This window comes from Silene latifolia, chromosome 3 (genome assembly GCF_048544455.1).
Source record: "Silene latifolia isolate original U9 population chromosome 3, ASM4854445v1, whole genome shotgun sequence".
NCBI classification, from domain to species: Eukaryota; Viridiplantae; Streptophyta; class Magnoliopsida; order Caryophyllales; family Caryophyllaceae; genus Silene; species Silene latifolia.
Window position 1 is genome coordinate 132,128,707 of NC_133528.1, and position 144,179 is coordinate 132,272,885.

At 39.0% G+C, this 144,179-nt stretch overlaps 7 protein-coding genes, 1 non-coding gene and 1 pseudogene across 9 annotated transcripts; 6 read left to right on the forward strand and 3 right to left on the reverse strand.

Annotated features, from left to right (window-relative positions):
* Positions 1-17,038: 17,038 nt before the first annotated feature.
* On the reverse strand, positions 17,039-18,596 carry LOC141649716 (cytochrome c1-2, heme protein, mitochondrial-like). The gene is made up of 5 exons (XM_074458399.1): positions 18,516-18,596; positions 17,709-17,780; positions 17,471-17,542; positions 17,239-17,355; positions 17,039-17,146 (listed from the first exon to the last, which is right to left on the reverse strand). Exons 1-5 carry the CDS (start codon positions 18,594-18,596, stop codon positions 17,039-17,041), a joined length of 450 nt encoding a protein of 149 aa, XP_074314500.1.
* Positions 18,597-36,732: 18,136 nt separating this feature from the next.
* LOC141648063 (ABC transporter C family member 3-like) lies at positions 36,733-45,278 on the forward strand. 2 transcript variants are annotated; one of them, XM_074456518.1, is made up of 9 exons: positions 36,733-41,265; positions 41,440-41,526; positions 41,618-42,247; positions 42,465-42,629; positions 43,313-43,607; positions 43,705-43,919; positions 44,183-44,488; positions 44,563-44,626; positions 44,732-45,278. In XM_074456518.1, exons 1-9 carry the CDS (start codon positions 38,902-38,904, stop codon positions 45,067-45,069), a joined length of 4,464 nt encoding a protein of 1,487 aa, XP_074312619.1. In that variant the 5' UTR covers positions 36,733-38,901; the 3' UTR covers positions 45,070-45,278. The 2 variants fall into 2 exon arrangements, with proteins under 2 accessions (XP_074312619.1, XP_074312620.1); XM_074456519.1 differs by lacking the exon at positions 42,465-42,629 and having other exon boundaries at positions 38,470-41,265.
* A 3,487-nt stretch (positions 45,279-48,765) lies between these two features.
* LOC141648064 (ABC transporter C family member 3-like) lies at positions 48,766-55,855 on the forward strand (annotated as a pseudogene).
* Positions 55,856-57,506: 1,651 nt separating this feature from the next.
* LOC141648065 (ABC transporter C family member 3-like) lies at positions 57,507-64,722 on the forward strand. Its single transcript, XM_074456520.1, has 9 exons — positions 57,507-61,500; positions 61,607-61,693; positions 61,775-62,404; positions 62,631-62,795; positions 62,944-63,238; positions 63,361-63,575; positions 63,737-64,042; positions 64,152-64,215; positions 64,314-64,722. The coding sequence occupies exons 1-9, from the start codon at positions 59,179-59,181 to the stop codon at positions 64,664-64,666; spliced, it is 4,437 nt and encodes a 1,478-aa protein (XP_074312621.1). The 5' UTR covers positions 57,507-59,178; the 3' UTR covers positions 64,667-64,722.
* A 12,915-nt stretch (positions 64,723-77,637) lies between these two features.
* LOC141649717 (uncharacterized) lies at positions 77,638-79,416 on the reverse strand. Its single transcript, XM_074458400.1, has one exon. The coding sequence runs from the start codon at positions 79,414-79,416 to the stop codon at positions 77,638-77,640; it is 1,779 nt and encodes a 592-aa protein (XP_074314501.1).
* A 2,169-nt stretch (positions 79,417-81,585) lies between these two features.
* On the forward strand, positions 81,586-89,190 carry LOC141648066 (ABC transporter C family member 3-like). Its single transcript, XM_074456521.1, has 9 exons — positions 81,586-85,595; positions 85,709-85,795; positions 85,899-86,528; positions 86,762-86,926; positions 87,141-87,435; positions 87,646-87,860; positions 88,022-88,327; positions 88,510-88,573; positions 88,662-89,190. The coding sequence occupies exons 1-9, from the start codon at positions 83,232-83,234 to the stop codon at positions 89,009-89,011; spliced, it is 4,476 nt and encodes a 1,491-aa protein (XP_074312622.1). The 5' UTR covers positions 81,586-83,231; the 3' UTR covers positions 89,012-89,190.
* Positions 89,191-89,547: 357 nt separating this feature from the next.
* Positions 89,548-91,933, reverse strand: LOC141646297 (uncharacterized). The gene is made up of 2 exons (XM_074454241.1): positions 91,813-91,933; positions 89,548-90,139 (listed from the first exon to the last, which is right to left on the reverse strand). Exons 1-2 carry the CDS (start codon positions 91,864-91,866, stop codon positions 89,738-89,740), a joined length of 456 nt encoding a protein of 151 aa, XP_074310342.1. The 5' UTR covers positions 91,867-91,933; the 3' UTR covers positions 89,548-89,737.
* Positions 91,934-94,197: 2,264 nt separating this feature from the next.
* LOC141648067 (uncharacterized) lies at positions 94,198-95,173 on the forward strand. Its single transcript, XM_074456522.1, has 3 exons — positions 94,198-94,348; positions 94,506-94,586; positions 94,714-95,173. Exons 1-3 carry the CDS (start codon positions 94,289-94,291, stop codon positions 94,909-94,911), a joined length of 339 nt encoding a protein of 112 aa, XP_074312623.1. The 5' UTR covers positions 94,198-94,288; the 3' UTR covers positions 94,912-95,173.
* A 28,023-nt stretch (positions 95,174-123,196) lies between these two features.
* Positions 123,197-123,303, forward strand: LOC141650547 (small nucleolar RNA R71). Its single transcript, XR_012546572.1, has one exon. It is a non-coding gene; the product is annotated as a small nucleolar RNA R71 (small nucleolar RNA).
* The last annotated feature ends 20,876 nt before the right edge of the window (positions 123,304-144,179 follow it).

The window sequence follows — 144,179 nt, forward strand, 5'->3', positions numbered from 1 at the left end:
CATATCATCTTCAGACCTTCATACTGAATGCAGTAAACTTTGCCATACAAACGAAATTTTGATAGCAATGGTTTCGAGATGTCAACCTCTACACCCAGTCTTGTAAATTGCCCCCTTTCTGCAGAGGCTGTGTTCTTGTCAATTCTAATCACTTTTCCTATTTTCGAACCAACTTTTCTGAGAAAATTCACATTAAAATATTCTACTGGCAGGTTTGGGATTCTGACCCAAGCCGTCAAATACTTAATGCTATCTTCTGATGGCACAAAATTAGGGACCCATTTTCTTATAGTAAGATAATGATCGTCTATCATCCAAGGCCATTGGGTAACGACGAACTCATAATCTTGTTTAGACGAAAATCTCGCAACATAGTATGAACCCGAAAGATCAGTTAGGGTCAGTTTACCCTTAATCGACCATTTGGCTTGCAATTTCCTCATCAGCGAGAGGTATCCGATGTTTTTGTCAAACATTTTAATAATAAGTGAATGACGCCATGGCTTCCGAATAAGGGCCTTCTCCTGCTTCGTAAAACAAATTCGTGGGCAAGTTTTATCTTCCTCCTCATCTATGAACTCGACATCGTCCTCAGAGTCAACATCGAGATCCCCTGACGAGGGGTCTTCGAATGAATATGTTTCCGAGGAAAAACCTTGCACCATTTCCCTGTATGACATGGTCGAACTAACTGGACGCTCTGGTTGAAAATGGTTGGTCTGAAGAACTGTGGATCTCTCAACAGAACTAGAGCGGGACGGCGGATCTGCAAGGAACTCATTAAGATGCATTGTTTTCCTTTTTGCATTCTTAACCAAGGGTGGGATTGGGCTGCCTGGATGGGACTCGTTACCATTTGGAAGGCCGGAATTAGGGTTGGTCTCCGGCGGGAGACCATTTTTAGGGTCTAGCATTTGAAAACAAAGGAATTTTCTCTCTCTAAAACAAAGGAATTTGTAAGAAGATGTTACACGTAATCGTCGGGCCGTATAGTTGATGTTACACATAGTGTACTGGCATAGCTGTGAAAGATGGCGAAACCATTTTTTGGGGGGAAATTATACAATATAAATTTATGACGGAAATGCTAAATAACTAACGATTTACCATTAGCAAATGCTAAACAACTAATTAGGGTTTTTGTGTAAAAAACAAAAAACTGTAAATGTTAGCTGTGGGTTTTGAACCTCCACCGCCAGCAATGAAACAAATTCTTATTTTACCAATTTCAACAACTGAGCAACACTGCAACAATGAGTATGTAAAGATGTATATTGTTTTTATTCTTGGAAATTGGTTGGGCTGAAGCCCATATAGAACTATAGCTAGATCCGCCCTTGCTCATATGCGAGAGCAATGCGATATCAACCGGACTCCTACTTAGTCACAATTGCTATAATGTCGGGCCAGTTTTGTTGTGGGGAGGCGTTTGTTTCGTGCATGGGTATGAGTTTGGAATCAGGAATCATATCCGGGTGGTATGGGTTTGGAACTTGATTTCTCATACCTTGTCTTTGTTTCATTTTTGAGTGGTATGGGTTTGAACCTCAATTAAGGTTAAAATGCGTAAATTAAAATATTGTAAATAATAATTTTCAATATTATAAAATCGTGAAAATCCTCTATTTACTAAAAGAATAGGTGATTCTATGAATTTTCCCACTCCAATCAAACTAACTTCCAAATTGGGCCCTAACATGTTTGGTTACTCTCAAAAATTGGGCTTAGACATTTTTATTTTTTCCATACAAATGTTAGCTACACCTTATGATTCTTCTTATAGTCAATATTTGTGCATTTCGTAAATGTAATGATATACTCCATAGTATTTTTTTTTTTGTAAACAAGATTTTTATTTAAATAGATTCGGTGAAGATGTCAATCTTTTTCATGTGTAAAAATGTTAAATTTTCACTTTTCTATCTCTTAAAAGGCAATAATACACATTAATAATAATAAACTTCAACGCAAAATTTAAGGTATAATTACTAAATGCTAATTTCTCTATAAATCACAATCTAAAAAAAACGTGCATTAGCACGGGATCTACACTAGTGTTGATTAAGAGTTTAGTACCATGTCCATAATGTATAATGATTTTTGTGTCGGTTTTGTGTTATGAGAGCTCAACCCAAATCCACCCCAATTAATTCTCATGTCGTGCACTTAGAAGGTTTGAACTGTGTGTCGTGCATTAGCATAGGATCTACACTAGTGTTGATTAAGAGATAGTATTTGGCTAATATATTTTTGACGAAATATACGTTTGTCAATTTCGATATTTACACATTTTGTCCATTTATTCACTTTATATTGATCAATTTTTTAACGAGCAAATCCTATGCATTTTTGCACGGGTTTAAAAATAGTACTTATTAAAGCACGGATGCACTGGTTAATCCAATTAACGGCCCTAAAAGTCGGATTGAAGTTAAAGAAAAGAACTTTTTTTGTGTGTAAATCCATCTTATATTAACTGTGAACCCCTCTTCCCCTCACAATTAGTGACCAATTTTTTTTTGTGTAAATCCTTTTCTCTCCTCTTATAGTAACTGTGAACCCCTCTCAATTAGTGACCAAATTTGTGTATTTCGGAAAAAAAAAAACAGCTAACAAAATTCTCTCTCTCTAAAATAATTCTCTCCCTTCTCACTAACAACCACAACCTAAAAACCTAATTTCCTTTGCTTCCACCGCCGCCTCCTTCCACCCTCTGTCCCCCCCCCCCCACTTTCTGAGATCCCACCGCCGGAGATGGGCTCATCCCTTAGCCCATCTTCGGCGACCGATCGTTTCACCCTTTGATCAATTTTCTAATATCTGATTCTGCTCGTTCCTGGGACCTTTTGGCTGCTCACATGATGTTCCTTTCTCCGGTGGTGTTCTGTGGTAGTATGATCGGTGTTTTGTGGTTGTCGAATCGGAGTGCCCCATCTGTCCCGGACGCTCTCCTGGTTCCCCCTCTTCTTTCGGTCTTGCATGTGTGTTCCGGGTGTGTTCCCCGGCTCCTGGCCTCTTCCCCCGACCCCGGTATGGCGTTTTGACCCGGTCTAGCTTAATGTTCGTCGGTTTATGGGATGGGTTTAACCCATTTGGTTTGTGTCTTGGTGGTTATGTTTGTTTTCTTTGGGTCGATATGGTGTTCCCCTTCCCCTCGCCCCTTCCCCCACCTATCGCGTCCTTGGGATGGACATAATCCATCTTTCTGTCATCGTCTGGTGTTGCATTTGGAGTGATATGGTGTTCCCCTCCCCCTCGCCCCTTCCCCCACTTATCGGCTCCATATTGCATTTTGAAAGGTTTTAGCTTGGGTTTTCGTTGATTAGTGTGGTTGCATGTTTATGATCATTTGTGGTTGTTGGGAATTCGACGGGGTGTTGTCAGTGGTTGTCGGTGGTGGTCGCGTTCGTTGGTGATGGCGAGCTGTTTTCTTTTTTGCTTTGGTTGGTGTGGTGGGTTTGCCATGGTCTTTGAACGGAGTGGGTCAGTGTTGGTGTTGTGTCTTTGTGGTGTGATCGGATTGGTCTGTGTTGGGGTGGACGAGGTGTTTGGTTTGGATGGCTTCGGTGGTCTAATTTTTAACATTCATGTTGCTGCTTTCTCCTCTGTTTTTATCAATAATAACCCATTTTTGGTTATGGGTGTCCTGTCTCATAACCATTGGGGTTCCTCGTCTTGTCCAGTTTTTAATAATAATTACATCTTATTGGCTAAGGGTGTCATGTCCCTTACCCATTGGGATGGTTGTTCATTGGTTTTTCAAGGGATCAAGAATGACATTCGTAACTTTACATCCGGTTGGTGTTGTGTCCATCTTTATCTGGCCTTGTGAGATGGTTTTGGTTAGGGGGTTGTTCAGGTTGTTTTCTTTATCGCTAGCTATCTACGTACTCGCTTTTCTAGGCTACGAGTTTCGTGCCCATAGGGATTGTTTACCAAAGTGTAGGAGTTTTCTCTCCTTTGGAGGTAGGTCTTGGTCTACATTCCGCCTTTTCTTTCTACGTCCTATGGGCGTAAGTGCACTTTGCTCGCTCTTGATGGTTCACGGGTCCCGATGGTCTACTGATGTTGTTTATCAAAGCCAAGGTGATGAATCTCCGAGACACATTTTTGTGTCTTGTTGCAGGTATTTCTCCGAAGCTTTATCAGTTAAGATGAGTAACGATAAGCGCGATCATATGGCCAGCTCTTTTCGTCCATCCAAGTATGTTGTGGATGTTGTTATTGTCTTGTACGTCCAGCCGCCCGTACGCCATCAACACGCTCTTGTTAGCCGATGTAGTTACTTTGTTGTTTCAGTTTATGTTTTTATTAAAAGTGCATTTTGACCAAATGAGTCAAATGCCATATGTATAAACTCTTGTTTTACGGCTGCCAAAAAAAAAAAAAAAACATTTCACATTTTCACTATCAATGATTATCCGTAAAAATTTATCATTCATACTCCACAAACCAATACGAAGTATTTTGCAATATACACCCATTTCCTATATACTAAGAGAATAAAATTCTCAAAAGTTTTTCTCTCGAAAAGGAATCCTTTTTAAATAAGAAAACATGCAAGATTCTCTTTCAATAAATTATTGTTTTTTCATTAAACCTTTTAATCACTATGATTTTCTCTAAATTCTCTAAAGTATAATAATTTAACGTATTTGCTAAATCCCGCACACCGTTTTACTAAATACCGCACACTTTGCCCCATTATTCCAATTCTACCCTTCATCTGACAAAAATTGAAAAAGTTCTCTCCTTCCTCCGTCTCTCAAAAAAGCTAAATAATCTGTTAATAATTTGACGATTATATATCTGAATTTCACACATATCGCATGTAATTTAGCCCCTTTAACAATAATTTTATCAATACACATTGTTTTTAGATCGATTGATTATTTTTAAAAAAAAGGATTTTTCAATTAGGGTTTTGATTTTTCGTTGTCGAGATTGGTTGTTGGTGGTCGTCAGTTTCGGCGGGGTGGTCGACAAGGAGGTGGGTGAGGGAAAGGACAGGTGGTGGTTGGCGTCGGGAGTCAGGCACTGTGGCTATCAGATCTGACTATTGGCGTAAGACGGCCGTCGACTGGGTGAGGGAGAGGATAGGCGGTGGTTGGCGTCGGAAGGGGTGCGGGAATGTGTTGTCAGCGCTGGGAGGGGGCGGGGGAGTAGTGGTCGGAGGGAAGGGTAAGGGTAGTCAGGGGTTGAAGATGATGGGAATGGGTTACGAGTTTTTTTTTCTTTTTTTTGTCTCTCTCTCAGTGAGGGTGAAATGAAAGGGGTAAACTCGGGATAAGTGGGAAAAATGTGCGGGATTATGTAAAATTGTGTGCGGGATTTAGCGTGTCCCTAATTTAAATATTTCTTATATACTAAGAGAGGAAAATTCTCAAAAGTTTTTCCCTCCAAAAGGAATCCTTTTAAATAAGAAAACATGCAAGACTTTCTTTCAATAAATTATTGTTTTTTCATTAAACCTTTTAATCACTATAATTTTTTCTAAATTCTAAAGTATAATAATTTAAATAAATAAAATAAAATTGGCATAAATCTAAAAGTTTAAATAGTTAAATATTTTATTAGTTCTATTGTTGTTATATATTAGAGAACGACATAACACAAACTTACTTCGTATACAAAAAACTATTAACTGAAATTATTAGTTCTGTGACAACAACAAAAATTAAAATTATTTGTCAAAATTTATAAACTTAAATCATTATTTTATGGTAAAAAAACTATTTTCATTAAAATACCATTTCATGACTTCACTCAATCTTCTTGATTAGCTTCCCAGTTCAATTTTGTTTCTTATATTAAAATGAAAGGGGTGTAATATGAAAAATCAATGATATGCACATAGTAAAAATCTATAAATAATACATTAAAAAGTAAAAAAGGCTATATAAACCGCGCATATATGCGCGGGATCTATACTAGTGATTATTTAATCAAATAAGTATATAAAAAATTGGATTTACAATATGATATAATTTATTTTTTCATGTTTATGTTCATTTTCGTTTGATACCCCATGTTATCAATCTCATACCCACCTCCTTCTTGGGTATGAGAAACCCATACCTCATGGGTTTGAGGTATGGGTATGAAACATTTGTATTTGCCAAACAAATACTTGGTATGAGTTTGGCTGATTCCCCAAACCCATACCTCATACCTTTTTTGTGTGAACCAAACATCCTCTTAGGGGGTGTTTGTTTCGCGCATGGGTATGGGTTTGGAATCAGGAATCTTACCTGGGTGGTATGGGGTTGGAACTTCATTCCTCATTCCTGGTGTTTGTTTCAATTCCAAACTAGTTTAGGACCCGTGCAAAGTTGCACGGGTATATATAAACAAGCTTTTATAATTTCATTGTTATATCGTTGTAGTAGATTGTGTGTATAAAATTTTACGCAAACGGTCTACATTATTAGATAAATATATATTCATTCTAAACTCAGGACAACAATTACAATTACAATGAATAAATGCAAAACTAAATGTTTGTGGTATTACTATAACATTGATCATCTAGCGATTGGTATAATAATTGATATTCGAATTATTACTCCGCTAAATAACTTTAAATATTTTAAAGTGATTACATAACACTCTTACTCGTAATGACTTGCTTATACCCATGTCCCATATTACGTTTAAGCAAGTTATCATGCGGCCTATCCTCATATCTCATATAATGTTGATGATTTTAAAAATGAGAATCCACCCATTGAGTTATAATTGAGAAGAGTAAAAGTATGGAAAATGGAGTAGAAAGAAGTAGGAATTCGCCACAAGAACTAATATTACGGTATGATGTAATAACTGGGACAACTTATATTGAAGAATGTATAAAATCATGGTTATTAAGTAATTTTAAAAGAAGCGTCATATACAACATTTAAGTTACGAATATTACATAAATAATTTGTGGGCAACTAAAAATCACCATAGAACATTTAATGAAATCAACTGACGCTTACAATTAGATCTTTCAGACATTTCAAAGGACTCTAACGACACAGCAAGTGTATAGTCCAAGATATGTACATATAACCGAGCCCTAAGTTAAATTCCATTGAAATAAACCCACAAATAAAGATACCACATAAATAAATAAAAGATTCAAAAAAGCTTGCAGGTGGGTATGTAGTTGTTAAAACACCAGGCTTTATCCAGAAACATTATCAGTGGATTTGATATAAAAAAGTTATACACTCTCAGTTAGGAAGGTTATTTATGTAAGTCCCATAGATAATACATTGAGCAATATCAGTGAACAATATTAAGTGTTATGGCTCGAAACTCACTAATTCATGCATAATATAAAACCAAAATAAAGAAAAGAAACATTTTTAATTGAGTCCATATAAATATGAATGAAATATGGAACAAATCAATTAAAAATAATAGCAAATAGAAATCAATTAAACGAATTTGTACCAAAAATTTTCAGATATATTAGGAGCATCCCCATGAAATCGGGTCGTTAAGTCAGAATTTATCGGTGTGTTATTTGCATAGTGAGATAACAATGTTATCAATATATGAAAATTTTCAGGATTAAATTCAAAACGCAATCTAAAAAAACATAAAAACTCATCAAAGAAATTTTTAAGATAAAGTAAATTCAAACTCTTCTATACATTTGAATCAAGTAGTAAAATGAGAAAAAAAAAATAGAAGGCAAACTTCACGTAATTCCAATCAATTTGTATTCTTAAATTACGTTTTTGTCATCGATATGAAAAAAAAAAAAAAAAAAACTACATTTAAAATTCACATTGGGGTTATAACTCAATCATGTAAAAAGTCATAAATAAATCAATTAGGAAGGTAAATACTCAAATTAGGCAAACTAAAGTAACCCTACATTTTATGGACGCGCCTATTTGTGATGAAGAAGTAAAGTCCGCTCTCTTTGATATGCATCCTAATAAAGCCCCGGGACCGGATGGAATGCATGCCCTATTTTACCAGCGGTATTGGGATGTGGTGGGTGATGATGTTTACCGGCTGGTGAAGGAATGGTGGGACGGAGGTGGTGATATGGAGGTGTTAAATCGCACTCTCGTTGTCCTCATACCGAAATGCAAGGACCCTCGCAAGGTGACGGAATTTCGCCCTATTAGTCTATGCAATGTCTTGTATAAAATTGTTTCAAAAACTCTTGCTAATAGGTGGAAGGGTTTTCTTAATGACGTTATTACCGAGAACCAGAGTGCTTTTACCCCGGGGCGACTTATTACGGATAATGCTCTTATGGCTTTTGAAATTTTTCATGCTATGAAAAGGGGCGGGGAGGGAAGACATGGTACTGTGGCTCTAAAGCTCGATATGAGTAAAGCATACGATAGAGTTGAGTGGTCTTTTTTGAGAAGGGTAATGGAGAGGATGGGGTTTTCGGAGGAGTGGCGGTGTCGTATAATGAGATGTTTATCTATTGTGTCTCAATCTTTCTTGATTAATGGACAGTCGGTGGGTGGGGTTAGACCGAGTAGGGGAATAAGGCAAGGGGACCCTATTCCCCCTTATCTGTTTCTCCTTTGTGCTGATTCTTTTTCACATATGCTGGGAAGAGCGGCGGAGCGGGGTGAAATTCACGGGATGCGTGTGTGTCGGGGGGCTCCTAGGATATCGCATCTGTTTTTTGTTGACGACAGTATTCTTTTTATCAAAGCAAATATTGAGGAATGCTCGAAGGTAGCTAATATTATTAGCCAATATGAATGAGCATCGGGGCAGAAAATTAATTTCGATAAATCGGAAATGGTGTTTAGCAAGAAGGTTGCGGGTCCAAGGAGGGCAGCTATACAAGATTTTTTGGGTGTCAGGGAAGTGGATAATCATGAAAAATACTTAGGCCTTCCTACCATTATTGAAAGATCTAAAAAAGTGATTTTTACATGCTTGAAGGAGAGGATATGGAAGAAAATTAACGGGTGGAAGGAGAGACTGCTTTCAAAACCGGGGAAGGAGGTCCTTATTAAAGCTGTGGCTCAAGCTATCCTGACTTATATGATGAGGCTTTTTGCCATACCGGAGGGTGTTATTGATGAGATTCACGGGATACTAGTGAGATTTTGGTGGGGTTCGACGGAGGCTCAGCGCAAATTGCATTGGATGAAATGGGAGCGTTTATGCGAGCCCAAGGCTTGTGGGGGAATGGGCTTTCGGGATTTGTGGGTCTTTAATCAAGCTTTATTAGCCAAGCAGGTTTGACGACTAATGCTCGTACCTGATTCTTTAGTGGGGAGAGTCCTTAAGGCGAGGTATTGTAAAAATGATACAATTCTGAATGCGCGACGAGGGTATGATCCCAGTTTTACGTGGAGGAGCCTATGGGGATCAAAAGCGCTCTTGCTGGAGGGATTGAAGTGGAGAGTTGGAAACGGGCAACAAATAGGGATATGGGATGAAGCTTGGCTACCTGGTAATAGCTCGGGACTTGTCCCTACGCCAAATTTGGAGGCTGACCCGAGTATGCGTGTGGCCGACTTAATTGATTCTAATCAGGCATGCTGGAATATGGAGCTGGTGCGGGCTCTTATGACAGAGGAAGACGCAAAAAAAGTACAAAACATTCCTTTGAGCAGACGGCTGCCATGCGATGAGTTGTGTTGGTGGCCTTCGAAAGATGGTCGTTACACGGTTAAATCCGGTTATTGGCTTGGTAAAAAAATGTAACGTTAACCCGACTGCTGCTAGCGATGAGTTGAATATGTGGAAGCTTATTTGGAAGCTTAAGGTACCACCCAAACTAACTCATTTTATTTGGAGGATTTGTGCTAAACTTTTGCCTGTACGGAAGCGGTTATTTGAGCGTCATTGCTGCGAAACACCAATATGTCCGTTCTGTGATGTCGAAGACTGTAGTGACCATGCTATTTTTCACTGTGAATGGACGAGGACGCATTGGGTAGCTGGTGGTTTTGGGGATCTAGTTGGGGAGGCTTCTGGTGGCTCGTGTGAGGGACGAATGTTGTGGGTGATTCAGCGACTCCATGAGATGGAACGTGGACGTTTTATGGCTATGATGTGGGCTATGTGGACTATACGGAATCAACGACTTTTTGAAGAATCTCCCCCTCCCGCGGATGTTGTGTGCTCGGGTTTGGTGAGAATGGTGGCTGATTACCAAGGTTATGCCGACCGGGTCTTTAATAAACCAAGAATGGTGACGGAGGCAGGGAGCAGTTCGTGGATGCCGCCTTTGAATGGTTTTATTAAGATAAATACTGACGCTCACTTGGCTGGGAATGGGATGGTAGGACTGGGGGTGGTGGCAAGAGATGAAGTGGGGTGTGTAATCGGGATGGGGTGTAGGAGGGTAGAGGCGGAATGGGATGTCGATGTTGCGGAGGCACGAGCGGCTTTGTTTGGTCTGGCGGTAGCAAACCAATTGGGTCACTCGAATATCGTTCTTGAAAGTGATGCTCTAACCTTGGTTACGGCTGTTAAAAACAACGTTGTGGCGAGGACACCTTTCGGGCTTTGTGTGGAGGATCTCCGAATTAGTTTATTTTTTTTTCAGTCGAGTATCTTTAATCATGTTAAACGTGGGGAAATACGGTGGCACATTGTATTGCGAGGATGAGTGATTTCGATGGGGATAGCATTGTCCTTGTATCTGACTTCCCGCAAACTGTTATCTCACTTGCGGAGATTGATTTAATATAATACCCTCCATGTTTTACTTCAAAAAAAAAGTAACCCTACATTTTATACATCAGAATAAAAAAGTGAGAATAGTATTATATTTTTTATAAATGGTGAGAATAATTTGATGCATGGAGAAGGGATATCTCATTGATAATTTTGTCACAGGAAAGAAATCTTTTGAGAATATATTAAACAAAAAAAATTCTAGGGTAAAGTTTTGAGCGGGAAATTTTTTAATGTGAAGGCGGCACGTGTCCAGTCTGATGTGGAGTGGTTATTCTTTTATAGTTTTAATTAATTAATTAATAATTAATATAGATATAGATGGTATGAGTCTGAAACACAACTAAAGTTAAAATATGTAAAATATAATATCTTAAATAATATTTTTTAATATTATAAAACCATGAAAATGATAATTTTAATCAAATAGTTATACGAAAGTTTATTTATAATATTGCCGCAATTTTTATTTTCACTTTTTTGTTTGTTTTAATTTAATACCCATACATACTCACCTCCCTCCTTGGGTATGAAAAACCTATCCCTCATGGAATTGAGGTATGTCCTATGAGTATGTGTTGGTGATTTAAGAGTAATTACCGGTTTCATTTTGCGTAATTAAGGTTGGTTCGTTAGTGGGTAATTTCTGAATAATAAATTGCAAGTTCGGGAAAATACGGAGAGTATACTTGCATAATTATTTACGGAATTACGGTTTAGCATTCGGACGAATGACTATGACGGGGGTCCGCGGGAAACAGAACTTAATTCCGTGTCTTTTCTGAAAAGATAATTAATTAATTTCAAGGGAAACCAATTCAACGTATCCATGGTTTTGAAGAGTTGAAACCAATTCAACGTATCCCTCGGAATAACTTCCCTCCATTCCCTATTTTCCTCTCTATATAAACAAAGAGGAAGAGAAGAAGCAGATATAGAAAAAATTCTTCAACATCAACAAACGTTTAACAAACTACACACAATATTTCTATATTACGTCTCTGATCTTTGAGTGCCAAAGTCAGAGGGGACCGTCTTATCTCAGTAGAAAAATTCGGTATAACCCAGGCACAAGAATAAGGGTCGAATTATTCTATTAGGAAAGCAAGAGTCGATTCGGTCTGTATTTGTTTGTCAAACTTATTGTTCGTAATAATCAATCCCTTAACAATCTAATAGAATAATTTTCGAAATCAGTCAAGATGACGAACGGTAAGGAGATGACAATGAAGGTTAACAAATTGGAAAAGTTTGAAGGTGTTGATTTCAGAAGATGGCAGAAAAAGATGCACTTCCTACTGACGAATCTGAAAGTGGTATATGTTTTAAGTACTCCCTGCCCTGAAGTGGATGAAAACAGTACCGTTGAGGATTTAAGGAAGAGGAGCAAATGGGATAATGACGACTATATTTGCCGTGGACACATTCTGAATGGTATGTTTGATTCTCTGTTTGATATTTATCAGAATTTAGAAAGTGCAAAAGAATTATGGGATCAGTTGGAGTCTAAGTATATTGATGAAGATGCATCGAGTAAAAAGTTTCTGGTCGGTAATTTTATGAATTACAAGATGTCTGATGCTAGACCAGTGATGGAACAATTTAATGAATTGTTGCGTATATTGGGGCAATTCGCCCAACATGACATGGAGATGCCTGAATCCATCTCGGTTTCTAGTATTATTGACAAACTTCCGCCACAATGGAAGGACTTTAAGCACACACTAAAGCATAAGAAAGAAGAAATGTCATTAACAGATCTTGGTAAAAGTTTGCGCATAGAGGAGTCCATAAGGGCTCAAGAATCTGCCAAAACCAAGGATGCCGGAAAGACTATGTCCATCAATATGATGGATATTGGTGAAGGCTCTAATTATGACAGGAAAGGAAAGAAATGCCCACACAATGGAAAGGACAAAACCGATAATCCGGATAAAAAGTCCAAAACAGGCTATTGGATTTGTGGCAAAACTGGTCATCTGAAAAGGGACTGTAAGTTTGCAAAGAAAGGGTTAGATCAAAAAGGAAAGATGAAAATTGGACAAGGGTCTAAGGACCAAGGTCCTCCAAAACAAGGTAATGATCTTGTATGTGATTTCAATTTAGATGGAAATTATGTATCATGGATTCCTAAAGCATTTTTTATGCAGGATGATGACCTTTCGTGGTGGATTGACTCGGGAGCCACCAAACACGTTTGCAAAGACCGTGGATGGTTCACCAAGTATGTACCCGCTAAAGATGGGACCATAATTTACATGGGGAACGAGTCAACCGCTGAAATTCAAGGATGTGGCGATGTTAATTTATGTCTTAGTTCTGGTAAAGTAGTGTGTTTGAAGAATGTTTTACATGTTCCTAGTATAAGAAAAAACCTGGTTTCTAGTGGTCAATTGTCTAGATGTGGATATAAACAAGTGATCGAATCTGATCGTTATGTATTATCTAAGTGCGGTGTATTTATTGGTTTCGGATACTTATGTAATGGTATGTTTATGCTAAACCTTAATAATGATAACATGAATAAAATCAATAATGTTATGGTTTGTTCCGAAACTTGTTTATCTTCATTGTGGCATGCTCGTTTAGGCCATGTTCATTATAAACGAGTATTTTTAATGTCTAAAAACGAACTTATTCCTCCTCTTGATACAAGCACAAAGAAATGTAATTTTTGTATGTTGAACAAAATTACGAGGCAACCTTTTACGGGAGTAAAACGATCTTCTACTCTTCTAGAATTAATTCATAGTGATTTATGTGACTATCATTCTACTCCATCTTTAGGAAATAAGAAATATTTAGTAACATTCATTGATGATTGTACTCGTTTTTGCTATATCTTCTTGTTACATTCTAAAGATGAGGCAATGAGTAAGTTTATTCTTTTTAAGAATGAAGTAGAGTTACAAAATTCTTCTTACATTAAGAAGTTACGAACGGATAGGGGAGGTGAATACTATGATCCTACCTATTTCGGTTCATGTGGAATAATACATGAGGTAACCGCTCCGTATACACCACAGCAAAATGGTATAGCGGAAAGGCAAAACAGAACTCTTAAAGAAATGGTTAACACCATGTTATCTTACTCAGGTCTAAGTGACGGATTTTGGGGGGAAGCCATGTTGACGGCTTGCTATTTACTAAATAGGGTCCCAAATAAACAAAACAAAATCACCCCGTATGAATTATGGTATGGAAAGAGACCAAACTTGAGTTATCTTCGAGTTTGGGGATGTCGGGCGATTGTTAGACTACCCGCACCCAAAATTAAAACATTGGGAGAAAGAGGTATTGACTGCATTTTTATTGGATATGCTGAGCATTCCAAGGCTTATCGGTTTTATGTAATAGAACCAAACGATGCAGTGTCGGTTCATACCGTTATAGAATCTAGAGATGCCATCTTCGATGAAACACGTTTTTCGTCTATTTCTAGACCAAGTTTGATGACTCCAACTAATGTTGAAGTACAAAATAACGACATTGTTCAACCAAATCAGGTTGTAGAACCTCAAAACAATGCCCCTGAAATTCGTAGAGGTAAAAGAATAAGGAAAAAAGAAATCTTTTGGACCCGATTTCCAAACATATTTGGTTGAAGGTTCAAGAGATGAAGTAGGATCCCAATATGCCTATTGTTACAATATTGATGAGGATCCTAGGACATTTGATGAGGCTATGAAGTCTCATGATGTTTCTTTTTGGAAAGAAGCCATAAATGATGAAATGAATTCAATCTTGGGAAACAACACTTGGGTTTTAACTGATCTCCCTCGTGGTTGTAAACCTTTGGGTTGTAAATGGATTTTCAAACGGAAAACTAAAGTGGATGGTACAATTGATAAATACAAAGCTCGATTAGTCATCCAAGGTTTTAGGCAAAAAGAAGGTATTGATTATTTTGATACTTATGCGCATGTGGCTCGAATCTCCACTATTCGGTTGTTAATTGCCATAGCTGCCATTAACAATATAGTGATCCATCAAATGGATGTAAAGACAACATTCTTGAATGGAGATTTAGAGGAAGAAATTTACATGAAACAACCAGAAGGTTTTATTATGCCAGGAAATGAACATAAGGTTTGCAAACTAGTGAAATCATTGTATGGACTTAAACAAGCTCCTAAACAATGGCATCATAAATTTGATGAGACAATTCTGTCTAATGGGTTTAAATTAAATCAATCAGACAAATGTGTGTATAGCAAGTTTGATGATGCTTGTAATGGCGTGATCATATGTCTATATGTGGATGATATGTTAATTTTTGGTACAAACCAAAGCCAAGTTGATCTTTGTAAAGAATTTTTATCATCCAAATTTGCAATGAAAGATATGGGAGAAGCTGATGTGATTCTTGGAATAAAAATAAAGCGTAGTGACAAAGGAATTTCTTTAACACAAACTCATTACATTGAGAAAGTTCTAAAGAAATTCAATTGTGAAAATAGCATTCCAGCTAGTACTCCTATGATTCATGGTTTGAAACTCGTACCTAATAAGGGAGAACCTGTTTCACAACTCGAATATTCTCGAGCAATTGGTTGTCTGATGTATGCCATGACATGCATCAGACCGGATATAGCTCTTGCGGTAGGAAAAATAAGTAGATACACGAAGAGCCCTAGTAATCTTCATTGGCAAGCTATTAATCGTGTATTGAGATATCTTAAAACTACCAAGAACTATGGACTAACATATGTGGGATATCCTTCGGTATTAGAAGGATATACAGATGCTAGTTGGATAAACAACGTTGAAGATCACTCTTCAACGAGTGGTTGGGTGTTTCTGCTTGGTGGAGGTGCCATTTCGTGGGCTTCGAAGAAGCAAACCTGTATTTCTACCTCAACCATGGAATCGGAATTTATTGCCTTGGCATCAGCTGGAAAAGAGGCGGAATGGCTAAGGAATTTGATATATGAAATTCCATTATGGCCAAAACCTATACCACCCATGGTTATAAATTGTGATAGTTCTGCTACTATGGCTAAAGCTTATAGTCAAATTTATAATGGCAAATCACGACATTTGGGTGTTAGACATAGCTCGATTCGTGAACTGATAGAAACTGGGGTTATTACAGTTTTGTTTGTGAGATCTCAAAAGAATTTAGCTGATCATTTGACCAAAGCATTAGCTAAGGACTTGATTGACAAGTCGGTTGAAGGGATGGGTCTAAAATTCGTATAAATCCTTAGCAATAGGATACCCAATTCCCCTTTAATACAACGTTAGAGGCTGAATTCAATGTGGAAGGCCTGTTGTTATGAGATTGGAGCACACAAACTTAAATCCCAAGGTGCGTGCTTAGTCTTGCAAGTTGTGAGGATGAAGTTTATCTTCTTAATTGATTCTTTGAAAAAGTGTGTTTGCAGGGACACGATGAAAAGAATCAACCTATGTGAACATGAAGTCTCCAGCCGCTTCAAAGGAGATTGGGTTTGGTTCCTCATATGTTCATGAATAGATAAGGGACACTAGGCTTGTAATTAAGTGTCGGTTAATGTAATTTTAGAAGTAAAATAGTTTATGTGTGAGTTATCTTCATGTATTCAAAATGTGTAGGAGGGTTCAATGCTTAGTCACACCCCGATACTTGAATATTTGGAATGTGTAATTTCACTAAGTGAAAATTCAATCTTCGTGACATTTTCATTTATGCATAAATTGGTATGTTTGTTAGCTTATTTAATCTTGAATTACGCTTAAATGGGGGAGGAATGTTGGTGATTTAAGAGTAATTACCGGTTTCATTTTGCGTGATTAAGGTTGGTTCGTTAGTGGGTAATTTCTGAATAATAAATTGCAAGTTCGGGAAAATACGGAGAGTATACTTGCATAATTATTTACGGAATTACGGTTTAGCATTCGGACGAATGACTATGACGGGGGTCCGCGGGAAACAGAACTTAATTCCGTGTCTTTTCTGAAAAGATAATTAATTAATTTCAAGGGAAACCAATTCAACGTATCCCTCGGAATAACTTCCCTCCATTCCCTATTTTCCTCTCTATATAAACAAAGAGGAAGAGAAGAAGCAGATACAGAAAAAATTCTTCAACATCAACAAACGTTTAACAAACTACACACAATATTTCTATATTACGTCTCTGATCTTTGAGTGCCAAAGTCAGAGGGGACCGTCTTATCTCAGTAGAAAAATTCGGTATAACCCAGGCACAAGAATAAGGGTCGAATTATTCTATTAGGAAAGCAAGAGTCGATTCGGTCTGTATTTGTTTGTCAAACTTATTGTTCGTAATAATCAATCCCTTAACAGTATGAAACTCCCAAATTTGTGAAACAAACACTAATTGGTATGGGTTTTGTGTTTGAACGACCTAAAGGTATAAAATTTTACGAATCATAAAAATTTCAATGTAAGGGATATGTAAGGTAGACTTGCTAATTTGCGCTCTTCCATCTCAGGCTCAGCAGCCCATGTAAAAAATGTGACGACATATTTCGCCATCTACACGCAAATGTCGAATTCGAAGTATAATAAACCTTGAACTGCAACTTTGAAGCAAAGTTTGATTGTTTTAATGATGATACTTATATTACCTGACTTTCAGTTGCTGGTGTGCCGTCTTCATACTCGACTGCACCATCACTGAGCATTTTCGGCATTGCAATTGCTCCACCAGGAAAGTACGGGTTGTAGTGTAACTCCTCCCTTATCTTTCTCGTCCAACCAAACATTTCATGGAAGTTAAGTTACATAATGAATGATAATTCTGTATTGTTTCTCAGTGATAATTCAGCAAATGCCTTAAACCAGGCCAAATAATATTACCGACACACCAGCAGGAGGATCGCGGTAGCCAGTCAGAAGGGAGAAAACATAGTTCTGACCATTATGCCTTGCCTGCAAAATCACCATCATAATGAGACTTTTGATGTGCCTAAAACGGACTCATTTAATTTCCGGTAAACTAATATATTAATGACGAGACTATGTTTAACAATAGTCTAACACGAGACTAACTAGTCAGTCGATGAGAGTGTGTAGTAAGGAATAATAAGTAGATGACCTTGGTGAACAGGCTAAGATCAGGAAGGTACGCGCCTCCATTGGCAAACCGAGCAGCCTGCTCATTTTGATACTACACAATTACGATTCCAAATTAACTTAGTGAGTTTCTAGCTGCAGAGACTATGTAACATGATAAAATAGATACTTACGAGGCATGATCGTAGGAGCTAAGGAGGCCTTTGTGGAGCCAAGGGTAGCCGGGACTATGCAGCCCATTCTCTGCCTCGTCAGCAGAGGCAACTGTAGCAAAGCTAACAAGGCCTGTGACGCCTGCACCAAGGAGAGCGACCGCCTTGAATGGTCGTATGTTGGTGAACCCGAATGCATCATTAGCTTGCTTTTATCCGAGTTTTGGACTTTCTTGAGTGAACTAGTACAAGAGAAAAAAGGTTACCACAAATTGTTGTTACTAACTTAAAACATTAGTACCTTGGTGGTATTCTAAAGTTAAAATCCTTGGTACTCATACTTAAAACATTAGACCATCAAAGACCATGTGCCAATTATTTGCACAAGAGTTACTTAATTTTTTTTTTTTTGGGGTAGACCATCCGGTTTAGTCCGGATTCGAGCCGGGAAGGACCACTAAGGCGGTAAAGCTCTCTCTCATGAGTTTTAACACTGCTATGCATTCCCAGGGCTCGAACACAAGACCTCTGGTTAACCTAGAAAACCCTTTGCCAATTGATCTAAGTGTTGATGGGTATTTGAACTCAAGTTATGAGCACCACCTCTCATGACCTTACCAACTACGCATCTGAGATAGTTGACATCTGCATAAAGTTAGGTATTGTAAGTTATGTACCTTTGAACTTGCATTTGCTCTTAGAAGTTGCTTGGATTTACAGCTCACAATCAACCAAAACTCAGAAATAACCCGGTTCATTGTTTTACAAATTCCTTAAACATAACAAAAGTTAAATTGCAAAATTATGGTATATAAATATATGATAACACTACAATGAAATTACCTTTGTAACCTAACTACACTAAGAAAATAGAGTAAAAAATAGAGTAGAAAAACAGTTGGTGATATTAGGAATATTGTTCCTATATTCTCTCTTAGAATAATATCTTATGATCATGTAAATATTAGTCATATCTACATTCACACATTGTAATCTTCTAGCTTAGGTAATTTACGGCTAGTGCTAATTCTAGGTTAGAATACCAAGTCTTTGTATACTGACTATATATAGCTCTTTGATAATCTTTGTATGTATGCAATTCTGAATATAATGAAACCTTTCACATAATTCTCCTAAATCTATCATGGTATCAGAGCCTCGTGCTCTTGATAAAGGTTAACGCCTTAAGAGTTGATTCTCTTTCGCCACCACCACCCACCACTCTTACCCCATCTTCCGCTACCCCAAGAATTGCATCAAACTATCCTTACATGATCTTACGATCAACCCCTAACCCCTATCTTGCCTATCCACGACCACCCTTTGCAAACTTGGTCACCTATGACCATGCACCCCTTTCAAACTTTGTGCCCTAGTGGCCACCCCTCCAAATCCGGTCAACCACTTGACCACCCCTCATAAACTTTGGCACCCTTGTGATCACCCCTCGCTCTCAAACTTTGTGCGTGCCCTTGTGGCCAACTCTCTCAAACTTTGTGCCCTTGTGGCCACCCCTTTATTAACTTGGTTAATTACTCGACCACCCCTTTACCAAACTTTATCGTCATCTCGGCAACTCCTTGCAATTTTGGTTGCCCACGCAACCACCCCTTTACAAATCCGGTCAAATATTCGGCCACCCTTACTTGGTCACTCATGACCACCCTTACAATTTTGGTCATCCACGTGACAATCCTTTTACAAACTTGGTCATTCACACGACCACCCTTTTTAACTTTATCGTTGTCCTAGACACTCCTAAAAATTTGACCACAACTCGCTCGGTCAAACACTCAAATATCATTGTCTCTTTTTTCCTTTTTCTCAAAAAAAAAAATCCACCAAATTCTCGTACCAATCCAAAAAAAAAATTGCTTGTTTCGTGAAACCCAACTCACGTAAGGTCAAACTAAAATCACCTTTCAATCCTTCAATCTGTTGGGGCTGGTGTCCTTTACAGTTAGTGCAAGAACTTATAAATCTCTAAAAGGATCAAAGGGTATACTTTTGTATCATAATCAGTTGGTCCACGTTTATCAATAACGGTTGGCTTGCTAGATAAGTTTGACGTTATTGTCATACAGATGGCGGTGATCAACTGGTCCCTAAAAGTCACACCTATAGGATACGTTTGAGAGATGTGACGGTATGAAAATACAGTCATGTAGATGCCAAATTTGACTAACCAGTTAGTCTGAGTTATTTGACTATTAATTAGTCAAAAATGTGATGTTGAGATATTTTATTTAATACGGATTAAATAATAATGGCTAAAGCGAATTAAGCAGTTAATTCGTAAAATTGAATATAAACGATTTATATTTGATTAATGTATATTGAATAAATATAATTATACAATATTGTCTTTGTCGGACACGTATTAATAATTCAACTAATCCGTCTTATTAGTTGATGCTTTAATAACCGATAACCGATGACAATTTATAATTAGACCGTGTCATATACATTTAGTAATTTGGATTCGGACCACGAGTTTATATGAAGAGGAAATGAAAAAGCCCATGAGCTCCCCTCTCACTCGGTTTGGCCGAGCCAAACATAAACAAAAGGAGCCATCTCCTCTTTGGTTAACCTAAGCATTTTCATTTGTATGAAAACTAGGGTTTTGAGAAAAGTGCCTCTCAAAAATTCGGATCTCACATCCAACGAAAACTCACAAAACAATCCTCTCAATATTGCAAGCCAATTAGGGGATTCATTCTAGCACAAGGGCATTTCTCGGACAATCTTGGGTGCAACAATTAGGAGGAGATCTACTTTGATCTCTCATTGCCGAATTGCACTAGGACCGGAGGTTATTGCTTAATCTTTATCGTTTCATTATGTTTTTCGTTTATGACTATTAATCACGTATAAAATTTGCGTTATAATCCTTCAATTTATGGGTTTTATACGGATATTACCCTTCAAGTGGTATCAGAGCGAGGCCACGTAAATTTTTCTATGTGATTTTCATCAAACGAAATGGATCGATTAATTTTTGTTGGAAAAAAATCCACACGGCTGGAATTTTTTTTTGCACGGTTGTTGTTTTTTTTTTAAAACCGTGTCATGTATTACACGGCCTTTTTGATTTCCGTGCCTTTTGTTTTTTTTTTTCTCTCGATTTTGATCTTTGCATATTATTTTGTAATCGATATTCATTGTAATATGTTAAAGATCTATCAATTGCAAATTCATTTCTATACGGATTAGGTGATATCGCAATTGGTTTTTATCAAATCGATAATTTTTGTATAAATTTTTGATAAACCGTGTGGCATGTTGGTCTCGGCATTTTTTTTTATGTGCCGCGGCCTGTTTTGCTTTGGGAACCGTGTCTAGTTTACACGGTTGCTTTGTCGATCTTTTGTTTTGTTTTGTTTTCGTTTTGTTCTTTGCGAATTGTTGTTTTAAACGATAATTACAACAATATGTGAAGATCATGTCAATTGTAGTTTGGATTCTATACGGATTAGATTAAAATTGCAATTGAGTTTTGTCAAATCGTTTCGGCATTGTTTGTTGTTGCTCACGGTTTGAGCAATTTAATTTTTTTTTTTGTTCTTTTTTTGTTGCTAACGGTTCAGCAGCATTTAAAAAAAAAAAAAAAAAAAAAAAAAAATTCCTTTCTGGTACTGTTCACGTACAGCAGTGCAGAAGAAAAAAAAAAATTGTTTGTTTTTTTTTTTTCGGCCAATTTTGCATAAAACGGATTTATGCTCTCGCTTGATAGTGAAACGGTTCACCCACGCAAAATTAAATTACTTTAAAACGATTTAAAGTAACGGATTATCATGAATTAAAATTAAGTTGATGAAGCGGTTTTGTCACATAATTTTAATTATTAAAAGGTGGTTTGGATAATTTAACATAATTACGGAATTATGTCACGAATAAATTTAATTTAGTTGATGCATTTTATTTATCGTTTTTAATTATTTTGAATGCTTTTAATTACGTATTTATTTTATTTTGCAAACGGTTGTAACTTAGCGTGGCCTTAGTAGAACGTGTTACCGTAATGATGGAACACGGTCTTGGTTGTATTTTGAGATCTCGTATCTCCTTTTATTTCTTTTAATTACAGTTTTTATTTAGAATGTAAATAGGTTTATATTTTGTAAATTTTAATTGTAATTTTGAGAAGACTAAAGACGGAGACCGGATGCTCACTCCCGCTACTTGAATCAAGATGGAACATCAAGACAAGCTTCTCGGGTCCAACGGTGGATTCCAAAGTTGTTTTATATTTTTTTTTTACTAGGATAGGCCACACTAGGAATTTTTATTTACGTATTGCATTCATTTATTTATTTTATCGTAATGATAGTATGCATCATATTCCGCCTAAAAACCAAACCACCTAATATTTGCATGAAAACTGACTCAAGTAGAGGTCACGCGTTAGTTTTCTTTGACATTCTTATGTCACATGATTTTAAGCCATCACCTAAATTAATTCATTCACGCAGACGCTAGTTATTCGTTCACTTAATATGAATTATAATTAGGTTGATGGGATCTTCCTCGTATAAACAAAAATTGAGAATAGTCTTTATAGGTCAAACTCCAATGAGTCCCTTCTTCGTCGGTAGGCATAATATGACCCCTTCTACGTCGGGTAAGTTGGAACCGATTGACCTATTTTATCTCAACACTATGGCCACTCGTACGATCCTGTGACTATGGTGGACTATAGATAGGATTTACGGAAATCTATCGACCAAGAGTTCTTACGGAAGAATTAGCTAAACAGTTGGCTTATCAATTTACAGAAATTGAGTCTTGGGATCACTTGTATCATTCTTGAGGGAGATCAATTATGCAAGTGCACGAGTCTACACGTTAAAATGAATTTTTAAATAGACTTAAATCACCTCGATGAGTTGCTTATTTCGTTTTTGTTTTTCTTTCTTTTTAGTGTAGATCACGAACTTTTAAACTGCTAAAAACAAATGGCTGGTTCTTCAGACAACCCAATGCCAAGTGCCACATTGGACCGTGAGTCCTGGCTTCGGATCTTCATGAATCGGATGAATCGGTCTACTCGATCGAAGAATGATGGATCAAACTTCGCGGATCGGGAGGCGGCATTACGGAATCTTTGCCGCTGGCGCCGACGGAAGCTCAAATATCTATTAGAGCCCATCCCGGCAAACCCAGGTCCCACGGCTAGAGCTGCTGAAATCACCAAGTTTAACGATTTCTGTATGGAAGCGGGTGCGATTAAAAACGTACTCATTTTTGCAATGGAACCCAATTTGCAGTAACGCTTCATAGCCCATGGTGCGAACAAGATTTTCACCACGCTCACCAAGGAATTCTCGAAAGCACCGAGAATCGTGACCTATGAGCATACCACTCGCTTCTTTGATGCGAGACTCCAGAAGGGCCAACCAGTTAGCCCACACATTCTCAGCATGATTGAGAATGTCGAGAAGTTGGAGACCTTTGATTGTAAGATCAGCGAGAACATTGTGATCGACCGCATGCTTCACTCACTCCACGATGGTTTTTCGCAATTTAGAGCGAATTACTATATAAATGATTTGAAGAAAAGTCCCCATGAACTGCACTCCCTTCTCGTACAGACCGAGAAGGACATGAAGTTCAGTGGGAGCTTGAAACAGGATGTTCTCGTTGTGACAAACAAGGGGAAAGGTAAGGGCAAAGCTCAGGCAAACCTAGCAGTAGGTAAACCGAAGTTCAAGAAGTCGGGTTCAGGTAAGAGTGGGCCTGGTGAGTCGAGCACCTCATCGGGCACGACAAAGAGCAAGAATGAAAACATGGAATGCCATCATTGCCACAAGACTGGGCATTGGAGGCGTACATGTCCTGTTTATCATGAGGACTTAAAGGCAGATCGTGTTAAACCTGTTGGTATGTCTTCTTCTTCTTCTACTTTTATTCATATGATTGAGATTAACCACGCAAGTTACGGAACTTGGGTACTTGATACTGGTTGTGGTTCTCATCTGTGTAATCATGTGCAGGGGCTCCGAAACATCGAACCCCTCGTAAAGGGTGAGGTGGACCTGCGTGTTGGGAATGGAGCACGAGTGGCTGCCGTCTCAAGGGGAACATACGTGATCCAGCTTCCTAGCGGATTTGAGTTATTTTTATATAACTGCTATTATGTACCCAGTCTTTCGAAAAACATTATTTCAGTTTCTGCACTTGACAAACTTGGTTTTTCATTTGTAATAGAGAATAATAGTTGCATTTTCTCTTTACACAATATGATTTATGGCAAGGCAGTCTCCATGAACGGAATTTATGTTTTAGATCAGACGACCGAAATATTACACGTAATGAATAAAAAGTTAAAGGTTGGTGACAAAGATCAAACGTATCTATGGCACTGCCGTATGGGACACATTAATGAGAAACGCGTTAAACAGCTCATAAAAAATGGAGCTATCTCGGCCTTTGATTTTCAATCATTTGGCACGTGTGAATCATGTCTCATCGGTAAGATGACTCGGATTTCCTTCAAAGGTGTTGGAATGCGCGCTGCTGACCTATTAGGACTCATACACACGGATGTATGTGGTCCTATGTCAATCACCGCACGAGAAGGCTATAGGTATTTCATCACTTTCACGGACGATTTAAGTAGATATGGCTATGTCTACTTAATGAAGCACAAAAGTGAATCCTTTGAAAAATTCAAAGAATACCAAAATAGGGTCCAGAACCTACTTGGTAGAAAGATTAAAACCCTACGTTCAGATCGTGGTGGCGAGTATCTTTCTCACGAGTTTGATCAACACCTTAAGGACTGTGGGATTGCCTTACGATTAACTCCACTGGAACACCTCAATTTGAATGGTGTGTCGAACGGAGAAATCGAACACTACTTGGTATGGTTCGATCCATGATGAGTCACACCGTGTTGCCTGACTCATTGTGGGGTTATGCTCTTTCATCGCTGCTCTAATACTTAACCGAAGTCCGTCTAAAGCTGTTGACAAGACTCCATATGAACTATGGAAGGGAACGGTCCCTAACTTGTCCTTTATACGGGTTTGGGGCTGCGAGGCTTATGTCAAGTGGAGACACGAGGATAAGCTCGGCCCGCGATCGGTCAAGACATACTTTATAGGTTATCCTAAAGGAACACTTGGTCATTACTTCTATTCGCCAACCGAACAACGTGTTTTTGTTGCGGCTAGTGCGACATTCTTAGAGAAGGAATTCCTCGAGAATGCAAAGAGTGATAGAACCTTCGACCTGTCGGAGATTCCAGAACCAAATACCGAGCAACCATTGGAGGAACCAATTCCTTCAATCCCGGCTGCGGTGAATATTCCTGAGGAACCTAGGAGGTCGGGCAGAGTCTCTATTCCTCCAGACAGATACATTGGTATGGTCGAGGAACATGACATAGATGACGTTCTACTCCTAACGAGTAGTGAACCCGCAACCTATAAAGGTGCCATGACTAGTTCCGACTCAAAGCTATGGCTTGAGGCCATGCAATCCGAGATGGACTCTATGTATGAGAACAACGTATGAGATCTTGTTGACTTACCTGCTAAGGTTCGTCCCCTTCAATGCAAATGGCTTTACAAGATAAAGCATTCTGTGGAAGGTCAACAAGATATCTATAAAGCACGACTAGTTGCTAAAGGTTTCACCCAAGTGCCAGGTTTGCACTACGATGAAATTTTTGCACCCGTAGTCATGTTGCGTTCCATTCGGATTATCTTAGCGATTGCCGCTTTTCATGACTATGAAATTTGGCAAATGGATGTGAAAACCGCCTTCTTAAACGGCTTTTTGGAGGAAGAGTTGTACATGGTACAACCCGAAGGTTTCATCGATCCTTTACATCCTAAGAAAGTGTGCAAACTTAAGCGTTCCATTTATGGACTTAAGCAAGCATCTCGGAGTTGGAATCATCGCTTCGACCAAGTGATTAAAGAAAATGGATTTACTCGATCGGTCGAGGAACCATGTCTTTATATCAAGTCGAGTGGGAGCAAGATTGTCTTCCTAATATTGTATGTCGATGACATACTCCTGATTGGGAATGACATACCTCTCTTAACTTCGGTGAAAGTATGGTTGAAAAACCATTTCCAGATGAAAGATCTGGGAGAGGCACAAAGAATTCTAGGCATCCGTATCTATCGAGATAGATCACGACGGATGCTATCTCTCGATCGGGAGTCTTACATAGACAAAGTCCTAGAGAGATTCAGCATGACTAACTCCAAGAAGGGGTTTCTTCCCATGGCTCCAGGGGTGCATTTGAGCAAGTCTCAGGCACCAGAGACACCGGAAGAGAAAGAGCGCATGACACGGATTCCTTATGCCTCGGCTATAGGATCAATCATGTATGCCATGATATGCACACGTCCGGACGTGGCATATGCATTGAGTATGACAAGTCGATTCCAACAGCATCCAGGTGAATCACATTGGATGGCTGTCAAGAACATTCTTAAGTACCTACGGAGGACTAAAGATTGGGCATTGACTTATGGAGGCGATCAAAAGCTATGCGCAATCGGTTACGCAGATGCTAGCTTCCAAACGGATCGTGATGACTCGAAATCTCAGTCTGGATTCGTTTTTACTCTTAATGGCGCTGCGATCGGTGGAAGAGTTCCAAACAAACTATTACAAAGCAGATTCTACGACCGAGTCCGAGTACTATGCCGCGTATGAAGCTACAAAGGAAGCGATATGGATGCGTCAATTCTTACATGGACTATCTGTAGTGCCTAGTTCGAATGACCCGATCACCATCTATTGCGACAATAGAGGTGCCATCTTCCAAGCTAAGGAGCCAAAGTCTAGCAACAAGTCTAGACATGTACAACGGAAAGCTCATCTAATCCGGGATTACGTGGAGCAAAAGGAAGTAGTGATAGAAAAGATTGCTACAGATGATAACATAGCAGATCCTCTCACTAAACCATTACGACAAGATAAGCATGAAGGGCACGTTAATTCCATGGGAATTAAACGTGTTCCTAAGTTGTAGTACTCTTTTATGGATTAGATTCATCCTCTTTTGTACTCTATACGACATCATCGTTTTGATATTTTATAAATATTTTGTTTTTCATGTGGTTTTGTACGACAAATTTGAACACCACAAAGTGAACTGAACAAACATAATATTTTTGGTCCTTAATTGCCCACGTGAGCTGATAACTCAAGGTAATTATTTTGTGACGTTGGTTGATGGTGGGTTCAACAAGCCATAAGTCAACAAGGTTGGTGACCAATCACGAGAGGCGATTTATACGGATATCTCGTAGGACACAATTGTGACATCGACGTGGAGTCCTAAATGTTTTACAACATTCGGTGCCAGGTCGTGGATAGGACCTCCATGGTGATCCTAAGAGTCGATTCTTTTGACTATCGATTGTCTCTTGAGACTAAGGCGGATTTTGGGTGACTTTGGTTTCTTTCTCACGGTCATCCGTAACAGGGGGCCAAGTAGATTGTTTTCGGGTCATTTCATCTTTGTGCTTAGATCGGAAGGAGTTCGAGTTGAAGGAGATATTCAGCCTTTATCAGGTACTCGACATTTCTCAAGGCCACTCGAGGAGTCAGAATCGAAATGCATGGCCATGCTCGGATACGGATTCGTTTTATCAGTTAAGTTACTCTCTAGTCGGGGAAACCACTCTAGATACAGATCGATTGTAAAATACGACCTTTGCGAATTCGGATCTGCAAATTGTTTTACATTGAGTGGGAGAAATTTTAAATGAATATGAGAATCGGTTATCGCACATACACTTGTACGGACAAGTGGGAGTTTGTTGGAGGTGGTGTCCTCCAGTTAGTGCGGATAACGTCATTGCACATACACTTGTACGGACAAGTGGGAGCTTGTTGGGGCTGGTGTCCTTTACAGTTAGTGCAAGAACTTATAAATCTCTAAAAGGATCAAAGGGTATACTTTTGTATCATAATCAGTTGGTCCACGTTTATCAATAACGGTTGGCTTGCTAGATAAGTTTGACGTTATTGTCATACAGATGGCGGTGATCAACTGGTCCCTAAAAGTCACACCTATAGGATACGTTTGAGAGATGTGACGGTATGAAAATACAGTCATGTAGATGCCAAATTTGACTAACCGGTTAGTCCGAGTTATTTGACTAGTAATTAGTCAAAAATGTGATGTTGAGATATTTTATTTAATACGGATTAAATAATAATGGCTAAAGCGAATTAAGCAGTTAATTCGTAAAATTGAATATAAACGATTTATATTTGATTAATGTATATTGAATAAATATAATTATACAATATTGTCTTTGTCGGACACGTATTAATAATTCAACTAATCCGTCTTATTAGTTGATGCTTTAATAACCGATAACCGATGACGATTTATAATTAGACCGTGTCATATACATTTAGTAATTTGGATTCGGACCACGAGTTTATATGAAGAGGAAATGAAAAAGCCCATGAGCTCCCCTCTCACTCGGTTTGGCCGAGCCAAACATAAACAAAAGGAGCCATCTCCTCTTTGGTTAACCTAAGCATTTTCATTTGTATGAAAACTAGGGTTTTGAGAAAAGTGCCTCTCAAAAATTCGGATCTCACATCCAACGAAAACTCACAAAACAATCCTCTCAATATTGCAAGCCAATTAGGGGATTCATTCTAGCACAAGGGCATTTCTCGGACAATCTTGGGTGCAACAATTAGGAGGAGATCTACTTTGATCTCTCATTGCCGAATTGCACTAGGACCGGAGGTTATTGCTTAATCTTTATCGTTTCATTATGTTTTTCGTTTATGACTATTAATCACGTATAAAATTTGCGTTATAATCCTTCAATTTATGGGTTTTATACGGATATTACCCTTCACAATCCTCATATCACTTCACCATGGCTGCCCACCTATATGATTCTTCTACAAATTCTACCCACCTGGTGGCTCGACACCACGTTTGCCCTTCTCTGCTTCTTGTCACACACTCAAATCTCGTCATCGCTATTGACAAACCATGTTCTTCATGTTGGGAAATAAGCTCCAATCTCCCACACGCAACGGAAGCACCGATCGATATATAATGTAAAAGTAAAATAAACCGCAAGTTAATAATAAGTTGAGACGAGATTTAGGGTCAATACCCAGGGCAAAACCCTCCAAGACGGAGGTAAAACCCACCAGCCGAAAAGACCAAATCCACTATAAAATAGTGCCAATATAAAGATAGTGCCAGTACAACGTAACCGGTACCAAATTACACACCGAATTTGGACCCGACAATAATTTAGGAATACAAACTAGTACCCTCTAGACCACCAGTATAATTGGAAATCACCACCAATTATACCCCTAGAGTAACCCTCTAAATTATTGTAAGAGAAGACCCGTTATACTGCCTCACACACTCAAACCCGGTTGAACCCGGTTGAACCGTTACCCGAATCACAACCCCTTGTTATTTGTGTGAGTACCTTACCAATACCGTAAGGCCTGCCTTATACTCCACCAAATTCCAGTGAAGTATAATACCAAAGAGACACTTACAATTTCAATGTAAGCTCTCTTTGTTTCCTTCCCTCTGCCAGAAACCAAGTGAACGAGCAAGGTATTTATAATACTCCGTACCTTAGAGTCAAGTTTGCAGCCACTAAACTTGACAAACCAAACATGCAGAATACATGTTCATACCACAAATTCAATGCACACACTATTCATGTATACTAGCTCATTGAATTATTCCGTCCACAATTTCTACCAAACAAACAAACATGTTTCCTTGAATTAAGGATTGCCAAAGTCCATTATTTCGCATCGAAATATTACCGACCTTGGACTTAATGCCAACACTTCATAACTATACCCTACATCGCTACACATCGTACAATTTTTATGGTACACTGTACTACAACCACCTAGCCCTTGTGCTCCTGTCCCATCTAACCTCCCCTCTTACGTACAACATCACCTATCTACCTCAAATCCATATATTGCCATCATAAACTCTATCCAACCATGGTAAAGGCTCCCCACGTTCTACCCAAAAAAAAAAATGCAAAATCGATCGACCGTGGCTCGAAGTATCTCCGACAACCTACCACTCCTACTTGTCAAGATTGGACTTTCCCAATGGCCGTCCATCTTGCGGGAGTGTATTAGGAATATTGTTCCTATATTTTCTCTTAGAATAATATCTTATGATCATGTAAATATTAGTCATATCTACATTCACACAGTGTAATCTTCTAGCTTAGATAATTTACGGCTAGTGCTAATTCTAGGTTAGAATACCAAGTCTTTGTATACTGACTATATATAGCTCTTTCATAATCTTTATATGTATGCAATTCTGAATATAATGAAACCTTTCACATAATTCTCCTAAATCTATCATGGTATCAGAGCCTCGTGCTCTTGATAAAGGTTAACGCCTTAAGAGTTGATTCTCTTTCGCCACCACCACCCACCACTCTTACCCCATCTTCCGCTACCCCAAGAATTGCATCAAACTATCCTTACATGATCTTACGATCAACCCCTAACCCCTATCTTGCCTATCCACGACCACCCTTTGCAAACTTGGTCACCTATGACCATGCACCCCTTTCAAACTTTGTGCCCTAGTGGCCACCCCTCCAAATCCGGTCAACCACTTGACCACCCCTCATAAACTTTGGCACCCTTGTGATCACCCCTCGCTCTCAAACTTTGTGCGTGCCCTTGTGGCCAACTCTCTCAAACTTTGTGCCCTTGTGGCCACCCCTTTATTAACTTGGTTAATTACTCGACCACCCCTTTACCAAACTTTATCGTCATCTCGGCAACTCCTTGCAATTTTGGTTGCCCACGCAACCACCCCTTTACAAATCCGGTCAAATATTCGGCCACCCTTACTTGGTCACTCATGACCACCCTTACAATTTTGGTCATCCACGTGACCATCCTTTTACAAACTTGGTCATTCACACGACCACCCTTTTTAACTTTATCGTTGTCCTAGACACTCCTAAAAATTTGACCACAACTCGCTCGGTCAAACACTCAAATATCATTGTCTCTTTTTCCCTTTTTCTCAAAAAAAAAAAATCCACCAAATTCTCGTACCAATCCAAAAAAAAAAAATTGCCTGTTTCGTGAAACCCAACTCACGTAAGGTCAAACTAAAATCACCTTTCAATCCTTCAATCCTCATATCACTTCACCATGGCTGCCCACCTATATGATTCTTCTACAAATTCTACCCACCTGGTGGCTCGACACCACGTTTGCCCTTCTCTGCTTCTTGTCACACACTCAAATCTCGTCATCGCTATTGACAAACCATGTTCTTCATGTTGGGAAATAAGCTCCAATCTCCCACACGCAACGGAAGCACCGATCGATATATAATGTAAAAGTAAAATAAACCGCAAGTTAATAATAAGTTGAGACGAGATTTAGGGTCAATACCCAGGGCAAAACCCTCCAAGACGGAGGTAAAACCCACCAGCCGAAAAGACCAAATCCACTATAAAATAGTGACAATATAAAGATAGTGCCAGTACAACGTAACCGGTACCAAATTACACACCGAATTTGGACCCGACAATAATTTAGGAATACAAACTAGTACCCTCTAGACCACCAGTATAATTGGAAATCACCACCAATTATACCCCTAGAGTAACCCTCTAAATTATTGTAAGAGAAGACCCGTTATACTGCCTCACACACTCAAACCCGGTTGAACCCGGTTGAACCGTTACCCGAATCACAACCCCTTGTTATTTGTGTGAGTACCTTACCAATACCGTAAGGCCTGCCTTATACTCCACCAAATTCCAGTGAAGTATAATACCAAAGAGACACTTACAATTTCAATGTAAGCTCTCTTTGTTTCCTTCCCTCTGCCAGAAACCAAGTGAACGAGCAAGGTATTTATAATACTCCGTACCTTAGAGTCAAGTTTGCAGCCACTAAACTTGACAAACCAAACATGCAGAATACATGTTCATACCACAAATTCAATGCACACACTATTCATGTATACTAGCTCATTGAATTATTCCGTCCATAATTTCTACCAAACAAACAAACATGTTTCCTTGAATTAAGGATTGCCAAAGTCCATTATTTCGCATCGAAATATTACCGACCTTGGACTTAATGCCAACACTTCATAACTATACCCTACATCGCTACACATCGTACAATTTTTATGGTACATCGTACTACAACCACCTAGCCCTTGTGCTCCTGCCCCATCTAACCTCCCCTCTTACGTACAACATCACCTATCTACCTCAAATCCATATATTGCCATCATAAACTCTATCCAACCATGGTAAAGGCTCCCCACGTTCTACCCAAAAAAAAATGCAAAATCGATCGACCGTGGCTCGAAGTATCTCCGACAACCTACCACTCCTACTTGTCAAGATTGGACTTTCCCAATGGCCGTCCATCTTGCGGGAGTGTATTAGGAATATTGTTCCTATATTTTCTCTTAGAATAATATCTTATGATCATGTAAATATTAGTCATATCTACATTCACACATTGTAATCTTCTAGCTTAGATAATTTACGGCTAGTGCTAATTCTAGGTTAGAATACCAAGTCTTTGTATACTGACTATATATAGCTCTTTCATAATCTTTATATGTATGCAATTCTGAATATAATGAAACCTTTCACATAATTCTCCTAAATCTATCATGGTATCAGAGCCTCGTGCTCTTGATAAAGGTTAACGCCTTAAGAGTTGATTCTCTTTCGCCACCACCACCCACCACTCTTACCCCATCTTCCGCTACCCCAAGAATTGCATCAAACTATCCTTACATGATCTTACGATCAACCCCTAACCCCTATCTTGCCTATCCACGACCACCCTTTGCAAACTTGGTCACCTATGACCATGCACCCCTTTCAAACTTTGTGCCCTAGTGGCCACCCCTCCAAATCCGGTCAACCACTTGACCACCCCTCATAAACTTTGGCACCCTTGTGATCACCCCTCGCTCTCAAACTTTGTGCGTGCCCTTGTGGCCAACTCTCTCAAACTTTGTGCCCTTGTGGCCACCCCTTTATTAACTTGGTTAATTACTCGACCACCCCTTTACCAAACTTTATCGTCATCTCGGCAACTCCTTGCAATTTTGGTTGCCCACGCAACCACCCCTTTACAAATCCGGTCAAATATTCGGCCACCCTTACTTGGTCACTCATGACCACCCTTACAATTTTGGTCATCCACGTGACCATCCTTTTACAAACTTGGTCATTCACACGACCACCCTTTTTAACTTTATCGTTGTCCTAGACACTCCTAAAAATTTGACCACAACTCGCTCGGTCAAACACTCAAATATCATTGTCTCTTTTTCCCTTTTTCTCAAAAAAAAAAAATCCACCAAATTCTCGTACCAATCCAAAAAAAAAAAAAAATTGCCCTGTTTCGTGAAACCCAACTCACGTAAGGTCAAACTAAAATCACCTTTCAATCCTTCAATCCTCATATCACTTCACCATGGCTGCCCACCTATATGATTCTTCTACAAATTCTACCCACCTGGTGGCTCGACACCACGTTTGCCCTTCTCTGCTTCTTGTCACACACTCAAATCTCGTCATCGCTATTGACAAACCATGTTCTTCATGTTGGGAAATAAGCTCCAATCTCCCACACGCAACGGAAGCACCGATCGATATATAATGTAAAAGTAAAATAAACCGCAAGTTAATAATAAGTTGAGACGAGATTTAGGGTCAATACCCAGGGCAAAACCCTCCAAGACGGAGGTAAAACCCACCAGCCGAAAAGACCAAATCCACTATAAAATAGTGCCAATATAAAGATAGTGCCAGTACAACGTAACCGGTACCAAATTACACACCGAATTTGGACCCGACAATAATTTAGGAATACAAACTAGTACCCTCTAGACCACCAGTATAATTGGAAATCACCACCAATTATACCCCTAGAGTAACCCTCTAAATTATTGTAAGAGAAGACCGATTATCTTGCCGCCTCACACACTCAAACCCGGTTGAACCGGTTGAACCGTTACCCGAATCACAACCCCTTGTTATTTGTGTGAGTACCTTACCAATACCGTAAGGCCTGCCTTATACTCCACCAAATTCGGTGAAGTATAATACCAAAGAGACACTTACAATTTCAATGTAAGCTCTCTTTGTTTCCTTCCCTCTGCCAGAAACCAAGTGAACGAGCAAGGTATTTATAATACTCCGTACCTTAGAGTCAAGTTTGCAGCCACTAAACTTGACAAACCAAACATGCAGAATACATGTTCATACCACAAATTCAATGCACACACTATTCATGTATACTAGCTCATTGAATTATTCCGTCCACAATTTCTACCAAACAAACAAACATGTTTCCTTGAATTAAGGATTGCCAAAGTCCATTATTTCGCATCGAAATATTACCGACCTTGGACTTAATGCCAACACTTCATAACTATACCCTACATCGCTACACATCGTACAATTTTTATGGTACACTGTACTACAACCACCTAGCCCTTGTGCTCCTGCCCCATCTAACCTCCCCTCTTACGTACAACATCACCTATCTACCTCAAATCCATATATTGCCATCATAAACTCTATCCAACCATGGTAAAGGCTCCCCACGTTCTACCCAAAAAAAAAAATGCAAAATCGATCGACCGTGGCTCGAAGTATCTCCGACAACCTACCACTCCTACTTGTCAAGATTGGACTTTCCCAATGGCCGTCCATCTTGCGGGAGTGTATTAGGAATATTGTTCCTATATTTTCTCTTAGAATAATATCTTATGATCATGTAAATATTAGTCATATCTACATTCACACAGTGTAATCTTCTAGCTTAGATAATTTACGGCTAGTGCTAATTCTAGGTTAGAATACCAAGTCTTTGTATACTGACTATATATAGCTCTTTCATAATCTTTATATGTATGCAATTCTGAATATAATGAAACCTTTCACATAAATTCTCCTAAATCTATCAGGTGAAGGGTGGCTGCGTGCAAATATTGTTTACCATGAAATTATGTGATCAATAATTTGCCAAAGTGGAAATGGAAGAGTTTAGAAACTTTGAAAACTTGGATTAGTCATCATGTATGATTTTTGGTAGTGTAAGCTAATCATGTCTTTACAAGTGTTGCTCAAGTTTTCCTTGGCCTCTTATGATCAAGGTTTCCTCGTTCTACTAGATCATGGACATATAGGTACCTGTTGATTTTGATCCGACCAGATTCGACCTATTTTTTTTCTAGAATTAAGACCCGAAAATCTTAATCCATAACTCAAACTCAAAATGACCCGTTATTTTAGAGATCTAAGCGAGTCAACCCATGTCCCGTATGAGCCAACTCGCATTCTGACATGACCCGGTCCGCGACCGACCCGCCCGCCCTTTTCACAGGTCTATGGTTATATCTAGACAAAAGCAATTTAAGCTGAATGACCCGAATCGTATTTAACTAACGCAAACTTGTAATGATGCGATTAAAGCTCTGTTTGGTAAGACACTTCAGGTAGTTTATTTGACCAAAGTTTCAGCTACCTGATTTTGTTTTTGCTAAGTAACTTTTTTGACCAAATAAGTTATGGCTCTGTTTGGTAAATGACATATTGGCCAAATTTCAGCATATTGGAGAAGTTTAGCATGTTTGACTTACGAATATGCTATTTAGAGTGTTTGGTTAATGGCATATTGAAATAACATATTGGGGTCCAATATGCTATTTTACAATATGCTGCTCCTACCAGCATATTGGGTTAGCGGATTAGAAAGAAAAAAAATTGTCTTATTTACCCCCTTAAAAAATAATAACCTTCTTTTTATATATTTAATAAATAATTTATTTATATCTTATTTGTCATTTTACAAAAGATCTAAACAATCTGCTAATCTAAAACTGTCAATTACCAAACACCTCTAAAACAATTTTGCTAAATAAATCTGCTAGTCAAACCCGCTAAATCATTATGCTAGTTAAATCTGCTTTCTAAATCCGCTTCTGCTAATATTAATCCGTTATTTACCAAACAGGGCCATATACCTGAAATGAAATGGTACCTCAAATAACATTTGAGAAATCGGGTACCTGAAATGAGTTATCTTCATTAAATACTTTTCATATATTTTTACATCATTTTATCAAAATCAGCTACTTTTTCAGCTAATTTGCCAAATACATTTTTATATAATCAGTTACTTTATCAGCTCCTAATTTCCAACTACCTTATTAACTACTTTTTTAGGTTTCAGCTACATATTCAGTTAGTTTTACCAAACAGAACCTACCCTAAGAATGAGCTAATTCATTTTTATCAAAATCAGCTACTTTTTCAGCTAATTTGCCAAATACATTTTTATATAATCAGTTACTTTATCAGCTCCTAATTTTCACTACTTTATCAGCTCCTAATTTCCAACTACCCTAAGAATGAGCTAATTCATTTCGAAGTAACTAAAAGCAATTTACAGAAACTAACTTGAATTTTGAATTTCATATAAGCAACTTTCATCATTTTTAAGTTGCTAATTATCTCATAATACAATCGATCTGAACATAAAATTGGTCCAAAATTATACTTAAGGGTGAAGAGTCGATTTGGGTTCGGGTCGGATTAATTTCGAGTTTGTAGACTTCGGGTCAGGTCGGGTCATCCGAGTTCGGGCACGTGTTATTTCCGAGTTAACTATTATTGAGTTATTTATGGATAAATAATCAGTTTGCAACAATAACTCATTTGGGTCCGGTTATACTGAATAAGGTTAATTCGGGTTTAGGTCATGTTCGGATCTTGAGTTCAGGTTTCAGGTTGGGAATTTTGGGATCGAATTGAGTTATTCGAATCAGGTCAATTTTATCAGATTTAGAGTTAAATAAATCCGCGATGAAAAGTGAAAATTGAGTCACGGATCTGAGTCAGAAAACACATACAAAAAGCCATAAACTGACAAACGCAAACCTTTGTAAATTGTAATTTAGCGATTCAGGCGTTTGTTTGTTGGTCAAATTTAGCCTTGCATGTTCTCTATTCACAATTTCTTTGGTCCAATTCCACCTTCTAATTCCCTTTATCTACCCATACTTTACATCTCAGCTAAGTTTTTTTTACTGCAGTAATTCTTGTGTTAATCTATCCTCCCAATTACATTTGGAATTTTGGATTATAAGATTATTACAATTTTTGCAACTATCCGTAATTTGCGGGATCCATTAAGTCACTCGGATTGTGTAATTAATTTAGTAGGAGGACCGTCTCATATATAATAATTTGTTCAATTATTAGTTTGTTTTTTTAGTAGTCAGGTCTCCCTCAAGGTCGTTGGATTTTGATTATTCTTATTGCAATTGGTGTTCTGAAAGATTGACACTGTGTACAACGATTTTACAGTAGCTTACGTAAATGAGGCGTAGTGTGCCATGATGTTAAATTTGAGAATTTGTATTGTTTGTGTATGTTTTTTTCCCCTCTTTTATGAACTAGGTTTCTTAATTCAGTCTACTGTGCACCGTAACCTTATTTTAATCGATTGTGAGAGTCGTCTTAAATTAAAACGGTCTTAAACAAGAACGTGGATTTGTTCAATTATTGGTAGGTATTTTAGTAATCAGGTGACCCTTGGTAGTTGGATTTTGGTGTTTTGGAAGATTGTATATGGCTTAGAATGATTTCATAATTCAGTCTATTGTGCACCATAGAATTTCTGTGAGATATTGAGACATTTTTGCAATACAAAGTACACGTTGTATTATTATTGTTTGTCTTTTCCATCAGAAAAACTATGTACTTTTGGAATTTGAGACATTTAAGTAAAGGTTGGATTATTATTGTTTGTCATTAAGATCCGGTTATTTCGGAAAGTCGTAACAAATGACGGGTTATATCTCATTAAATTTGCAACTGTTTTCAAGTATTTAAGCATGATTGAACAGTTGGATGTTGTGATTTCCTTTCAGTTTACTCTAGTTCACACCCTTGCATTTCTGATGTCATCCTTTCCCACGTGTTTAACTTAAGACGGTCTTAAACAAGAATGTGGGTTTGTCCAACTGCTATTGTTATTGCAATTAGTGTTCTGGTTGACTGTATATGGCTTAGAATGATTCATAATTCAGTCTATGTGCACGATACGATTTCCAATATAATGTCGTACTGGAATTTACGATGCCCCACCGTTTCTATTATCACAAATTTTCCATCAGAAAAATTATACACTCTTGGATATTGAAACATTTTTGCAACATAAAAGTAAACGTTGGATTATTATCGTTCTTCATTAAGTCGTGTTATTTCAGGAAATCTCATTAAATTTGCAACTGTTTTCAAGTATTTAAGCATGACTGAACTGTTGAATGTCTGTGATTATCTTTCAGTTTACTCTACTCCACACCATTGCATTCCTGATGTAATCCTTTCCCACGTGCTTACCATGCTTCCCATCATTTTCATACTACATAGCCTACATTGGAATGCAAATGTCTTGATTATGGAGTAGTTGAACTGACCTTGATTTAATAATTCTGCAGCATTTAATGCACATTTCCCACTCCCTTAAAATATTTGGATTAAATCATCAAAATATGTGTTAGGAAGTTTCTTTCAATTCTAGTTTTTGTCATACTGTATAGAGTATAGTCTATAGAAATTATAAAATAGTTGCAATCATTAATGCTTCTTAAAGTCTTCTACCATATTTTTTCCATGGACAGTAAGAATCAATCTCTTACAACCTTTCAGAGTAATCAAATATGTTACCCCACTTTTTTAAATTCTTCATCAGATTTCTGTCCATTGTTCTGCACAAAGTTAGATTTTTTTTTTTACAAATTCTTATTTAAGACGGTTGTAAGCGTGAAACGGATCTGTTTCATACTTAAGACAGTCTTAAGAGAGACCTACTATTGATTATTAGTTTTTGTCCTTATCTTCTGCTTACGACTTTCGATGTTTTAAACTGTCTTAAGAAGTAGTAGAAACCATAGTTGTTAGCTAAAAGCCTAAAACCCTGAACCCACTTCATCAGTTTTCTGCCATAGCAAAATCTCAAAAAGAACTCTACACCATGGAAACAGAACTGGGTATGGCAGAACAGTCTACATTATTAGCTTTTTTCCAACACCCAGGTTTTGGTTTAGTTAAAGATCCCATTTTTGCAAGAGAGTTATCAGCTTTCATACACTTGGTTCTGTTATTTAGTCTCATTGTTGTGTATTTATCCAAATTGTTTCGGAAAAATGCCAATGAATGTCACACAGTTAGAACCTTTCTGTGTTATAAACCTGTTCTCCTCTCTTCTATTGGTCTTGTTCTGTTTAGTCTGGTATTATGTTGTTTGAATTTCTTCTGTTGGTATAATACTGGTTGGTCTGATCAACAACTAGTGACTCTTTTCGATTTAGCGCTTAAGGTGCTTGCTTGGCTTCTAATTTCCGTGTACTTGCACACTGAATTTTCCCATTCAAATGCACTGAAGTTTCCTGTTTTGCTGAGAATTTGGTGGGGATTTTTTCTTGTTGTTTCTTGTAACTGTCTGGTTATGGATATAGTTCAGTGTAGCAAACACCAATATGTACCGATTCAAGTTTTGGTATCAGATGCTGTGTATGTTATATCAGGGATTTTATTTTGCTGTGGTGGGATATATGGGAAGGTAATTAAAGAGGACAATGATGTTCAAGAGCCGCTTTTAAATGGTAACGGCACTATTGAATCAAGGAAGAGTATAGGGAGTGAATCAGATGGCATGTATTTAAATGCTGGGTTCTTTAGTTACCTGACTTTCTTTTGGGTAGGGACTTTAATCTCAAAGGGTTATAAGAAAACCTTGGACCTTGAGGACGTTCCCTCGCTTTCAGGTAAAGACAATGTTAAGGAGTCACATATGATTTTTAACAAATTTATGGAGTCGTCGAGGGTGGGCAGTGATAAAAAGGTGTCAACTATGCAGCTTGTGAAATCTTTGATATGCACGCTTTCGGTAGATATCCTATTGACAGGTATACTTTGCCTGGTGCACACATTGGCATCTTATGTCGGACCATCTCTCATTGAAACATTTGTTCAGTTCCTTAATGGGAAGAGGACTTTCAAGAATGAGGGCTATGTTCTAGTTTGTGCCTTTTGTGGTGCCAAGCTTGTGGAATGTCTTGCTCAGAGGCATTGGTATTTTAGGCTTCAAGTCATTGGTGTTAGAGCGAAAGCTGTGCTTATGGAAGATATTTATAAGAAGGCATTGACGCTCTCTTGCCAGTCTAAGCAAGGTCAATCAAGTGGGGAAATGATCAATTGTATGTCTGTTGATGCGGAGAGGATTGGCAATTTTACTTGGCATCTTCATTTTCCATGGCTGGTCATTGTACAAGTTGGATTGGCATTATTACTTCTGTACAGAAGTTTAGGGCTTGCATCAATTGCTGCTTTGATTGCAACGGTTGCCATCATGCTGATCAATTATCCTCTGGCGAGCTTAGGGGAGAAGTATCAGGAAAATCTAATGGAATCAAAGGATAGAAGAATGAAGGCTACCTCTGAGATATTAAAGAACATGAGGATACTGAAGCTTCAAGCGTGGGAGTTGAAATTCTTGTCTAAGATTGTTGAGCTAAGGAACAATGAGAATGGATGGCTGAAGAGGTTTCTTTATGCTCAAGCAATTACTATATTTATTTTCTCGGCTACCCCAACATTTATCTCCGTTGTGACTTTCGCTACATGTATGATAATGGGAATTCCTCTTGATACAGGGAAGATCTTATCTGCACTTGCTACATTCAGAATTCTTCAAGAGCCCATTTACCTTCTTCCAGACACAATCTCCATGGTCATTCAGTCAAAAGTGTCTCTCGATAGAATTGCCGCGTTCATGAGCCTTGATGACTTGGACCCAGATGCTGTTGAGAGACTTCCTAAGGCTGACTCAGAGGTAGCAGTTGAGATAGTTGGAGGAAACTTTAGCTGGGATCCATCTTCCCCAATCCGTACATTGAAGGACATCAACCTTAAAGTTCATCATGGCATGCGAGTAGCAGTTTGTGGTACTGTTGGTTCCGGGAAGTCAACTTTGCTCTCTTGTATATTGGGAGAAGTACCGAAGATTTCTGGGATTCTAAGACTGAGCGGATCAACTGCTTATGTTCCACAATCCCCTTGGATTCAGAGTGGTAAAATAGTTGAGAACATTTTGTTTGGGCAAAAAATGGATGCTGAAAAATATGATAGGGTCCTAGAGGCATGTTCCCTGAAGAAGGATTTGGAGATCTTGTCTTTTGGAGACAAGACAGTGATTGGCGAGAGGGGTATTAATATGAGTGGTGGTCAGAAACAAAGGATACAGATTGCGCGAGCACTGTATCAAGATGCGGACATATATCTATTCGATGATCCTTTTAGTGCCGTTGATGCTCACACTGGTAGTCATTTATTTAAGGTATAAGCATTATCTACATGAATCTCTTTTCTTCTCTTGTAATCCCTGCAACTTTTTTCTAAATTTGGCATACGAGAAACTGTATTAAGCACAGTTACAGCACAGCTTAGACCGATGGTCTATATTTATCCTTTCTGTCAAACTATTTATGATTGATGAATTTAATAATTGCAGGAATGTCTGCTTGGGCTTCTAGACTCTAAAACTGTAATATATGTCACACACCAGGTTGAGTTCTTACCTACAGCAGACTTGATATTGGTGAGATTTTTTATTTATTTATTTCTTTTCTATTGGTCTCTTTTTCTTAGTATTTAGGTTCTGATTACTAAAACATCTCTCATATACAAAGGTCATGAAAGATGGAAAAATACTGCAAGCTGGAAAGTACAATGACATCCTCGCGTTAGGAACTGACTTCATGGAACTTGTCGGAGCGCATGAACAAGCCATGTCTGCAATCAATGCGATTGAGCCTGGAGAGGCGAAGGCAATAGTTGATGGGTCTCATAGTGACGAGAAGTCCTTAATCGGTGAGATCACTGCTGATGACATGGGAAAAGCTGATAAGACGGTTGCATCTGAGGGTCAGCTTGTCCAAGATGAAGAGAGGGAGAAAGGCAGAGTTGGACTTTCAGTTTACTGGAAGTACATCACAGCAGCATATGGAGGGGCTTTGGTGCCATTCATATTGCTCTCTCATACTCTCTTTCAGGTGCTTCAAATCTTAAGTAATTATTGGATGGCTTGGGCTACTCCTGTTTCGACTGACGCTAAACCTGTTGTGGACGGTAAAACATTGTTACTTGTTTATGTTGGATTGGCGGTTGGAAGCGCCTTTTGTATCCTTGCGAGAGCCACCCTTGTTGTGACCTCCTCATACAAAACAGCAACTTTGCTTTTCACTAAGATGCATTCATGCATTTTCCGTGCTCCTATGTCATTCTTTGATGCTACCCCAAGCGGGCGGATCCTAAATCGTGTAAGCACTCTGCTATTGTGACTAGTTCATCCTGCATTACTATGATGAGAAGAGTCCAATTGTAAGAAAACAAGTCACACGACTTTGTCTGGAAACTGACCCTTTATTTTGAGATTAGGTTCTTTTATTTTATCTGCAGATCAAGGTTTCGCTATTTGTGTTAGAAGTCACACTTTGAATGCATGAAGTAAATTGCTAAGTTTTGCTTGTTATTCAGGCGTCTACGGATCAAAGTGCTGTTGATATGACTATTTCAAATATGGTTGGTATATTTGCGTTCTCTTTGATTCAACTTTTGGGAATTGTCGTAGTGATGTCGCAAGTAGCATGGCAAGTGTTCGTTATATTCATCCCTATCGGGGCAATCTGTCTGTGGTACCAGGTGAGCTATGGATGTCATGTTCTGTTTTATGTTTTTTGCTTTGGCATATTGCCAGTGGTTATTTGTTTTATTCCATGGTATAAAATGATGAAGATCTAAGTGTCATTGGTCAAGCATAGGTGAAGTATGACATGTAAACACTTATCTTCTATGGAAGGCAAAAGGACAGTACACCACCTTTTCTCTGTCGAACCAGGCAAAAGGGCTGTGGCTTTATTCCCTATGTTTTTGGTGGGGGTGCTGCGATAGATTTTTTCACTCTAGACTTAGTAAAAGGGTCATGTTGGTCAGATCATTATAGCCTAGGTTTGGTTATTTCGGGTTAGTGCGTTCTATGAGGTAATTCCAGGTTGTTTGGGGGCGGCTTGTTCTGGTCAGGTCATAATTGGTAATTGTTTTGTTTGAGTGCCGGGTCATTTTTGGGTCAGTTTTTTCAGATTGGGACATTTTGGGGTTGTACTTTTGAGTTTTGGTTTGGGTTTAGGTCAGGTCATTTTTGTTAGGTCTATATTTGTTCAATCTTGAAGATTTTCATATGATACTTGTACATTTAGAAGACATATCTGACCTCTATAATTGGTTATTTGTCGGTTCAGTCTTATCTAACTTCTGATCAGATACTTTACGAAAGGTCTTTCATTCTCTTGGTTTGTTGTAATTTGTGCTCTCGTTTCTTCCTGCAGCAATATTATATACCATCTGCACGAGAACTTTGCCGTTTGGCTGGTGTGAGTAAAGCTCCAGTGATACAGCACTTCGTTGAGACTATAGCTGGAGTTACAACTATTAGGAGTTTTAATCAAGAATCAAGATTTCGTGAAACAAGTGTAGATCTTATAAATGCATATTCAAGGCCAACGTTCTACAATGGAGCTGCAATGGAGTGGCTCTGCTTTCGCTTAGACTTACTGTCATCAGTTACATTTGCCTTCTCGTTGATACTTTTAGTCTCCATTCCTGTTGGATTGATTGATCCAGGTATGTAATTTTACACGTTAGCCTAATTCTTAGCTGTCTTTCTCTTTACTCCTGTCTGGTTTGGAGTAACCTTTGAACAAGCATCGTTTCTGTTCAGCCATTGCTGGTCTAGGTGTGACATATGGACTAAATCTAAACATGCTGCAAAGTATCGTTATATGGAGTTTGTGTAACATGGAGAATTCAATCATCTCAGTCGAGAGGATCCTTCAGTATACTTCTTTAACCAGCGAGCCTCCACTTGTTATAGAAGAACATAGGCCTGATAGCTCTTGGCCTTCTCATGGAGAAATCAGTATACGCGATCTCCAGGTGATTTTTCATATCTTTTACTTCGTTTCATATACACTGATAAATTTATTGTCAAAATGCGCTCTTTGTTTTGTTGAAAAACGTCATTAATTTAGATCAAACTTGATTTTTTTTATACCATGTCATCATAGTGAGAAAATTTTCCATTTTTATCCGCCATAAGTGAAAGTGTTTGAGGCATTCGGGTAAATTGTTGTTATTGATTCTATTCATTAGGAAACTTGGTCCTCATAATTAACACATTTTGTTTGTTACAAATACAGGTCCGTTATGCGCCACATCTGCCGCTAGTACTGCAGGGTATTACATGCACTTTCCAGGGAGGAAAAAAGACTGGAATTGTAGGAAGGACAGGCAGTGGTAAATCAACCCTCATACAAACACTCTTCCGGCTTGTTGAACCTACTGCTGGACGAATTCTTATTGATGACATCAACATTTGCACCATTGGACTTCATGATTTACGGTCTAAATTAAGTATCATCCCACAAGATCCCACCATGTTTGAAGGGACTGTCCGGAGCAACTTGGATCCTCTAGAAGAGTACACTGATGATCATATTTGGGAGGTATATATTTGCATTTTGGCCTTCTTTTCCTTTCGAAACTTTATTTCCTAACTATGATCTTTGTCATTGTTTAGGCTCTCGATAAGTGCCAGCTTGGTGACGAGGTCAGAAAGAAAGAAGGGAAACTCGATTCAGTTGGTTCGTTTTCTAATCACCTTCAGTTTGTAACTAATCTGGTATTCTGGTTTCTTTATTTTAACAATAGGAAAAAATCTTAATCAATGTTCATGTTCTGGACTTCAGTTTCCGAGAATGGAGAGAATTGGAGTATGGGCCAACGGCAACTAGTTTGTCTAGGGCGTGTGCTTCTAAAGAAAAGCAAAGTATTGGTTCTTGACGAAGCCACAGCATCAGTCGATACAGCAACAGATAACCTAATTCAGCAGACATTAAGAGATCACTTCTTGGATTCAACAGTGATTATTATTGCCCACAGGATCACATCAGTAACTGACAGTGATATGGTCGTGCTCTTAAGCAACGGACTTGTCGAAGAATGTGATTCTCCTTCAAGGTTGCTAGATAATAAATCGTCATCATTTTCAAAACTTGTTGCAGAGTATTCAACAAGGGGAGGTTAAACGATGAAGAAATTTTCGTAGAGTCATGTGAGATTAAGTGGATACCCTTTAAAGGGTGCCAATGGTAGTTTTGCGATACTCTGTGAAAACATTTAATCTTCTAGCTTAGTTAATACTTAATAATGCAACTTGATAAATCTCAAGTTTAGGTAATTCCTTTTATGTACTCATCAAGTTACTAATGATGTACTTTCATTGTTCTTGATTTACTTGTGGGTTGTTGAGTTATGAAGGTAATTTACTACTCCTTATATAGCTTCTTCAGGTTGGAGATCTGCGACTCGCGCAACCTTCCTGGTTAGTTGCTGATATCTATCTTCTTTTCCTGTAAGTTCATCACTCATTCATGTAATTGGGTCTATGTTCGGGTTACGTTAATGAAAACCCGTTTGTAGGTAACATACATATCTAGACCTGTCAAATTCTGACTCGACCCGAAAACCTGACCCGTTTTTTCATGGACCAAGGCCCGAAATTTCGACCCGACAACCCGTTTGATCCGAACCCGAAATGACCCGTTATTTTAGAGTTGGAACCCGACCGGAACGGGTCGGGTGTGGGTCGAAGGTAAATCAAGAATTTTATTAAAATATTAATATTTATTATATATTATATTTGAAAAAAATAGTTAAAAAATTATTACTCCTTCCTAATCAGGATTTTCTTCTCTTTGTTTGTGGGCACATGTATAAAGGGGAGGAATAAAATAAGACTAAAAGAGTTGGGTGAGATTGGTGATAAGAGAGAAGAATCAATAATTAAGAGTTATATAATGAATTGTGAGGCCAAAACATTAAGAAAAATAATAAAATATGGGTAAAGAGTTGGGTGAGTTTTGGTGATAGGAGAGAAATAAATAAAATTAGAGGAAAAATTTCCAAAATAAGAAAGGGGAAGAAAACCTGAATAATCCGTTTTAGAAAATAGAGAAGAAAATAGTGAATATGAGGGAGTATTATTTTTAACTTAAAATTACACACAATTAGAAAATAAATTTTATATTTTTTACTCCCCTTACGTAGTTGCTCATTCATGTACAAGTTTTACTTATTCATGTACTCTTTTTCATAATTTTTCCATACAATGCCCTTCATCTAAAAATTCTCCCTTTTCGCTTTCATTCAAAATTAATCAAATTACTCCATTATGAATCTTATTCTCAAATTGAATTATTGATCAAGTAACTTTATTAGTTATGCAACAATTTTTTATATGAAATCAGGTAAATCTAAATTAAATTAGAGTTGATCAAATTAGGGTTTATGAAAATCATGTAAAATTCACCCATAATTTAAACTACTATAGAAATTGGGCTTCTAGGAAACTTCATTTGCTACAAATCTCTGACAGAAGAAGCAACTGTTTTTTTTTTTTTTTTTTTTTTTTTTTTGTCAGAAAGGGAAAGATTGCTTAACTTATTGCTCATGGTATAGCAGCTGCTGTACCCTAAGTTAAGAGAAGCAACTGTTTTGAGAAGGACTAAAAAAACGAATGAACAAACAAATTTGTAAAGAACAAGATGCGTAGATACCCTTTGACAATATCCAATCAAACACAATACTGGGTAGGTAAACACACAAATTGGAATGCTTGTAAGGATAAAATTGCAAACTAAATTGAGAAAAATGTAACGCAGTTCGTCGAGTATTTGATAGCTTTCGTTGGATAATTTGCCATCTAAAATAGCAGTATGGGCTGGTGGTGGATGGGGGCGGGTCTGGTGGCGGCCGCACAGGAGGGTGCCGGCAGGGTAGGGGTGGTCGTTGGGTGGTGCCGGCAAGAAATTGGATTGCGAAGAAAATTGAAAAATATAGTGTTAAATGAGAGGGGTAAAGTGGGAAATTAAGTACATGATTGAGTAAATCATGTACATGAAAGAGCAACACCCATTCATAATAACTCTCCCCTTTACTTTTTCATCTATTCATGTAACTCTCCCAATTTCCTTATTTAGTAAAGTTTTATTATTCTTATTTTAATCACTTCACTCCACAACAATACCTCACAATACTCATACTTTATTTTATTTTAATCAATTTACCCCATAACAATACTTATTTTAATCATCTTATCCCACAATAATACATCCCCTCTTTCCAATTATCTTACACCATCACAATATTTTACGATAAAATAACTCTCCCCTTAATTTGCGTGCCCTTTTGAAAGAGGGGAGTATTATGAATAGAAGGGAGTATAATACTCCCTCCTATTCTACATAACCGTCCCATTGTGAAAATGGCACAAGAATTAAGAAAGTGAGTTTAGACCACACAAAACGGACAATGGGACAGTTATGTGAATAGACGGAAATGGAATTGAATTTGGATCACACAACACTTACCAAAAATAGACAATGAGACAGTTACCCGACTAGACGAAAATGGACAATGGGACGATTATCGGGAATAGGAGGGAGTATATAATAATAATAAAAAAAGAATTAATAAAAGAATTAATTTAATAATTATGTCAATATAATGAATGTAAACATTGAATATAATTAAAATGTTAATTTTAAATATGTTTTACATTTTTTTAAAAAAAATTATTTTGATTAAAAAAATCATAAAAAAGGCATTAGAAACTACTCTCTCCATACCACACCAATGGTAACATTGACTTTTTCACACTTGTCGAGACACGTTTTGCTACGTAAATATCTTTTGTTACGCATTATTAAAAATTATAAAAATTTGATATTCTTATAAATTTATGACGATAAATCAAACAAGATCTCACATGACTATATTTTGTCTTATAGATTAAGAATAATATCGAAGATTCCCTACGACCATGAATAGTGGCAAAACGGTCAATGTTACCATTGGTCTGGTATGGAGGGAGTATTTCTTTACCTGTATTCTGACCGTAACCCGGCCTACCACCCGTATGGCCCGACTCGTATTCAACATGACCCGTTCTATGACCCAAGTCGCATGACCCGACCGTCCAGCCGTTTGACAGGTCTACTGCATAACCACAAATTCGGACATACTCCAGCTGTTTAGGTTTTCCTAGCCTACCTCGAATTGAATCCGTCTCTGATTCATCCAACCAGTGTTCGGAAATTCAATCAAAGGTGATACGATACGAATATACGATACAAGTCAGTACTTGACCAAGTGATGAGCTCCAAACTTAATAAATCTCATGAGTCATGATTCATGAAGCATAGTTGAGACTGACTCAACAAAGGTACGAATTATTGTTGGCCACATTTTAGCATTTGCCTTTGGTCCATACTTATCACGAGTGGAACTTGCTTTGTGAAGACTTTTGATGACTTCTCTTGCCTCTTGATTTTTCTTCCCTCCTTTCTCTAGCCATTACTATCTCCTATTCAAATAAAAAATAACACTTATTTTTTTTTGACACTATTCATAATTGTAGGAATTTTTTGATATTATTTTTAATCTATAAGACAAAATTTAGTCATGTGAGATCTTGTTTAATTTATCTTTATAAATTCTACAAGAATATCAAAACGTACCTCGGGCCCTCGACAAAGGTGATACCTTTGATTTCGATGGAAAGAAAACTATCAAATTTTCGCTCTTATTTGCTTATCAAACTATAATATTTAACGTATTTGTATATTATTATCTAAAAAACCGCGCATTTGTGCGTGGATTCTACACTAGTATTAACTAAGCAAATTCCGCATATCATTTTACTCAATCCTACACTTATTCCCTCTTATTCCAAGATTACCCCTCACATTTCTCCCCTACCCAAGAAAATAAGAGAGAGAAACATGAGAAATGAAAACCCCAAAATATATTTCAGCGACACCCTCCCTCTACCGGCATCCTCCCTAACCCCCATCCACGCGTCGACCATCCCTTCAAACCCCTCTCCTCGCGCCAACAGCCCCCTCTCCGCAGCCGACCAACCTGGAGTCGACAGCCACCATCACCGCACGCTAGTTTGCTAAATCCTACCCATTTTACTCTTATTTTCCATAATTGCCTTGCTAGAAAAAAAACAATCCCTTCATCATTCGACTATTATGGATCGTAATTCTGCAATTTCCCATCTATCAAACGTAATTTCGTCGTTTTATCATTAATTTCATTAAGACCCCGTCTTTTAGTAGATTTAGTTGATGTTTTTTTTTATTAAAAAAAAGGAGGTCGGATTGAGAAATTGAATTCGCTGATTTAGTTTTGTCTCCCTTCAAAATTCTGTTGGGAAAAATTGCAGCATGAGCACTATGATCAGCCATTGAATGAATTCGAGGTCAAACTTTAAGAAGCAGAAGAGTAATTGGCGGGGATGGTGGTTGTCGACTCCAGGTTGCTCGACTTATTATCGTGTCGGGTGTCCGGAGTTCAGACCGCGTAAAATATTAGGAGTTTAAGAGTTATGTGAGAACGAGGTACGTAGTTAACTTCAAGAAAAAGATCTTATAGCGACTGTACCTTTAAAATCAGTCGCTAAAAAAACTACTGACTGATATTTCGTATTTACCGACTCAAAATTCTGGTTGGAAACTTTAGTCGGAAAATTCTCGGTCAGTAATGGAGCTGTTTCTTGTAGTGTGTTTGTGGACCTTCTCTTTTGCTCAAGTAGCAGGTCACTCGGGTCTTTGGATAGCAACCCGATCACTGACCTGCTACATTTTCAATACCGAACTAAGACCCTGATCGATGAACTGATGAACCTTTTGTACCAAGTAACAGCTACATTTTCCGCTTCATTATTTGAGTTTCATATCCTTACCGCTTGATTACTCGGTAAGGATATGACTGGATATGTAGACAACCTTTATTTTTACAACAAATTGACCGACCGCCACTGATCCTTCAGACTATAACAATCACTTGTCACTATGAAACTTGTTTTTTTCTCCACTACAAAATAAATACAAAATGGCAAATTATGTAAATTTTGTTTGAATCAAGTGATCCTTGATCCCCAAGTACCAACTGACTGACTTTTCTTGGGTCTGTTCTGTAAGATAATGACACCTTCAGTGGAAAATGTTAAGGACGACTATTCTCACTGGAACACCACACTTTATATTTATGGCACTACAGTTATTTTGACTCGACTTCTTATAAACTTAAATCCGCATCTCTTGATTCTAAATTAATTTTTTTGAGTTCAATTCCTGATTCACAAAAAGTTTTTTCTATGCCGCTTTTTTAAAACTTAACGTCTCTACTTATTTTATCAGTACGGAAAAAATGAATCTTAACATCGGTATGTCAGGAATCTTGCTTTCTTTCTTCACCAAACAAAACTCAGTTACTAGTTTCCTTAACAATCCACTGTTTTTAGTGGGATCTTCTGTTATACTACACTTACTTCTGTTTCTTGGTATATCATCTGCATGGATATTTACCATATTACGTCGAAAAAATCACAAAAACAATGAACAATCCAAAGATAAATCCTTCAACTGTAAACCTGTTGTTTACATTTCTTTAGCTCTTTCTATATATAATCTTGTGTTATGTTTCCTCAATTACCTGTACTGGCATGGAACTGGTTGGTCAGACCAAAATTTAGCAACCCTTTCCGACTTACTGATCCGGGTTGTTACATGGTCACTAGTTTCTATTTACCTGCATACTCAACGCCGCCAGTACTTGAATGCTTCAGACTTCCCACTTTTGTTGAGAATTTGGTGGTGGGTTTACCTTGCTCTTTCCACTTACTGCACTGTCATACACATAGCTCAGTGTATCGAAAATCGAAAGTTGCCAGTTCAAGTTTTGCTATCAGATGCTGTGTATGTTGTATCAGGCCTTTTCCTTTGTTGTGCTAGTATGTTCCGGAAGGATGTTAGAAATATTAGCGGTCTAGACGAGAAACTGCTAAATGGTAGCAAGAAAACCGAGGATGAACCATTAGGTAGTCCATACTTGAATGTTGGATTCTTCAATACTTTAACTTTCTATTGGGTATGGTCTTTAATTGCCAAGGGTTATAAGAAAGTCTTGGACCTTGAGGATATCCCTCCTCTATCGGGTCAAGACGATGTTCACGAGTCCTACATCAGTTTTCGGAATATCTTTGAAGATCAAGGAAGGAGGGGTAAGAAGGTCACAACATTTCAGCTTGCCAAATCCTTAATTCTCTTCACATGGGTAGATATCCTAATTTCAGCTTTGTATGGTCTCCTATACACATTGGCTACGTATGTCGGTCCATACCTTATCGATACCTTTGTCCAATACCTTAATGGGAAGAGGGAAGTCAAAAATGAAGGTTTTCTTTTGGTTTCCGCGTTTTGTGGTGCCAAGCTTGTGGAATGCCTTGCTCATAGACATTGGTTCTTAAGGGTTCAAGTGGCTGGTGTTAGGGTGAAAGCGGTGCTTACTGAGAGCATTTATAAGAAGGCCTTGACGCTCTCTTGCCTATCGAAACAAGGTCATTCAAGTGGGGAAATGATCAATATTATGTCGGTTGATGCAGAGAGGGTTGGCCATTTTAGTTGGTACATCCATGATCCATGGATGGTCATTTTGCAGGTGGCATTGGCCTTGATGATCTTGTACAAAAGTCTTGGGCTTGCATCAATTGCCTCACTTATCACCACCGTGCTCCTCATGCTCGTCAATTTTCCTCTATCGACCTTAGTTAAGAAGTACCAAGAGAAGTTAATGGAGTCCAAGGATAAGAGAATGAAGGCTACATCCGAAGTATTGAAAAATATGAGAATTCTCAAATTGCAAGCATGGGAAATGAAATTCCTGTCTAAGATTGTTGAGCTAAGAAATGTCGAGAATGGTTGGTTGAAGAAATTTCTCTATGTTTTCGCTATGACAGCATGTCTTTTGTACGCTACCCCAACATTCGTGTCTCTCATTACTTTCGGAACATGTATAATTATACGCATTCCTTTGGAAACAGGCAAGATTTTGACAGCGCTTGCTACATTCAGAATTCTTCAGGAACCCATTTACAGTCTGCCTGCAACAATCTCTATGATCATACAAACAAAAATTTCCCTTGATAGAATTGCGTCGTTCCTTAGCCATGATGACTTGGACCCTAGCTCTGTCGAAAGACTTCCACGTGCTATGTCCGAGGTAGCTATTGAGATATCAGGTGGGAATTTTAAGTGGGACCCATCTGAGGAAAGCCCTACTTTGAAGGACATCAATTTGACAGTTGATCATGGCATGAGAGTAGCTGTCTGCGGTACTGTAGGTTCCGGCAAGTCCACCTTGTTGACGTGTATATTAGGGGAAGTTCCAAAGATATCTGGAATATTAACGCTAAGTGGGTCGACTGCGTATGTTCCACAATCTCCATGGATTCAAAGTGGGAAGATAGTTGATAATATTCTATTTGGCCAGGAAATGGATGCCGTCAAATATGACAGGGTGTTAGAAGCTTGTGCTTTGAAGAAGGATCTTGAGATCTTGCCCTTTGAAGATCATACTGTTATTGGTGAGAGGGGTATCAATTTAAGTGGTGGTCAGAAACAAAGGATACAGATTGCTCGCGCTTTGTATCAAGACGCTGACATTTACATATTTGACGATCCTTTTAGCGCTGTGGATGCTCATACTGGAAGTCATCTGTTCAAGGTATTACTTATTAGTCTGGTTTTCCATAATTATTTACCGTATACCAATCCCATGTTTTTCCATAATTTTTTCGTTCTTTTGAGGCACTCGTAATATTTGTCCATCTATTTCAGGAATGTCTTCTTGGGTTCTTACAATCCAAAACAGTTATATATGTCACACACCAAATGGAGTTCTTACCAGCTGCTGATCTAATTTTGGTGAGAAATTATATGAAGAAATCACTCCTTGTTCATTTGATGTCTTTATATTTATCAAATTCGAGTTAAATAATCGCTTACATGATAATGTATGATTTAATAGGTCATGAAAGATGGGAGAATATTAGAAGCAGGAAAGTACAATGACATTCTTTCTGCAGGAACAAACTTTATAGAACTTGTGGGAGCACATGAACAAGCCCTGTCTTCACTCGATCCAGTTGAGCGTGATCCACTAAACTCAATGCTTCATGAGCATCTTAGCGACCCAATGCCCTTAGAAGAAGAGATCAATGGCGGACAAAGTGATGAAACGGATGACCATAACTCTGTTAAGGGACAACTTGTCGAAGAAGAAGAACGAGAGAAAGGTAGAGTTGGACTTTCAGTGTACTGGAAGTACATCACTACAGCATATGGAGGAGCTTTAGTTCCCCTCATACTGTTATCCCAAATTTTCTTCCAGCTTCTTCAGATTGGAAGCAATTATTGGATGGCTTGGGCGACACCCGCTTCTTCTGATATTGGGCGACACCCGCTTCTTCTGATATGTCGCTTTGTCTATTGGAAGTGCCTTTTGTGTCCTTGCCAGGGCAACCCTTCTTGCCACGGTTGCATACAAGACTGCGACATTGCTTTTCAGTAAGATGCATTCCTGCATATTCCGAGCTCCAATGTCTTTTTTTGACTCTACTCCAAGTGGCCGGATCTTGAACCGTGTATGTAAACTTTTCTCTTCACATTTGTTTCTCTGTAGGAGATGTCAGTCACCAGAGGTGTCTGAGATACACCATTCTAGTACTTTTGCTTTTTATATTGTGATGAAACAGTGGGTTTATACAAATCTGAATGCAATTTTCATTACTAGTCTCAGTAAGGCTGTCACATCCGACTCCCTTGTCTCCCATAAATGGATAGGAATTTCATTTTTTGTCTTGTTTCAGGCATCTACAGATCAAAGTGCAGTTGATACGAGCATTGCAAATCAAGTTGGTGCATTTGTATTTAGTTTGATTCAGCTCATTGGGATTGTTGGCGTGATGTCACAAGTCGCTTGGCAGGTTTTCCTTATTTTCATCCCTGTTGCTGCAATCTCTATTTGGTATCAGGTAATTCAAGAGTCTGACATCAATCCTGAGACGTACAATTTTCGCGAAAACTCATTCAGTACTATTCATATGTTTACGGTTAATGTCGTTTTGCAGCAATACTATTTACCTTCAGCAAGAGAACTCAGTCGATTGGGTGGAGTAGCGAAAGCTCCAGTGATACAGCATTTCTCTGAGACTATATCTGGGGCTACAACCATAAGGAGCTTTAACCATGAATCCAGATTTTGTAAAACAAGCTTGAATCTTATAAATGAATATTCAAAAGCAAAATTCTACAGCGCTGCTGCAATTCTGTGGCTTTGCTTTCGCTTGGACTTGCTGTCTTTGATCGTATTTACATGCTCTGCAATATTTTTAGTCTCTCTTCCTGTTGGACTGATTAATCCTGGTACGTAAGCTCTATGCACTAGTCTTCCTTAAACCTTAGCCTTGTTATTAGCCGACACAGCGATTTGAGTTGGGTTAGTTCTGCCAGGTTTGCTTTTGACAAACCGTCTTCTGTTTTCTTTGTTAAGGAATTGCTGGTCTAGCTGTGACATATGGACTGGATCTGAGCGTGGTGCAAGGTTCAGCCATATGGAATTTGTGCATCATGGAGAATAAGATCATCTCAGTTGAGAGGATCCTTCAGTATACTTTTATAGAAAGCGAGCCTCCCCTTGTTATAGAAGAAAATAGGCCTGACAGCTCTTGGCCTTCTTGTGGAGAAATCAGCATTCAGGGCCTCAAGGTCAATTTTAGTCTTCTACTGCTTCTTTTCATCAAATCTTCTGACGCGATTCTTAACGAAATTTCATTGTGAGATACCTGGAAACTGAATTTCTGTGTTTTCATACATTTCATTAGAAATTACGCCTCATAATCAAATTGCTTGTTATTTCACTAATGCAGGTCCGTTATGCGCCACACCTGCCGCTAGTATTACAGGGTATAACCTGCACGTTCGAAGGAGGAAAAAAGACGGGAATTGTAGGAAGGACAGGCAGTGGTAAATCAACCCTCATACAAACACTCTTCCGGCTTGTTGAGCCTACTGCCGGCAGAATATTCATTGATGGCATCAACATTTCCACCGTTGGACTTCATGATTTACGGTCTAGATTGAGCATTATCCCTCAAGATCCCACCATGTTCGAAGGGACTGTCCGCACAAACCTGGATCCCCTAGAGGAGTATACTGATGATCAGATTTGGGAGGTAATCATTAGATATTCAAAGTGGAACTCTGTCAAACTCGACACCTAAACTGAAAATTTTCGTAACTTCTAACTTGGGTTTTGGTTATTGACTTCCTGGTGTATATAGGCTCTTGATAAGTGCCAACTTGCTGAAGATGTGAGAAAGAAAGAAGGAAAGCTTGATTCTATAGGTTTGTTTTTTTAACCTAAACGACTCGTTTGCCAGGATATACTTTTCGACAATTTCCCCTTGACAAACTTACATGTCTATATGGCAGTAACTGAGAATGGAGAAAACTGGAGCATGGGCCAAAGACAACTAGTCTGTCTAGGCCGCGTCCTTCTTAAGAAAAGCAAGGTACTGGTTCTGGACGAAGCAACAGCATCAGTGGACACAGCAACAGATAACTTAATACAGCAGACATTAAGGCAACACTTTACGGATTCAACAGTCATCGTTATCGCCCACAGGATTACTTCAGTTATTGACAGTCATATGGTGGTGCTCTTAAGCAACGGACTTGTTCAGGAATGTGATTCTCCTTCGAAGTTGCTAGAGAATAAGTCGTCTTCATTTTCCAAACTTGTTGCAGAGTATGCAAGTAGATCTAATTCTAGAGCAGATTAATTTATGTTCATTTTCTGTATTATCTGCTTATTTAATCGCCCTGAAAACAAATTTAGTGTTTTAATTGAATATGTTACCACAAGCAAATTAAACTTTTGCTTTTATCTATGAAAATTTATCATTGTCAAAAAAAAAATTGAATATGTTACCGAGTTCATAGGCGAAATTACTTTGAACATCAATCACTCGATCATTAGTTTGGATATAAATCACGGAATTTAATGAAAAAGCGTTGTTTCTCGATAGAAAAGGTCCCAAACTCGAATCTCGCATACATTTAAATTGGAGATTTTCTACAATGTACTCTTGTGTTTTCTCGAATTCTAACATATACCCTCGATTTTTAAGAAGGGAAATATTTGATATACTCGTAAACTCCTACCTTAGTTCGTAGGGAAAAAAGAAATTCAGTGGCTCCCCACCCATCATGTGAGAGGTCTTTCAATAACGCTATTAAGAGAATGTCTCTCCGGAGTTTTCGTGGAGTAACTGCCCAAATAAAATATACTTGTCATTTCTACACTCTATTTTCTTTTTGGGTGATATTTTCGCAGTACACACTTTACTCATCTTAGTACATTGTTGACAATAATACCCCTCACATTTCTCCTCTCATTTTCCCTCTCTAATTTCTCTCAAATCAATTATCTCTAATTTCCCATTACTCTATTTCCGGCTATGGTTGTCGTTGGGGGAGGGGGTTTGTCGGCGGGACGTTGCAGTGAGGGGTGGTGGTTGTTGCCTATGCTGCATTTGTTGGTTGTTGTTGCCTGTGTATTACGCATTTACACTACTACTCCGTTTATTTGGTTGCCTGTAGTACTTTTCACCTATAATTATGTACTACACAAGTGAGTCTTCTTTCTTTATAAAAAATGCAGTACGCAACTGATACTACAATCTACGTTGACTAGTTAACCCACCATCATACAACAGGCGACTATATGCCCATGTCTCCGACGATTATATTACGTAATGGACAATGCAGTATAACACAATTGCTTACTGACTAATGAATTACCCCCTTTTAACATAAAACCTAATTAAAAAAAAAAGAACAAAACTATAATAAATAGCCAATTTAATCTTTAATAATGAAATAATGAATTAAATACCTCCGTCCTCCTCTATATTCGAACTATCGTTCACAATAGAAGAATTTGAAGGAGGTTAAGGATAGAGAGAAGATAGAGAGAACAAAATTTGAAGGTTTTTTAGCCAAGGGCAGACAAATAAAAATTTTGGGTAAAAAGTACTATAATGAATAAAAATCGTATTGCGAAAATAAATTACCTTCTTTTATTATTTCATTCTAATAATAATCTCTAAATTATTCACACCAATCAACCAACCACCGCACCACCCTCCTCCACCTGCCCGGACCTTAGATCGCACCACATACTCCCCCTCCTCAACTAATGAATTGAAAACTAGGGGTGAGCAAAAATATACGATACGGTTTTATAATACGTATATGATACGATATACGGTTTCAGTTATACGGATTTCTGTATATACGATACGAAAATCCGTACATACGATACGGTTTTATAAAAACCGTACCGTATCCGGGTCGGGCAAAAACGAAACCGTATATACGGTTTCTGACACGGTTTGCAGTTTTTGTATAAAAAAAATAAAAAAAATGCAAAGTTCCTCTTTCAACTCTACTCTTTTAATGTTTTTATGGTTTTCAAAACCGTATCGGGTACACGGTTTTGCTTACCCCTATTGAAAACCCCCTACTCCTCATCCTTCCCTGTCCACCGGACAACCCTTGCCACCATAAATGACCTCCCATTGGGCCATCCAAACCCATCCTCACCAACTCAGACCCCCCCGACTTCAGAACCACCCACACCACCACCGAACTCAGAACCTCCCGCCCCTGTCACCACCCTGAACGTCGGCCACTACACGCCCGATTGATGACCTCCGACCTCCCCACCGCCCCTCCTAACCCATCCTTTCATATTTTTCTAATTTTTATTAACCCTAATTTTCAAAAAAACCCCAATTCCATTTATCCTAAATTAATTAGGTCTTCTTTATTTAATATAGCTGACAAATTAACTCAGTTTGAACCATTGTTTGATAAACCTCAATTTCATTGACTAATTTGATTAATTTTCAGAGGGATAGAGATAAATTTTTCTTTTGTTTTTAGATGAGAGGTAATGTATGAAAAAGTAATGGAAAAAAGTCCGTGATAGAGTAATTTTCATCCATGAAAGAGCTACTACGAATCTCTTCCTTACAAAATTAATCAGATCCATCAAATTACTGGACGCTAGTAGCTTCTTCAGGTTGGAGATCAGCAACTCTTGCAACCTTCCTGGTTTGCTGATATCTTCTTTGCCTGTAAGTTCATCATTCGTTCATGTAATTGGGTCTGTGTTCGGGTTGCGTGATTGACAACCTGTTTGTAGGTAACATAAACACAAATCCAACATGACCGATTAGGTTTGCCTAGCCTACCTTGAATTGAATCGATCTCTTATTTATCCAACCACTGTGCTCAATTCCGGACCATTTTCATCTTTCCAAAAAGACGGGATTTTGTAATCATTTTATGATCAGATGTAACTACAATGGTCCAGCTAGTTTTACGGCTTATGGTAGCTGTAATATGATCTCAAAATCTCGTCTTTTTAGAAAAGGCCAAAATGGCCCGTCTTCGACATTTAGCATTTGCCTTTTTGTTGAGAGTTGATCTTGATGACCAAGTAAAGTTGAATGTAGTGTTCTTTGGTCCATACTTATCATGAGTGGAACTTGCTTGGTAAATGACTTTGATGACTTTTTGCTTCAGTAAGCATTTGTTTTTGCATTCTCTTATAGTCATATGTATAGCCCACTTTGGCAATCTCAGTCATGACTCATGACTCATGACAACTAATGCTCTTACGGAATTATTACGCTTGTAATTTTCCCGACCTTCTCTTTTATACCTTCTCCTGATTATATGAGTTTTATGTTAACGAACTCCACCACAAGAACGACATTACTCAATTGCGTATAGAATTTGGTACCGAGTATTTACACAACGTGACCGACTGGCGGCTGCTCCTTCAGATTATAACAAACACTTGTAATTATATAAATTTTATTTACATTGAATGATCCTTGATCCCCAAGTACAACTGATTGACTTTTCTTGGGACTGTTCTGCAAGATAATGACACCTTAAGTGGAAAATCACTGTCATCATCAAGAATAGTAGTTAAAAGATGACTATTCTCACTTGAACACCATACTCTATATTTATGGCACTACTATTATTTTGACTTGACTACAATAAATTTAAATCCGCATCTCTTGATTCTAAAATAATTTTTGAGTTAATTTGTAGTTCACAAAAACTTTTTTGTATGCCGCTTTTTTAAAACTTAACCTCTCAGTATGTTTTCTATGATTACGGAATAACTGAACCTTATCACAAGTATGTCAGGAATCTTGCTCAAACAAAACTCAGTTACTGGTTTCCTTAGCAATCCACTGTTTTTAGTAGGATTTTCTGTTATACTACACTTGCTTCTGATTCTTGGTCTAACATGTGCATGGATATGGACTATGTTACGCCGAAAAAATTACAACAATGAAAAATCTAAAAACAAATCCTTGAGCTATAAACCTGTTTTTTACATTTCTTTAGCTCTTTCTATATATAATCTTGTGTTATGTTTCTTCAATTACTTCTACTGGCATGAAACTGGTTGGTCAGACCAAAATTTACCAACCCTTCTCATTTTACTGATCCGGGTTGCTACATGGTCACTAGTTTCTATTTACTTGCATACTCAATTCTGCAAGCGCTCGAATGCTTCAGAGTTTCCACTTTTGTTGAGAATTTGGTGGTGGGTTTACCTTGCTCTTTCCACTTACTGCACTGTCGTACATATAGCTCAGTGTATTGAAAATCGAAACTTGCCAGTTCAAGTTTTGCTATCAGATGCTGTGTATGTTGTATCAGGCCTTTTCCTTTGTTGTGCTAGTATGTTCCGGAAGGATGTTAGAAATAATAGCGGTCTGGAAGAGAAACTGCTAAATGGTAGCAAGAAAATTGGGGATGAACCATTAGTTAGTCCATACTTGAATGCTGGATTCTTAAATACTTTAACTTTCTATTGGGTAGGGTCTTTAATAGCTAAGGGTTATAAGAAAGTCTTGGACCTTGAGGATATCCCTCCTCTTTCGGGTCAAGACGATGTTAACGAGTCCTACATCAGTTTTCGGGATATCTTAGAAGATCGAGGGAGAAAGGGTAAGAAAGTAACAACATTTCAGCTTGCCAAAGCCTTAATTTTCTTCACATGGGTTGATATCCTAAAGTCAGCTTTGTATTGTCTCCTATACACATTGGCTTCATATGTCGGTCCGTACCTTATTGATACCTTTGTCCAATACCTTAATGGGAAGAGGGAAATAAAAAATGAAGGCTTTCTTTTAGTTTCCGCGTTTTGTGGTGCCAAGCTTGTGGAATGCCTTGCTCATAGACATTGGTTCTTAAGGGTTCAAGTGGCTGGTGTTAGGGTGAAAGCGGTTCTTACTGAGAGCATTTATAAGAAGGCCTTGACACTCTCTTGCCTATCGAAACAAGGTCATTCAAGTGGGGAAATGATCAATATTATGTCGGTTGATGCAGAGAGGGTTGGCCATTTTAGTTGGTTCATCCATGATCCATGGATGGTCATCTTGCAGGTGGCATTGGCCTTGATGATCTTGTACAAAAGTCTTGGGCTTGCATCAATCGCTTCGCTTATCACCACCGTGCTCCTCATGCTCGTCAATTTTCCTCTATCGACCTTAGTTAAGAAGTACCAAGAGAAGTTAATGGAGTCCAAGGATAAGAGAATGAAGGCTACATCCGAAGTATTGAAAAATATGAGAATTCTCAAGTTGCAAGCATGGGAAATGAAATTCCTGTCTAAGATTGTTGAGCTAAGAAATGTCGAGAATGGTTGGTTGAAGAAATTTCTATATGTTTTCGCTATGACAACATGTCTTTTCTACGCTACCCCAACATTCGTGTCTCTCATTACTTTCGGAACATGTATAATTATAGGCATTCCTCTGGAAACAGGGAAAATTTTGACAGCACTTGCTACGTTCAGAATTCTTCAGGAACCTATTTACAGTCTGCCTGAAACAATCTCTATGATCATACAAACAAAAATTTCCCTTGATAGAATTGCGTCATTCCTTAGCCATGATGACTTGGACCCCAGCTCTGTCGAAAGACTTCCTCGAGCTATGTCCGAGGTAGCTATTGATATATCAGGTGGGAATTTTAAGTGGGACCCATCTGAGGAAAGCCCTACTTTGAAGGACATCAATCTGACAGTTCATCATGGCATGAGAGTAGCTGTCTGCGGTACTGTAGGTTCCGGCAAGTCCACCTTGTTGACATGTATATTAGGGGAAGTTCCAAAGATATCTGGAATATTAAGGCTAAGTGGGTCGACTGCGTATGTTTCACAATCTCCGTGGATTCAAAGTGGGAAGATAGTTGATAACATTCTATTTGGCCAGGAAATGGATGCCGTCAAATATGACAGGGTGTTAGAAGCTTGTGCTTTGAAGAAGGATCTTGAAATCTTGCCCTTTGAAGATCATACTGTTATTGGTGAGAGGGGTATCAATTTAAGTGGTGGTCAGAAACAAAGGATACAGATTGCTCGCGCTTTGTATCAAGACGCTGACATTTACATATTTGACGATCCTTTTAGCGCTGTGGATGCTCATACTGGAAGTCATCTCTTCAAGGTATTAGTCTGTTTTTCCATAATTATTAACTATATACCAATCCCATGTTTTTCCATAAATTTTTTGTTCTTTTGAGGCATTCGTAATATTTGTCCATCTATTTCAGGAATGTCTTCTTGGGTTCTTACAATCCAAAACAGTTATATATGTCACACACCAAATGGAGTTCTTACCAGCTGCTGATCTAATATTGGTGAGAAGTTATATGAAGAAATCATTCTTTGTTCAAATTCGAGTTAAATAATCGCTTACTTGATAATGTATGATTTAATAGGTCATGAAAGATGGAAGAATATTGGAAGCAGGAAAGTACAATGACATTCTTTCTGCAGGAACAAACTTTATAGAACTTGTGGGAGCACATGAACAAGCCCTGTCTTCACTCGATCCAGTTGAGCGTGATCCACGAAACTCAATGCTTCATGAGCATCTTAGTGACCAAATGCTCTTAGAAGAAGAGATCAATGGCGGACATAGTGATGAAACGGATGACCATAACTCTGTTAAGGGACAACTTGTAGAAGAAGAAGAACGAGAGAAAGGTAGAGTTGGACTTTCAGTGTACTGGAAGTACATCACCACAGCATATGGGGGAGCTTTAGTTCCCCTCATACTGTTATCACAAATTTTCTTCCAGTTTCTACAGATTTTAAGCAATTATTGGATGGCTTGGGCGACACCCGCTTCATCTGATGTTGAGCCTACTGTTAATTCAAGCACTTTGATAATGGTGTATGTCGTTTTGTCCATTGGAAGTGCCTTTTGTGTCCTTGCCAGGGCAACCCTTCTTGCCACGGTTGCATACAAGACTGCGACATTGCTTTTCAGTAAGATGCATTCCTGCATATTCCGAGCTCCAATGTCTTTTTTCGACTCTACTCCAAGTGGCCGGATCTTGAACCGTGTATGTAAACTTTCCTCTTCACATTTGTTTCTCTGTAGGAGTTGTCAGTCACCAGAGGTGTCTGAGATACACCATTCTAGTACTTTTGCTTTTTATATTATGATGAAACAGTCGGTTTATACAAATCTGAATGCAATTTTCATTACTAGTCTCAGTAAGGCTGTCTACATCCGACTCCCTTGTCTCCCATAAAGGGATAGGAATTTCATGTTTTGTCTTGTTTCAGGCATCTACAGATCAAAGTGCAGTTGATACGAACATCGCAAATCTAGTTGGTAAATTTGTATTTCGTTTGATTCAGCTCATTGGGATTGTTGGCGTGATGTCACAAGTCGCTTGGCAGGTTTTCCTTATTTTCATTCCCGTTGCTGCAATCTCTATTTGGTATCAGGTAATTCAAGAGTCTGACATCAATCCTGAGACGTACACTTTTCGCAAACACTCATTTAAAATTGTCTCACAGACATTTTATATGTGGGCAAATTCAGTACTATTCATAGGCTTTACATCAAACGTTTACGGTTAATGTCGTTCTGCAGCAATACTATTTACCTTCAGCAAGAGAACTCAGTCGATTGGGTGGAGTAGCGAAAGCTCCAGTGATACAGCATTTCTCTGAGACTATATCTGGGGCTACAACCATAAGGAGCTTTAACCATGAATCCAGATTTTGTAAAACAAGCTTGAATCTTATAAATGAATATTCAAAAGCAGAATTCTACAGTGCTGCTGCAATTCTGTGGCTTTGCTTTCGCTTGGACTTGCTGTCTTTGATCGTATTTACATGCTCTGCAATATTTTTAGTCTCTCTTCCTGTTGGACTGATTAATCCTGGTATGTAAGCTCTAATGCTCTATGTATTAGTCTTCCTTAAACCTTAGCCTTGTTATTACCCGACATGGGTTAGTTCTGCCAGGTTTGCTTTTGACAGTCAGTCTTCTGTTTTCTTTGTTAAGGAATTGCTGGTCTAGCTGTGACATATGGACTAGATCTGAATGTGGTGCAAGGTTGGGCGGTATGGAATTTATGCATCATGGAGAATAAGATCATCTCAGTCGAGAGAATCCTTCAGTATACTTGTATAAAAAGCGAGCCTCCCCTTGTTATAGAAAAAAATAGGCCTGACAGCTCTTGGCCTTCTTGTGGAGAAATCGGCATTCAGGACCTCAAGGTCAATTTTAGTCTTCTACTGGTTCTTTTCATCAAATCTTCTGACGCGATTCTTAACGAAATTTCATTATGAGATACCTGGAAACTGAATTTCTGTGTTTCCGTACATTTCAATAGAAATTACGCCTCATAATCAAATTGCTTGTTATTTCACTAATGCAGGTCCGTTATGCACCACACCTGCCGCTAGTATTACAGGGTATAACCTGCACGTTCGAAGGAGGAAAAAAGACAGGAATAGTAGGAAGGACAGGCAGTGGTAAATCAACCCTCATACAAACACTCTTCCAGCTTGTTGAGCCTACTGCCGGCAGAATATTCATTGATGGCATCAACATTTCCACCATTGGACTTCATGATTTACGGTCTAGATTGAGCATTATCCCTCAAGATCCCACCATGTTCGAAGGGACCGTCCGAACAAACCTGGATCCCCTAGAGGAGTACACTGATGATCAGATTTGGGAGGTAATCATTAGATATTCAAAGTGGAATTCTGTCAAACTCGGACACCTATACTGAAAATTTTCGTAACTTCTAACTTGGGTTTTGATAATTGACTTCCTGGTGTATATAGGCTCTTGATAAGTGCCAACTTGCTGAAGATGTGAGAAAGAAAGAAGGAAAGCTTGATTCTATAGGTTTGTTTTTTTAACCTAAAAAATGACTCGTTTGCCAGGATGGCAGGATATACTTTTCGACAATTTTCCCTTGACAAACTTACATGTCTATGTGGCAGTAACTGAGAATGGAGAGAACTGGAGCATGGGCCAAAGACAACTAGTGTGTCTAGGTCGCGTCCTTCTTAAGAAAAGCAAGGTACTGGTTCTGGACGAAGCAACAGCATCAGTCGACACAGCAACAGATAACTTAATACAGCAGACATTAAGGCAACACTTTTCGGATTTAACAGTCATTGTTATTGCCCATAGGATTACTTCAGTTATTGACAGTCATATGGTGGTGCTCTTAAGCAATGGACTTGTTCACGAATGCGATACTCCCTCGAAGTTGCTAGAGAATAAGTCGTCTTCATTTTCCAAACTTGTTGCAGAGTATGCAAGTAGATCTAATTCTAGAGCAGATTACTGAAGTTAACTTCATTCATTTATGCTCATTTTCTGTATTATGCTTAATTGATCACCCTGGCAAATTAAACTTTTGCTTTTATCTATGAAAATTTATCGTTGTCAAAAAAGAAAATTGAATATGTTACCGAGTTCATAGGCGAAATTACTTTGAACATCAATCACTCAATCATTAGTTTGGATATAAATCAGTAAACACGGAATTTAATGAAAAAGCGTTGTTTCTCGATAGAAAAGGTCCCATACTCGAATCTCACATATATTTAGATTGGAGATTTTCTACAATGTATTCTTGTGTTTTCCCGAATTCTAACATATACCCTCGATTTTTAAGAAACATTTGATATACTCCTAAACTCCTACCTTAATTCGTAGGAAAAAAAGAAATTCAATGGATCCCCACCCCATTATGTGAGAAGTCTCTCAATAACGTTGTTGAGAAACCGTCTTTTCGAAGTTTTTATAAGTGTGTAGTACACATTTTACTCATCACAGTACAGTTATGACAATTCTACCCCTCTCATTTCTCCGTCTCACTTCTCTCTCATCTATCCATCTCATATTCTCTTATTTCCTCTCCGACCCACCACGGGCGTCGATCACTGTCGCCAACTACTCTACAACCATATATTATACCACAGTTATAAACCACCGATGTCAAACATCACCGTCCTACACACTTCGCCTCACTATCGAAGTACCGATGTCGACATTTAACTACTAAATCAGAATTACCAAATATTGATTGTGTAATTGTGTTATTTATACCGGAGATCATGAATTAATGATGCTTCTCCTAATTCTATCATTTCTATGTTTACTCGTGCTTCTCCCAATTGTCTATCTAAGTATTGTGCGTTTAATTTGGCGGTGGGTAATACATAGTTAATTGATTTATTAGTTCAAGAGATTTATTTAGAAAGACCAGTGTCGAATGGGGACTGAAAGTATTTGATTTTCCTTGAATTAATCAATGATTTACAACCTCTTTATATAATACAACATAGACTATTGTTAGCAACTAATAGCAATATTCTCTCCTAAACTGATGCTAGTCAACGTGATTTAGGGAGTAATACATGGTAACAAATATTTACTAATAAACAGAATATACAAAGAATAATATCTTATTCTAATACGCTCCCTTAGTCGAAGCGGGAGGAAGACGGATGCTGAGACTAGCTCAGAAATCGTTGAAGAGTACTTGAGTAGGCCCTTTGTGAATATATCGGCAAACTGATAACGGGAAGGGACATGACGGACCTGCACTTGGCCGAGAGCCACTTTTTCCCTGACAAAGTGTATGTCAATTTCTATATGCTTTGTGCGCTGGTGGTTCACGGGATTGTAGATAGCCGAGACATTGTCACAGTATACTATAGTGGCTTTCCGAATTGGGCATTGAAGTTCAAGTAGGAGATTGCGAAGCCAACATGATTCTGCCACGACGTTAGCTACGCCGCGATATTCCGCCTCAGCACTAGAGCGGGAGACGTGGCCTGCCGTTTGGAAGACCAGGAAACGAGGTTGTTGCCGAGGTATACGCAGTAGCCGGAGGTGGAGCGGCGAGTATCGGGACACCCGTCCCAATCCGCATCGGTATAGGCTGTTAAACTGGAAGCAGAGGATGTATTTAAATGAAGACCATATTTAGTCGTACCTTTCAGGTAACGGATTATCCGTTTAAGAGCACCGAAATGAGCTTCACGCGGATCGTGCATAAATAGACAAATTTGCTGTACGGCGTAAGATATATCCGGGCGAGTGAAGGTTAAATACTGAAGAGCCTCGGCCAAGCTGCGAAACAGAGTCGGGTCAGGGACTGGTTTGCCGGCGCCGGCGCTTAATTTAGACTTTGTGTCTACCGGAGTCTTGGCGGGTTTACACGAGGTCATACTTGCCCGTCTAATGATGTCCTCGGTGTATTTTTCTTGATAGAGAAAAAGGCCTTGATCATGTCTAACTGCCGACACACCGAGAAAGAAATTAAGTGGTCCAAGGTCCGTCATCGCAAATTCGAACCGAAGATGAGATAAAATTTCATCGCGGAATCGAACAGTAGATGTAGTAAGTATTATGTCATCCACGTAGAGAAGCAAATACGCCACATTAGTACCATCATGATATATAAATAATGAATTGTCCGATTTACTATGACTAAATCCAATTGTAGAGACGTAATTAGCAAACCGTTGGTACCACGCACGCGGTGCTTGTTTGAGGCCGTATAGAGATTTTTGGAGGAGACATACATGATCAGGGTGAGTTCGGTCGCGGAAACCGGGCGGTTGATGCATATAAATTGTCTCAGCTAAGTGGCCATGTAGAAAAGCATTCTTGACATCAAGTTGATGGATTGGCCATTTCTTAGACACCGCAATACTTAGAACAGACCGAATTGTCGCGGGTTTCACCACGGGACTAAAAGTTTCGTCACAGTCCACTCCCACCTGTTGAGACCTGCCATTAACAACAAGTCGAGCTTTGTATCGCTCCAAATCACCATTAGCTTTGAATTTATGTTTAAAGAGCCAAAGACAACGCGTTATATTGACATTAGGAGGTCGGGGCACAAGAACCCAAGTCTTATTCTTAATGAGTGCGTCATATTCGTCCGTCATGGCAAGTTTCCAATGAGGGTCGTTTAGGGCAACTATGGGGTTCTTGGGAATAGGAGAAAGGTCAGTTTTGGCACATAAATCAAAGACGGGTTTGGGCTTGAAAATTCCGTGTTTGGCTCGGGTTGCCATTTGTGGCGAGGGCTGGGGGGAGGAGAGGTAGGAGTGGCGTGAGGGATAGGAGACCCGGGTTGAGAGTTGGGTGGGGAGGGCGTGTTTGGGTCGGGTGTGGCAGTGTCAGGTTCGTGGATAGGCTGTATATGTTGAGACATATAAGGGGAGGGGCTAGAGTCAAGGAAGGAATAAGATGAGGACGGTAAAGGGGTGGAGTGGGCGAAGGGAAAAACCGTTTCATCAAAAGTCACATGTCGAGCAACGTATACTTTCCTTGAGACTAAGTCCAAACATTTGTAACCACGATGACTTGACGGGTAGCCAATGAAGACACAAGGCGTAGCACGGGGGGCTAGTTTGTGGATAGAGGTAGAGGGAGTATGAGGGTAGCAAAGGCATCCAAAGGTCCGGAGGTGAGTGTATGTCGGGACTCGGTGGTATAGACTAGAGGTGGGGGACTCGTAGTTATTTGCTTTGCTAGGGAGTATGTTATGAATGTAGGTGGCCATTGCAAGAGCATGGTGCCATAGGGAGGGGGGCATATGGGCATGAATTAACAAGGTTCGGATGGTGTTATTTATGGTCCGGATTTTACGCTCCGCCTTACCATTTTGTGGTGAGGTGTGGGGGCAAGAAAAACGGAATAACATGCCTTGAGAACCAAAGAAGGATTTAAGAGAGGAATTGTCAAATTCACGGCCATTGTCGCATTGAAGCGTTTTAATAGATAAATTAAATTGAGTTTTTATCATTTTGTGAAAGGTGATAAAAATTTGAGGGACTTGGGATTTATTTGTAATGGGAAATGTCCATAAAAAATTTGTATAATCGTCAAGAAATAAAATGTAATAACTGTAACACCCCCATACTCCAAGTGTCTTACTAGGACCACTCAGGTATGAAGACATTACCATCTCGGTTACCCGAGGCAATGATAATCAAACAACAATAAAGAAACAACGTTTATTATAAATAGTTTAACGAATAGTTACAATCCATGAAACCAACTAAAAGTACGATACATTATTCTCAAACTGACTGTCTAACTAAAAAGTAAGTAAAGGCGGAAGACTCCTATCATCATGTCGTGGCATCCCAGCTATCCCAGTACTCATCTCAATACCTGCTCAATATCTGCTCACCATCCCCGAATGGATCACCGCAGGTTTACAAAACAACACCGGGGTCGATACTAATCACACAATCAATATAGATAACAATAATAAGATAAACAGACAATTTGAATGTCACACACACACACACACACCACCAACTCCCATCATCTCAATCTTGATCGTCCCCTTTGGACCGACCACTGCCGATGGGGGACGCGGCCGTTCCCACCTAAGCCCCGCTCATCATACCGAGCGATAACCCTGTCCCATTAATGTGCACATCCCCTTCCGTGGCGGGTTCCATGAAGGGCGAAACTAGGGCGTGAAGTCACTCCCGCAAGTGACCCCACTCAGCCGAGAACGCATCTCGAGAACCATCAACAACAATCACAACCACAAACACAGTACAATCATTATATCAAACAACCAAATACAGCACATCACCAATATCCCATTATGGGACTAATACTGAGTAGGAAATCCTATCTGGAAAGCACAACAAGCAGACGGTATCTACAGCTGTATCAAAACGCCTCTTCTACGAACCCTCCTCCTATCATATAACACATAGAGACTACACATCACAAACTACACACCAAAACCCCCAATCTCTAAATTAGGGTTTAACCAATCTTAACAAAACATTATAAAAATTATATTAAAAGCTTACCCTCGACGCAAGGAACTCAACGATACGAATTACGACAAGAACCGACCGTCGAACTCCGGAATTGCTAAGAATGCGATTAGGAAGATGATGAACTGCTTTCTCTCTTAAACAGGGTTTTAGGTTTTGTAAAAGTGATTTAAAACAATGACGATTATGTTTAAATACCTTAATCGCATAATTAACAAAACCCGAGAAAACTCCCCGTAAAACCGGACACTCGATCGAGTACCCAAGGTACTCGATCGAGTACCCCCTTACTCGATCGAGTACCCCAGCTACTCGATCGAGTACCAACAGTCGAAACTATTTTATTTCGCAACTTACCCTTACTCGACAGAGTAAGGGCTACTCGATAGAGTACCCCAAGACTTATAAATACGGAGTATTACAGTCTTCCCTCCTTAAAAGGAACTTCGTCCCCGAAGTTCAAACCACTACTAAACAAAGGTACTCCCATAAGCTTCCCGACTCGAAGGTCAAACAAAATTCAACGTAAAACATGATACTAACCCAACTCATCCCGACAAACATACCGACACAACATATAAAAGGGGTATAAAGCTCGTAAAAACTGCTCGCGATCATCTCCTACCCCCCTAAAAGAAACAAGGTTACGTCCTCGTAACCATACATACCTGATCAAAGAGGAAAGGGTAACGCTCTTTCATAGCTTCCTCTGGCTCCCATGTAGCTTCCTCGGTCTCGTGGTTAGAGCAAAGGATCTTAAGCAAAACTGTCTCACCACTCCTAGTCTTTCTGACCTTTCGGTCTAGAATCTGCTTAGGCACCTCAAGATATGATAAGGACTCATCTAGCTCTAAGCTCTCTGCCTCCAACACATGTGACGGGTCACTCACATACTTCCGCAGCTGCGATACATGAAACACATTATGCACTCTCTCTAACGCAGCTGGTAAAGCCAGACGATAAGCAACTTCCCCAACTCGCTCTAAGATCTCATAAGGCCCTATAAACTTCTGACTTAGCTTGCCTTTCTTCCCAAATCTCATAACTCCACGCATCGGAGACACTTTCAGAAGAACCTTGTCCCCAACTTGAAACTCTATGTCCCGACGATGTAGATCTGCATAACTCTTTTGTCGATCCTGGCCGCTCGCATCCGTTCCCGATCATCTTAATCTGTTCCACCATCTCATGCACCATCTCTGGTCCTAAAACCTTTGCCTCAAAGACTATCGTCCCAACAGATTGGACTCCTACATCTCCTCCCATACAAAGCCTCAAACGGTGCCATACCAATCTTTGGTGTGATAGCTGTTGTTGTAAGAAAACTCTATCAAGTCCAACCCTCGCTCCCGGCTACCACCAAAATCCATCACACAAGCTCGCAACATATCCTCAAGAGTCTTGATTGTTCTCTCGTCGCCCCATCCGTCGCGGGATGAAAAATTTGTACTCATCTTCAAAGTTGTTCCCAACGATTCTGCAACTCCTTCTAAAACCTCGATATAAACCTCGCATCTCTGTCGGACACTATGTCCTTAGGGACTCCATGTAACTTAAGCACGTTCTTTCGATAGGCCATAGCCAATTGTGCCTTAGTCCATGTATCTTTCATTGGAACAAAGTGAGTCGACTTGGTCGACGATCCACTATCACCCAAATCATGTTGTTACCTTGTTGACTCTTAGGCAAACCCACAATGAAATCCATGGAAATGGATTCCCACTTCCACTCAGGCACCTCTAAAGACTGAATCTTACCTTGTGGTCTTCTCTGTTCCCCTTTAACTCTCTGGCATGTCAAACAACGGGACACAAACTCAGCTGTCTCTTTCTTCATCCCAGGCCACCAAAACGTTTTCTTCAAATCCTTGTATAGCTTGTCTCCACCTGGATGAACTGAATATGGTGTGCAATGCGCCTCTGTCATGATCGTCTTTTTCAACTCCTCATCATTAGGAACACACCACCTACCATCAAACCTCAAACTACCATCTCGTATGAATAAAAACCAGGGACACTTTGTCCCTTTCTCTACTTGACTCTCCACTCCACTATCTTAGGATCCAAAGCCTGTTTACCCCGAATATCATCATAAAACTCCAGATGTACTGTCATATCACCCATGGCATCTCCTTTCTGCATCATATGTATCCCAAAGCTCGCTACCTCATCCCTCATCAAAGATAGAGCTGTACACAAGGAATGTACACTCTTCCTACTCAAAGCATCAGCAACAACATTGGCCTTCCCTTCATGGTAGATGATTTCCATGTCATAATCGCCAATCAACTCCATCCACCTCCTCTGTCTCATGTTCAACTCCTTCTGCGTGAAGATGTACTTGAGACTCTTGTGATCAGAAAATACCTTAAAGATTGCTCCATAAAGGTAATGTCTCCAAATCTTGAGAGCAAACACCACTGCACCCAACTCCAGATCATGAGTAGGGTAGTTCTCCTCATAAGGCTTCAACTGCCTAGAAGCATAGGCAATCACTTTACCATTCTGCATCAACACACATCCCAGCCCATTCTTCGAGGCATCTGTATAAACCTCAAAATTCTCGCTCCCTTCAGGCAATGCGAGGACATGAGCTGTGGTCAAACGCTCCTTTAATGTTTGGAACGCCGTCTCACAACTCTCATCCCAACGAAACCTGTTCTCTTTCCTCATCAACGCTGTCATCGGTCTAGCTATCTTGGAGAAATCTTTCACGAACCGTCTGTAGTATCCAGCTAAACCCAAGAAACTTCTAACCTCAGCGACATTCTTTGGTGCTTCCCACTTTGTCACTGCCTCAATCTTCGCCGGATCCACAGCTACCCCATCTCTAGAGATTACATGCCCCAGAAAAGCAACTTTCTCTAACCGAACTCACACTTGGACAATTTAGCATACAACTCATGATCCTCAAAGTCCGCAAGACGATCCTCGAGATGCTCCTCATGCTCCTCCTTAGTCTTAGAGTAGACTAAGATATCATCGATAAACACTACTACAAACTAGTCCAAGTCTTGTCTCGAAGATTCTATTCATCAAATCCATAAACACGCCGGCGCATTAGACAACCCAAACGGCATCACCACATACTCATAATGGCCATACCTTGACGTGAAAAATTTGTCTTTGGTATGTCCACCTCTCTAATCTTCACCGATGGTACCCCGACCTCAAATCAATCTTGGAAAAGACTGTTGCACCGCTCAACTGATCAAACAGGTCATCTATCCTTGGCAAAGGATACTTGTTCTTTATCGTCACACGGTTCAACTCCCGTAATCTATGCACGGACCTCAAGCTCCCATCTTTCTTCTTCACGAAGTAATCTGGTGCTCCCCAAGGCGATACACTTGGTCTAATGTATCCCTTCTCTATCAAATCATCCAACTGCTTCCTAAGTTCCTCCATCTCCTTAGGACCCATACGGTACGGTGCCTTAGAGATTGGCCCCGTCCCTGGCTTCAACTCTACGGTGAAGTCTATCTCCGTCTTCGGTGGCAACCCCGGAATCTCCTCCGGAAAAACATCTGCAAACTCCCCCACCACTGGTATCTCATCCACTGCCGGGCTCTCTATCCGGTCATCTCTCACATGGCACAAGATCAGAGGACATCCCTTCCTCAGATACGACTTCAAGGTGACAGCTGCAATCAACTTAACTTTGGGTTTGACTAAAAACCCACGGTAAGACACACTAACACCCTTTGGACCTCTTAAGGATACTTTCTTTTGATGACAGTCTATCTTAGCTTTATACTTTCCTAACCAATCCATCCCAACTATCATCTCAAAACCGTTAAAAGGAAACTCTAGCAAGTCTACAGGGAAATCAACTTGCCCAACTATCAAAGATACATCTCTCAACAACCTCCCACACGATACAGACTCACCCGAAGGTATGAAAACTTGCTCACTAACAGACTCATATACTCTCAAACCCAACTGTTTTACATGACTCGAAGACACAAACGACTGAGAAGCCCCCGAATCAAACAAAACAAACGTAGGAATACCATTAACAAGGAATGTACCGGTGATAACGTGCGCATCTTCCTCACCGCTTTGCCTTCTTCTCCATCATGAATAACTTGCCATCGGTCTTCCGCCCACCTCCTGGACAAGATTGCGATGCGGTCGGCTTAGCACCCGACCCTTGATTGTTGTTGTTGTTCGTCGGTGTTTTTTGATAAGAATTACCGCCGTTGCGGTTGCCTCCACTCTGGTAACTCGACTTCCCGGTTTGACCATGATCCAGCCCGGTGTTGCTCGCGGCTCTGTGCGAGTCTCGAAAAGACCCGGTGCACTCGTGCACTCATGTCTCTTGTGGCCTACACCACCACAACCAAAGCAGGTCACTCCCCAACTATTACTCGCACTCCCACGGCCACGCCCAAAGGAAGCCCCAAAGATCTTTGAATCTTGACCCGAAGAAAACCCTTTTAGGCGATTGTGGTTGCCTTTCTTGTGATTCGATTGGCCACCACCCTCGCTCTCAGACTTCCTCTTCTCACCACCTGACCTCTCCTGAGCCATCTCCACCAACCTCTCAGCTCTCCCAGCCCTCTCATAAGCTTCCTTAACATCGGTAAGGATTCCCACGGGTAACTTATCCATAATCGTGGTAGTCAACCCTCTTTCAAACCTCAATGCCCGGTTCTCCTCACTCAAACCCATATCCTCAAAGATACCTGGACTTCTCATTGAACGTCTCGTAGTACTCGGCTACGGACATCTCGTGATCATCTTAAACTTATCAAACTCTTCCCTCAACTTACTCCTCACATGCTCCCGTCACGAACTCCTTCCTCATGACCCTACGAAACTCCTCCCAAGGTATAGCAGGTAAGCCTTGGTTGGTGTATATCTCCTTAGCACTCACCTTCACTGAATCCCACCACTTGCCTGCTGCCTCCCTCAGATAGAACGCAGCCTGTTCCACTCTCATCTCATCAGGACAATGAACCAAGTCTAAGATATTCTCCATCTCTCTCAGCCAACTATCAAGCAGATTAGGCTCCCCAACTCCCTTGTACTCTTTCGGGTTAAACCTCGCAATATAGAGGCTGATTTTAGAATGATCAACCTCCTTCTCCTTACTCTTATCCTTGTCCTCATTCACTCTCTTCAGGGTCTCATTAAGAGCATCCTGGTGCTCTAACATCTTAACGATGTCATCCACGGTCATAAGCTCAGCTCTCGCGTACAAAGCAGTTCTCTTGGGCGGCATCTTGAAGCTATATAAGAAAGGGGTAAACATAAACACACGTACTAAACCTCAAAACACGAAAACACGATGCCCAGAACCCACTCGACCGAGTTCCCAAACACACTCGATCGAGTAACGGGCTACTCGATCGAGTGCCCCACGTACTCGATCGAGTACTCAAACTCCAGAACCAAACAGACCTTCTGATCTCTTTCCTACTCGATCGAGTATCTAGGCTACTCGATCGAGTGACCCCCTACTCGATCGAGTACCCCTAGTTACTCGATCGAGTGCCCCAAAACTCGATTCTGGACTCAAAATCGCCAAAAACCCACCCGATCGAGTCAGCCCTAGGGGTGAGCAAAACCGGGTACCCGATACGGTTTCGATACGGTTTCCGGGTATACGGTTTTTTGAACACCAATTTTTTGCTTCCGGATACGATACGGTTTTTTCGGGTATACGGTTTTCGGGTACCCGATTAAACCGTGATACGAAATCCGGGTACCCGAATACGGTTTCTTGAATTTTCATTAAACGCCAAAAAAAAAGAACACAAACTGAGACGATAAATTGAGTACACTACTGCAAAATGCAAATATTCTGCATCATTTTTCTAGAACAGCACAAGTATTTTCCTGGTGCTATTCATTACCATTAACTAGACAATTCGAAGTTCAAAGTTCCAGAATGCATAATTTTTCCAGAATGTACCCAAATTAGAAGTTCAAAGTTCAAATATTACAAGTCTTACAAAACATCGTCTACCAAATATTCAATACAATCATCCAAGTGTCTAATACACGAAACAAAACGAAGCAATGGTTTGGCCAAGTAGTAAGACTTCAATTCTTCAAGACTCCGTTTCCTCATCGATCATGATGACATGATGCTCCAAGACACAAAATCAAACAACTACAATAATTAAGCAATAAAATTAAGCAATAAAAGACAACAAACCTTGATAAAGTGACGATTTGAGAGGCAGATCTGAATTTGGGGAAATAATATGATTTAATTGGGAATCTGGGTTTTAAATTAGGGTTTAAAATTGGGGGAAAATGGTTAAATCGGATGTTTGATCGTCTGATTTGGGGTTTTGAATGAATGAAGGAAGGAGTGAAGGAGGCGATATGAATTAGGTATACGCATAAACCTTGTTGTGTTGATTATGTTGAATGTGGATTACTGGATTGTTGTCTGTTGAGTGAATGAAGGAGTGAGGCTGAGGGAGGAGATATGAATTAGGTAGGGTTACATGGGTTACTTAGTTTAGTTATGCGTTTTTTTTTTTTTTTTTTTTTTTTTTTTTTTTTTTTTTTTTTGTAAAACATAAAACCGGGTCAAACCGGGTATACGCTTTTCGAATTTTGCTGACCCGGATACGAAACGGTTTCTAAAAAACCGTATCGGGTATCCGAAAAAAAAAAGCGTATATACGGAAAACCGTATAATGAGAACCGTATACCGTATCGTATCCGTATTAAAAATCCGTTTCGGAAATTTTTGCTCAGCCCTAGTCAGCCCCACTCGATCGAGTAACCCTAATTCGTAAGAGCTACCCGCATATTACGTCATATGCTAATATGCTAACTTTATAAATCATATATTATATCATAACAATCATGCTATTAATTGCCACGTTGTAAAACATTCAACATGCTATCATTTCATCAACAGTTTCTATATATATCATCACTTTTCTTTCACCTCCTCAACTTCCAATTCGAACATCCAACGATCAACACATTCCATCACATTTGTAAACAAGTTAACCAAACACACATACGACTCGACAAACACTTCCTCCATGTGACCGGTTCAAAGTTGTAGGGCGACCCCCGCGACTTTAGGACGTCTCCCAAGCCTTTGCACTAGCTCCTACAACTTTTACCCCGGGTTCATTTTAATTGACTCCCTATGTTCATTAAGTTCATTGGTTACAGGTTTCAGGATCGTCGCTCTGATACCATTTGTAACACCCCCATACTCCAAGTGCCTTACCAGGACCACTCAGGTATGAAGACATTACCATCTCGGTTACCCGAGGCAATGATAATCAAACAACAATAAAGAAACAACGTTTATTATAAATAGTTTAACGAATAGTTACAATCCATGAAACCAACTAAAAGTACGATACATTATTCTCAAACTGACTGTCTAACTGAAAAGTAAGTAAAGTAAAGGCTACAGCGGAAGACTCCTATCATGATGTCGTGGCATCCCAGCTATCCCAGTACTCATCTCAATACCTGCTCAATATCTGCTCACCATCCCCGAATGGATCACCGCAGGTTTACAAAACAACACCGGGTCAAGACTAATCACACAATCAATATAGATAACAATAATAAGATAAACAGACAATTTGAATCACACACACACACACACACCACCAACTCCCATCATCTCAATACTGACTGTCCACTGGACCAGCCCTGCCAGTGGGGGACCGCAGCCGTTCCCACCTAAGCCCCGCTCATCATACCGAGCGATAACCCTGTCCCATTAATGTGCACATCCCCTTCCGTGGCGGGTTCCATGAAGGGCGAAACTAGGGCGTGAAGTCACTCCCGCAAGTGACCCCACTCAGCCGAGAACGCATCTCGAGAACCATCAACAACAATCACAACCACAAACACAGTACAATCATTATATCAAACAACCAAATACAGCACATCACCAATATCCCATTATGGGACTAATACTGAGTAGGAAATCCTACCTGGAAAGCACAACAAGCAGACGGTATCTACAGCTGTATCAAAACGCCTCTTCTACGAACCCTCCTCCTATCATATAACACATAGAGACTACACATCACAAACTACACACCAAAACCCCCAATCTCTAAATTAGGGTTTAACCAATCTTAACAAAACATTATAAAAATTATATTAAAAGCTTACCCTCGACGCAAGGAACTCAACGATACGAATTACGACAAGAACTGACCGTCTGAACTCCGGGAATTGCTAAGAATGCGATTAGGAAGATGAACTGGCTGCTTTCTCTCTTAAACAGGGTTTTAGGTTTTGTAAAAGTGATTTAAAACAATGACGATTATGTTTAAATACCTTAATCGCATAATTAACAAAACCCGAGAAAACTCCCCGTAAAACCGGACACTCGATCGAGTACCCAAGGTACTCGATCGAGTACCCCCTTACTCGATCGAGTACCTGACTACTCGATCGAGTACCCAACAGGTCAGAAACTATTTTATTTCGCAACTTACCCTTACTCGACAGAGTAAGGGCTACTCGATAGAGTACCCCAAGACTTATAAATACGGAGTATTACAATAACGATGGTTAAGTGTACTTAAGACGGGAGATGTCCATAAATCGGAATGCAATATGTCAAATGGGTTAACAGTATTAGACATGGAATTATGAAAGGGCAATTTTACGTGTTTACCAAGTTGACATGATTGACAAATAGATAAAGAGTTCATAGGTTGACATGAAATCGTCTTATTAGTACAAAGAGAATTAAAAATAGTAGAGCCGGGATGTCCAAGTCGTCCATGCCAGGTTGTTGTCGGGACGGCAGTGAGAGCGTGATGTGGGGTGGCGGGTGGAGCATGGGACGTGGGTAGGAGAGGATAAAGGTCACCCGTGCTATGCCTTCTCATAATCGGCGTCCCCGTCTTGAGATCCTTCACGGTAAAACCAAACGGGTCAAATTCGACTGAGACATTATTATCACTAGTAAACTGACGTACAGAGACTAAGTTTTTGATAATATTGGGAACATGTAGAACATTTTTAAGAGTAAGGGAATTATGTGGGTAGGGAAGGTTCATAGCGCCACAACCAACAATAGGAATCATACTACCATTTCCGACAATAATATGACGATTATTACTCAAAGAAGAATAAGAGGAGAGTTTACCAGAGTTGGATGTCATGTGCGACGACGCACCCGTGTCCATATAATAGTTGTCATCCGGCTGCTGGAGATTGAGAGATTGCATAACAGCAGCGAGATCGGTCGGAACAAAAGCTCCTTGAGAGGCGCCTATGGGACTCGGTTGAGCAACAAAAGCTTGACCAGGGCGTGGACCAAGAATGCCCGGAGAGCGTGAGTTACCAGGAGGAGTCCAGGAGGCCGTCGGATATGGACACGGAGGGGCAGGCCACCCTTGCTGCGGTGGCTGTTGCCAAGGGGAGAGAGGGACCCACGTCCAAGTGCCGTTTTGCTGCTGTTGTTGTCCCTGTCGAGAATTTTTATTTCCTGCATTTTGTGAATTACCACCATTGTTATTCTTACCTCGATAATTCCCTTTGTTGTGACGACCACCATTGTTGCCTTTGCCCTTGTAGTTAGAGCCGCCACCACCCTTCGAATTGTTGGTGTTGGGGCGAGCATTGGAGTCGGCAGGGGCATTGGAGGATGACGCCACCAGGGCTGTGTCAGGGTTGGCGGAGGCCGTCTTAAGACGACGGTTATTTTCCTCCAGAGCAAGCATCGAACGGGCCTTGTAGAAAGTAGGGAGAGGGTCTTTTTGTTGAATGATGGTGGCGATGGCCTCAAAGCCTTCGGACACATGAGTGACCAGTTGGAGTACCAGGCGTGTCTCGGAGACAGGGGCACCAACATTCGCGAGTTGATCTGCAACCATTTTAAGCGCCTGACAGTACGCCGAAACATTGGGGTAATTGTCCATATGGATGTTGGTGAACTGTTGTTCCAACATGACGGCTCGGGAATGTTGATTGTCGCTGAAAATGTCCTTAAGACGGTCCCAAGCCCCTTGAGCAGTGGCACCCGGTTCCAATATCGTGTGAAGGAGATCGAGGGAAATCGTGCTGTAAATCCATTGTTTGACAACGGCATCGAGACGATTCCATTGAGCGTCTTTGGTGATCACAGCGTCCTTTTCGGGCGCAATATGATCGATGACATCAAAAGCTCGGGCAGTATTGAGGAAGAGTTCTGCCCATGACGCGTAATGGACGTTTTCGGTTTCGAGTGTGATTTGCACATAGTTTTTGATATTGGAGACGGAATAGGCGGGATGAAACTGGGTTTTGGTAGCCTGGGTGTTGCCTGGCATGATTACAGGAAAGAGAAGGAAGGAAAAAACAGAGGAGGGAGAAGAGTATTTGAGCGGAAGATGTGTGAAGGAGGATCGTGTAGCTCTGATACCATGAAAGTATTTGATTTTCCTTGAATTAATCAATGATTTACAACCTCTTTATATAATACAACATAGACTATTGTTAGCAACTAATAGCAATATTCTCTCCTAAACTGATGCTAGTCAACGTGATTTAGGGAGTAATACATGGTAACAAATATTTACTAATAAACAGAATATACAAAGAATAATATCTTATTCTAATAGGGACAAGAGCTTCGTCGGTCGTCGTCGAGAGATGCGACTTTGAGAAGATGACAAAGAGACAACGAAACGGGTTTGCTCGCTGGCGAAGGGATTGTCGATGGCGGTCGTCCAGGTGGCTGACGGCTGTGACGGCTATGGTTGGACTTTGTTTTGTTTTCTTAATTTTTTCATTTTGTTTGATGTAGTACACTAGTTTTTCTTTCAAGGGTATCTAAATGGAAATTAGTGGGTAAAAAGTACTGTAATGAATAAAAATATACTGCGAAAATAAATTACGATAAAATATCCTTGTCATTTCTACACTCTATTTTCTTTTTTTATTGGGATTTTCCCATCTATACCTCCGTGGTTTTCACTTTTCCCAACTGTACCCTCGCGTATCAGAGATTACTAATTGTACCTCTAAGCTTACCTAATGATTCCCAACCGTGGCTAATCTTCAATTTTCCGTCAAATGTTGTCGTTAATTGCCAACATGGCACGCTTAATGCGCCAACAAGGCATGACTTGGCTGCCAGCATGGCATTACTAAAACCCTTTCTACCATTCACTAATCATACCCTTAATTTCATTATATTGACGGTTTTTCTTATTTATCTTCTCACTCACGCTTTATCGACTTTTAATTATTTGTAATATCTCGCCTTACTCACGCTCACCAACCTCTTCACTCTATCCTATTCCTCAACCCAAACCGCCTCCTACCTTGCTCTGCTGCCCCCACCTCTGTCAGCCTCCGTGGGTCCGTAGGTGGTCGTAGGTGAGGTCCACGGTGGCTGTTGTGGGTGGTTGAAAGATGGGTCCATGAGATGGTTGTTGTTTGTATTGTTTACGGACGGGGGTGGAAGAAGGGTTCGTGGTGGCTGTTGCGGTGGTCCATGGTAGTCGTGGATGGTTGGATGTGATGTTGGGAGTGGAGGGTGGTGAGTGGTGGCTGCCACGGTGGCCGGAGGTGGTAGTAAAAGTTCAGCAAAGACCGTCTGAAATTAGCAGCTGCTTCTTTACTTAGTTTATTTTTCCATGATTTGGCCTATTTTCACCTCCACCATTTCTTCTCATAATCCCGTCTTGCTCTTCCGCCTCACTTTCCGATCTTGCCTGCACATTAAATTAATATAATAATAATAATACTAATATTATACATAAATACAATTAATTATTAATTATAAACTAATACGACTAATTATTTTAAATTAGTAATTAAATGAGCTTATTAGACAACTAAGCACACAAAATGAGTCGGAATAAGGTAATAGGACGAGGCTAAACCGTCCTAAATTAGTACGATATCATTCGCTCACTGTTGCGGCGTCTTTCTCAGGTACCCTTGAAACCCTTACCCCCAAATCCATGTTATTTATTGTGTGAAGCTATTGGGGTCTTTGGATCTTTGCGATTAAGGATTTGGGCTCAATAACGATGTGAAGTCGGGTTGCTGAGTTTGAATAAGACTGAGTTAGAGGGTGGTTTAAAGAGGAATTGGGCGAAATTTTCTGGATTTAATTCGATCGATTTTGATTCGCAATCTGAAAATAATAAGGGTAGTTTGGTCATTGCAAATAATTAAAAGTCGATAAAACGTAGATGATAAATTAGAAAAACCGTCGATATAATGCCATGTTGGCATAAGGCGTGCCATGGTAGCACTTAACGGCCAAAACAAACGGAGTAGCCAAGTTTAGTCACGGATGGGTCTCATTAATTAAGTTTAAGGGCACAATTAGTAATCTCTGATACGCGAGGATACAATTGGGAAAAGTGAAACCACGGGGATATAGATGGAAAAACCCTTTTTTATTTCATTTTAATACTGTAATTTCTAAATTACTCACACCAATCAACCACCGCACCATCCTCCTCCACCTGCCCGGACCTTAGATCGCACCACATACTCCCCCTCCCCTACTAATGACTAATGACGACTAATGAGTAATGAATTGAAAACCCCCTACTCCTCCTCCTCCCCTGTCCACCGGACCACCCTTGCCACCATAAATGACCTCCCGTTGGGCCATCCCCACTACACTCAGACCCCACGACTTCAGAACCACCCGCCCCTGCCATCACCGGCATCTCCATCCTTTCATGTTTTTCTAATTTTTATTAACCCTAATTTTCAAAAAACCCCCAATTCCATTAATCCTAAATTAATTAGGTCTTCTTTATTTAATATACCTGACAAATTAACTCAGTTTGAATCATTGTTTGATAAACCCCTATTTCATTTGACTAATTTGATTAATTTTCAGAAGGATAGAGACAAGTTTTTCTTTTGTTTTTAGATGAGGGTTAATGTATGGAAAACTGGAAAAGTAATGGAGTGAGAGAGTAATTTTCGTCCATACAAAATTAATCAGATCCGTCAAATTACTCTATTATATGGATGCTAGAGCTTCTTCAGGTTGGAGAATGGAGATCAGCAACTCTTGCAACCTTCTTGGTTGCTGATATCTTCTTTGCCTGTAAGTTCATCACTCGTAGGTTTGCCTAGCCTACCTTGAATTGAACCCATCTCTTATTTATCCAACCGGTGTGTTCAATTCCGGACCATTTTCATCTTTCCAAAAAGACGGGATTTTGTGACCATTTTATGGTCAGATTTAACCGCAATGGTCCAGCTAGTTTTACGGTTATGGTAACTTGTTTTCCAAAAGCGGTCACATTTGGCTGTAGTATGGTCTCAAAGTCTCGTCTTTTTAGAAAAGACCAAAATGATCCGTCTCAAGAGAGACCAACTGTTGTTAGCGACATTTAGCATTTTCCTTTTTGTTGAGAGTTGATCTTGATAACCAAGTAAAGTTGAATGTAGTGTTCTTTGGTCCATACTTATCATGAGTGGAACTTGCTTGGTAAATGACTTTGATGACTTTTTGCTTCAGTAAGCATTTGTTTTTGCATTCTCATAGTCATATGTATAGCCCACTTTGGCAATCTCAGTCATGACTCATGACTCATGACAACTAATGCTCTTACGGAATTATTACGCTTGTAATTTTTCCGACCCTCTTTTTTATGCCTTCTACTGATTATATGAGTTTTATGTTACGACATTACCCAATTGCGTATAGAATTGGGACCGAGTATTTTTACATCACATTGACCGACTGGTGGCTGCTCCTTCAGATTATAACAAGCACATGCAGTTATATAAATTTTTTTTACATAAAAGGATCCTTGATCCCCAAGTACAACTGACTGACTTTTCTTGGGTCAGTTCTGTAAGATAATGACAGCTTAAGTGGAAAATGTTGGTCATCCGAGCCAATCAGCCAAAGGTTAGTCAGTCACGGAGTACTATTTTACATAGTATTGGTATGGCAATCACTGTCATCATCAAGAATAGTAGTTAAAGACGACTATTCTCACTTGAACACCATACTCTATATTTATGGCACTACTATTATTTTGACTTGACTACTATAAATTTAAATCCGCATCTCTTGATTCTAAAATAATTTTTCAGTTAATTTGTAGTTCACAAAAACTTTTTTGTATGCCGCTTTTTTAAAACTTAACCTCTCAGTATGCTTTCTATGATTACGGAAAAACTGAACCTTATCACAAGTATGTCAGGAATCTTGCTCAAACAAAACTCAGTTACTGGTTTCCTTAGCAATCCAGTGTTTTTAGTAGGATTTTCTGTTATACTACACTTGCTTCTGTTTCTTGGTCTAACATGTGCATGGATGTGGACTATGTTACGCCGAAAAAATTACAATAATGAAAAATCCAAAAACAAATCCTTGAGCTATAAGCCTGTTTTTTACATTTCTTTAGCTCTTTCTATATATAATCTTGTGTTATGTATCTTCAATTACTTCTACTGGCATAAATCTGGTTGGTCAGACCAAAATTTACCAACCCTTTTCGATTTACTGATCCGGGTTGTTACATGGTCACTAGTTTCTATTTACTTGCATACTCAATTCTGCAAGCGCTCGAATGCTTCAGAGTTTCCACTTTTGTTGAGAATTTGGTGGTGGGTTTACCTTGCTCTTTCCACTTACTGCACTGTCGTACACATAGCTCAGTGTATTGAAAATCGAAACTTGCCAGTTCAAGTTTTGCTATCAGATGCTGTGTATGTTGTATCAGGCCTTTTCCTTTGTTGTGCTAGTATGTTCCGGAAGGATGTTAGAAATAATAGCGGTCTGGAAGAGAAACTTCTAAATGGTAGCAAGAAAATTGGGGATGAACCATTAGTTAGTCCATACTTGAATGCTGGATTCTTAAATACTTTAACTTTCTATTGGGTAGGGTCTTTAATAGCTAAGGGTTATAAGAAAGTCTTGGACCTTGAGGATATCCCTCCTCTTTCGGGTCAAGACGATGTTAACGAGTCCTACATCAGTTTTCGGGATATCTTAGAAGATCGAGGGAGAAAGGGTAAGAAGGTAACAACATTTCAGCTTGCCAAAGCCTTAATTTTCTTCACATGGGTTGATATCCTAAAGTCAGCTTTGTATTGTCTCCTATACACATTGGCTTCATATGTCGGTCCGTACCTTATTGATACCTTTGTCCAATACCTTAATGGGAAGAGGGAAATAAAAAATGAAGGCTTTCTTTTAGTTTCCGCGTTTTGTGGTGCCAAGCTTGTGGAATGCCTTGCTCAGAGACATTGGTTCTTAAGGCTTCAAGTGGCTGGTGTTAGGGTGAAAGCGGTGCTTACTGAGAGCATTTATAAGAAGGCCTTGACAGTCTCTAGCCTCTCGAAACAAGGTCATACAAGTGGGGAAATGATCAATATTATGTCGGTTGATGCAGAAAGGGTTGGCCATTTTAGTTGGTTCATCCATGATCCATGGATGGTCATCTTGCAGGTGGCATTGTCCTTGATGATCTTGTACAAAAGTCTTGGGCTTGCATCAATCGCTTCGCTTCTCACCACCGTGCTCATCATGCTCGTCAATTTTCCTCTATCGACCTTATTTGATAAGTATCAAGAGAAGTTAATGGAGTCCAAGGATAAAAGAATGAAGGCTACATCCGAAATATTGAAAAATATGAGAATTCTCAAGTTGCAAGCATGGGAAATGAAATTTCTGTCAAAGATTGTTGAGCTAAGAAATGTAGAGAATGGTTGGTTGAAGAAATTTCTCTATGTTTTCTCTATGACAACATTTCTTTTCTTTGCTACCCCAACATTCGTGTCTCTCGTTTCTTTCGGGACATGTATAATTATAGGCATCCCTCTAGAAACAGGCAAGATTTTGACAGCACTTGCTACATTCAGAACTCTTCAGGAACCCATTGTTAATCTGCCTGACTCAATTTCTATGATCATCCAAACAAAAGTTTCCCTTGATAGAATTGCCTCATTCCTTAGCCTTGATGACTTGGACCCTAGCTCTGTCGAAAGACTTCCTCGAGCTATGTCCGATGTAGCTATTGAGATATCAGGTGGGAATTTTAAGTGGGACCCATCTGAGGAAAGCCCTACTTTGAAGGACATCAATCTGACAGTTCATCATGGCATGAGAGTAGCTGTCTGCGGTACTGTAGGTTCCGGCAAGTCCACCTTATTGACTTGTATATTAGGTGAAGTTCCAAAGATATCTGGAATATTAAGGCTAAGTGGGTTGACTGCGTATGTTCCACAATCTCCATGGATTCAAAGTGGGAAGATAGTTGATAACATTCTATTTGGCCAGGAAATGGATGCCGTTAAATATGACAGGGTGTTAGAAGCTTGTGCTTTGAAGAAGGATCTTGAGATCTTGCCCTTTGAAGATCATACTGTTATTGGTGAGAGGGGTATCAATTTAAGTGGTGGTCAGAAACAAAGGATACAGATTGCTCGCGCTTTGTATCAAGACGCTGACATTTACATATTTGACGATCCTTTTAGCGCTGTGGATGCTCATACTGGAAGTCATCTGTTCAAGGTATTACTTATTAGTCTGGTTTTCCATAATTATTTACCGTATACCAATCCCATGTTTTTCCATAATTTTTTTGTTCTTTTGAGGCATTCGTAATATTTGTCCATCTGTTTCAGGAATGTCTTCTTGGGTTCTTACAATCCAAAACAGTTATATATGTCACACACCAAATGGAGTTCTTACCAGCTGCTGATCTAATTTTGGTGAGAAATTATATGAAGAAATCACTCCTTGTTCATTTGATGTCTTTATATTTATCAAATTCGAGTTAAATAATCGCTTACATGATAATGTATGATTTAATAGGTCATGAAAGATGGGAGAATATTAGAAGCAGGAAAGTACAATGACATTCTTTCTGCAGGAACAAACTTTATAGAACTTGTGGGAGCACATGAACAAGCCCTGCTTTCACTCGATCCAGTTGAGCGTGATCCACTAAACTCAATTCTTCATGAGCATCTTAGCGACACAATGCCCTTAGAAGAAGAGATCAACGGCGGACATAATGATGAAATGAATGACTATAACTCCGTTAAGGGGCAACTTGTCGAAGAAGAAGAACGAGAGAAAGGTAGAGTTGGACTTTCAGTGTACTGGAAGTACATCACTACAGCATATGGAGGAGCTTTAGTTCCCCTCATACTGTTATCCCAAATTTTCTTCCAGCTTCTTCAGATTGGAAGCAATTATTGGATGGCTTGGGCGACACCCGCTTCTTCTGATGTTGAGCCTACTGTTAATTCAAGCACTTTGATAATGGTGTATGTCGTTTTGTCCATTGGAAGTGCCTTTTGTGTCCTCGCCAGATCAACCCTTCTTGCCACGGTTGCATACAAGACTGCGACATTGCTTTTCAGTAAGATGCATTCCTGCATATTCCGAGCTCCTATGTCTTTTTTCGACTCTACTCCAAGTGGCCGGATCTTAAACCGTGTATGTAAATCTTTCCCCTTCAATTTTTTTTTTTTCTGTAGAGATGGTCAGATTGAGATGTCAGTCACCAGATGTGTCTAACATACACCTTTCTAGTACTGTTGCTTCTTAATACACTGTGATAACAGTCGGTTAATACAAATCTCAATGCAATTTTTATTATTATTCTCAGTATGGCTGTCTACATCGGTTAATACAAATCTCAATGAAATTCACCTTTTGTCTTGTTTCAGGCATCTACAGATCAAAGTGCAGTTGATACGAGCATTGCAAATCAAGTTGGTGCATTTGTATTTAGTTTGATTCAGCTCATTGGGATTATAGCGGTGATGTCACAAGTCGCTTGGCAAGTTTTCCTTATCTTCATCCCCGTTGCTGCAATCTCTATTTGGTATCAGGTAATTCAAGAGTCTGACGTCAATCCTGAGACATGCACTTTTTGCGAAAACTCAATTAAAATTGTCTCACACATGAAACCAACTCATCAAGTCTTCTTAAAACATAAAGTTCTAAGAGTGTCTCAGACAAAACTCACAGACATTTTATATGTGGGCAAATTCAGTACTATTCATATGCTTTACATCAAATTTTACGGTGAATGTTGTTCTGCAGCAATACTATTTACCTTCAGCAAGAGAAATCAGTCGATTGAGTGGAGTAGCGAAAGCTCCAGTGATACAGCATTTCTCTGAGACTATATCTGGAGCTACAACCATAAGGAGCTTTAACCACGAATCCAGATTTTGTAAAACAAGCTTGAATCTTATAAATGGATATTCAAGAGCAAAGTTCTACAGTGCTGCTGCAATTCTGTGGCTTTGCTTTCGTTTGGACTTGCTGTCTTTGATTGCATTTACGTTCTCTGCAATATTTTTAGTCTCTCTTCCTGTTGGACTGATTAATCCTGGTATGTATGCTCCATGAATTAGTCGTCCTCACACCTTAGCCTTGTTATTACCCGACGTGGCAAATGGGTCATTCGAGTCGTGTCATTATTGTGTTTAGGCCGTGTCTGGGTCAATGTCTACCGGTCAGATCAAATTTTCCCCAAATTAGACATTTTCTGGTCGATTTTGGGGTTTGTTCAAATTTTAACAAAACATTTTTCGTTTTTAAGGAATTGCTGGTCTAGCTGTGACATATGGACTTGATCTGAGCGGGGTGCAAGGTTGGGCGATATGGAATTTATGCAACATGGAGAATAAGATCATCTCAGTCGAGAGAATCCTTCAGTATACTTGTATAACGAGTGAGCCTCCCCTTGTTATAGAAGAAAATAGGCCTGACAGCTCTTGGCCTTCTTGGGGAGAAATCAGAATACAGGACCTCAAGGTCAATTTTAGTCTTCTATCGGTTCTTTTCATCAAATCTTTTGACGCGATTCTTACCGCAATTTCATTATGAGATACATGGACACTGAATTTCTGTATTTTCATACATTTCATTAGAAATTACGCCTCATAATCAAATTGCATGTTATTTCACTAATGCAGGTCCGTTATGCACCACACCTGCCGCTAGTACTGCAGGGTATTACATGCACATTCGAAGGAGGAAAAAAGACGGGAATTGTAGGAAGGACAGGCAGTGGCAAATCAACCCTCATTCAAACACTCTTCCGGCTTGTTGAACCTACTGCCGGAAGAATATTCATTGATGGCATCAACATTTCCACCATTGGACTTCATGATTTAAGGTCTCGATTGAGCATTATCCCTCAAGATCCCACCATGTTCGAAGGGACTGTCCGCACAAACCTTGATCCCCTAGAGGAGTACACTGATGATCAAATTTGGGAGGTAATCATATGTATTATGTTACTTTGGCAAACTTTGAATTTGACTGCCTGGCATTTTTTACGCTTCTGGTTGCAAAGTAGACGGATAATCATTGTGGAACCTTGTCAAACTCGGACACTTAAACTGGAAATTTTCGCAACTTCTAACTTGTGTTTTGATGATTGACTTCCTGATGTTTATAGGCTCTTGATAAGTGCCAACTTGCTGAAGATGTGAGAAAGAAAGAAGGAAAGCTTGATTCTATAGGTTTGTTTTTTTTAACCTAAACGACGCGTTTGCCAGGATATACTTTTCGACAATTTTCCTTTGACAAACTTACACATCTATGTGGCAGTAACTGAGAATGGAGAGAACTGGAGCATGGGCCAAAGACAACTAGTCTGTCTAGGCCGCGTCCTTCTTAAGAAAAGCAAGGTACTGGTTCTAGACGAAGCAACAGCATCAGTCGACACAGCAACAGATAACTTAATACAGCAGACATTAAAGCAACACTTTACGGATTCAACTGTGATCGTTATCGCCCACAGGATTACTTCAGTTATCGACAGTCATATGGTGGTGCTCTTAAGCAACGGATTTGTTCAGGAATGTGATTCTCCTTCGAAGTTGCTAGAGAATAAGTCGTCTTCATTTTCCAAACTTGTTGCAGAGTATGCAAGTAGATCTAATTCTAGAGCGGATTAATGAAGTTAACTTCATTAATTTATGCTCATTTTCTGTATTATCTGCTTACTTAATCACCCTGAAAACAAATGTACTGTTTTAATTGAATATGTTACAGAGGAGGTGGGTGAAAATACTCAATCACTCTTATCAGTCTCTCAATTATATGTAATGAAAAAGCGTTGTTTCTCGATACAAAAGGTCCCAAACTCGAATCTCATGTATCCTTGGATTTTAAGCCTTCAAGCTTCATGTTATATTTACAGGTTTTGATATATATAACCCAACCCGACTAATAATTCGACAACTTCCAAGGTATTGAATGGTGTTGACTAATAGTGGTTCATTTTCATTGTCTCACCTGACCCGACTAATAAATTTGGGTTATTTTGCTGTAGGGAGTGGATTAACGGGTATATTAAACGCTATCTGAAAACAGCTTCTCTAAAAGCGCAACTAGTGTCCGAATCCCATCCAGATCAAGTAACCCTTCATTTCCGTCAAAAAAACAGCAGCATCAGAGCCTCAGTCTCAAATACGACATAAACCACATCCCGAAACTCAAAACTAACATATTATTATTAATAACAAAGGGGGATTCGTAAAAAGGTCTCCACCCAAAGTTCAACATAACTCAAAGACGCAACGAAAACAGTGCAACACAAGACACAATCACACAACAAAATAACGTCGACATATTACTAAATTATGTCGACACAAAGGCCGGTGAACTAGGCCTAACACCCTTTAAGATCTCCTAGTAGTAGTGGTAGTAGTAGTATGCTTAGTATTAATGGGCTCATCATCCTCATCATACACCCCAAAAGTATGCTTAACAGCATCAGCAGCACCTTGTGCCATATTCTTAACTTGCTCCCCTGTCCTTTGTAGTAACCCCCCTGCATTGTCTTTTCCGGCTTCCGCCGTCTCTTTGGCTGTCTCTGCCATCTCCGACGCCTTGTCCTTGGTGGCTTGGGCCGCCCCCGAGGCCTTGTCCTTGGCTACTTGGGCCTTCTCTGAGAGATACCCACCACTTTGGGCTTTGGTGGATTGGGCCTGGTTTTTGGTGGACTGGGCCTTTTCTGATGCCTTGTTCTTTGCTGCTTGGGCTGCACCCATTGTCTTGTCCATCATTTGGTCTGTCTTCTCCTGTAAATTCCACCCACCATTTACAAAGAATTACGCAAATGACAAATTATTATGTAATTATTATGTAAGACGATCTTAGCCATAAAGATCTGCAGGCTATTAACACTTCGCCAAGAAAAAACACATGAACAACATACCACGTATTCACATGATTGTTATCCTTATAAATATAAGTACTCCCCGTCCCGGTCAATTGTTGTCTTTTGTAATTATTGTCTCTTGTTTTTGGCACAAAGACCTTCGAAAAAGGAGGGTGTCAATTATAAGATAACAAGTGGACCAAATTGAGTGTGGAGGATCAAGTTGCTCATCAAATTTAATCCTAAAATTAGAAAGGACAAGAGTTGATTGAGATACCCAAAATGAAATAGAACAACAAATGACCGTCAGAGGGAGTAACACATCCCCTATTTACTAAATGAATAGGTGAACTCCAAAATTTTCCCTCCAAAAAGCATCTTTATACATAAGAAAACTATTAAAAATTTAATTGTATTCATTAAATAAAATAATTAATAATTATAATATATTTCATTATATAATTTTTTTATTAAATATTAACTTTTTCATCAAATTTTATAATTTTCACTAAACACTAAATTATAGTATTTTAATTAAAATATAAATAATATAAAGCTATAAACTATTAGATCTTTTATTGATGCTATTATTTGAGAATGGACTCATACTATGTATAAACAAAACTATAAATCGTTTTGATTACTTCCATGACAAAAACAAATGAGAGAATTAATAAATTGGAATCATTAGCTTTGTGATATAAAAAATAGTTTTTAAAAAATACATTACAGCACGTTACTCAATTCTCTTTGATTAATTTTCAATTTTAATTTTTTTTCTCGAAAAAAATATACAATAACGAGAAAATGAAAAATTAATTAGATACCACTATTATTTTGTAGTTCAATTTTACTCAGTTTTCTTGAATAATTTTACAGTTTAATTTTTTTTTCTCATATCAAAATATAATGACATAAAATATGAAAAATTAGTGAGGTATTAATTTAGCATTATTAAGTAATATAAAAGTAAAACTCTATAAATACCGCGCATTCATTGCGCGGGATCTAAACTAGTTATATAAACAAATGTGTATTTCTCATGAATTCAAGAATACTTTTTCTTTTACAATGTATAGAGCCACTATCGTTTCGACCAGTCTTACTTGTGACTGTAGCTTGTAACAAGCTTACAATCAACTTACTTAACGTTAAAAAGGAAAGGGTATTGTGAGCCACGACAAGCTTGTGAGGACTGTCACAAACAAGACTTACTGATATTATAAAGCTGTCTTAAGAGCTCAAGATTCAAGAATGTAGGGTGTACTTGATTGATGACATTATCTCATTTTCAGCATTTTTAGTGTCTCTCACCGACTCACCACTAGGTAAGAGTACTCTTATTGTAATATTATTGTTGAAGGAAATCACAACATTTATGCAATGTGTAGTACATTGTACACTATTTTCATTTTGTGTGGGACTAAAATTATGTCCTACGTTTACAGTGAACCAAGTTACCAAGCTACATTGCAAATACATTTCATGTAGTTTAAACATAAAACGAATCGACAATGAACCAATAATATACATATAGTGATTGCTTAACTAAGAAAATATAAAAGGACAGTCTCATACTGTAAAAATAGGTACCTCAACACGGCCAGTAGCTTCACCAGCCCTGTAACTCTTCCCATGGGATGCCATTTCTATTACAGAGTACTAATTACTGCCAATAACACAACCGCGAAATTGTTAATATTTTACTGTTATGTGTTTGTTTGATTTTTGAGTGAGTAGTCTATGATTACAAAATATTTATGGACTTTGGTAATCTCTTAAATGGTGACACGTGTACTATATGTCGACACGTGCATGCTACATTGCTACGTGTCCAACAGCTGTTCGTTGTTACGTGCTATGCTGGTTTCTTAACCTTTTCTGATATTCTTCTTATTAGCTTATTGGGCCGTTTATAAAATGGTACATGGATATTCAATTGTAAGCCCAAAAACTACTACATGGGCCGATAATATTCCTAATAAACGGAGTTTATTTTCGTAGTATATTTTAAACTTATTTTAGATTTCCATTACATTTTGCACATTAATTTCCATTTGCATATCCATCACCCTAAAAACTTTAATCCTTAATTCTCTCTATTGCTCGCCTCGTCATATTTGAATAGACAAATTAGTTTAATTATGGATGATAATTTGAGTTAGAACAAATATTATTAATTTGTTAATTGCATGATTATAAATCAAATTAATATTATCTTGTTTGGATTTTTTTCAATTTAGGGTTTGGGTTCATAAAAAACAATTGTTGTATGACCTTGGTTGCTTGGTGGTGGTAGGATAGCGGGTTGTAGGATGCCTCGTGGGTTAGTTGAAACTGGTCGGAGGAGAAGGAGTGGGGCATGACGGCCCAACGTATTTTACTCATTGCAGTACGCTTATAATCGTTAGATTTTCATTTCCTCACTTTATAGATCTAAATAAGAACAAATATTTTAAAAACAATGATAATTATATTACGCTAATTTATAATACATTATATTATAACTTTGAATACCAAAAATAACATTTAATTTAAAAAAATATAATTTAAAAAAAAAATATCCAAATAACTAAAAAAACTAATAACGAGCTTAAAAAAGTTTCTGTTTCATATGCAAGCATTGTTTGCTCGAAATTAGCTCGGATTTAGTCACTCCAACTCGAGATCGGTTAGACAAAGCTTGACCGTGCTTTGACCGAATCAATTTCTAGGGGTTAGCGAGCCGACTTAGATTATTTATAGCCCTATTCGGTGTTAACTCCAAAATTTTAGATTACGATTGAATCCACCTTGGAGCTCGTCAAGACTACAAAATTGAAGTTTGAGCTCGAAACGACTTGGTTTAGCTACTATATTCTTTTCCATTTTAACTTATTTTAATGTAATAACTAAAAAATTTAAAACATATAAGCATATCATTATAAAATATTAATATAAAATATTGAATAATATAATTATAAATTCCAAAATAACATGATGTCTAATATATAAATAACTATCAAATAATAAAAATTGTAAAACTTTCTAGTAAACTCATATAAACATACTTCCAATATTAACTTTTCTAAGCTCAAGCTCAACTCGAGTTCAGATTTCAGATCAATTTGACTGAGCTTAAGCTGAGCTTTATCTAGGGGTGTTCATTCGCGGTTCGGTTAACCGAACCTCTAATTTAATTCGGTTTGCACACGGTTCAATTCGGCGAAACTCCGAACCTAAACCGCACAGTTTCTAATGGTAATAAACGGTTCGGTTAACCACTTTAAATGGTTATTAGTGGTTCGGTTACCGGTTAACTGATAATCGTTTTACATATATATATTTTTTTCAGTTTTCGTTAATTTTTTCTAATAGTTTAATTAATTTTCATTATATATTATACCCAACAATAAAGTTAATTAGCTAAACTTTAGCATTAATCAATTTAAGAAATTTTAAATTTGGATACACTAAGAAAATTAAACAAAAGTACGGTTTTTTATATAATATTTTAATTTTTTGCTTACTTTTTTGTGAAACGATTCGGTTCGGTTAACCGGTTTTTTAAAATTGTAAACCTTAATTGAACCGTTTCCATAATAAAGTTAACGGTTCGATTATTGCGGTTCGGTTTACTCTGAACACCCCTAACTTTAACCGAATTGTTTCCTAAAGGATTCTAAGTTATACTCCTAGTTAAGTCAAATAGTCACTAACAGATATCTTTCCGACCTCTATGGCTCTATCTACCAAAATGATGAATCAAATTGGTACACTCGATGACTAATTGCTCCAAAATTAAACGAGAACTATACGGGGAGATCAATAAACAAATTCTTAAGAACTAGTCAAAAGAAGCTTAAGAAAATTAGCAAATATCATCCATATATTAGGAGAAAAACATGGATCAAAGAGACCCAAAAAATAGTAATTTGCCCTTTTATTTCAAGTTTGTTTATTTTTGTTATTATAAATACCAAGTGTTTTTGTGTTTTAAAACATATACAAATTGCTTAATCATCTCAAGCAGAATTCAATCTATCATCATTACAATTAAAACCTCAAATTCAGCAATCACAAAAAAGAAATGGCAAGCCAACGTCAAGAAATCAGCCACAAAGCCGGTGAGACCGTCGGCCAAGCTCAGGTACATTCCAACAAATTCTCATTGTAGTTGCTTTAATTTAGATATATCATATATGAGAGCGTGATATTGAACTTGAGTATGTACCTCCGTCATTGTTTGTATGTTAATGTTGCATTAATATGAGTAAGTTAGTAACGTTTTGGTTGCGAAATTGCAGGAGAAGAGCGACGGAGTGTTGAGCCAAGTGAGCAATGTAGCATCCGGAACTGCTCAACAAGCCTCTCATATCCTCCAACAGGCAACTACTTATTTCTACATTCTTCGAATTCCTATTCTTGTTTTGGATTTTTCACGCGCTATATGACAATTTTACACAAGACTAACTGAACCGTAATTAATTGTGATCTTTGATGTATAATACGCAGACCGGAGAGTCAGTGAAGAATATTGCAGTAGGAGCAGCTGATGTAGTGAAGAACACCTTAGGCATTAACAATCCAAGCGACAACAACCCAAGCGACAACAATCCCAGCAACCCCTCCAACACTTCCGCCACCACCGCTTCACTTCCAGCTACCACCACACTTCCAACTACCCACACCACCACACATTCAAGGACTTAAATCTTACTCTGGATTTAACCTTATTCTTTATTATATAGTTTAGCCCAAATAAGATTTCCAAGAGGAGAAGAATATGGGCAATGCTTTTTTATTTTTTGTTTCATGAATCTCGGTTGCACGAGAATTTTAGTTAATACTATATATGTATAACAACAAGTCTAATACTCCGCTCTTATAATTTTAGGTGAAATTCAGATAGTATATATGATAGTATTGGTATAAGTGAATGCAGCTTATAAGTGATCAATTTTTTTTTTTGTTTTTTTTTTTAATGTTATTATTCGGTCTCACTACAAGGAAAAGGGGCATTAGCAACCAGCTGAATTGGTTGCAAATGACTGAAAATTGGTCGATAATTGGATTTAGCGACTAACTTGCACTATTTTTTTGGTTGCAATAGCCTCAGTCGCTAATTACAGTTGGTCGCTGTTTTTGCAACCAACACTATTAGTTGCAGATTTGCGACTACTTATGATAGTTGGAGATTTAACATTAACTGTTGTGTGAGACGGTCTCATATTGTGAGAAGTGCAATAATGTAAAAAGTGAAATTTGTTTTTACAGAGATAGTTGGTATGACCGCCTTATTCTATAATTTATGCTGATCTAATACGAGATACTCCCTTTGTTTTTTTTATATAGGACTTTCTCATATTTCGAGACACTTTTCTCTCTTCAATATCTCTTAAAATATAAGACTAAATATTATGATATGTATACGCATATGAAAGAATTTTTCATAAGGAATTCAATGGTACCGTTTTTATATTTTTTGAACAAATATATTTTTGTAAATATTAAAGTCAAAGACTTACCTCATAAATACAAAACGTCATATATAAAGAAATAGAGGGAGTACTAGAATACCCCAAGACAAGTGGTGCAATAATAAATAATTAAGGTCGCCAGTAATCATTGCACAAAATTGCTCTTCGTAAGAATTATTGAATGATGAGGCTAACAACATGATTAGAAGTAACTAGGGGTGTTAACGAGCCGAACCGAGCCCGTGCTTGGCCTTGCACGGTTTGTGCTCATATAGTAAAACTTGAGTTCGAGCCGATTGATATGCGGGTAGAGGTCGCCGTACCCGATCAAACAAATTTTCAACTAGTAAAGGGTAGTCGAGGTCGAACCACAAGGAGCATGGGCGATTACTAATTGTCTAAATTCTTATACTTAGCTAAATCAAACGAAACAAGGTGGTTATTAACTAAGGGCTAGACTAAAGAGCAAGATATAAAATAACTAATTAAATTCTAAAATAAAGAAGCAAGCAAATTAGTATGGTTTTACTTGATTGATAAAAAGCCTAGGGCTTGATTAAGCGGCAAACAATTATGATTAACATAATAATTCCGTCAACTAGTCGTCATGAGGTAATTAGTTAGGGAAAAACGCCTCTAACTCGCCTATTAACTCCCTTCCGGGCTCATAATAGGACACTAGGATTCCCGACTCACCTCCCTTCCGGGTTCGTGACTCGGACCTTTCTTAAGCAAGGTTCTAGGACCCGAAAACGCGCGCCATTTCCAAGATCCCCGACTCAAAGCTAGGAGGCACTAAGTACACGATAAATTCCCGGGTTTTCTAACCCTTTTCCCAAAGGTGAAAGTCAACCCGGTTCCCCAAATGCACCCTTTCGAGGTTCCCCCTCCCGGGTTCAACCTAGATTGGCAAGGACTGTAAAAGGGTGGTCAACTAAGTACCTAACCAATTCCCATTGGTGGACAAGGTTACCCAACTAACCAAACTCCCAACTAAAACATAATCAAATAAATTCCGTTGGAAAACCCCACTAATCTCCCCTTAACAACCAATTTAGATGGACTCAATTATGTTAATCACTCATGTTAATGCCTAATCACACCCTAGTAAGAAGACTACTCACTAATCATCGTTATTAAGACAAAATAATTGATAAAGATCGATACTTTAACCATGGAAATGATGTAAAATTGATTTCTACTACTAAACATGCAATAAATTGTGCAAAAGAGGGTTATCAACTAATTAAACTAAGATTTGAGTAGGAGAAGGTAAAAAGGAACAAACTTTATCACTACTAATCAAAGGTTCTAACTTTGCTAATAACAACAACACCAACCAACATGAACAAGATGAACAAGAGAGAGAAAATTATAATCTAACAACAAATAGAGAAAATCAAGCACAAAACGATCAAAATAAAACTTGAGGGAAAGTAAATGTAAACAAATGAACTTAAAGGAGAGAATTAAGAAGAAGAATTATACCAACAATCAGTAAAGATGGATGAATAATAAAGATGAATCTCTTCCTCTTTCAAATTGCAACCCACTAATCTAAATGTAAACTATTGAGAATTGTAGAACTTCATTAAACTGAAGAGGAATTACACTAATATGGAAGAAAAATTACAACTTTAATTGAAAGAAATTAAAGAGAGAAATATTAGGGTTCTTGTCTTACAATAATGAGAGAGTAATTATTCTAAACTAATTGGTTAGTAGAATAAACTAAGGTAAGGTAGTGTGGACGTGTGGTGTCAAAAAAGCTCTCCTAATAATAACGAGGGTGTGCCTTTTATACTAGTCTAATAATCTAATAGTAATACTGGGATAACCGATTTTGTGCCTGGGCGGGTTGTCATTGATACTGCTCAGCGTAAGTGTGCTAAGTATAGGGATTTATGCACGGTAGTTGGTTATGGTTTCCTTCCCTTCTCTTTCTCTTCGCTTGGAAAGTTGGGTTCGGATGCTGTTGCCTTGCTCAAGCGGATCCAGAAATTCTCGATATCTCAGGAAGCAGGGGCTCGGGTGGCCGCTTATATTTTTCCGCAGCTGGTTATGGTTTCCTTTCCTTCTCTTTCTCTTCGCTTGGAGAGCTGGATTCGGATACTGTTGTCTTGCTCAAAAGGATTCAGAAATTCTCGGTATCTCAGCATGCGGGGGCTCGGGTGACCGCTTATATTTTTACTAGACTTACCTTTGCTGTTACTAAGGGGGTGGGGCCCAAATTGTCTCTCGGCTCCTCACCAATTTTACGTAAACTTTTATTTTTCTATCTATTATAATAATAATAATAATAATAATAATAATCTAATATTTCCTCTAAAGTGTCACACGACACACAACTAATACCAAAAACAATCCCAGGCTTCCACATTTCCTTTGTTTTCTTCCGCCAAAAAGCCAAAATATCTTCCTCCGAGATTGTACCCGACCGGGCAACATTACACCCGCCCGGGTATAACTTCACCCGACCGGGCGTCATTTAGTCCCTCGGCAGCATGATTCACCCGATTGCTACAATAATAAGAGCTGGCTTCGTGGCTGTTGATGTGAGCTCGTGTGATCTGGTTTTAGTGTTTCGAATCGGGTTTCAATTCCCACAAGCAGAAGCTAGAGAGGTGCGGTTGCGAATTGGACCGTGGTGGCTCACCAATCTGGGTTCGAGTGACGGTGGTTGATGTAGTGGTTAGCGAGAGCAGGTCTAAACTGGGCTCAAGGAGGAGACACGGTGAAGTGGTTGGTGTCGGGTTTGATGGTGGATTGAATTGGTGGTGCGAATTGAGGAGCTCCAGTTCAGGTTTTGATTGATGGTTGTGGCTGCGACATTGAAAGAGTAGCGGAGTCGGGTCAGTGCGGCGACGGCTCAATTGGCGAATGTGGGGTTGTTGTGATGGTTCAGGGCAGCCTTTGATTGATGGGACTTGATGAACTCGAGCCATGGATGTAGTTGTGCAATTTGAGCAGCTCCGATTTGGGTTTTCGGGTTGTCCAACCAGGTGATTGCTGGTGCTTGTTGATGGGCTCGAGTCTTGATGGTACGAAATGGTGAAGTGGGTGATGAATTGGATGTGGTGAAAGAAGGTGATGATGGTGAAATGTGAAATACGGGAAGTAGCAGAGGTGAAATGGATTGGTAAATTGAAAATTGGTGTTTGATAATGGTGAACTCCAACGAAAGACCAGGAACAAAAATAAACAAGAGCCAAGTTTGACTTTTTCAATTCATTTCTTTTGTTTTAGGCCCTTATTCATTTGGTTACAGTCAAACTTGATCCGTCTCGACTCACTTTATTTAACCCGTTTCTTCTCTTCTTAGTCATACCTACACGATAAAATATCGAATCGCAGTACTATTATTCCAAAAAGTAATCTAAATTGCATTATATAAAATTAGACGACTAATATTATTTTTAATATTAAAATGAGTGAATAAAACTAGCTCGAATTATTAATTCGATCAAGTAAGAGATAAAATGTGAGTTAAAAAGCGGTAAAATAAAGTGCTATCACCGATCTCGAGTTTACCCGAGCTTGAAAAAATTGTCCCCGTTATAAAGCTTGCAGGCTTTAACGCGAGCTCGAGCTCAACTCAAGTCTATGTATAATTGAATTTTCGGTTTTTTTCGATATTTTCAATAACAATACTCGAAGGCTTTATATATAAATATTGGAAAATCAATGAGACATTTTTTATATGTGTGATACAAATATATATTCATGACAAAATATTTTTATAAAATATGAGTAATATTTATCTAATTACAGAAGTTCGAGTTGCTCACGAGCTTTTCGAGCCGAGCCAACCTTAGCTCGGCTTGACTCATTAAGCTCTCGAGCCGATCCCGAGCCCGAGCCGAGCTCACACGACCCGAGTTTAGACCGAGCTTTGACCAAGCCGAGCTCGAGTTGCTCGCGAGCTGTCTTGTCTCATTAACAGCCCTAGAAGTACCTAAGGTAAACAAAAAGTGATACGATTCTAATTTAGACAACCTCTAAGTAGGGGCGATTCTAAAATTTGATAGATGGGTTATAAATTTTATTTGTCTGGACAAAATGTATTGTTCTTTCACATATGCATTTTAGTCTTTCATATACACAAATTACCTTGTCAACCTTTTCATTTTTTCAACATTCTCTCATCCCTCGTACCACAATATTAATAATAATTAATAAAACCAACCACCCCACTACCACCACCTCCATTTCCCTACCTGACCACCACTAACCATCCACCGGCGGTCACAATCACTTTCCCCAACAAATGACTGGCGCCTACCCACCAGAGACACCAGACGTTTTCTCCCAACCGCTCCGCTCTCATTGCAAATCGCCCACCTTTTTTACTCTTCCATGTATGTTAAAACTCATTAGAAAAAAAACAATCAAGTATTAAACGAATGATAATTGGAAAAGTAATGGGAATAATCCAACCACAAAAATTTGCACCTAGGTAACCTGTTACCTGCTCATAAGGTCACACTTTTCCAAACACAAAAAATTCTAAAATTAATAAAATGATATTAACATTAACTTCATCCTTTTCATCCTTAGTACCAGTTTACCCCAACCCCTGCCTCCACCACGAGTTCCTTGGCGATCACCGATCTCCACTGCGTTTTCCCTCTTGACGGTGTTACACTGCCATGTAATTTTAAACCTACAAAATTCCCAATAAAAGACATTAAAGCCCTAAACTCAGCTATACCATCACCAAGTCACCAACAAATACATAGGGTTTTATTTTTTATGTTGGTTGATTTAATTGTGGGTTCAGTTCAACATTTTGATGATTTATTCACCCTATCGTGTTTGTGGACTTTCTTACCCAAAAACAAACAATTTATTTGATCTCAGTTGGACCATATAGATATATGATTAGTTTTGATAATGACAAGTGCGTGTGTGTACTTTATATTATATATACTCTTGCTCATAATCGTTTGTTTAGTCTTTAATAGATTGATTAAAGTTTACAATTTAAGCAAGTAATGTTATAGCAATCTTGGCTATAACATTGAAAATTTGTGAAGCATCGTTCAAGTAATGTTATAGCAGCTTGAGCTATAATATTGAAGATTCTTAAAGCGTCATAGTAACTGTAACAAGTTTCGAGTATGATGATCACTCAAGCAAAAGGCTCGATCAAGTCTATAATAAGCTCAAGATGAAGAGCTTATGATCAAGATAAAGAGAAGATCCTATCACTGAAGATCTCGAGGAAGATTAGCTAGTATAGGTCTTCATCTAATAACGGTATCTTAAGAAGTAATATTAGGAAGGTAAAGTTATAGCTATTTCACCTATAACTTTACTTACCAAACTTAAAGTTATAACTATTTGTACTATAACTTTGGGATGCATTTGAAGGCACGATTTTAATAGTTTTAAAATAAATTTTCAAAAGATAAAATTCTTCAAACATGTTTCGAAATCATGTGTATATATGATAGAGATGTAATATGGTTTGTTTAGAATGAATAATTTACATTATCCTATTAGCTAGTAAAACGGCTTGTGAGTTGTCATGCTACCTAGGGTTTACTAAATTATCTAAACCTAACCCTAATCTACCCCTTGATATTTTAACCTAGGGTTTCGGCCAAAGAGGGCTTATGAGTCGTGTGGAGGCCGAACTTACTCCATATGCAAGTAAATCTTATTAGGTCAAATCTATATTATATTGCCATAAGATATTTTTATATCTTACCAATTATATTAGATTTACCTTATTTACTTAATCAAAATATTTAGTAGATCAATTTAAGGAGAGATAAGATTTGTTTCTTAGGAAGCAATCTATCTTGCCTCACGACATCCCTAGGGTTTCGACTAAACCCTAGTGTCTCTTCTCCACTATATATATACTCATGATATTTATCAATTCAAAGAAACTTTTCGAAATATAAAAATTCCTTGCAAACAATTTGAGTTTAAATTTTAATCAAATATTTTTATTGTTTTGCATTTGAAAATATTTACGAAAAGTCGTGCTCCTTAATTTGCATATTATTCTTAAGGTTACGTTATAAGATAATAGTACTTCATATTGTTTCTTACTCGTTCAATTGTGTGAACACCTAGAAGAACAATCAAGTGCTTTCTTAGTAACTTAAGATAGTCAAAACAAAATATCTAGTGATATTCAAATTGAGTTATAACTAGAGTTAGTTATACGAGTGGGTTGATAATTTTGTAATCCGGAGAAAGGTACTAAAATTATTAATCGAGAATAGTGGACGTAGGTTTCGACGTGTGAAGATGAACCACTTCAAATATCGTGTGTCTTTGCAGTTTTCTTTATCGTTCATTTCATTACGTTTATAATCATTTAGTTAATTAGTTAAAGTTTAATCAATAAACTTTAAATAATTAATTACTTAGATATAAAATAAAAAGTGGGCATAAGTTTTTTAAATACTCAATTCACCCCTCCCCCCTTTTCGAGTATTTCGACCGTGACAGACTCTTCAATTGGTATCAGAGCCTCGTGCTCTTTATTGCCTAACCGCAAAGAGGCTGATCCGTCTATCTTTTTATCTTTTTATTTTATTTTAAATTCCGCTGCCTTACACGTGTGAAATGGATTCCAAGTATCTTAAGTGTCCTATCTTTGATGGGAAGAATTATGGACTTTGGAAAAACATGATGACACACTACCTAAAAGGACCTGATTGGGAGTGCTGGACGATTATCAAGAATGGACCACACAAAATTTTGGTCGCATCTTCGGAAGGCACTACCTATCAGAAAAAGGAAGAAGACTATATTGAGGCTGATTACAAGAAGACTCAGAAAAACTCGAAAGCGATACGCCTGTTACAAAACGGCTTGACATCGACTGAATTCGATCATTTTTATTCTTGCAATTCGGCCAAGGAAATATGGGATGGTCTTGAGTTAGCCTATGAAGGAACGTCGGCTCTTAGGAAATATCGTATTGACTTGCTGATTCAAAAATATGAACTTTTTAAAATGGAAAAGAATGAATCACTCGATAGCATGTCAGCACGATTTTCTACTATCGTCAATTAGCTCAAAAATCTTGGTAGGACCTTTAACTCCGAGGATATTGCTAGAAAAGTACTTAGGAGTTTAACCAAGAAATGGCGTCCTAAGGTCACGGTTATGGAGGAAGTTAAAGATCTCCCCTCTCTACCTTATGCAGAACTTATTGGGGCTCTTATGGCTCATGAACTCGTCCTGGATGATGATGAGGCCGAGGCCAGTAACAGTAAGAGCATGGCTCTACAAGCTTCTCCTAAGGAAGATGACGATGTTGAAATAGAGGACGAAACGGTTTTGTTTGCTAAACAATTCAAAAAACGAATTTTCCGAAATAAGCAAGCAAAAACGTTCAATAACAACAACAACTCCTATAATAAGAAAACTTCTGAGTCTAAGAATACGTTTTCTAATAGAGGATGCTTCAAGTGTGGAGAATCCAGTCATATGATTAAGGATTATCCCACATGGGAGAAAATTAAAGACAAAGCAAAGCGTGAGAAGACTAAGAAAGAGTTCAAGCAAGTAATGATGGCATCGTGCTGGGGAGATCTCGACACTGAGGACGACGAAGGATCTGAAGAAGAAAAGGTTGCTAACCTATGCCTTAGCAACGTAAGTCTTGACCTATTTTCAGACGATGATAAAGATGGCGTGGACTCCTATTGCTGCTTTCTAGGAGATTCCGATTCAGAAGAAGAAGAAGAGGTAAGCTATCTTGAACTTAAGAAAGGTGTTAAGAAATTGCCTAGGAATGCTTTAATCGAATACTTTGAGCAATCTCTTGATAAATGTCATGAACAAGATTTGGAGTTGAAAGAGTTAACAGAACAAATTCTTGATATTTCTGAAGAGAATCATCTTCTTAAAGCCAAGGCCAAGAAGCTCAAATCTAAAGTTACAGCCAATATGGCTACAACTTCAGATGCCACAAATACTGAGAAAAAGGTTCTTGAGTCTAAAGTTATAGCTAATGATGCTATAACCTCAGATCTGAAACTCAACATTAAACACCTTCAAGCCAAGGTTACAGCTAGTGAAACTATAACCTTAGAATTGAGGAAAGTTAAAGAGCTTCTTGAGTCAAAGGTTACAGCTAGAGAAGCTGTGATCTCAGATCAAAATAAGGAAATTGATTCTCTAACTTAGCAATTGAAGGAATCTAAAATTGTTCTATTAAATATAAAAAGAACGCATACCGAGATGGTACGAGTTTTTAATGACAGATTCCAAAACTTTCGTGACAATTATGAAGAGACTCATCCTCCTAAGGTTGTTGAGTCAGATCATTCCAAATACGATAAAGAGATTCAGTCCTTAAAAGACTTACTCTTATATGCTAGAAAGGTTCACGAAAAGTGGGAAGGTAGCACACGTGTCCTAAACTTCCTAACTGAGCAATTAGATAATAATATGAAAATGGGATTAGGACATGAGTGCTATGGTCGTAGAGACCACTCTAAATGCAAATCAACTCCTTCCTAACGAGATTTCAGGAAGAGAAAGTATGTCAATCTACCAGAATATTTGATTTGCAATTACTGTGGTCATACGAGTAATATCCAAGAAAACTGTGTCAAATATGTTCAGGATTTAAGAAAGAGAATCAATTTTGTCAAAGCATGTGACACTATTTTCGAGGATAATGAATTTACCCCATCTGAACCTAGTACGAGTGAAGAACGGAACAATAATCATTGTTGGTTCTATGATATGAGCTTCGCTTTTAAGAGGGCTACCAAATCAAAACAAACACCTAAACCTAAAGAGCCCTTCAAAACCAAAGCTCTCCCAAAACAACCTGAAAGCCACGTTATGAGGAACCCAAAACTCAACCAAAGACGGTTCCCAGACAAACCCATTCGCCTCCAAAACGTAAAGTTATTAAACAAGTTTGGGTTAGAAAAGATTTAGTTTTTAGAGTGACTAACGTCAAAGGACCCAACTTAGCTTGGGTACCTGAAAGCTGTATCAAATATTTTTGCAGGTTGTGGTGAAAGAAAATAACCTATGGTACCTTGATAGTGGATGTTCAAGGCACATGACTGGAGATGTAAATTTATTTCTTTCACTTGAACCCTTCGATGAAGGTAAGGTTATATTTGGTGACAATAAGAAGGGTAAGGTTATCGGTGCTGGTAAAGTTGGAAAATCTTCTTCTCATGCTATTAGTGATGTTTATCTTGTTAGTGGTCTCAAGCACAATTTACTGAGTATCTCTCAATTATATGACAAAGGAAATAAAGTTTTTTTCACTCCGATTCATGTCGTATAATAATTGAAGGAACAAGTAGTGTTGTGCTTGAAGGACACCATAGAAGAAACGTTTATATGATTGATCTAAATAATATTCCTACTAACGCGTTAACATGCATGAAAGTAACAACATATGATCCGTGTCTTTGGCACAAAAGGTTTGCTCACATCAGTTCAACAACTTTGAATAAATTAAATAGATGAGATTTGGTTAAAGGACTTCCCTCAATTAAATTTGATCAAGAAACTTTATGTGACTCATGTGCTCGTTGCAAACATGTGAGATCATCGTTCAAACCTAAGAGAATGGTAAGCACCAATGAACCACTAAAACTCGTGCATAGGGATCTTTGTGGCCCAATGAAGGTAAGAAGTAGAGGCGGATCCGGGTATGTTTTCGTTCTAGTTGATGATTACTCTAGATTTGTTTGGCCAATCTTTCTCAATTCAAAATATGCAACTTTCGAAGAGTTTGCAGTTCTAATGAAGCTCGCCCAAAATAAATATAAATCTAAATTAGTTTCTATTCGTACGGATCATGGAACTGAATTTGATAACCATGCCTTTATAGAATATTGTAGGGAGAATGGTGTTGGGCATAACTTCTCAGCACCACGAACCCCACAACAAAACGGTTTTGTTGAGCATATGAACAGAATATTGGAGGATATGGCACGCACTATGTTGTTATGTAGTGGTCTATCTCGTAATTTTTGGGCTGAAGCTGTTAGTACTGTATGCTATGTACACAATCGTGCATTGATTAGACCAATCCTCAAGAAGACTCCTTACGAGCTTCTTAGGGGACGTAAACCCAACATATCACATCTACATTGCTTCGGGATTAAATGTTTTGTCCATATTAATGGTAAAAATAAATTAAGCAAATTCGATCCCAGAAGTGACGAAGCTATGTTTGTCGGTTATTCTAGTCACAACAAACCATATAAGGTTTTTAATAAGAGAACCTTATGCATCGAAGAAAGTATTCATGTTATTTTTGATGAGAATAACATGTTTGATAAAGCTGAACAGGATAAGGAAGAAGATTTGAACGAACCTGATTTCCAACTATCTAGGGATGATCTTCCAGAATTGGATGAGGAAGATAAAGAAATTGAAGGCACAAATGATGAACAAGGAAGCCCTTCGAATGACAAAGGAAAGAGAACTAAGAATATAGTTGATGATATTATAACCTCTTCTCAATCCAAGCAATTGAAAACTGAAGTTATAGCTGATGATGCTATAACATCAAATCCAAATCAAAGAACAATATCCAAAGTTATACTGATTCTATTATAACCCCAAGATTGGATTCAGGGGGAACAAGGCTTGAACCCCAATCATTCGAAGAAGGCGAGACAAGTTCAGATGACGATGTGCCTCCTGTTTCTAAGAAATGGAGATATAAGGATTCTCATCCAATGGAAACCATTCTAGGCAGTTTAAATGAAGGAGTTCGAACTCGTAGAAAGCTTAACAACTTTTGCTCATTTTACTCCTTCCTCTCAACCATTGAGCCAACTAATATCAAAGAAGCACTTGTAGAACCAGATTGGATCATTGATATGCAAGAAGAGCTCTAACAGTTTGAACGGAACAAAGTTTGGCATTTGGTTCCGAGACCTAAAGACTGAACTATTATTGGTACAAGATGGGTTTTTAGAAACAAATTGGACGATACGGGAGTAATTGTACGAAATAAAGCCAGATTGGTTGTACAAGGGTATAATCAACAAGAAAGAATTGATTATGATGAGACCTTCGCTCCCGTAGCCAGACTTGAGGCTATTAGGCTATTAATAGCCTTTGCTGCTCATAAAGGAATTAAACTGTTCCAAATGGACGTTAAAACAACATTTCTTAACGGCTATTTGAATGAGGAGGTTTTTTGTTGAGCAACCTCCAGGATTTCTCGATAGCAAGTTTCAAAACCATGTTTTCAAATTAGATAAAGCTTTGTATGGTTTGAAATAAGCTCCCAGGTCTTGGTATGACAGATTGTCAAAATATCTTCTTGAAAGCGGTTTTAAAAGAGGATCTGTCGACAAAACCTTATTCTTGAAAACTGAAGACTCCGATCTATTAGTTGTACAAATTTATGTTGACGATATTATTTTTTGTTCAACTAATAATCGTTTATGTAAGTATTTTTCAGAATTGATAACCTCTGAATTCGAGATGAGCATGATGGGAGAACTCAAGTTCTTCCTTGGACTCCAAATTCAACAAACTACTGAGGGAATTATGATACACCAACAGAAATACATCAAAGAGCTAATTAAGAAATTTGGTATGGAAAATTCTAATTCTAAGCCAACTCCTATGGTTACAGATAAGAAGTTGACTAAGGATGAAGACGGTAAGTCTGTCGATGAGACAACTTATCGAGGTATGATCGGCTTACTTCTTTATTTAACTGCAAGTCGTCCTGATATAATGTTTAGTGTATGCGTATGTGTTCGATTTCAATCGTGCCCTAAAGAATCGTATATGATTGCAGTTAAGAGAATTTCGATTTCAATTGTTCACTTAACAGAAAAAGTACTTCCGGCATAGCTACATTTGTTGGACCGTGTATTATTACATGGGGGGTCAAGGAAGCAAAATTCCGTTGCGTTATCTACAGCGCTAGCTGAAGCCGAGTATATTGATGCCGGGTTGGTATGTTCTCAACTTTTATGGCTTAAGCAACAGTTATGTGATTACGGTGTTAATGTTGGGTGTATTCCTATTTTATGTGATAACACGAGTGCTATAATTATATCTAAGAACCCTGCACAGCGCTCACGTACTAAGCATATAGACATTAAACACCATTTTCTACGTGACCATGTATATAAGGGCAACATAAGACTGGAATTTTGTAGTACAGAAAAACAATGGGATGACATTTTTACTAAAGCATTGGCTAGAGAACGTTTTGAGATTTTACGGTTGGAAATTGGTCTAATTGGTGGCAACTAAACTTGTCGCAAATATTTTATTTTCCGTATGACTGACTAGAATTGACGAGATTGTATGACTGTGTCCGTATTTTTCGTTACAAGTTTATTTGTGTTAAATGTTATATTATATTACGAGAATTTTCCGTTTCCTAGTCATGTATATTTTGTATTTTATTACGAACCATATTTTCGGTAACAAATTATTCTCTTATATCCCATTTTATCGAAATTTTCATTATATTTATATCCTTTTTACCTTAATATTATCTTATCTATCTTCAAAAGATTTACCCTAACTACCTTTCCTAATCTTTTATATAAAGGAGGGGGGGGGGAGGGATTTACCTAAATCTTGTGTTATTCACCCTTACACGTTACCCTACTCCACTTTTCTAATCCTACCGAACCACAAATTACCATCACCTTAAATACTCCCTCCTTTCCACCGCCTATCACCATCACCCTCACAACTATCTAAATATTTACTTTTCTTAAAAATCTCCCACACTCAACCTCACCATCTTCCATCATCATCATGTGTCCCAAACCCATAACCCGTTTTCACTCAACTCGGTCTTTCACTAAGGCCGAGACTCCCAAATCACCATGAAATCCCTCCAATCAATCACAAACCACTTCCTCGTCACCATCCAACCAAACTTTGCCCAAACGTAACCTTAACCGTGCGGACAATGACATAAATGGGAAGAGACGGAAGCTCGTAAAGGCAAAAAGAGTTGTTTTTGAGGAAGGTGTCATCGAAGACGAGGTTAGTGAGGTTGTTGTGCGCGATGGGTTTCAGCGTACTCTGTTTCGGGAAGCTTTAGAACATGCTACTCTTGCTGGGTTGGATAATGTCCGTCTTACCAATGATGAAAGAACTCGGATTAATGGTACTCTCCGTTATCCTATCCATGGAGGTCGATATTATCTTTCTTCTTGGTACACGAAAATTGATGCTCTCAAGTTCTTTTGCGATTTCTTGAAATTTCAAGAATGGGAGAGCAAAAGTAAGTTTTCGGATCCGGTTTATCCAATTGAAGTCATTCAATTCTTTGCCTCTGTTTTGGCAAACAATGGGGTATTGCATGCAATGGTGAATGGTCATGAGGTTAAAATCTCCATCGAAGATTTCTGCTCGGCTTTCTCGGTTCCACGAGATGGTTTGGAAATCAATCCGAGTCAAGAATAGCGCAATGTAACGGATGAAAAGAAGATGATCATCAAACGCTATTTTGATGAGGTGCTAGCTCGTTTAAACGAGTTTGAAGCACGTCTCTTGATTGTAGAAAGAGTTGCTGACTCATGTATGCATGAGGCCATTCGTCAATCCACTTCATTGGCCAATTTGTGTAGTCAAGGAGGTGCGGTGATGATGGCGGGTCGAGCTATGAGGGAGGAAATGGGTTTGATCTTTGAGGCGACAAAACCTTTTTCGATGAAAGTGCTCAATTTTGATCGTTGTCTTTCAGCTCAATCTGCGCACGTGAGTTCATGCCTCGATCGTCTTTCTTCACTCGAGTTCCGAACTCGTCCTGATTATGTCAATCCTCATCGTGTTAATCATCGCATGCCCTAAACCGTTTCTACCTTTGCCTTGCCTTGCCCTTTATCATTAGATTTTATATTTTGGATATTTTGTCTAATTCGGCCCATTTTGGCTTCCTTATCTATTCGGCCCATTAGGCATTTAACTTGTTATCTATTAGGCCCTTTGGCATTAGACTACATGGTTTGTAGTAGACATACTTTATATTTTGGATGCTTATCGTAGATTACTTTCTCGTTTTATAATCTCTCTTTGCATGACTAATACGTGTCTCGATCTATATTATTCTAGTTGTTTTATGTCTTTTCTCGTCTTTTCGATGATGTCAAGAGGGGGAAGAAAATGATCGTGACTTAAATATTTGCCTAAGCTTGCTCCTTGTTAGAACCTTAGATCCCATAAGGTCCTTAGATGCTATACTTTGTATATAAGTGGATTGTTCATGCGTTCAACTGACTATGAATTTTATAGTAATATGTTGAGGGGGAACTTACACTTAGTCACAAATCGTAAGAGACTTGTCATCATCAAAAAGGGGGAATTTGTTGTACCATATAGATATATGATTAGTTTTGATAATGACAAGTACGTGTGTGTACTTTATATTATATATACTCTTGCTCGTAATCGTTTGTTTAGTCTTTAATAGATTGATTAAAGTTTACAATTTAAGCAAGTAATGTTATAGCAATCTTGGCTATAACATTGAAGATTTGTGAAGCATCGTTCAAGTAATGTTATAGCAGCTTGAGCTATAACATTGAAGATTCTTAAAGCGTCATAGTAACTGTAACAAGTTTCGAGTATGATGATCACTCAAGCAAAAGGCTCGATCAAGTCTATAATAAGCTCCAGATGAAGAGCTTATGATCAAGATAAAGAGAAGATCCTATCACTGAAGATCTCCAGGAAGATTAGCTAGTATAGGTCTTCATCTAATAACAGTATTTTAAGAAGTAATATTTGGAAGGTAAAGTTATAGCTATTTCACCTATAACTTTACTTACCAAACTTAAAGTTATAGCTATTTGTACTATAACTTTGGGTTGCATTTGAAGGCACGATTTTAATAGTTTTAAAATAATTTTTCAAAAGATAAAATTCTTCAAACATGTTTCGAAATCATGTGTATATATGATAGAGATGTAATATGGTTTGTTTAGAATGAATAATTTACATTATCTTATTGGTTAGTAAACGGCTTATGAGTCATCATGCTACCTAGGGTTTATTAAATTATCTAAACCTAACCCTAATCTACCCCTTGATATTTTAACCTAGGGTTTCGGCCAAAGAGGGCTTATGAGTCGTGTGGAGGCCGAACTTACTCCCTATGCAAGTAAATCTTATTAGGTCAAATCTATATTATATTGCAATAAGATATTTTTATATCTTTCCAATTATATTAGATTTACCTTATTTACTTAATCAAAATATTTAGTAGATCAATTTAAGGAGAGATAAGATTTGTTTCTTAGGAAGCAATCTATCTTGCCTCACGGCATCCCTAGGGTTTCGACTAAACCCTAGTGTCTCTTCTCCACTATATATACTCATGATATTTATCAATTCAAAGAAACTTTTCGAAATATAAAAATTCCTTGCAAACAATTTGAGTTTAAATTTTAATCAAATATTTTTATTGTTTTGCATTTGAAAATCTTTACGAAAAATCGTGCTCCTTAATTTGCATATTATTCTTAAGGTTTCGATATAAGATAATAATACTTCATATTGTTTCTTACTCGTTCAATTGTGTGAACACCTAGAAGAACAATCAAGTGCTTTCTAAGTAACTTAAGATAGTCAAAACCGAATATCTAGTGATATTCAAATTGAGTTATAACTAGAGTTAGTTATACGAGTGGGTTGATAATTTTGTAATCCAGAGAAAGGTACTAAAATTATTAATCGAGAATAGTGGACGTAGGCTTCGACGTGTGAAGCTGAACCACTTCAAATATCGTGTGTCTTTGGAGTTTTCTTTATCGTTAATTTCATTATGCTTATAATCGTTTAGTTAATTAGTTAAGGCATAAGTTTTTTAAATACTCAATTTACCCCCTGTAGATACCTCATTTCTGCACCTCTCGCAAGCCACCCGGTGATGATTGGGCCGCATGTTTGGTACACGGAACGATTTATGACAGTTCGTAAGTTTATCATCAAGTGATAGCTCAAACACTTGTGTCTACCTCATAGTTGTCATCCACGCGCCGATACGGTCGTTTTGACAGTAATTAGAGTACATTTGGAGTCCGGGTCAAAAACCGTCTTCATTTTCTAATAACAGTTTAAAATGCCGAGTCAGAATATTCTGGAATGTTCCGGATACTTTTATTCCATATTTTCAATCTTTTAATCTCTTTGGTAAAATTATATCCCGGAAATATTTTATAAATATTAAGGAAATTGAGATCAAACCGCAATTCCATAATAGAAACGCGGAAATCTTTCTTCCGCAGGAGGAAACCACTTGGGAAAGGACGCAGCAGGTGCTGCACCTCTTCCAAGAGACGCAGTGGCTGCTGCGCCTCTTCCCCAGCTCCTTTCTGCGTATTTTCAAATCTTTTCCGGATGTTTCCTTCCGTAACCCTATTTCCTCCGTGTGATTAGTATAAATAAGGACCTTCGGTCTCTCATATTTCTCACGCGAGTGTCCGCCCTTCTCTTCTCCCTTTGCATTCTAAGACCACGCTCTTGCTTTTTGGCGCCTACTTGCTTGAACTTTCGACCACGTAAGCTCGGATCTTTCTGAGTACCAGCCTCGTTTTGCATGACCGACCAATTTGACCAACTCCACATCAATCAACTTAATCAATCTTGTCTAATTTTCCTCTTAGAGGGCACTTTCGTCGTACATTCGAGTCGAGCATCACTAAACGTTAACTTAGTTAATCTCGTTTTGTCAAACATGTAAGTCTGAGGGTGTAAATCCCATCTTTTATAATTGTACTTTATTTTTGTAATCATTATTGTAAGATTTACGTCGAAAACACATTCAAAACCGATTTATAAAACCTTGTTTCAAAACCTTTTTACGGATTAACAGGAGACAAACTTCGAGAAAGGACGCAGCAACTACTGCGCCTTTTCGAAGGGACGCAGCACCTGCTGCGCCTCTTCCTGAGGCTGCCGCAGTTCCTGCTTCCTTTCTTCTTTCTTCGTCTTTTGTTCGTCTGATTGTTTTTCTGTGTTGCTTTTGATTGTTCATTGTTTCATTAACACGATAATTTTAGTATGATATTTTTAGCATGTAAATCATTAATAATTTATCATCATTAAATTCCCGACTTAAATCCCTTATAATCCATATTTGCGGGTTCTCGTCGTTAAAATCAATTCGGGTTTTTGGAGATTTGATTAATCAATATCAAGTCTCTGAAATTCATCTTTTGTATATTTGCATCTGTTATTTATCATCATCATCCTTAGTTTGTCATTAATAAATCTAATTAATTTATCTTAGTTTGTTTATTTGTAAATTAATCCCATAATTAATCTTGTAATTAGTTCGTTCTAATTAGTTTTATCTCATGTTTTACTGTTTTTATGACTAATTCATATGTATATAATATGTTAAATCACTTCTATCCGAGTCAAATATCATTAATCGATCATTAAAATTACCCACGAACATTAACAATTTGCAATTCCGGCTTCACAACCAGAATTCAAGTCAGGAACAGACGCAGTAAGCACTGCGCCTCTTCCAAAGGACGCAGCTCTGCTGCGCCTGTTCCGGGTTGAGTTTTGTCTATGAAATTCCGTTGTTGCTTTGACCTAGTTTGTTAGTTTACGTATTAATTAACTATTAATCGTATTATCACCCATTAATCTGTTCGTAATTTATTTATTCTTTCTCTTTCTAAAAACCATCCGTTTTAGGTGTATTTTCGACGTAAATCAATTAACCCGTTGTAATTATTGTAATTTTCTTTATTGTATTTTTATTGTATTTCTTTATCGTTTGTTTGTATGCTCTCACATGCAATTAACCTAAATTTCTACCTCGACATTAATGAGTGTTAATTACGTGTTTACCGACTTAGTCCAAATTCACATGCTAGGATTAATCTGATGGATGTTGCATTGCATGCATATAACCTTCAACATATCGAGTATAGACGATCTTCCCTAACCATTAGTAGAGGCCGCTATCGAGGCGGGCGGGATTAGGTGTTCGATCAAAAGAGCTTCCTAATACGTACCATCACCCCTTACTCCAGATCTCTGTGAGCACCCGTGTTCATTGGCATCCACGAGAGTCATTCTAGACATAGAATGTTAAGGGTAACGAGTTCTTGGTGTTCATGTCACTACTTTGTGTCTTGACATGACACGAGGTATTCGGACGGTTTCCAATTTTCCACAATAAATTGGTGACGACTCCACAAATGCAAAAAGCTTGCTCGTTTTTACCCCCGTGGGCCCGCATCCACAGTTTGGCGACTTTGCTGGGGATAATACACTTACGTGTAGCCAAGGGTGAAACTTGTACAAGGTTAGGGAATAGTTTGTACAAGACAGTTGTTGGTTTTCATAACTCGGTCTTCCTAGATCGTTTATTCGGCCTTCCTAAGGCCCAACCCAACCCATTCGACCAATCGTCCCGTCTAGACGGTCCAAATTCTTATTTGGGCCTAAGGATGGATACCGATTGACGTCAACCATACCATGGTACCTACTCCTATTTGTATTAAGGGCTTTCACTACTCGAGTAAATGGACTAGGAATCGGCCTTACTCCTGTTTGGTACGAGCCTCTCCACAGACCCCGGGTTTGATTGTTCGGTATGGCAACCCACCTTTTAAACCAAATCCCTTTTTAAATGCACTCAGCATCCCGTTATAATGCTTGTATAAATGCTTATATTATACGTGATCACCATTTTGTAAACAAAACCATGACGAAATTTTGTAAACTAAAATCCTTTTTAAAATGTAAACATTTTCAAAGATGGCCCAAATTAGCGCAAAATGAGTCGAAATTCCGTCCAATTGTCAAGTCAAAATTCGGGCCTCAAAAGCCCATTTCAAAACCTCACTTCGAGTCCACTCCTACAACTACACTACAGTTGAATAAGACTAACATTTCAAAGCTTTGTCATTTTCAAACCTCACTTGATACAAGTGGCACACTCCCACTTCACAAAGTCAAACCTTTTCTTTGAGTAAGTGATCGGTCCGTTTCGTGTTCACAATTAAAGGTGTGGTCGTTGGGTCACGTCCGAATCAAAACACAATTTATAACTTCACAAACAACTCTACAATTAGTAAAGAGGCAAGTAAAGGTCGGATCCCAAGGGACGGGTATTGAAATGAGATTTCTATTGAAACTAGTGGTGTTTAGGGGGTGTCACAATTTGGGTTGATGTAGAAGGTCACTAACTAAAATAGCAATAAACTAGCAAGATGAATTAAAAGGGGTGTAAACAATTGATTAAAAAGCACTAGGGTGTCATGGGATCATAGGGAAATCATGGGAATTGATCATACAAACATGTTCTCAAATTATAAGCAAGCAATTATTGTTGTGATGGATTGAGTTGGGTTATATCTTACAATCCTAGGAAAGTTTGGGTCCCGGAGCCGAATCGATTAGATTGTACAACACCTACAAGTCGACTTAGTCTTCCCTACTCAACAACATGCATGGTCTAATGAGACTCGAGTTGGGTTATGTCTTACAAGTCTCATTGAAAAGATAGGAGATGGTGGTAAATGCAAGGATTCATAGGCTTAGCATTTCATCAAATATAACATGTGCATGAGTTGAGATCAAAACAAGCAAGCAAATAAAGCATGAAAGCATATTAATTTAACCATGAATCATTCCCCATGTTGGTTTCCCCTAATCACCCATTAACCCTAGCTAAGAGACTACTCACTCATTATCATGTTGATTATGCTAGCAAGGTTGTCAATCATACCAACAAAATGAAACATGATGAATAAATTAAAGTAATTAACAATAATTAAAAAGGGATTAAGAGAATTATACCTACTAATGATTCCAATAATAAAGCAAAGATAAAAGAAGTACTTGATGCTTGATTGAGAGGTTGTCAATCTCCCAATAATAACCCAAATAATCTTCAATTACCCAAAATAAAGGATGAACAAAAGAGAGATTAAGGAAATAAAACTTGTATTAGAACTTGATTAATTGTTGATTACAAAACTAAAGAGAGATTTGATTGATATTAACTACTCTAAATATTGATAAGAAGAACATGCTCTTCTAATTAGACTAATGGGGTATTTATAGTGGAAATTAGGGGGATGCATTAGGGTTAACTAAGGGCTAAACTAGTAATTACACTTTTTAGATTGAGCGAGGAGGAGCCGGTATTTTTCGAAGGAAGGGCTTCTTTCTTCGTAGCTTGGAGAAGAGGAAATCGCGCTGTAGAGGAATCCGGGCGGATTAGGGTCGGGACGGGCGGATTCTGGCGATAGAACCCGAGCGGATTCAAGAGAATCCGGGCGGATTGTGGTGATGGAGTCCGAGCGTCTTGGTGGAAAACCGCACGGATTGTGCAGGTGGAGGACGGCCGGATTGCGGCACAATCCGCACGGATTGTGCCTCAAAGCAAGACTTCTTCTTCTTTTCTTCCCTTTTCTTCATAAATTCCTTGGGGATTTCCTTGGGGACTCAAGGATCCTTTCTCAACATTGCTCATCTACTATCATATGTACAAAGGCCTTCTAATCTTGTCTCTCCTTGATGCTTGGTCATTGAATTCGATCAATTTAGTCTCGTTTTGCCATGAAAATGCAAGATTCTTACTCCTTTCCTACCAAGGGATCAAAATCTCAAAGAATATGCAAAACAAAGAACTAAAGATAATAAAGGACCCAAATATGCACTAAAAAGCATGGGAACAAGGCTAATTCGGGGGCTAAATATGCGCTAATTATGGTCACATCAAATATTCCCATACCGAACCTTTGCTCGTCCCGAGTAAAGAGGTGACAAAGACTAGAACCATTATTTAAACTAACCTAATAACATAGCCGATATGAGACAATTAGCGGGTCTCACTCCGCCCCTTCAACTCACAACAAGACAACCATGAGGTAGGATGCCTTCTTGCAAGGCAAGGTGGGTCTTGCCAAAATGGCGACACATCCAAACGTTAAGCACACAAAATCACATAATGGATGCATCTACAAAAGAATAGCCACTTCCTCATCAAGTGGCGGAGGCACTAAAGAGGAACAAATTTAAGAGCATGTAATCCTTCACAAATACTAGTTCAACAAATTACTAAGGCTAAGAGGATGGCACTAAATCACCTCCAAATGGTGTTAAACTAGACTACTTTTGTCCTCAATTTCCAAATGCTTTCGTCAAGAGCGATCGGATGGTGGTGGAATGATGATCCCTATGATGCTAGTGGCATATGACATGACAAGTCTCGAATCTCTACAAAAGTAAAGGTCATGGATCGTCCCAAGCTCGACAAAGTGGCTTGACAAAAAGGCTTTTTGGGAATGAAATGCTCAAATCTTTATACACAACGGTGGATATGACTAGTATTCAAAATTGACCTCATTTCACTTTCACATTTCAAAAATTTAAGATGGGGTTTGTCCCTTCCGGGCTAGTGTCCTTTGCTTTCGCCAATCGCTTATTAGGCAACCGGTTAACCTCTAGACAATAGCTTTTCGGGGTGATAGTCACTCTGTCTCTAGGCGGCCGAATTCACAACCGTGTGGGGGCCCAATTCAATGGATCCCGCACCAAAGCACATCGAAGTTGTACGCCTCCATCAAAACAATTTAAATTTCTCAACATTCAACAATTCATAACATTTGAGGTTTCCTTGGCATTAAATTACTTCCACATGACAAAATTCCTTGAAATGAGCACTTCAAGCTTATTGATAGAAAATATTTTTGGGTTGCCTTACCACAAGGTCAAACGAAGGTCACCTAGACAAGTTAACCAAGTCCACATCGCATCACGGGGTTGGATAGGTGACTCACATGCGAACCCTTGACTAGGCCTTGGGTCATGGATCAAAAGATACTAGTATGACACTATCTAGGGTGTTTTACAACCATTCTAGTAGGCAAAGTCTTAAGTTGAACAAGTATTTGTAATGGCTTAGTTGCTCTTGTCAAAGTTCCTAATTAGGCATTTTTCAAAACATTTCTAACATGCAACTACATGCTATGATGCAACTAATATAAACATCCTAATGCAAGTGATTCTATCAACTAATATGACATATAAACTAAATGCAAGTCCTAAGTTCACATTGTTACACCGCATTAATCAAAATAAAGCCACATAGTCATTAACATAAAGAGGAAAAAGGAGATTGGAAAGATCATACCATGCGGTCTTCATTATCCTCATGTCTCGGATGTGGCGTAGTCAATCAATGTGAACAAGGATAGAACAAACACAATATATACAAAACAATATATACACAAGACTACAAAAGGAAATAAACATGTTTTTGGGTTTTCAATTTTCAAATTTTTATGATTTTCGAAATTTTTCAATTTTTTTGGATTTTTTTGAATAAGAGTTAAATGTTAGAATTCCCATCCCCACACTAATATGGGCATTGTCCTCAATGGCCAAAATGATGGAAATTATGCAAAGATAATGCATGATTTCTACACTAAATGCAATCTATACTAAGCTACACTATATGATGCATGGTTTTTTGTTATGACGGAGAGGATAATGTAGATTACCTCCCGTTGTGTATGCATTAACTTCCCCAAACCGAGTTAGACACTATTGCTAATGTCCAAGGATGGGTGTAGTTCATGCACACACTATGCAATGCATGAAATGAATTTGTCATTTTGGATTTTGAAAATGGGAACAATAAAATGAGAACACCTCAATGGTACCGAGGTGTGAGTCCTCTATGGTGCTAGGACTACTCCAACAATGATCAAGAAAATAATTAAAAACAAAGAGAGAAATAGACAAACCATGAGAGGGTAGGAGCCTCCAAGGCTTGCTAATCTTCCATCATATCATCACCATCATCACTTTCCTCATTAGAAGTGGTCACATTGCCACTTCCCTCTTCATTTGCTTCTTCACTTTCTTCCTCATCTTGCTCATCATCTTGCTCACCATCCTTTTCTCCTTCTTCACTTGCTTCCTCATCAATGTTATCATCAACTTCTTCATTACCAACAACCTCATTGTCACCCGAAACGACCCTAGATGCACCCGGAAATAGGACTTCTCTATCCGCCCAACTAGGCAAAGGACATGATGGATCAAGTAGTCCTTGCCTAGCTAAGTGTAGGAGGGGTGGATATTGAGCCAAGTAAGCATTTTTCCGATCCTCAAAGGCTTGCTTGTGCATTGCTTGCATGAGAAGAGTCAAGTAATCATTTCTAGCTTCAACTCCTTCCGGCTTGAACTCTTGATACTCAAAGGGGTAAGGTGGTATGACAATGGAAGAGGAGGGCATTTCAAGTTCACCCTTTTGTTGTTGGATAATATACTCAGCCTCTTTAGAAAGAGGAAGTAGATAATTGGTCCGGTGGACGCTTAGACGACAAATCTTTGAAGGCAAAGTGAACGATCTAGCTTCACTAGTGAGCCATCCATACTTGGTATCAAGAGGGTTATGGGCAACCCACTTGTACTTGTGTATCATAGTATGCAAATCAACAAGATGACCACCCTCCTTTGCTTTATACTTGTTATCCTTGTTGAAATTAGGATCAAAGTACTTAGCTAGGATAGTGACTAGGCCGCCATTGACAATAACGGTAGTGCCCTTCTTCCCACAATCAATGTTGAGCCATCTATCTACCAAAAGCCTCAAAGAATTGAAAGGCTTGGTGTGTACTCTTCCAATGTTCAAAGCCGATTCAAGAAGAATAAAATCAAGTTTGGTGAAATGGTTGGTATCTTTCCTTGCAATAATGGTGTTTCCTATGACCTTGTGCCATACTCTTATGCCCGGATGGTGGACTAAAAGAGCACGACTCGCATGAAAGTCCTCAAATTTCCTCCCGGAAATTGCCTCCCAAAGAGGGTCGGGGTCATACTTTCCATAATTCTTAAAATAACTCGGTTCATCACTAAGACCCAAAATTTCACCCAATTCTCTAAAGGAAATGCGTCTACTAACATTAGCTAGACGAAACTCGAGATTCTCCCTACTCTCAACTTTGGTGACTTTCAAAGAACTCAAAAATTCCAAGGTAAGGGAGGGGTATGTCAATTCTTTTGATTCAAACAATTTCTCTAACCCCATGGCTTTGAAAAAGGCTCTAGTTTGCTCAAGGACACCCAACTTTCCCAAGGTGTCTTCACAAATAAATTTGGTGGATTGAAGTGATTTCCTAGCAAACCTGGCAAAAGTATCTCTATGGGTTTTGGAAATAAAAGTTACCTCCGGATAATGCAAAAGTTGATCGATTTCCGGAGTAGAAGATGTTGTTGCTCCTATAGAAGGTTGTTGTTGTTGTTGCACTTCCAAGTTTGGTGTTGCTACCACCATAGCCAATGCTTTCTTTGCTTGAAGAGCCTTTTGCCTTTGTGAAAGTGTCTTTGGTGCCTTTGTTGCCTTTGTTGCTCCCTTAGTCCTTGCCATTGATGAATTAACCAAGAAAAGAATGAAAAATCTTCAATTTGTAGTGTACCCAAATCGATTTAAAGGTGAAAGGCTTTGCCTTTATGGATTCAAAAATCGACTCAAAGGTTGAAGATTTTGTGTTTGGTTTTGATTTTTATTGGAAAAGGAGTGATTGATTTGTTGTTAGAAGGATGATTTGATTTGATTTTGGTGAATGTAGTTGAGGGATTTTGTTTTTGTGATAGAGAGGATGAGGGTTTTGATGTTTTGAAGTAGTGTTATGAATGAATGAATGAATGAAGGAAGGTGGGAGGGATTTTATAACGACCGAAAAATTCAAACTGCAGGGGCAATCCGTGCGGTTTCTGCCAAATACGGGCGGATTCTGCACTTTCTGGGTTTGATAAAACTCGCCTAAAGTCAGGCGTATTCAAGAGAAGACGCTCGGATTTGCTTGATACGAGACGGGCGGATTCTTCAGAAGACGGACGGATTTCAGTCCAGGAATTTTTCTTGTTTTCCTCAGCAGAGAAGACGGGCGTCTTCTTTCCAAGACGGACGGATTTTCAGAGACGGGCGGATTGCTGTCCAGGACGCCCGGATTCTCTTACAGTCAAAAATCTTTCAAAATTTCAGCTTATAAGGACGTGCGTCTTCAACCCAGTACGCTCGGATTGCATGAAGACGGGCGGATTCTTCAGAATCCGCTCGGATTCTACCTCTTTGTACCCGGATTCAGTTCCATCCGTGTACAATGCATATCCCTTATCGTCCTTCCATTCTTCTTCATGTCTCGTGTTCGTCATTGTGGGGGCGTTACTAAGGCATGATTAGCCTAGGCAATTGCCATCCCCACACTAAGCTAAAGCACTACACATCAATTGAAATTATTAGTCCCTCCCTCACTTCTCTCTCAAACATGACAATTATCTTGATCAAAGTAAATAAAAATCCAAAGATGACAAAAATTTAATACAAGAATTGAAATGCGAGTTAGGGAGTTAGAAATATTTACAAATGGTGGTTTAGGGAGGACTCCACCAAACTCTCATTCTTGATGAGATGTCAAGGGGGCATGTTCAAGGTGTTGTTGATGTTGCTCAACACCTTGAAAAAGTAATCAAAAGCTTGTTCATTATCATGGTAGAGGTCTTCAATAGACCTTGGCCCTTATTGTCGGTCTTGATCGATGGCATTACCAATGTAGGGATTAAAAATCCCTTCAAATTCGTCGTCCCAAAGACCACAAACTTCATTAAGTTGATCATTGAAAATCTCTTGATTTGATGGAGACAACTCTCCCAATTTATTCTCTTGGCTAATGAGGCCATTCTCTTCTTCTTTGATTGATTTTGATGAGCTTTGCAAGCTCTCCTTGTCACAATTCACTTGCTCTTTGAATGGAGCATCTTCAATTTTCTTCTTCCATTGGAGTTCCTATTTCTTCCTTTCATCCTTTCGGCTATAATGATCAATCATGAAACACGGTTCATGCAAACGAGGAGCTCTCATAGTCTTGTCAAGATTAAAGGTTATGCATTCATCTCCCACTTCTAGAGTGAGCTCACCATGTTTCACATCAATCACCGCACCCGCGGTGTGTAGGAAAGGTCTTCCTAGAATGATTGGAATGTTGGAATCTTCCTCCATATCAACAATGACAAAGTCCACCGGGATGAAAAACTTCCCAATTCGTACGGGGACATCTTCCCATATCCCTAATGGTGTCTTCGTCGATCTATCGGCCATTTGGAGTGTGATATTGGTGCATTTAAGCTCTCCCATCCCCAACCTTTTACTTACCGAGTACGGCATAACGCTCACACTAGCCCCTAGATCACATAAGGCTTTGTTGATCGTTGTGTCGCCAATGGTACACGGTATTGAGAAGCTTCCCGGATCCTTTAGTTTTGGAGGTGAACTCCCTTGAAGTATTGCACTACTCACCTTAGTGAAGGCGATAGTCTCAAGTTTCCGGATCAACTTCTTCTTTGTGAGGATATCTTTCATGTATTTCGCATAGGCCGGCACGTGATTGATTAATTCCGTGAAAGGAATCGAGACTTCCAAATTCTTCACAATTTCCATGAACTTTTCAAGTTGATCATCAAATTTGGGCTTGGCTTGACGACTTGGAAAAGGAAGTCTAATCACAATGGGCTCTTTCTCCTTGACCTTGTCTTCATTTTTCTTTGAACTTTCTTCTTTTGATGATTCTCCATCTTTGGAGTTTTGCACAATTTCTTCCTTATCACTAGCTTCCACAACTTCATCCTCAACTTGCTTCTTTGGTGCTTTATACCTTGTACCACTTCTCAAGTGAATGGCACTAACCGTTTCATGTCTTGGGGGATTACTTTGAGGTGGTAATTGCCCCTTTTGTCTTTGTGAGCTTGAAGATGCTAGTTGAGTCAATTGGGTTTCCAACATCTTGGTGTGAGCTAGGATGTTGTTGATGGTGGTTTCCTTTGCTTGGCTATCTTTTTGCATTTGAGTGAAAAACTCTTGTTGATTCTTTTGCATTTGGAGGACCGCTTTTTGGACATCAAAACCTTGGTCATTTTGGTGATTGTATGGATTTTGATTTTGGTAACCTTGGTTTTGATTGTAAAAGGGTCTTTGATTTTGGTTTCTCATGGGTGGTGGAGTGTATGTTGTTTGGGGGTTTTGAACATTTTGGCTTTTGTATGAGATATTTGGATGGAATTTGGTGTTTTCATTGTAATAATTGGAATAAGGGGTACCATTCTTGTATGCTTGGAAAGCATTCACTTGTTCATTTGTTCCCCTACATTCACTTTGGTCATGTCCCAAAGTTCCACAATTCTCACATATCCCACTTGGGATTGATGAGGATGCCATCATGGCATTAACATGATGCTTTGGTGATTTTGAGACTTCTTCAAGTCTAGCCATAGCTTTTTCAAACTTCAAATTGATTGTGTCAATATGAGCACTAAGTTGAGCACCCAATTGAGTAACGGAGTCCACTTCATGCTTTCCTCCTCTAGTTGCCTTGCGAGGTCTACTATATTGTGAGTTATTGACCGCCATTTCCTCAATCTTGTTCCATGTTTGATTGTCATCAACTTCGGTGAACATTCCATTTGATCCCATGTTGAGAATGTTCCTTGAATCTTCATATAAACCATTCCAAAATTGTTGTACCAAGAACCATTCGCTAAGTCCATGGTGAGGACATGAGCGACAAATTCCCTTGAACCGCTCCCAAGCTTCATACAAAGATTCTTCATCCCTTTGCTTAAAACCCGTAATTTGAGCTCTTAGCATGTTAGTCTTTTCCGGTGGGTAGAATTTTTTGTAGAAAGCTAGAGCCAACTTCTTCCAAGAATCTATTCCGAGAGTGGCCTTGTCAAGGCCCTTCAACCATTGTTTCGCGGTGCCGATTAGAGAAAAAGGAAATAAGACCCATCTAATTTGGTCTTGAGTCACACCGGTTTGAGAGATTGCATCACAATAGTCGCAAAAGGTTTCCATATGAGAATGAGGGTCTTCACTAGGCATCCCCCCAAATTGGCTCCTTTCGACTAATTGTATAAAGGCGGATTTGGCAATAAAATTTCCGGTTAGATGTTGTGGTGTAGGAGTACCATTGGGTAGGTTCTCCTCGGTGGGTACGGAATGTGACGAGAATTTAGGCATTGTAGGTTGATTTTGTGGGGTATTGTGTATTGGGTTCTCCTCTCCTTCTATTGCGAAAGGGTTGATGAACTCAATAGTTGGTTGAATAACTTCACTAATACCTCTCAAATTCCTCCTAGCAAATCTCCTATTGTTCGTCAAGGTTCTTTCAATTTCACGGTCAAAAGGTAACAAATCACCTTGTGACCTTCTAGACATGCAAAATATCAAACAACTTAAAAACAATTAGAACAAACCTTGAGGAGTTTTACTTCCCCAAGGCGAAGAAAGACACAACTAATAACAATAAAAGGAAATCTAAATCAAGCAAACACCGTCCCCGGCAACGGCGCCATTTTTGATCGGCCCGTTTCGTGTTCACAATTAAAGGTGTGGTCGTTGGGTCACGTCCGAATCAAAACACAATTTATAACTTCACAAACAACTCTACAATTAGTAAAGAGGCAAGTAAAGGTCGGATCCCAAGGGACAGGTATTGAAATGAGATTTCTATTGAAACTAGTGGTGTCTAGGTGGTGTCACAATTTGGGTTGATGTAGAAGGTCACTAACTAAAATAGCAATAAACTAGCAAGATGAATTAAAAGGGGTGTAAACAGTTGATTAAAAAGCACTAAGGTGTCATGGGATCATAGGGGAATCATGGGAATTGATCATACAAACATGTTCTCAAATTATAAGCAAGCAATTATTGTTGTGATGGATTGAGTTGGGTTATATCTTACAATCCTAGGAAAGTTTGGGTCCCGGAGCCGAATCGATTAGATTGTACAATACCTACAAGTCGACTTAATCTTCCCTACTCAACAACATGCATGGTCTAATGAGACTCGAGTTGGGTTATGTCTTACAAGTCTCATTGAAAAGATAGGAGATGGTGGTAAATGCAAGGATTCATAGGCTTAGCATTTCATCAAATATAACATGTGCATGAGTTGAGATCAAAACAAGCAAGCAAATAAAGCATGAAAGCATATTAATTTAACCATGAATCATTCCCCATGTTGGTTTCCCCTAATCACCCATTAACCCTAGCTAAGAGACTACTCACTCATTATCATGTTGATTATGCTAGCAAGGTTGTCAATCATACCAACAAAATGAAACATGATGAATAAATGAAAGTAATTAACAATAATTAAAAAGGGATTAAGAGAATTATACCTACTAATGATTCCAATAATAAAGCAAAGATAAAAGAAGTACTTGATGCTTGATTGAGAGGTTGTCAATCTCCCAATAATAACCCAAATAATCTTCAATTACCCAAAATAAAGGATGAACAAAAGAGAGATTAAGGAAATAAAACTTGTATTAGAACTTGATTAATTGTTGATTACAAAACTAAAGAGAGATTTGATTGATATTAACTACTCTAAATATTGATAAGAAGAACATGCTCTTCTAATTAGACTAATGGGGTATTTATAGTGGAAATTAGGGGGATGCATTAGGGTTAACTAAGGGCTAAACTAGTAATTACACTTTTTAGATTGAGCAGGGAGGAGCCGGTATTTTCCGAAGGAAGGGCTTCTTTCTTCGTAGCTTGGAGAAGAGGAAATCGCGCTGTAGAGGAATCCGGGCGGATTAGGGTCGGGACGGGCGGATTCTGGCGATAGAACCCGAGCGGATTCAAGAGAATCCGGGCGGATTGTGGTGATGGAATCCGAGCGTCTTGGTGGAAAACCGCACGGATTGTGCAGGTGGAGGACGGCCGGATTGCATACAATCCGCACGGATTGTGCCTCAGCAAGACTTCTTCTTCTTTTCTTCCCTTTTCTTCATAAATTCCTTGGGGATTTCCTTGGGGACTCAAGGATCCTTTCTCAACATTGCTCATCTACTATCATATGTACAAAGGCCTTCTAATCTTGTCTCTCCTTGATGCTTGGTCATTGAATTCGATCAATTTAGTCTCGTTTTGCCATGAAAATGCAAGATTCTTACTCCTTTCCTACCAAGGGATCAAAATCTCAAAGAATATGCAAAACAAAGAACTAAAGATAATAAATGACCCAAATATGCACTAAAAAGCATGGGAACAAGGCTAATTCGGGGGCTAAATATGCGCTAATTATGGTCACATCAGTAAGTGTGCTAGAATGGTCGATCGTGTTTTGATTCGTCGTCGATCTCTTGTCCAGTTTCCAAGATGCCTGACACTAGCACCACAAGCAACAGTAAAGCCCAGAATGGTAATGATCAAATCCTAGCCGCGCTCGCTCGTCTCGAAACTAGCCAAGATCAAGTGAATAATCGACTCCACACGATCGAAGATCGAATCGTTGTTGTAGAGACTAGGTTACCTCCCCCAGGAAGCGAAGTGCCTAATGATTTTGTGAATGATTTCGTGAATGAAAGTCCTCCACCTTTCGTGGGAGCGCAAGAAGTTAACCCTCCCGTAGGTCCTACTTAATCTGAGAAACGACTCCAATACTTGGAGGAACAACTAATGTATCTCAAAGGAGATGATATCTATAGGGAAAACAACCGCAAGTATGAGGCCGTGAGTTCCAAATTACCAACCAACTTTAACATGACGGATATCCCGAAATTCAAGGGGCATGAAAACCCTTTGAACCATATCCGTGGTTTCAAGGATTACATGTCTATCAAAGGCATTAAACCCGAGATGTTCTTAAGGATCTTTCCTTCATCTCTTGACACCATCCCGAGACAATGGTTCTATTCCCTAGAACACAAGAAGATTGCCACCTGGGATGATGCCGCAATCGAGTTCGCTAAACAATATGCTGATAATGCCGAGATCCAAGTCAATATGCGCACTTTAGAGGTTCTAACCCAAAATGATAAAGAAGGCTTCACCGACTTCCTAAGTAGGTGGAGGAAGACTAGTACCAACTTGTCGAACGTCCAGATGTAGCTACCCTCATGGAAAAGTTCGTGGACAACTTAAAGCCCATTTATGCAAGCCATTTAAGGTACCAAAACATTAAGACCTTCAAGGACTTAACAGTACTAGGGACAAGAATCGAAGATGACATCCGTAAAGGACTCCTGTCCAAAACGGTAGGCCGTGGATATCAAGGCTCAACGAGTCGTTCTTACGGCTCCACTAGCAAGACTGATGAAGTTAACCTTCTCGAACCGTCAAAGTAGAGTATCCCACAAAGAAAGTTCACAAATATTGGGGATACATACTCCAATGCTCTGAAGAGATTGATGAAACAGGGTAAACTCCAACCCATAGGCCCTACACCTGAACCAGAAAAGAAATCCAAATCCTGGGACGAGAATTCGTACTGCGAAGGGACACGATACAGAAAAATGTTACAAGCGAAAACATGTACTTCAAGACATGATTGAAGATGGTCGCCTACCAATACCGCCTGGAGGTAAGCCTAACAATACTCAGAATCCTCTTGGAGTTCTGATGATCACAAGTGACGAATCTACCTTAGATTGCTCACATCTTATCTCCCCAAAAGAGGAGGTAATCAATGGGATATGGACGGATAGTGAGGAAGATGTCTACCTCTAGGATCTTCCCTTAATCAAAAGAGCCGAAAGCGTCATAGATGAGATCATTACCACACTAGGCACAGAAACCAGTTCGAATCAGCAGAAAGAATGGAGAAAATCGATCAAGTGGACAAACAATCAAAGAAGACTCTTCAAGCTCACCACTGGAGAAGGAGAGATGTTCAAAGGAAAACCAGAAGACGATGAATTCGAGTCAGAGTCAGAGTCGGAGTCTAGAGAAGTCCCTAGAGAGTCTCCTCCTGTCGTCACTCCCACTCCCCTTGTTTCTCCGAGCTTAGCATCAAGTAGCAACAGTAGTTCGGGAAATGTCCCAACGGCTGTCCCTTTACCGCCACTGACTACTGAACATATGGTTTCTTTGTTTCAACTCTTTTCAAATTTTAATATGAATAAATCAGGTTCTGCTTACTCTTTGTGATATTCTGAATGCAATTCTGTTTATGATGATAATGAGGATGATCCAGACCCAGACTCAATCGAAATACCTCCCTACATAGCCAAAGAAATTGTAGATACCCGTATCCGTCGATATTGGAATTTATAGAGAACCCGACAAACACCCGATGATGATAGGACACATGTATTCTTTAGTTGTCATTGTCATTATTTGGGTTCGTTTTACGATGTAGAATGGGCGTCGTCGATGAAGTATTTTATTAATTTAAATGATATTTAAATTAATGTTTTTTAAGTGAGTTCATTTTATTAATTTAAATGATATTTAAATTAAAGTTTTTAGGGTGAATTCAATTTATTTTATTTTATTTTGAATTTATTTTCTTAAGTTTATTTTATTGATAATAAAATAAATATTTGATTTGAAAAAATCATTTTATGAATATATTTGATTTGAAAAATCATTTATTTTAATTTATTAATTGATTTGAAAAATCGATTTTTAAAAGCGAAGAAAACTCGTTTTAAAAGCTTGTTTTTGAGCTCGATTTTAGCTCGGTTTTTGAGCCCGTTTCCTTTACGAATTGGCACGAATCTCGAGTACATTAACCAACCCAAGCCTCTACCCATCCACCCTTGTTCGAACCCCCTAACCACGGCCCAAATCCTCGTCCAAAACAGGCCCCAAACAGCCCGCACTAAACCGAGCAGCCCCCTGTTTTGGCAGCTCAATCCCGAGCCCAAAACCCGCTCCAAACACCACCAAAACCCGTACCCATTAACCCTAACCCATACCCTAGTATCCTACCCATATTACCCTAGCTTAATCATCAAGAAAACCCCTCTCAAACCCTCACAAAAACGGCTGGACAGCAGCCATACGGGATGAAGCCCGATTGCCCCTCCCTCTCTTTTAACCTATTTTAACTCCTTATAAATACCACCCCTTCACCATACATTCATTCCTCTAAGTTATCCATACATCCTACCATCACTCACAAGCTTTAAACCTCAGAAACAAACCCTAATTGCCTCTCAAAATCCCTCCACAAAACCGACATACAAACTGAAACTGTTTGTGTGTCCTCCTCGAAAAACAATTCGTTCCTCCCTCAAACCTCCATCAAAACTCGAGTTTCTTGTTCCTAATTAACCATATAACATCCATCTACACATTAGACAAAGATTTACGAGCCAAATTGCCCTTGAGAGTACACGAAATCCCTCGAAAAAAGAGTGTTATACACTCTGTTTTCGCGGTTTGTTCTAGTCTGTCCAGTTCTGTTTGTGCTCGTTTTTCGTGCCCAATAACTCAAAACGAGCAGGGGTTGCTTTAAAATCTCTGTTCTCCTCTCTTTCTAGTTTTCAAAACATCTTTTAAATCGAATTTTCATCGTGAAACGAGGGAGAAATCATCGTTTGAAAGTTGCTGTCCAGATTTGTCAAAAACGCGTGTTTGCTTTGTTCTTCGTCGACGACGGCCTCTCGAGATAAAATCTACCATCGATTACGACCCAAGACGGTGTCAACGATACATGTAGGTTGAGGGTGCATCAAATCCTCCTCTTTCTCCTTTTTTATTTCGTTTTTATGCTTGTTTTTCTTATAGTTTATTTTTGTTTATTTATCGCTTCTATTTATCGTTTAAATTAACTATGAAACTAGTTTAGTCCGAGTATGAGTTAAAGTACCACCATGAACACCGGCGTTGACTTGAGATGGGAAAAGAAACCGCTACATCAGTCGGTCGTACACCCCGTCTCATTTACATATCCTCGTGTTCAAGGTAGGGCATAAATAAAACGAATTTCTAACTTCGCTCTTCGCTTTTGACCCCTTTGTTGTTTCGGCCAATTCGACACACCCTAGGATCCGTTGTATATTAGTTTAACCTCTGATTGTTAACATATGACGTATTTAGACGACGTTAGATCAATTTAATAACCTAATTAGACATATTAGGTGGCATCGACATAACTTTAAAAATCGATTGACAATTCTATAACCTAATTGAATACATCTTTCTTTTCACTTAAATTCTCGCTAGTATAAGAGTGCGTGATTAACACCTTCTTATTAACACTCGATGAGTTAAATTAATTAGCGAACTTGACCTAATTTGACCCCTTTTGAGCCGTGTAGAATACACAATTGCAGGACCTCTTTTCAATCGATCAACGTCGTTTATAACTCGTTTTCTAACTCGTTTTCTAATCCGTTTTGCAATCATTCGATCTAACCAATGAACCTAACCTAGGAACTAGGATGGCCTTGTCTTGGCCGTGAGGGTGGTCGTGGTTTGGGCCGTGAGCTTGGCCGTCTTCTCTGTCTTTCTTGCTTCGTTTTTTTTATACCTTTTGTTCCTCGTTGTTTCGTTGCTTGTAATTTGTAATTTGTTTATCGAGTTGTAATTTTCGAGCTTGTTTTACTTTTATTGAGTCAAAACCTCTTCAACAAACCTTAGTCTTGTTTGGTTAGACGGTTGTTCCCCAATGCTTGTAGGAGCGTAGTAAACCGCATGTTGTTTAAAGCAACATGGCCCGGTTTATGCTAATGCATGCTTTGGTGCGTAGCCTTATGCCTAATTCAATGAGATTAAGTGAAAGCACGCGTTACGAGGAGTGACCCAAGGCCGTGTGTCATGTAGGCCGTGAGTCACCCCTTTGTGCACGGTTTTCTAGGCCGAATGGCCGTGTATTGCGTCGTGTGTATAGCGTTGTATTTAGATCGAGTTGTATCTTTAATTTATCGTTGCGTCGGCATGAAATGCCTGGTTTGTAATAGGTCAAGATCTATGGTTTGTGGATCCGTCTAAATACCATTGGATTACGAGAGTCATTCAAATCGAGTGATATAGGGTACAAGTCTTTATCTTTAATCACTCGTAGTCGATTGGCTTTATGCTTTTCGATGAAAGGTGTAAAGTTGACTTGAACGGTTCCAAGTTCCCATAAAACTTGGTGGCGACTCTAATTTGTCTTAATTCTTCATTACATCCATTACGAAAATGCTAGGGCCTATGCCCCAGTTCAGGATAAGTTGCCCACAAACATGGTACTCACTGATATCCCAAAGTTTAAGGGCACAGAAGATCCAGTCCACCATGTTAAGGCCTATAAGGGGTACTTAGCACTAAAGGGAGTACCTGCTGACATGCTCTCTGAAATTTTCGCCCAATCTTTGGGTGAACACCCGAAGGCGTGGTTCTACAATCTTGACCTTAAGAACTTCCCCACTTTCGAAGATATTACGGTGGAGTTCTGCAAGCACTATGCTGATAATGTCGAGATTCAAACCAACATAAGAACATTGGAGGTGATGACACAGAAAGACAAAGAAGGCTTTACTGAATTCCTTGCAAGATGGCGCGCTGAAAGCGTGAAATTAGCCAAGAAGCCTGACGAAGTTGAAATGGTAGATAAGTTTGTAAAGAATCTACGACCTATTTACCGCAATGCTCTGAAATACCAGAATTTTGGCTCTTTCAAAGAATTGATAAGAATCGGGATAAAGGTAGAAGATGATGTCATAAGGGCAGAGGCTGAAAAGCCGAAAGGGTACCAAGGGGCCTCATCGTCTAAGGCCAAGGCCCCCAGCAACGACCCATATTGATGAAGCCATCAATCTCTTAGAAGGGCAATCGAAGAAGTCGCAGCGCCAAACGCCTAGGGCATTCACCGATATCGGATGCACTTATACATATGCTCTCCAAAGGCTCATAGCCCAAGGAAAGCTGAAGCCTATTGGTCCAACTCCGGACCCTCCCGCTGATCAACAAGGTAAATGGTATAAACCAAATGCCTACTGTGCCTTTCATCAAGGTAAAGGCCATGATACTGAAAGGTGTTATCGACTGAAGCACGAAATTCAAGACATGATCGAGAACGGAACGCTCCCGATCCCAGCTGTTAAACCCAATAACATCACCAATCCATTTGGCGATCACGCCAACTTTGTTTCTGTCGAAGACAATGTCGATTATTCCCATCTTATCCGCCCATGTCACTTGAAAGGGGCGTTTATCGGGAAAATATTTGTGGATTGCTTTGAATTCTTGCCAAACCCGAAGAATGAAATTCAAGTCGGGAGTCTTGCTCTAGAATGTACTCCTCTCTTTAACGAAGTTAATAAAGGACAATTCGATTCACCAACCTTCATCATTGGCGTAGATCCTCAGAGGACTACCTCGGGATGGAGGAAGACCATCAAAGGGATCAAGGACAAGGGCCGAGCATCTAAGCTGACAGCTGAACAAGGGAAAGCTCATGACCAGATTTGAAATTATGAGTCGGGATCTATTTTCTTATTTTAGTCGAGTCGAGTCTAGGACTTTCTTTTCCTGAAGTTGAGTCGTTTGTTCCGCGATGACCTAGGGTGTGTCCTAAGAATCGTTCCTTCGAGTCTGTTAAGCATTTGTCATTCCAATAAAAGTCGCAGTTTCGTTTCCAAATATGTCTTGTTTTCAATCCTCAATCATTCTGAAAGCATGATAAAATGCACAGCACACTCAAAGGCATCCCTGGGGTAGAAATAAGTCCTGTTTCAAAAGGTAAGGTACACTAGGATCCCGTGTTTGTTTCCTTTACCTATTCCATGTCTGGTGGTAGAAAACCTCCATCTGAACCAATGTTTGTGACAAGCTTTTAGATGATTCTATGACAAACCCGGACTAGCTCCTTGTTTCCCCTATCGATGATGGAAGGCAAGCCTTTTCCCCAACAAAATCATCCCATCTCGAAGAGAGAAGATATCAACCCGTTCTAACAAGGAATTGTTAGTTCCTACCCAAATTAGTTGGCGAAGCCCAGTTTTCAAGGTGTATCCATTTATGACTAAGAGAATGAATAGAAGATCATTTTCAAAGAGAGAAAAAAGATGAAAAAGAATGAAAAAATGAGAAAAAGAGAAAATTTGAAAAAATGAAAAAAATGAAAAAAAGAAAAATGAAAAAAAAGATGAAAGAAAAAGAAAAAAGACAAAAAATGTTGAAGTTATTGCAGAGTGCTTTTGGTTGGATGTCGAAGTTACGGAAGCCAGAATTCAAGTCAAGTACCCATAGTTGAAGTTCAATGGGCGAAGCCCAAAAGCTTAAGTAGTAACCTCTTTACCCTCTAAGTCCTTCCTGAGACAGTTACAAAGGGATAGTCGGGAATTTTGAGAATTATTCCGCTTGTGTTGTTACACCCAGCCTTTAGGGTCCAGACATGGAAATTTGAACCCACATCATTTTTCAATCCATTTGCACTCGTGGTTCATCAAACCCGAGACACCTTTTCCAACCACGATGTAAGCCATAACCCGTTGGCCTTAGCACCACAAAGCGAACCTTCAGAATGATAGTTTACCTTGCGAACCTATTTTTACCAAGCTCCACATCCCAAAGAATCAAAACCTTTTGTACCAACCCTAGACACGGGATACAACGGTACCTTACAGGCTAGAATGGGATACGACATGATACCTTAGGTGAAACCTTTGAGTGTGTACACACAATCAAAATGCCATGTTTATGCACCAAGATCGAACTACGTCGGATTTGATTTCGCTCCACGCGAATACGTAGGCAGTCCTTCAGAATAAGGGATTCAATCTACCCACTCATCAACCAAGTTGTCATCTTGTCGGTTTCTTACGGGTCTTAACCAAGTCCAAATGAAGCCACCTGTGTTTGAGTTGGTCTTAGTACTCGATGTAAGCTAGGATAAGGATATAGGTTCAGATGAGTAGTGTCGAGTCTCAGAATGAGCTTTATCTAATGGTTTAGGCAAAGATGCTGAGTCATATAGTTGTGAGTTTGTGTTGGGAACAGAAAATATGAAAAACCCGCTGAAAAGAAAGAAGGTGTGGAAGAAAAATAGTAAAAGCCCGCTGAAAAGAAAGAAGGCGGTGGCAAGAAATGATGAATACTCGCTGAAAAGAAAGGAGGCGAGGAGAAGAGTGGCAGAATGTTCCCAACAAGAGTGATGTGTGATGTCCAACTGTTCTCATAAAATCAGTCTGTGTTTAGTGTCTGGGCGAAGCCAACATTGTTGCTCTGTGAGTTTAATCCTCCTTGTCAAGGCCAAGTGATCTTGATTCCCATGTGCCCTCGGGAGCACGCCCATGACATACGATATCTACATCCCAAGTCGACGACCTCGTGATTCCCATTTGCCATTTTGGTGCGCCGGATTGGCCAATTTACATTTTCTATCCCCAGCGGAGTCGCCAAACTGTGGACAAGGCCCTCGGGAACTGCGTCCGCGGGATCCACACCAGGCATAATCGACTCGAGGTTCTTTCGAATCGAATTAAGACAAATTAGAGTCGCCACCAAGTTTTTTGGGAACTTGGAACCGTTCAAGTCAACTTTACACCTTTCATCGAAAAGCATAAAGCCAATCGACTACGAGTGATTAAAGATAAAGACTTGTACCCTATATCACTCGATTTGAATGACTCTCGTAATCCAATGGTATTTAGACGGATCCACAAACCATAGATCTTGAGTAAGGGGTGAGGGTACGTGTTAGGAAGCCCATAAGGACACCTAACCCCGCCCGTCAATAACGGCCTTTACTAAGTCAAGTATCGGATTTCAAACAAGGTCATAGCTACTACGATATATGATATGCAAACATCGTTTTAAAACCCTAACATGTGAAGTTTCTATGTTGATTTAGATGCAACTAGACTAACTTTGTCAAAGTTGTAATTTAGCATGTGGGTTGATTGATCTAACAACATACAAAACAAAGCAAACAAGGCTTAAGGGGGAATGGGGGAGCCGTGGGATCTACCTATTACAAACCAGGCATTTCATGCCGACGCAACGATAAATTAAAGATACAACTCGATCTAAATACAACGCTATACACACGACGCAATACACGGCCATTCGGCCTAGAAAACCGTGCACAAAGGGGTGACTCACGGCTTACATGACACACGGCCTTAGGTCACTCCTCGTAATGCGTGCTTTCACTTAATCTTATCGAATTAAACATTGGGTCACGCACCAAAGCATGTATTAGCATAAATCGGGCCATGTTGCTTTAAACAACATGCGATTTACTACGCTCTCACTTGCATTGGGGCACAACCGTTTAACCAAACAAGGTTAAGGTTTTTGAAAGAGGTTTTGGACTCGATAAAATAAAACTAATTAGAAAATTACAATTCGATAAACAAATTACAAACAACGAAACAACGAAGAACAAAAGGTATAAAAAAACGAAGCAAGAAAGACAAAGAAAACGGCCAAGCTCACGGCCCAAACCACGACCACCCTCACGGCCAAGACAAGGCCATCCTAGTTCCTAGGTTAGGTTCATTAGTTAGATCGAATGGTTGCGAAACGGATTAGAAAACGAGTTAGAAAACAAGTTATAAAACAGGTTGATCGATTGAAAAAAGGTCTTGCAATTGTGTATTCTACACGGCTCAAAAGGGGTCAAATTAGGTCAAGTTCGCTAATTAATTTAACTCATCGAGTGTTAATAAGAAGGTGCTAATCACGCACTCTTATACTAGCGAGAAATTAGGTGAAAAGAAAGCTGTATTCAATTAGGTTATAGAATTGTTAATCGATTTTTAAAGCTATGTCGATGCCACCTAACATGTCTAATTAGGTTATTAAATTAATCTAATGTCGTCTAAATATGTCATATGTTAATAATCAGAGGTTAAACTAACATACAACGGATCCTAGGGTATGTCGAATTGGCCGAAATTTCTAGTCCTATTTGGGCAGCGTTCCGCGTTTTTTTAAAACGATGCTATTTTGAAAATAAGTTGTTCAAAAGTTCGGTTTTGAAAAGGACATGGGAATTTTCGAAAAAAAGACTCGGGAAAACACATTGCACATTGTCATTCTCATGCTATAAGGATGTATGCTCCTAGACATCTCTAAGTCTCGGCAAGTCTTCTATAAGAAGGTCTATGCCCTCCATCCTTTTACGGTCTTATAGAGCAAGGTGTCTTAAGGTAAAGTACCTAGAAGATCGTCCCCACCATCAAGAACCACGCGAGGCGAAGTGGAAGCGAGCAATGTGCAGCTTCCTAGCATAGTGGGACGTCTCCCCCCACGCATCACGAAGAAACGCTGGGACGGCCCGGGCAAGTCCTTAAGGGTTTATGCATGAATCGTAGCACTATGAGTAATGTTTTACTTTCCAACACTTTCTTTTCAAGTTTCACCTCGGAGGAAAAGACCCTAGAAACAAAGTGTAACTAGTCCTCTTTTCCCCAGCAGATTCGCCAAACTGTGGACAACTTATCCTGCACCGGGGCATAGGCCCTAGCATTCTCATAGTGAATGTTCTTCCCCTGGGAGAGTTTCAAACGGTCTTCGATGAACTTGAACCGTTTTTCCAGATCAGTCAGTGGTGGAGGGGAATCTTCACCCAGCTTAGATTCGATTGCATCCATTCGGGTCATCATGAGGTTCACGACCTCAGTAAGCTTGTTAACAGCATCTTCCATTGCTTGACGTCGGGTTTTTGGCGGCCTTTCTACAAGAAAACCCGTCTTGCGAGTCAATATTTAAAGTAAGAGCCCCTGCACACTTAAGGACACGACCCCAACTTGACTCAAACAAAGACTCGACTTGAGATTGACTGACCAGAGGTTCGACTCACGGTTGGATCTAGACCTTGGTTCATTTTAGACTCGACAAAACGACATGACTCAAACTGTCATAAATCGGTTATAAACCGGACTTGGTGTGACTAAACCCGTGATTGGGCTAACACAGCCCATGGGTTCGAGTGAAAACGTCCTAAAGGGCCTAGCTTGGACGTTTTTTGTGGACTATCCTAGACCAAAAGGTCGACCAACATGACTCGAAGCCCAAGAGGTGAGCTTGGGTAACCCAACAAGGTCGTGTTCTAGACTCTTAGAACGAAACACACCCGGCCTAACACGGCCATGACCCGGACACGACTCGACGCATTTCATGCTTGGTTGAGGTTCGAGAAACATTTTGGATTGATTTTGAAAAATGAAGGATTGATTTGAAAATGAGATTTGAAATGGGCAGCATGCCGGCTATAAAAGCTCATTTTGGGCCGAAAATTCTTCATTACGAAAATGCTAAACTGTGGACAAGGCCCTCGGGAACTGCGTCCGCGGGATCCACACCAGGCATAATCGACTCGAGGTTCTTTCGAATCGAATTAAGACAAATTAGAGTCGCCACCAAGTTTTATGGGAACTTGGAACCGTTCAAGTCAACTTTACACCTTTCATCGAAAAGCATAAAGCCAATCGACTACGAGTGATTAAAGATAAAGACTTGTACCCTATATCACTCGATTTGAATGACTCTCGTAATCCAATGGTATTTAGACGGATCCACAAACCATAGATCTTGAGTAAGGGGTGAGGGTACGTGTTGGGAAGCCCATAAGGACACCCAACCCCGCCCGTCGATAACGGCCTCTACTAAGTCAAGTGTCGGAGTTCAAACAAGGTCATAGCTACTACGATGTATGATATGCAAACGTTGTTTTAACCCTATCATGTGACAACAATTTCTATGTCGTTTTAGATGCAACTAAACTAACTTTGTCAAAGTTGTAATTTAGCATGTGGGTTGATTAATCTAACAACATACAAAACAAAGCAAACAAGGCTTAAGGGGGAATGGGGGAGCCGTTGGGATCTACCTATTACAAACCAGGCATTTCATGCCGACGCAACGATAAATTAAAGATACAACTCGATCTAAATACAACGCTATACACACGACGCAATACACGGCCATTCGGCCTAGAAAACCGTGCACAAAGGGGTGACTCACGGCCTACATGACACACGGCCTTGGGTCACTCCTCGTAACGCGTGCTTTCACTTAATCTCATTGAATTAGGCATAAGGCTACGCACCAAAGCATGCATTAGCATAAACCGGGCCATGTTGCTTTAAACAACATGCGGTTTACTACGCTCCTACAAGCATTGGGGAACAACCGTCTAACCAAACAAGACTAAGGTTTGTTGAAGAGGTTTTGACTCAATAAAAGTAAAACAAGCTCGAAAATTACAACTCGATAAACAAATTACAAATTACAAGCAACGAAACAACGAGGAACAAAAGGTATAAAAAAACGAAGCAAGAAAGACAGAGAAGACGGCCAAGCTCACGGCCCAAACCACGACCACCCTCACGGCCAAGACAAGGCCATCCTAGTTCCTAGGTTAGGTTCATTGGTTAGATCGAATGATTGCAAAACGGATTAGAAAACGAGTTAGAAACGACGTTGATCGATTGAAAAGAGGTCCTGCAATTGTGTATTCTACACGGCTCAAATAGGGTCAAATTAGGTCAAGTTCGCTAATTAATTTAACTCATCGAGTGTTAATAAGAAGGTGCTAATCACGCACTCTTATACTAGCGAGAATTTAAGTGAAAAGAAAGATGTATTCAATTAGGTTATAGAATTGTCAATCGATTTTTAAAGCTATGTCGATGCCACCTAATATGTCTAATTAGGTTATTAAATTGATCTAATGTCGTCTAAATACGTCATATGTTAACAATCAGAGGTTAAACTAACATACAACGGATCCTAGGGTGTGTCGAATTGGCCGAAACAACAAAGGGGTCAAAAGCGAAGAGCGAAGTTAGAAATTCGTTTTATTTATGCCCTACCTTGAACACGAGGATATGTAAATGAGACGGGGGTGTACGACCGACTGATGTAGCGGTTTCTTTTCCCATCTCAAGTCAACGCGGGTGTTCATGGTGGTACTTTAACTCATACTCAGACTAAACTAGTTTCATAGTTAATTTAAACGATAAATAGAAGCGATAAATAAACAAAAATAAACTATAAGAAAAACAAGCATAAAAACGAAATAAAAAAAGGAGAAAGAGGAGGATTTGATACACCCTCAACCTACATGTATCGTTGACACCGTCTTGGGTCGTAATCGATGGTAGATTTTATCTCGAGAGGCCGTCGTCGACGAAGAACAAAGCAAACACGCGTTTTTGACAAATCTGGACAGCAACTTTCAAACGATGATTTCTCCCTCGTTTCACGATGAAAATTCGATTTAAAAGATGTTTTGAAAACTAGAAAGAGAGGAGAACAGAGATCTTAAAGCAACCCCTGCTCGTTTTGAGTTATTGGGCACAAAAAACGAGCACAAACAGAACTGGACAGACAAGAACAAACCGCGAAAACAGAGTGTATAACACTCTGTTTTTCGAGGGATTTCGTGTACTCTCAAGGGCAATTTGGCTCGTAAATCTTTGTCTAATGTGTAGATGGATGTTATATGGTTAATTAGGAACAAGAAACTCGAGTTTTGATGGAGGTTTGAGGGAGGAACGAATTGTTTTTCGAGGAGGACACACAAACAGTTTCAGTTTGTATGTCGGTTTTGTGGAGGGATTTTGAGAGGCAATTAGGGTTTGTTTCTGAGGTTTAAAGCTTGTGAGTGATGGTAGGATGTATGGATAACTTAGAGGAATGAATGTATGGTGAAGGGGTGGTATTTATAAGGAGTTAAAATAGGTTAAAAGAGAGGGAGGGGCAATCGGGCTTCATCCCGTATGGCTGCTGTCCAGCCGTTTTTGTGAGGGTTTGAGAGGGGTTTTCTTGATGATTAAGCTAGGGTAATATGGGTAGGATACTAGGGTATGGGTTAGGGTTAATGGGTACGGGTTTTGGTGGTGTTTGGAGCGGGTTTTGGGCTCGGGATTGAGCTGCCAAAACAGGGGGCTGCTCGGTTTAGTGCGGGCTGTTTGGGGCCTGTTTTGGACGAGGATTTAGGCCGTGGTTAGGGGGTTCGAACAAGGGTGGATGGGTAGAGGCTTGGGTTGGTTAGTGTACTCGAGATTCGTGCCAATTCGTAAAGGAAACGGGCTCAAAAACCGAGCTAAAATCGAGCTCAAAAACAAGCTTTTAAAACGAGTTTTCTTCGCTTTTAAAAATCGATTTTTCAAATCAATTAATAAATTAAAATAAATGATTTTTCAAATCAAATATATTCATAAAATGATTTTTTCAAATCAAATATTTATTTTATTATCAATAAAATAAACTTAAGAAAATAAATTCAAAATAAAATAAAATAAATTGAATTCACCCTAAAAACTTTAATTTAAATATCATTTAAATTAATAAAATGAACTCACTTAAAAAACATTAATTTAAATATCATTTAAATTAATAAAATACTTCATCGACGACGCCCATTCTACATCGTAAAACGAACCCAAATAATGACAATGACAACTAAAGAATACATGTGTCCTATCATCATCGGGTGTTTGTCGGGTTCTCTATAAATTCCAATATCGACGGATACGGGTATCTACAGAGCCCCCACTTTGACTGAGGCTTGGACAAGGCGAAAGTCAAAGTATACCCCAGGTCCCTTTCGACCTGAGGATTCTTCGGGTCGTTTATAGTCCATTAGACTTGCGTGCATAAGCTCGCCAGCCATAAGAAGAGACCATACCTGAAACTTCGTTGGAGATTGACTCTTGCTTCTGTTGCGTCGAAATATCATCGTTGGTCATCGACCCCTAAATTGCATATATGGTGGGTTGAGCCTTATCCTCAGGCGCCTACGTATCCGTTTCTGACGGAATCAAACCCGCGTCGTAGTTTAAGAATCGCCGACACATGCCCAAAGTTTATCATCTGCTGGCATTTGTCCAAAATTCATCATCTGTTGACATTTGCCCAAAATTTATCATCTGCTGGCGCTTGTCCGAATGGGACGGGGCTTTCCGAGGAGGTTGCCGCCACTCTCATCATTTGCTTTCAGCCACGGAATTCTTCCATTTCATACTCTTGTATTGAATTGAATTCTTGGTGGATATCATCCTTTACATCTTGGTAATGGTCTCTGAAGCCCACGGCTTCAGAGCCCCCAGTTTGTGATGGCTCTAAAGTCGAAGACTTTAGAGCCCCAAATGAAGCATATCCTGCCGCATTTGAAGCACAAAAACGTACTAGCAATAATCATCACATAAGCACATTTGGATCATCGATCCTAAAATTAGATCATTTGAAAGATTGGGTCATCGACCCGAAAATTGAACTTGAAAATTTTGAAAAAACTGGGCCATCGACCCGAAGTTTGAATTTGACATCACTTGGAATGTTGGGCCATCGGCCCTTCAAAAATTGAATCTTGAATTTTGAATTTTGAAGGACTGGATCATCGACCCACAAAGATTCCACTACTTGGATCATCTATCCACAATTCGCAAAAAGTTTTTGGAATTTCGGAATTCTGAAATATTTGGCATTTTGAAATCGAACCTTGACGGGTGAGCATGAAACATGACACAGACACTCTGTAAGACTCGTAAACAACGTGGGCGTAGCCCGCTACCGTAAAACAAAAAGGAAAATAAAACCGTGAGTGTGCACGAGTTTTAATTCAATTATTGACTTATTGGGGGTAGAAATGTAAATTGGCCATTCTGACGCCAAAAGATGACAAATGGGAATCACAAGGCCATCGGACTTGAGACAGAGATATCGTATGGCATGGGCGTGCTCCCAAGGGCACATGGGAATCAAGATCACTTGGCATTGACAAGGTGGATTAAACTCACGGAGCAACAACGTTGGCTTTGCCCAGACACTAAACACAGACTGATTTTATGAGAACACTTAGACATCACACATCACTCTTGTTGGGAACATTTTGTCACTCTTCTCCTCGCCTCCTTTCTTTTCAGCGAGTTTTCATCATTTCTTGCCACCGCCTTCTTTCTTTTCAGCGAGCTTTTACTATTTTTCTTCCACGCCTTCTTTCTTTTCAGCGGGTTTTTCATATTTTCTGTTCCCAACACAAACCCACATCTATGTGACTCAGCATCTTTGCCTAAACCGTTCGATAAAGCTCATTCTGAGACTTGATACTATTCATCTGAACCTATATTCTTATCCTAGCTTACATCGAGTACTAAGACCAACTCAAACAAAGGTGGCTTCATTTGGACTTGGTTAAGACCCGTAAGAAACCGACAAGATGACAACTTGGTTGATGAGTGGATTGAATCCCTTATTTCGAAGGATCGCCTACGTATTCGCGTGGAGCGAAATCAAATCCGACGTAGTTCGATCATGGTGCATAAACATGGCATTTTGATTGTGTGTACACACTCGAAGGTTTCACCTAAGGTATCATGTCATATCCCATTCTAGCCTGTAAAGTACCGTTAAATCCCGTGTTTGGGGTTAGGTGTAAAAGGCTTGGATCTTTTGGGATGTGGAGCTTGGTAATAACAAGTTGGAATGGTTAACCATCATTCTGAAGGTTTGTTTTGTGGTGCTAAGGCCAAGGTCTATGGCTGCTGATGTGGTTGGAATGGTGTCTCGGGTTTGATGAAACCCGGGTGCAAATGGGTTGGAAAACAATGTGGGTTCAAATCTCCATATCTGGTCCCTAAAGGCTGGGTGTAACGACATGAGCGGAATGATTCTCAAAATTCCCGACTATCCCTTTGTAACTGTCTCAGGAAGGACTTAGAGGTATGGATGATTGCTGATGGCACTACCTGACCATTTTGGCTTCGCCTTTGAACTTCGATCAACATTTTGACATTTCTTTTTTCTTTTCTTTTCTTCTTCTTTTCTTTTTTTTTCTTTCCCTTTTTCTTCTTCTTTTTCATCTCTTCTCTTTTTTCATTTTTCATTTTTTTTCTTTTGCTTTTTTTTTTTTCGTCCTTTTTTTTCCTCATCTTTTCATTCTTTTTCATCTTTTTTTTTTCTTCTCTTCTTGAAAATGGTCTTCTATTCATTCCCTTAGTCACAAATGGATACACCTTAAAAGCTGGGCTTCGCCAACTAAATTGGGTTAGAATTAACAATTCCTTCTTAGAACGGGTTGATATCTTCTCTCTTCGAGAGGGGATGATTCTGTGGGAAAAAGGCTTGCCTTCCGTCATCGATATGGAAAACAAGGAGCTAGTCCGGGTTTGTCATAGAATCATCTAAAAGCTTGTCACAAACATTGGTTCAGATGGAGGTTTTCTACCACCAGACATGGAATAGGTAAAGGAATCAAACACGGGATCCTAGTGTACCTTACATTTTGAAACAGGACATATTTCTACCCCAGGGATTCCTTTGAGTGTGTTGTGCGTTTTATCATGTTTCGGAATGATTGAGGATTGGAAACAAGACATATTTGGAAACGAAACTGCAACTTTTTTTATTGGAATGACAAATGCTTAACAGACTCGAAGGAACGATTCCTAGGACACACCCTAGGACATCGCGGAACAAACGACTCAAATTCAAGAAAGGAAAGTCCTAGACTCGACTCAACGAAGATTAGAAAATAGATTCCGACTCATAATTTCAAATCTGGTCATGAGCTTTCCCTTGTTCAGTTGTCAACTTAGATGCTCGGCTCTTGTCCTTGATCCCTGTGATGGTCTGCCTCCATCCTGAGGTAGTCCTCTGAGGATCTACGCCAATGATGAAGGTCGGTGAATCGAATTGTCTTTTATTAACTTTGTTAATAAGAGGAGTACATTCTAGAGCAAGACTCCCGACTTGAATTTCATTCTTCGGGTTTGGCAAGAATTCAAAGCAATCCACAAATATCTTCCCGATAAACACCCCTTTCAAGTGACATGGGCGGATAAGATGGGAAAAATCGACATTGTCTTCGACAGAAACAAAGTTGGCGTGATCGCCAAATGCATTGGTGATGTTATTGGGTTTAACAGTTGGGATCGGGAGTGTTCCATTCTCGATCATGTCTTGTATTTCGTGCTTCAATCGATAGCACCTTTCAGTATCATGGCCTTTCCCTTGATGAAAGGCACAGTAGGCATTTGGTTTATACCATTTACCTTGTTGATCAGCGGGAGGGTCCGGAGTTGGACCAATAGGCTTCAGCTTTCCTTGGGCTATGAGCCTTTGGAGAGCATATGTATAAGTGCATCCGATATCGGTGAATGCCCTAGGTGTTTGGCGCTGCGACTTCTTCGATTGCCCTTCTAAGAGATTGATGGCTTCATCAATATGGGGTCTTTGGGCCTTGCCCTTAGACGATGAGGCCCCTTGGTACCCTTTCGGCTTTTCAGCCTCTGCCCTTATGACATCATCTTCTACCTTTATCCCGATTCTTATCAATTCTTTGAAAGAGCCAAAATTCTGGTATTTCAGAGCATTGCGGTAAATAGGTCGTAGATTCTTTACGAACTTATCTACCATTTCAACTTCGTCAGGCTTCTTGGCTAACTTCACGCTTTCAGCGCGCCATCTTGCAAGGAATTCAGTAAAGCCTTCTTTGTCTTTCTGTGTCATCACCTCCAATGTTCTTATGTTGGTTTGAATCTCGACATTATCAGCATAGTGCTTGCAGAACTCCACCGTAATATATTCGAAAGTGGGGAAGTTCTTAAGGTCAAGATTGTAGAACCACGCCTTCGGGTGTTCATCTAGAGATTGGGCAAAAATTTCAGAGAGCATGTCAGCAGGTACTCCCTTCAGTGCCAAGTACCCCTTATAGGCCTTAACATGGTGGACCGGATCTTCTGTGCCCTTAAACTTTAGGATATCAGTGAGTACCATGTTTGTGGGAAACTTATCCTGAACTGGGGCATAGGCCCTAGCATTTTCGTAGTGGATGTTCTTCC

Bases quoted from the DNA above. Each gene is read 5' to 3' on its own strand.
- LOC141649716 (XM_074458399.1), bottom strand. From the start codon at position 18,596: ATGAACCGGGTTATTTCTGAGTTTTGGTTGATTGTGAGCTGTAAATCC. The intron at 17,781-18,515 runs GTACATAACTTA...GTAATTGTGTAG, and splicing joins GAGCAAATGCAAGTTCAAAG to TATCAAAATGAGCAGGCTGC. The intron at 17,543-17,708 runs GTCATCTACTTA...GTGATTTTGCAG, and splicing joins ATCTTAGCCTGTTCACCAAG to GCAAGGCATAATGGTCAGAA.
- LOC141648063 (XM_074456518.1), top strand. From the start codon at position 38,902: ATGGAAACAGAACTGGGTATGGCAGAACAGTCTACATTATTAGCTTTT. The intron at 41,527-41,617 runs GTGAGATTTTTT...TCATATACAAAG, and splicing joins CTACAGCAGACTTGATATTG to GTCATGAAAGATGGAAAAAT. The intron at 43,608-43,704 runs GTATGTAATTTT...GTTTCTGTTCAG, and splicing joins TGTTGGATTGATTGATCCAG to CCATTGCTGGTCTAGGTGTG.
- LOC141648065 (XM_074456520.1), top strand. From the start codon at position 59,179: ATGTCAGGAATCTTGCTCAAACAAAACTCAGTTACTGGTTTCCTTAGC. The intron at 61,694-61,774 runs GTGAGAAGTTAT...ATGATTTAATAG, and splicing joins CAGCTGCTGATCTAATATTG to GTCATGAAAGATGGAAGAAT. The intron at 64,043-64,151 runs GTAATCATTAGA...TGGTGTATATAG, and splicing joins CTGATGATCAGATTTGGGAG to GCTCTTGATAAGTGCCAACT.
- LOC141649717 (XM_074458400.1), bottom strand. From the start codon at position 79,416: ATGCCAGGCAACACCCAGGCTACCAAAACCCAGTTTCATCCCGCCTAT.
- LOC141648066 (XM_074456521.1), top strand. From the start codon at position 83,232: ATGCTTTCTATGATTACGGAAAAACTGAACCTTATCACAAGTATGTCA. The intron at 86,927-87,140 runs GTAATTCAAGAG...GTTGTTCTGCAG, and splicing joins CAATCTCTATTTGGTATCAG to CAATACTATTTACCTTCAGC. The intron at 88,574-88,661 runs GTTTGTTTTTTT...TCTATGTGGCAG, and splicing joins AGGAAAGCTTGATTCTATAG to TAACTGAGAATGGAGAGAAC.
- LOC141646297 (XM_074454241.1), bottom strand. From the start codon at position 91,866: ATGGCATCCCATGGGAAGAGTTACAGGGCTGGTGAAGCTACTGGCCGT. The intron at 90,140-91,812 runs GTACCTATTTTT...TGGAATTTACAG, and splicing joins AAGCTACTGGCCGTGTTGAG to GAGAAGACAGACCAAATGAT.
- LOC141648067 (XM_074456522.1), top strand. From the start codon at position 94,289: ATGGCAAGCCAACGTCAAGAAATCAGCCACAAAGCCGGTGAGACCGTC. The intron at 94,349-94,505 runs GTACATTCCAAC...GCGAAATTGCAG, and splicing joins AGACCGTCGGCCAAGCTCAG to GAGAAGAGCGACGGAGTGTT. The intron at 94,587-94,713 runs GCAACTACTTAT...TATAATACGCAG, and splicing joins CCTCTCATATCCTCCAACAG to ACCGGAGAGTCAGTGAAGAA.